The sequence below is a fragment of the Oncorhynchus kisutch genome, linkage group LG12, assembly GCF_002021735.2.
Source record: "Oncorhynchus kisutch isolate 150728-3 linkage group LG12, Okis_V2, whole genome shotgun sequence".
Lineage (NCBI taxonomy): Eukaryota > Metazoa > Chordata > Actinopteri > Salmoniformes > Salmonidae > Oncorhynchus > Oncorhynchus kisutch.
In genome coordinates, this window is record NC_034185.2 from 22,206,105 (window position 1) to 22,332,222 (window position 126,118).

At 40.3% G+C, this 126,118-nt stretch overlaps 2 protein-coding genes across 27 annotated transcripts; one reads left to right on the top strand and one right to left on the bottom strand.

Moving 5' to 3' along the window:
- Positions 1 to 14,979: 14,979 nt before the first annotated feature.
- On the top strand, positions 14,980 to 85,450 carry LOC109900709 (triadin). 26 transcript variants are annotated; one of them, XM_031837122.1, is made up of 61 exons: positions 14,984 to 15,403; positions 18,581 to 18,790; positions 25,540 to 25,596; positions 27,556 to 27,690; positions 30,756 to 30,782; positions 31,817 to 31,906; positions 32,239 to 32,265; positions 35,964 to 37,118; positions 38,950 to 39,036; positions 39,256 to 39,546; positions 47,589 to 47,627; positions 47,979 to 48,044; positions 48,671 to 48,703; positions 49,672 to 49,698; positions 50,496 to 50,534; positions 50,703 to 50,744; positions 51,066 to 51,110; positions 51,516 to 51,560; positions 51,683 to 51,724; positions 51,946 to 52,002; positions 55,440 to 55,487; positions 56,519 to 56,833; positions 57,135 to 57,182; positions 57,269 to 57,307; positions 57,635 to 57,682; positions 57,773 to 57,820; positions 58,054 to 58,089; positions 58,176 to 58,223; positions 58,314 to 58,361; positions 63,913 to 63,960; positions 64,064 to 64,102; positions 64,180 to 64,248; positions 64,482 to 64,625; positions 64,741 to 64,776; positions 64,924 to 64,950; positions 65,065 to 65,112; positions 65,212 to 65,250; positions 65,328 to 65,396; positions 65,545 to 65,592; positions 68,039 to 68,086; positions 68,186 to 68,224; positions 68,302 to 68,370; positions 68,620 to 68,763; positions 68,879 to 68,914; positions 69,063 to 69,089; positions 69,208 to 69,255; positions 69,342 to 69,380; positions 69,458 to 69,526; positions 69,678 to 69,719; positions 70,843 to 70,890; positions 70,990 to 71,028; positions 71,107 to 71,175; positions 71,425 to 71,568; positions 71,684 to 71,719; positions 71,860 to 71,892; positions 77,965 to 77,997; positions 78,824 to 78,874; positions 79,666 to 79,710; positions 79,836 to 79,865; positions 81,763 to 81,807; positions 81,916 to 85,450. In XM_031837122.1, the coding sequence occupies exons 1-61, from the start codon at positions 15,385 to 15,387 to the stop codon at positions 82,074 to 82,076; spliced, it is 5,073 nt and encodes a 1,690-aa protein (XP_031692982.1). In that variant the 5' UTR covers positions 14,984 to 15,384; the 3' UTR covers positions 82,077 to 85,450. The 26 variants fall into 26 exon arrangements, with proteins under 26 accessions (XP_031693005.1, XP_031693004.1, XP_031693003.1 ...); XM_031837130.1 differs by having other exon boundaries at positions 14,985 to 15,426; positions 69,675 to 69,719; XM_031837121.1 differs by having other exon boundaries at positions 14,985 to 15,403; positions 69,675 to 69,719.
- A 339-nt stretch (positions 85,451 to 85,789) lies between these two features.
- LOC109900711 (clavesin-2) lies at positions 85,790 to 113,841 on the bottom strand. The gene is made up of 5 exons (XM_020496478.2): positions 112,491 to 113,841; positions 111,647 to 111,821; positions 98,315 to 98,425; positions 97,647 to 97,867; positions 85,790 to 91,030 (listed from the first exon to the last, which is right to left on the bottom strand). The coding sequence occupies exons 1-5, from the start codon at positions 112,877 to 112,879 to the stop codon at positions 90,937 to 90,939; spliced, it is 990 nt and encodes a 329-aa protein (XP_020352067.1). The 5' UTR covers positions 112,880 to 113,841; the 3' UTR covers positions 85,790 to 90,936.
- Between the last annotated feature and the right edge of the window lie 12,277 nt (positions 113,842 to 126,118).

Consider the following 126,118-nt stretch of genomic DNA (forward strand, 5'->3'; position numbering starts at 1 on the left):
AAGTATTCACACCCCATGTTAGAATCACCTTCGGCAGCGATTACAGCTGTGAGTTTTTCTGGGTAAGTCTAAGACCTTTGCACACCTGGATTGCACAATATTGCACATTATTCTTAAAAAAAAATCTTCAATGTCTGTGAAGTTGGTTGTTGATCATTGCTCGATAGCCATTTTCAAGTCTTGCAATACATTTTCAAGCCGATTTAATGTCAAGACTGTAGCTAGGTCACTCAGGAACATTCAATGTTGTCTTGGTAAGCAACTCCAATGTATATTTGGCCTTGTGTTTTAGGTTAATGTCCTGCTGGAAGGTGAATGTGTCTCCCAGTATCTGTTGGAAAGCAGACTGAACCAGGTTTTCTTCTAGGAAAAAGTGGTGGGAAAAGTACTTAATTGTCATATTTTGTCATACAAGTAAACATAGAAAATGACTAAAGTAAATGTGAAAATACTACTTGAGTTAAAGTCTAAAAGTATTTGGTTGAAAATATACTTAAGTATCAAAACTAAATGGAATTGCTCAAATGTACTGAATAATCAAAAGTAACAGTACAACTATAAACCATTTAAAATTACTTGTATGAAGCAAACCGTAAAAAATGGGGCACACTCCAACACCCAGACATAATTGACAAATTAAGCATTTGTGTTTAGTGATCCGCCAGAGGCAGTAGATAACAAGGGATGCTCTCTTGATAAGTGTGCGAATTGGACCATTTTCCGGTCAAAATGTAACGAGTACTTTTGGGTGTCACAGAAAATGTATGGAGTAAAAAGTACATTCTTTTCTGAAGTAAAAGTAAAAGTTGGCAAAAAATATAAATAGTTAAGTAAAGTACAGATACCCCCAAAAATGTTACGTTCGCTAGAATAATTGTCGGACCAAGGGGCAGCGGATGTTGAGTTCCACATTATTTAATAGAAAGTGAAACTAAGCAAAGACGAAAACAAAATAAACAATAAACTAACAACGAACCGTGACAACAGAGATGCTAAGTGCACTAACTCAAAACAATATCCCATAAACACAGGTGGGAAAAACAGCTACTTAAATAGGATCCCTAATTAGAGACAACGATTACCAGCTGCCTCTAATTGGGAATCATACACAATCACCAACAGAAAAACAAACCTAGAATCCCACATAGAAATAATAAACTAGACTAACCCCCCAGTCACACCCTGACCTACTCTACCATAGAAAATAAGGACTCTCTATGGTCAGGACGTGACAAAAAAACTTCTTAAGTAGAACTTTAAAGTATTTTTACTTTAGTACTTTACACCACTGGGATTTTGCCTATGCTTAGCTGTATTTTGTTTCTTTATATCCCAAAAAAACTCCCTAGTCCTTGCCAATGACAAGCATAACGCAGTCACCACCATGCTTAAAAATATGAAGAGTGGTACTCAGTGATCAGTTGTGTTGGATTTGCCCTAAACATAACGCTTTGTATTCAGGACATAAAGTTCATTTCTTTGCTACATTTGGAATACCTCCCTGGTCTTTATGGTTGAATCTGTGTTTGAAATTCACTGCTTGACTGAGAGACCAGACAATTGTATGTGTGGGGTACAGAGATGAGGTAGTCATTCAAAAATCATGTTAAACACTATTGTTGCACACGGAGTGAGTCTATGCAACTTATTATGTGACTTGTTAAATATATTATTACTTATTTAGGCTTGCCATAACAAAGGGGTTGAATACTTGCTTTCTCAAGACATTTCAGATTTCCATTTTTAATTAATTTGTACACATTTTGAAAACCATAACTCCACTTTGACGTTACAGGGTATTGTGGGTATTTTTTTACCCCTTTTTCATATCCAATTGGTTGTTACAGTCTTGTCCCATCGCTGCAACTCCCGTAGAGGCGAAGGTCGAGAGCCACGCGTCCTCCCAAAACACGACCCTGCCAAGCCACATTGCTTCTTGACACAGTGCTCGCTTAGCCCGGAAGCCAGCCGCACCAATGTGTCAGAGGAAACACCACCCAACTGGTGACCGTGTCAGCGTGCATGCATCCGGCCCGCCACAGGAGTCGCTAAATCGCAACGGGACAAGGACGTCCCGGCCTGCCAGACCCTCCCCTAACCCGGACGACGCGGGCCAATTGTGCGCTGCCTAATGGGTCTCCCAGTCGCAGCCAGCTGCGACACAGTCAGGGATCATACCCTGATCTGTAGTGACACCTGTAGCACTGCGATGCAGTGCCTTAGACTGCTGCGCCAATCGGGAGGCTCACAAAATCTTAATTGAATCCATTTTAAATTCAGGCTGTAACACAACAAAATGTGGAAAAAGTCTTGACAAAAGTGCTCCACTCGAACGCGTCCACTCTGAGGTAATCAGTCTCATGGTCCATAACACAGTAATGATAGGTGATAAGCCTACAAAGAGATTGGCAAAAATATTTAGGACAATTTGGAAAAAGACAAAACATACAAATAAAAAACACTAAAAGGATCCAAAATTAGAAGGATTAGGCTTTAATAGGCATTCCTACTGAAATAGGCCAGTAGTTTTCAAACCTCTCCTCGGGAACACCCAGACGTTGTAGCCCTGAACTTGCTCACCTGATTTACCTAGGTCACGTTTCTCTGCTGAGACGTTGTTTGCATCAGCCAATAGTTGTGTGCTAAGTCATCGACTGTGACTTCGGGCACTAGATTGCTATATGATGTGGTTAGCTGATAAGTAAAATACCTATCCAGGCACTGTAAGATCTGGTATGCATCAGCAATGCGCCCATGCTGTGTTCATAACCGAGTGGGAGGTGGGAATTCACCCTTTGGGAAGTTGTAAATGATGAATTCCCGTGCTTTGAACACATTGAGAAACACTGATTGGCTAAAGATCAACAAGCTGCTTAATCCATAAACTTAAGTACAGCTCTCATGTTTGCAACACATTATAGTGTTCAAAAACCATATTAATAGATTGCTTTTTATAAATAATGCTTCGTTGTTGCATTTAACTGCCGAAAATTCTTTCATCAAGATCATTTCTTTAGTAGGTGGTCACCATCACCATTTAGTAGGTGGTCAGAGGTCACCATGTGGTTGAAGTGGGAGCTCATGATGATAGATGAGTTTCCGACTAGTAATTACCAGTTGGAGGGCTGTTCAAGTGGATTTTTCCCAGCGATGGGTGTAACATTAGTGGATGGATCAACAGCGATGGGTGTAACATTAGTGGATGGATCAACAGCGATGGGTGTAACATTAGTGGATGGATCAACAGCGATGGGTGTAACATTAGTGGATGGATCAACAGCGATGGGTGTAACATTAGTGGATGGATCAACAGCGATGGGTGTAACATTAGTGGATGGATCAACAGCGATGGGTGTAACATTAGTGGATGGATCAACAGCGATGGGTGTAACATTAGTGGATGGATCAACAGCGATGGGTGTAACATTAGTGGATGGATCAACAGCGATGGGTGTAACATCAGCGCTCCATTATTGGATAGCTTAATGTTTACAAAGCAGGTTAGGAGAACTGACATAGCAGGTTAGGAGGATTAACATAGCAGGTTAGGATAATGAACGTGGCAGGTTAGGAGAATGAGGTTAAGGTTAGGAAAAGGGTTAGGGTTAGGCTTAGCTACAGTTGTCGACAATCGACTTGTCGTGCAGCCCAACCAGCCACACAAGTGGCAACAAATCTGCCCAATTAGCTGATTCACTTTCCGTACATCCAATTCTGTTGATCCTCCCACTTCTGTTGACACGTCCACCTTCAGACACACTCCATGTATGCAGTTACCCACGACCCTATGAACAATTACAACACTGGCTAACGGTGATCGCTGCTTCTTCTTTTTCTCCTTCTTCTTCTTCTTCTCCTTCTTCTTCTTCTTCTTCGGTATCATAGTGTTCACACATTTTGTTTGTACATGCCGCCACCTACTGTGCTGTAGTGTGTGGTCAATCACTTTACATTTTTTGATACAAAAAGTAATAATTGCACCACCCACTAACCCTACACCCATATACCACTATTTCATAAAAATAAAAAACACCACCCCATTACACTACTTTGACCCTGAACGATGCTACACTAGGCTGACGGCCTGGGAGGAGGGGACTCTTTCATTCAACACCTTGTACCTCTTCACCTTGTTATACTGCACATACTACAACATATCTTCTGTGATTTATGTTTCATTTCTGCGGTACAGTTAATAACCATGGCAATGAATGCTAAGAAGCCAAACTTACTGAAGCACAACTTCGTATCACTCTGTATTGGCCTAGGCCAGTGGTCACCATCCAATGGTAGACTCTATAGGTGCACTTGATTTGCTCTCTTGGCCTGCTGGGTAGGAGGAATTCTAATTCAGATACATGAAATGGTTAAAAATGTGAATACTTTGCCTTCCCGGCCCTAGGGCTGCTGAATCAAGTGCACCTACCGCCAACACAGTGAAAAAAACAACAACATCTGGAACACAAGGCTTTGTCTATGTTTTTCTTTTACAGAAATGCTTGGTGATCGACTAGGAATGCCTTGGAGATAGACCAGTCGCGATCGACCGGTCCCATCATCCTCTACTCTCTTCACTGCCTCAGCTTACTACACCTTCAGTTCTACTATGACCCTGGCAACCTCAACCTTTCTCTCTCGCACTGGACACTTCGGATCCCTAGCAACATGGGCACCCCAACAATTGGCACACAGTTTTTTCCACCGATACTACACATTCCTTTGTCCCATGCCCTCCTGCACACATCTCACATCTTGTAATCGCCCTCCTATTGTACACACTGCTGCAGCATGACCTTGGCATCTGCAACTCCTTAGTGGGTTTGGCACAGACGTTCTCAGTGGATAACTGACCGATCCTAACATGGCTTTGTCAGGTAAAGACTCTGCTTCAAAACTCAAAAGGACAGACAATATCTTCTCAGTTTCACCACACTCGCATTTCAGCTTACATATCAGTTGTTCCACCTCAACACGTAATGACATCCAAGTAAAAGGCACCCTGCTCCAGAGAGCAAAGCAAGTCACAGGCCTTGTCCCTAGTCACATGACGCAAAGCACCTGCTCCCTCTGGATGGAAGAAACCCTTCAAGCTATCTTTACCGATTTAACAGTAACCAACTTCTTTTCTACCCAGCCTGAGACTACATATGGATCAGCTAAAAAGCTGGGATCCACTTTCTCCAGAAATGTTTCTCCCAATGGGCCCGAATCATCCTTTGCTTGACCATCGGGGCGAGACTCGGACTTGGAGGTCTTCACCAGATCTATCACCACATTTATGAGCCATCAGAGACAGCAGAATATGTTTTGAAGTACTTGGCGCCATTCTTCCTCAACACACATCTTCCCACTGCACTCGGTTCTTCTCCTTCTTCCTTGCTGCCCATAACCATGTCTATCCGTTCATCATGCACTTGCCACACCTTCATCCACTGAATTGCTTGCAGAGCACGCACTGATGGCGTTTCTCCAAAACCCAACTTCTGTTGGTTTACTCAATTTACAAGTCTAGCTATCTCTGGCCTCTCCATGCTTCTATTCTCCCCTGTATCAGCTGAGAATTAGAGGCGTCCTAATGGTGATCACTTCCTCAACACAGGTATTTATAGGACCTCGCCCATGGCCACACTTTCTTGAGCCTACCAACTGGCCCACAATCTATGGGACAAATACAATTACTTAAAATATGTAAACTGGGGCATGTACCATAATACAATCACTAATCTAAAGGTAACAGCGCTCACTAAAGGTAACAGCGCTCACTAAAGGTAACAGCGCTCACTGTTGCGCCAAGTGGCTGGTTTACATGTCACCTCTCAACGTCCTCAAACATGGATGGACGTTGAATACTGAATCGTATCACGGGTGACTTGGCTGCAAAAAGAAGTTGAAGCATATGCTGCACTCATGAATAGAATAGAAGTGCCATTTACAGTAAATGGTGTCCTACCTGGATCAAGTCATTGACCTAAATAGCCAATTAGGCCTACATAGAATGACTGCATTTAAAAATGGCATCCATGTGTTTGTCTATGAGCGCGCGCACGTGCGTGCGTGTCTACATGTGTGAATGTGTGTTACTGTTTACTTTACCACTCTAGACAGTCACAGACTGTCACCCACACTCAGTGAGAATCTGGATGGTAGCAGTCTAGCGGGTGTTCGGCTACAGGAATGCTGGGTTTGGTTCACTTTCAGAAGCCATAAACCCTTGGGACATGCAGGCTGATGGCCAATGGAAGCAGCCCACAGACAGAAAGTGGCGGCTGAGGAATCCAGCACAACAACATGGCCAACCTATGTGCTGTTGCAGCAGCAACATTGAGGGCAGTGTGAGATGAGATCAGAGTTATGAGGTCCGAGCTGGTGATGATGAGAGGAGATAGAGAAACAGCACCACAGAGTAAAAACCAAGCTGACAGGCCAGGTATAGGACAAGGCTGTTCTCATATATCCCACTAGAAGATAAATGTCATTTGGGGTTAAAACAAACCTTTTATGTGCATCGTGTGTCTCATCCATATTCATCAGCCTCATCCACTTCAGACAGAACATCAGGGAGATGTTGGTAAGGCGTTGGAGTTTTCACTTCTGCACATCTCAAGAAGCTCAACCTTGTATACATTACATTTACACTGTATTTCATGGAACTGGATGTTTTGAGCAGCAGTAGCATCTCTCTCCCCTGAGTGAGGCCTTCCTTCCCCATTGAAAGCTGCCAAAGAAATGGAAGGCGGGTGGAAACCGGCAGCATTTACATTCTGGCACGCTTTGAATGGCTCCTTTGAACTGCTGGCTTTGATAATAAATAAAAGGGGGCAGGCGCCAGAACACAATGTAATCTAATGTAGAAGTCCTTCATTGATAGTGTACCTTCTCAACACAGGTACTACTCCTAAGGTACTATTATGTGGAGATGGTTGGAGTCTTACTGTAAAGTAACGTTGTTGGAATCAGGTGTCCTCTGAGATGCCCCTGTAATTTAGCCTCGCCCTGGGTCACCTGTCTCAGGAGGAGAAGGAGAGGGTGTGCTAAATCAAATCAAATCAAACTTTATTTGTCACATGCACCGAACACAAGTGTAGACCTTATCGTGAAATGTTTACTTACAAACCCTTAACCAACAGTGCAGTTCAAGAAGAGTTAAGAAAAGAAGAAAACTAAAGTGAAAAATAATAAAAAGTAACACAATAAAATAACAATAACTAGATGATATACAGGGAGTACCGGTACCGAGTCAATGTCCCGAGGTACAGGTTAGTCAAGGTAATTTGTACATGTAGGTAGGGGTGAAGTGACTATGCATAGATAATAAACAGTGAGTAGCGGCAGTGGGGGGGGTGGGGGGGGGTTAATGTAAATAGTCAATAGCCATTTGATTAATTGTTCAGCAGTCTTATGATTTGGGGATAGAAGCTGTTAAAGAGCCTTTTGGACCTAGACTTGGCGCTCCAGTACCGCTTGCCAGGCGGTGATGCAACCGGATGCTCTCGATGGTGCAGCTGTAGAACTTTTTGAGGATCTGGGAACCCATGCCAAATCTTTTCAGTCTCCTGAGGGGGAAAAGGTGTTTTCATGCCCTCTTCACGACTGTCTTGGTGTGTTTGGACCATGATAGTTCATTGGTGATGTGGACACCAAGAAACTTGAATCTCTCGACCCGCTCTACTACAGCCCTAGCGGTCAGCTAGTGGTGATTACGCATTAATACATCTAGCTACAGACTTTATGGCTTGGATTCAAAAGGGATCTTAAATGTACTGTATTATGAGTTTCTGCTATATCCCTTCTCAGGGACTGTTTTATTGTAGCCTTTAATGTGATGGAGTGGCTGTGATGTAGCAGGCAGCAGCACCAGAGGGGGCTATCATTGAAATCCCAGTTGAGTCACTATTGATATTCCCTTGGCTCGGAGGACAGGCTTTTATGGATTACTCCTGTGAACGAGACCTGCATAACGAGGTAACAACATTAGTTAGACAAGCAGAGTGAGATACAATTATTCCGGGTAAGTGTCACCTGTAGAACAAGAAAGCTTCGAGCCAGAGAATAGATAATCACACATCTATTTGAATGTGATTGTAGCTTAGTCTATCTATGGCTTTCTACTTGAAACCTTCAGAAACAGTATTCTGTCTGTCAGGCACACATCAAGTGAATGATTCTCAGTATGACTTGATAAAGCCCCCTGCAGCATAATATCTTTAACATGTGTTTAGCTCAAGCCTGAGGAATCGTCTTCACAAAAGCCTTTATGGTGGAAGAGATTCGGAAAATGGTCATAAAGCATAAAATGCATCAACCCATATTCTATAACCCTCTCATTCTGATTGTTGAAAGTGCTTACATTCTGACAAACTCCATCAAATCAACTTGCTCTTCAAACCAAATCAACTTGCTCTTCAAACCTACTCCCCCTTGGTCTTCTTTGCAGAGTGTTGTGTGATGCACATCCATTTGTGATGTATAATTAGATCCTGGCTCTGTCACGATACCAGAATTTGGACTTCGATACCGATACCAGGTTTAGTATCACGATGCATGGTACAATCACAATACTCAATTCATCAACGATACCAAAATGATACCGCTGCAAAAAAACAAGGCTTATTAGCCAAAGTCACAGAATTGCACTTGATCCAGACAGATAAACTCAGCTACTGCTCTGTTCAACCGTTGGGCATCTTTTGAGTTCAATATCAGGTATGCATTAATGAATCAATTATACAATCATATAATCAATTAATAAAATATATCAACATAATGATAATCATTCATGTGAATGGTACATTTCTATTGATAAACTGGGTAAATTAAGATGTAGCCTAAGCCTATTCACAATAAAGGTGAATGTATATTCAATAAAAATATGAGCATGCATTAAGTTATAGAGCTTGTTTTGGTTGATTTCATGGGGCTACAGATGACAAACAATCTGTTTCCCTTCCATTTGGGATTTATATTATTCTACTGAACAGTTGCATAGAAGTAGCTTAGGAAACTAAGAAACACAAAAATTGCTGTTTCGTTGAATGCTGCACGTGTATGACTACAAACAGTTAGTAAGTTGGAAATTTCAGTTTCCTAGTTCGGACTAGCACTTGAACCGGCCAATATGTACTTGAATTAGACCATTTTCCTGTCCAGCTAAGCATTCAAAATGTACTTTTGGGTGTCAGGTAAAATGTATGAAGTAAAAAGTACATTATTTTCTTTAGGAATGTAGTGATGAAAAAGTAAAAGTTGTCAAAAATATATATAGTAAAGTAAAGTAAAGTACAGATACCCCAAAAAACGACATAAGTAGTACTTTAAAGTATTTTTACTTAAGTACTTTACACTGTTGCCCACTACTGAACGTGTAGCACAGACAGAAGGGGTAACACAGACATGTCACAGGGGCTATAAAACTGAAACATCCATTTAGAACATTTTCTGACCACCAAATATGACAATAAGAGGAAGTCCAGTCATGGGTAGAGGGAGAGGATGGAACTACGTGAAACTACATTCTGCAAATGTTCTTATCGATGAAATCTCAGTGTCTTTTTCTGTTCCCACTAAGTTTTATAGACTTGACGCTTTGCCAAAGTTGCAAAAAATGGTGTTGTTTAGAAGGAATGCAAGGTCGAATTGAGTTTGTGCACACTCACACTTCAAATAGGTGGTGTTCCCTAACGTAAATCTGCAATTTGCAATCTGCTTGTTCTGCTTCATTTGCCCCTCTGTAAATGACACAGATGAACACTCTTGGGTTAGCTAGCTATCCCATAAAGCCATCACCAAAAACCATAAAGTTTCATCTTCTTCTGTGGTTTGGTAACTTCCTGTTCTTCGACGGACACTGGCTGTACTGAAGACGACACAAAGTTTGGAAAATGTCAAAGTATGCAGAGTCCTTCTCGCAACGGAGCCTTCAACCACAAGGGGGCGGTGCGATTCCACTCTGCTATGGATGTTCTCGTTGAAATGCATGACATCCGGTGCCATGTGACTGAGTGCTTATGAGTAATGTGAACAAGGCTTATGCCGCGTTCAAATGCTAGTCGGAACTAGGAAAGTCAGACATTTCTGACTTGATGTTTCGTTGAACGTGTATAACTACAACCAGTTAGTATGTCGGAAATGTCAGTTTCCTAATTCCGACTTGCACGTGAACTTGGCATTAAGGGGGACATCGGCTACGCTGATACATACTTGATCCGTGAGACGTATTTCATGTTCTAGTATTGAGAAAGTACAGAAGTTTCAGTATACCGTGCAACACTATTAGATCCATATAGCCTTAGTGTTGTCTGAGAGCTCAGTTAGCTAGTTTGTGTTTTCAGATGTTTCCCCGTAGCGCTGAGCTCGGTCGTTACTTGATGCAGCATGAATCCAGATGGCCACTTAAAGCTGGCAGGACAAACTTATGATTTGGCTTGACACAGCAAAACTGTGGCCCACCCCATTTGGAATATTGTTACTGTGTCTGCTAGGCTAATCCACAACAAAATCATGACATGTTATTGTGGAGTCAATTGTACATCAACAGTTACTTTTGATCGTCAAGTCTTGACCCCTTTCTCTATAATGGTCATTTAGCATGAGTAGTTAATGCACTTGAGGCCTGCTGCCAGTAAGTCTTAATGACTACATCAGCAGCAGAACTGCAGACGCTGTATTCCTTGATCAGTTAGGGGTGTCCAACATTATGCTTCGTCCACACAAACTCAGAGAAACCAATGAGTGTGGAAGTAAACAGTGCTTAGAGTTCAAACAGCCGTAGAAGAGAGTGTGTCTCTCTATCTGTCATAGCATGTTTTCTTTCAATTGAGGACTCATGAATATCTTATTGCTGGGGCTTCGTACAATGCCAGGTTAGTAATAACACATTTATCAACAGAAGAACTTTTACATACTTATGTGAAGATGGCAAGCTCTTTGCTTTGCCCTTTAGTGATAGCATCTCAGAGTCAATTCTGTGTGTCTTGAAAGAAGACTTGGAAATGATTAGGTGTCTTTATTGCACCATCCAGATCGGAACACATTTCAATGCCTTTCGCTACTTGTATTTGGTTGATCTCAAATGTCCAGGTAGCATATTTTCTCTATGTAACTCATTAGTTATTGATGGGTTTGCTAATATAATTCTCAGTTCTTATCTCAAATCAAATGTTATTTGTCAAATGCGCCCGAATTCAACAGCTGTATTCTTACAGTGAAGTGCTTACTTACAAGCCCTTAACCATCAATGCAGTTAAAATAAAATACCAAAAAAAGTAACAAATAATTCAAGAGCAGCAGTAAATAACAATAGTGAGGCTATATACAGGGGGTACTGGTACAGATTCAGTGGGCGGGGGCACCGGTTAGTCGAGGTTATTGAGGTAATATGTACATGTAGGTAGAGTTATTAAAGTGACTGCATAAATAATAACAGAGAGTAGCAGCAGTGTAATGGGGGGGGGGGGGGGGCAATGCAAATAGTCTGGGTAGCCATTTGATTAGATGTTCAGGAGTCTTATGGATTGGGCGTGGAAGCTGCTTAGAAGCCTCTTGGACCTAGACTTGGAGCTCCGGTACAGCTTGCCATATGGTAGCAGAGAGAACAGTCTAAGACTATGGTGGCTGGAGTCTTTGACAATTTTTAGGGCCTTCATCTGACACCACCTGGTATAGAGGTCCTGAATGGCAGGTAGCTTGGCGCCAGTGATGTACTGGGCCGTACACACTACATCTCTGTAGTGCCTTGCAGTCGGAGGCCGAGTAGTACCAGGCAGTGATGCAACCGGTCAGGATGCTCTCGGTGGTGCAGCTGTAGAACCTTTTGAGGATCTGAGGACCCATGCCAATCCTGAGGGGGAATAGGTTTTGTTGTGCCCTCTTCACGATTGTCTTGGTGGGCTTGGACCATTTTAGTTTGGTGATGTGGACACCAAGGAACTTGAAGTTCTCAACCTGCTTCACTACATCCCCGTTGGTCCTCCTTTTCCTGTAGTCCACAGTCATTTCCTTTGTCTTGATCACGTTGAGGGAGAGGTTGTTGTCCTGGCAATACAAGGCCAGGTCTCTGACCTCCTCCCTATAAGATGTCTCATCGTTATCGGTGATCAGGCCTATCACTGTTGTGTCATAGACATACTTAATGATGGTGTTGGAGTCGTGCCTGTCCCTAGAGTCATGAGTGAACAGGGAGTACAGGAGGTGGACTGAGCACGCACTCCTGAGGGGCCCCCGTGTTGAGGAGCAGCATGTCGCATGTGTTGTTACCGACCCTTACCACCTGGTGGAGGCCCGTCAGGAAGTCCAGGATCCAATTGCAGAGGGAGGTGTTAGTCCCAGGGTCCATAGCTTAGTGATGATCTTTGAGGGCACTATGGTGATGAACGCTGAGCTGTAGTCAATGAATAGCATTCTCGCGTAGGTATTCCTTTTGTCCTTTTGGGAAAGGGCAGTGTGGAGTGCAATAGAGATTGCATCACCTGTGGATCTGTTTCTGGGATGATGGTGTTGATGTGAGCCATGACCAGCCTTTCAAAGCACTTCATGGCTACAGACGTGAGTGCTACGGGTCGGTAGTAATTTTGGCAGGTTACCTTAGCGTTCTTGGGCACAGGGACTATGGTGGTCTGCTTGAAACATGTTGGTATTACAGACTCAGGGAGAGGTTGAAAATGTCAGTGAAGACACTTGCCACTTGGTCAGCGCATGCTGAGAGTACACGTCCTGGTAATCCATCTGGCCCTGTGGTCTTGTGAATGTTGACCTGTTTAAAGGTCTTACTCACATCGGCTGCGGAGAGTGTGATCACACAGTTGTCCAGAACAGCTGATGCTCTCATGCATGTTTCAGTGTTACTTGCCTCGAAGTGAGCATAGAAGTACATTAGCTCGTCTGGTAGGCTCGTGTCACTGGACAGCTGTAGTAGTAGTCAGTAATAGTTTGCAAGCCCTGCCACATCCGACGAGAGTCTGAGCCGGTGTAGTACGATTCAATCTTATTCCTGTATTGACGCTTTGCCTGTTTGATGGTTCGTCGGAGGACATAGCGGGATTTCTTATAAGCTTAAGTAACTCATGAACCTTTCAAGCTAGAGACACCAGACCAACTTTATCATGTTCAGGCTATCCTAACTTGATTTATTTTTTTACTTTATAAAGTATAAACTATAACTGTAGAAATGTGCATACATTAGCATAAAATAACACACTAGTAGTAACTAATGAACTGTTCAAGCTAGAGACACCAAACCAAATGTCATATGTTCAGGCTATCCTTCCGTATTCTATCCAATTAAACAACTGATAAATCAATCTTTTTCAAGTCACTACCATTACTACTGCAGTCAATACCACTACTATAACTTGTTTCAAAACCACAAATCCACACCCTATTTTCTTCAGGAAATATACTTTTCTAGGTTTAGCCTAACTTCTGTCATTACATGTTTGCAATGTTTGCATTTCTTTCATCAATTTCGTGGAAGTACCAGCTTTTTTTAAACTAATGTATGACATAGGCAGCAATGGAGATAGAGTTGCATTGAGAGTATTATGCTGTAAGACTGATTGAGCGGTGGTTATAGTGGTCCCACATTTGGGTCTATCACTAGGACATAATTTATAGTTCTCGAAAGTTCTCAAAACACTTTTGAGGTTTTGAAGTGTGCCTGAAGGTGTCATAGTAGATCTGTAAGAAAGGCAGTGGTTGTAACCATCAGTGTGTGCCCAGCACAACAGTGCGTCACTCTGCATGGTGAGATGTTTTTCCCCCTGATTGCACACGATTTCATCAGCAGGCCTCTCTGTTTTATCTCAACAGTGGTAGCTGACTGTGCAATGCTGTCAATATAATGACTGTTACTAGTTATGGAGGAATAACGACATGTTAAGACAACATTCTATTTTTTATTTATCTCTAGTCTGAATGTCTGCACATTTGAATCAAAAGACAGATCGCTGTGTAGATCACACACACATACAGCCGTATGTCCATCTCTTTATAAAAGAAATCTCATAGGATACTATACTCAACATCCTCATATGTAATGTGTCTTTTCAGCCCTTTATGTGGGCTCAGGGATCAGGCAGCAGTTAAACTGCTTTAGCTTGTCAAAAAGGCTTCTCAGCAGAGGTGTGTGGTTGCCAAGAGAGGAGGGAGGTTAAAATGCATGACATTTCTTCCCGAAAGATCAAGTGCATTACATTTTACATTTGCAACATTTTTCCTCCAGATTTGTGGGGCATTTGACGGACAAAATCAAACAGCAGCATCCGTTGTCGTGGATTTCTGTTGTGACTTTGATTCATGTTTTGAGATGTACATGAATCTGAGAATCATACAATGTCAGTGGTTATATTCCAACCATCATATCAGATATGCTTTGGTCTTACAGTTGTAAAGATAATCTATGAATAATTGGACTAACCATGCCTAAATCAGGCTGCCAGGTGCCAGTCTGTTGAGTGGGCAGTGACTGACCCAGCTGGCACACAGATAATGATGTGGACACAGCGCTTCACAGGTAATGCAGTCCCAAAGGGCAGTAAATCCAGTCTGTATCTTTTATTTCATGTTCACAAAGGTAAACAAAGCACTTTGGCTGCAATCACCCTGGCATCCTGTGACAGATGAACAGCTCCGGACTGTGACTTTTACTATTATTTAATTTGTATTATTATTTTTAAATCAAGATCAGCTTTAAAAACATCTTCCTCAGTTTCCTGCCTGTGGACACTCCACTGTGAGTGACGTGACTTGCGTGTCTGCCAGTCCCATTCCCAGGCCAGCAGAGGGAGGGGGCTGTTCAGGAGAGGAATACTTATGCCCCTTCTGCTCCCCACTCCATGACAGTGCAGGTCTGTTGGAGGGGGTCACGCCCCTAGCCTAAAAAGGTAAAGCAGAATACAGCTGGTGTGGCTAGCTCTAAAAATAACCCAGGCAGGGCAGAATAGCCTGGGCTACGGTTACATTGAAGCCCCCCTCCTGTCCTATATGCTTCCTGATCTACACCCATCATGGGCAGGGAAAACTTTTAGGCTGCATCTGCACCTCTCCTCTGGTCAGCCCTGGAACTTTTTTCCTCCTCAACTTTTGCTCTCCCCCTCCTGGACTTTAATTGACCCTCTTCAGAGAACCTTAGGTCACCGTCACGGTGACCCTTTGGTATATTTATCCTTTTTCATCTTCAGGGGAATTGAACATCCAGTCCAGACACCAGTTGTAATATCTTTTGGTTGTGGCTGTTCTTCCTTGTAGGGGCTCTGTGCAGGGACTCATCCTTGACGATCAGGACTCAAACAGGATTAGGGAGGTGGCAGTCCATGTTCTTTTTTTCTCTACAACTTTTTTGTTGTTGTTGCCCTAAGGGATTAATTGCTGAAATTACATATTCAAACCAGCATGACTGAGGGAGTCGAAGGTACAGTATCTACACAAGTCTAAGTATGTCTTTACATTTTACTTCCTTATTATGGGTAACTTAATTTGTTATTTTAAATGTTAAAAGCAGATGTGTAACATAGCTCAGTAGACATTTTGGAACCTGCTCTGTAAGGGAATCTCATGATTGGCGGCTTCTAAAAATACTGGATATCATGTAGCGTATCATACTGGCTATTTGCTCTGCAGCCTTGAAACAGTTGTGATGATAGCACGGCTTTAAGTGTCTTGCACTTAAGGTGCATAATCCATCTCTATTTTTACTGTTACAGACGTCATCTGACTTTTGGGAAACAAACTAATAATTATTTCTGGTGAACCTTGTTTTCCCTCAGTCAGTTCGAGTACCTGGCTCAGATTTGATTTAACCTGAGCCAGGGTGACAAAACTTAAAATTGACCTAGAAGGGACTATTTTGAGAGCACCCAGGAGAGGATAAATCAGATCAGTTTTGTTGGCTGACTCTATCTGAGATTAGTTGTCATGGATATCTACTAAGGGTTCCCAAGACGTCAACGTCAACTTCAGGCAGCGATGGGTCATGAGAGAGGGAAGGTAGATGTGTTGGAGCTTCATACATGTTTAACAGCACAGCATATTTGTGTGATGTATTCCATCACTATCCCCTCCACACTAATCCTGGAGTCCAGGATAACACCATACTGTGAATACCATTACTGTAAACCTGACAAACACACTCAAGTGCACATACTAGACACACACACACACACACACACACACACACACACACACACACACACACACACACACACACACACACACACACACACACACACACACACACACACACACACACACACACACACACACACACTGTTCAAGTCACAGTATTGTGTATTGTGTTTTGTTGAATCAAAGTGAGAGGAAGCCGGACATATGGTGTCTGTCTGCAGAGCCTCTTGAGTCAGCAGTTTGAGGGGACATGGGTACCCAATAATCCCCCTTGGCTGACAACGGGGTGCAGGCAATGGTGAAGAGACCCAACAGGTGGCCTGATCCCACACTGGGCCAGGCTGGACAAATACACAAGCACAAGCACATGCACAAGCACAAGCACAAGCACACGTACTCTCTCTCTCTCTCTCTTTCTCTTTCGTTCTTTCATACTCACTGACCTACAGTACCAGTCAAACTTTTGGACACACCTACTCATCACCTACTTTTCTTTGTTTTTACTATTTTCTACATTGTAGAATAATATTGAATGCATCAAAACTATGAAATAACACATACGGAATCATGTAGTAACCAAAAAAGTCATATTTGAGATTCTTCAAAGTAGCCACCCTTTGCCTTGATGACAGCTTTGCACGCTCTTGGCATTCTCTCAACCAGATTCATGAGGTAGTCACCTGGAATGCATTTCAATTAACAGGTGTGCCTTGTTAAAAATTAATTTGTGGAATTTCTTTCCTCCTTAAAGCGTTTGAGCCAATCTGTTGTGTTGTGACAAGGTAGGGGTGGTAACTCTATTTGGTAAAAGACAAAGTCCATATTATGGCAAGAACAGCTCAAATAAGCAAAGAGAAATGACAGTCCTTTAAGACATGAAGGTCAGCCAATACAGACATTTTCAAGAACTTTGAAAGTTTCTTCCAGTGCAGACGCAAAAAAACATCAAGTGCTGTGATGAAACTGGCTCTCATAAGGACCGCCACAGGAAACAAAGACCCAGAGCATCAACTGTTCAGAGTACACTGTGTGAATTTGGCCTTCATGGTCGATTTGCTGCAAAGAAACCACTACTAAAGGACACCAATAAGAAGAAGAGACTTGCTTGGGCCAAGAAACATGAGCATTGGACATTGACCGGTGGAAATCTGTCCTTTGGTCTGATGAGTCCAAATTTGCAATTTTGACTCATCAGACACAGAGTATGTGATTATCTCCATGGAGGAGGTGTGATGGTGTGGGGGTGCTTTGCTGGTGACACTGTCTGTCATTTATTTTGAATTCAAGGCACACTTAACAAGCATGGCTGCCACATCATTCTGTAGTGATACATCATCCCATCTAGTTTGCGCTTAGTAGGACTATCATTTGTCTTTCAACAGGACAATGACCCAACACATCTCCAGACTGTGTAAGGGCTATTTGATGAAGAAGGAGAGTGATGGAGTGCTGCATCAGATCACCTGGCCTCTACAATCACCTGACCTCAACCCAATTGAGAGTGTTTGGGATGAGTTGGACCGCAGAGTGAAGGAAAAGCAGCCAACATGTGCTCAGCATGTGGGAACACCTTCAAGACTGTTAGAAAAGCATTCCTCATGAAGCTGGTTGAGAGAATGCCAAGAGTGTGCAAAGCTGTCATCAAGGCAAAGGGTGGCTACTTTGAAGAACTTCAAATATAAAATATATTTTTATGTGTTTAACACTTGATTACTACATGATTCCATGTGTATTATTTCATTGTTTTGATGTCTTCACTACTATTCTACGATGTAGAAAATAGTAAAAATACAGAAAAACCCTTGAATTAGTAGGTGTGTCCTAACTTTGACTGGTACTGTACATGCATTCATACACATGAATGCACACAAATCATGATGGCTGGAGCAGCATTTCAGTCGGATACTATCGTTGTCATGGGCCGATTCAGAGAAAACACCAGAGACCATGTCGCAAGCCAGGGCTTCTCTCTGATTTGCACCGACCTGATTTTACAGCAGCATATCAAATTTGAGAAAATGAACACTGCATTCTAACTACTGCAGCTGCACAACAATCAATGGCTTGTTCTGACCTAGTCTGCCACATTCGGGTAAATCGATGAGTAGCCTTGTCAAATGAATGGCGTACATAAAGGTCATATATTTTATATTTTGTTTTTAAGGAAGCTCTCTCCATTTAACACCAAATCCACCACTTTACAGAGATTTATAGTCATTTGTAGAGATGTTTTTTTATGGCTAAGTCAAAGATCACAGAGACAACACATTCCATACAAGACATTAGATTACTTTGACACTGTGCACCATGTATACTACAATACAGTACCTTCACAGTCTAGCTATTCACCTGACAGAAACTTGTCTCGGTGCAGTTTAATCACAAACAAACTCAACCAATCACTTGGTCTTCGTGGTTGGTTCAGCATCAGGCCACCAACCTATCTTTGGTTATTTTCTTCCAGCGCGATCCTCCACCACAACCATGGTCATAGAGAGCAAAAACGGGGAGGCAGGACAGCCCCTAGTCAGGGTGTCTAAGAGGACCGTGACTGACGACCTGTACACCACCTTCAGTTCCCCCATGGCCTGGATCCTGGTCCTAGCCCTGGTCATCACCTGGTCCTGCGTGGCCATCATCATGTTTGACCTGATGGACTACAAGGGCATCACAGGTAGGTCCTGAACCTGTCCCCCTACTGCTCCCACCCATCATGCATTGGGATGCTACTTCTAGGTCTGTGTTAGGTTCAAGTTTAGACTTACTCTTTGCATTAGGATTCTACCTTATTCCTCAAAGGCCTCTGTAGGTTAGAGCTAGACTTCCTCTTTCCTTTGTACTAATTAGGATGAAAAGGGGCTAGTGCTGCTCAGTAGTTTATGTGATGCATCATGCATTGAGTTATCATCCATCTTGGTCATTTAGGCTTTGGTTTTTAATGATGTGGATATAGATTTGGTCCAATTATAAACAGCCCCTCTACCCAGGTTTGTTCATTAATTTAGCCTTAACATTTAGCCTGGGTGAAACAAGGTCATGGATAATGGCTAAAACAGCAGCCGTTGTGGGATGCAGTGAGCTCAGGGAGCATGATAAGGCCCAGTAGCTTGTTGTTTCCAGGCTGGCACTACTTTATCTGAAGTGCCACTGCCCTACCAACGGTGTGCGGGCTCTCAGGGTAGCCGGGAGCTCATTGGCTGGTTACTGATAGGACCGACAATGACAAAGACAGATAGGGTGTAGCATTGCAGTTTACTGGGCCTGGGAACTATCAGCAGCAGCTGTGTTCGGTTACAGTCAACAGTTATCTGAGAGAGGGTGAGCAGAAATAGCCATGCCTCTGTCCCAGTCAAACAGCTTTGAGTGAAATAGCTTACTTTTGGATGAGTCAAAATATGCACTGGTAGATACGATTTGAGATGCTTTGCTTCAGTCAGTAGGGATGTTATTGTATCACAGACTTGTGATTAATATAGTTCATTACAGTTGCAAACGCTTGTCGGTGCTATTGAATAGAAAGCTGTAAATATTTCTTAATCTTTCCATAAATAGTTTAAATGTCTTACATTGCTCAATCTCAACAATAAAATAATTTGAGTTTTGCTTGTTTTTTTTGTGCAGCTTAAGTAATAGAGCAAAATAGACCACAATTAAAGGACAAAAAAACAATATTTTCACCTGAATTCACTATTAGTCTTGACATGAGCTTTTAAGTCTTAAGTGATTTATTTGACAGTGTTTTTAAGGGCTTATTTCCAGGCAAAATCATCCCATTAAATTGTGTGACAATTGCTCTCATGCATCCGGCCTATGATAACTTACAACTGTCAATTCAGTTGACTTTTCTGTCTCAATTTATACACAATTGCCTTCATGTTAACACCTTCTCCACTATGTAATCTGGTTTCTGAGCTGGTCACGGGTGCACCTCAGCCACGCTCAAGGTCCTAAATGATAGCATAACCGCCATCGATAAAAGACAGTACTGTGCAGCCGTCTTCATCGACCTGGCCAAGGCTTTTGACTATGTCAATCACCGTATTCTTATCGGCAGACTCAATAGCCTTGGTTTCTCTAATGACTGCTTCACCTGGTTCACTAACTACAACACTCTACTCAGCAAATTGTATTCAGTCTATCACAGTGCCATCCATTTTGTCCCAAAAGCCCCATATACTACGCACCACTGCAATCTGTATGCTCTTGTTGGCTGGTCCTCGCCACATTTTTGTTGCCAAACCTACTGGCTCCAGGCCATCTATAGGTCTTTGCTAGGTAAAGCTCCGCCTTACCTCAGCTCACTGGTCACCATAGCAACACCCACCCGTAGCGCGCGCTCCAGCAGGTATATTTCACTGGTCATCCCCAAAGCCAACACCTCATTTGGCTGCCTTTCCTTCCAGTTCTCTGCTGCCAATGACTGGAACGAATTGCAAAAATCACTGAAGTTAGAGACTTATATCTCCCTCACTAACTTTAAGCGTCAGCTGTCAGAGCAGATTACCAATCGCTGCAGCTGTACAGAGCCCATCTGTAAATAGCCCATCCAAACAACTACCTACCTCATCCCCACATTTGTTTTTCTGCTCTTCTGCACACCCGTATTTCTACTTACACATCCTCATCTGCACATATATCAATCCAGTGTAAATTGCTAAATTGCAATTACTTTGCCACTATTGGCCTATTTATTGCCTTACCTCCTTATTTCATTTGCACACACTGTATACAGATTTTTCTATTGTGTTATTGACTGCATGTTTGTTTATCCCATGTGTAACTCTGTGTTGTTGTTTTTGTCGCACTGCTTTGCTTATCTTGACCAGGTCGCAGTTGTAAACTTCTTCTCAACGGGGCTACCTGGTTAAATAAATGTGAAATAAAATAAATGAATAAAAAATAGTCATACATTGAAACCACATCAGTGCTGCTGTTGAGAAGGAGACACCAATCTGATGTGGTTTAATATTTCTGATTCAATATTGTATGTTGCAGATAAGCCTGCAAGGAGAGATATAGATTTCATCTACAATGCATAATAACGAGCATTGAATGTGGCCAATACCGATGGTCATCTATGGAGGAATGACCTCCTAAACCATTCCATGTGAAATAATGGGAAGAAATTGAGGCTGTGGCTATTTCTACCGAAGTCTCTCAGCCTTGGCATAAGTATACATTTTTTATTTATTAGGTGTCAGTAGTCTAACTACAGCTAAACTATACCCTAAACCAATTTCTTAAACAGTAGCCTTATTAATGAAAACAAAGGGGCTACATTGGGGTCACACATCCCTAAATTCGATTAGGGAAGGGGGGTTAAGGTTGGTAAAAATGATCCCAGGGGATACTGTATGGACCCAGGACAACACATGGAATGGGAGGGTGATAATCACCACACAAAACCATGGCACCATCGATTAACCCATGAAAGAACAAAAATAGACAATTACTAGAGGACCAAAAATAACAAATATCAATTCTTAACACTTTTTGGCGTGAGTAGAATTTGTACACATACAGTATAATGTAAATGTAAATATACCCATATCATATAAATCTTTTAAAAAAGTGCCTTTGAAGCCACAATCTTTGACGACATGCTGAATCACAGTATTACTGAAAGCAAGTCTCATGTCCTTGCTTTTAAGAACCGTCTGTCAGGACAGGTAGCTACTGTAGCACTTGGTCACCTGTAGGATATTGAGTGGTATCATGTCTCTCTGTGAAGGATGACTGTGTCACTAGACTCCCTCATAGACTGGTCCTCTTTGTTCATTTGAACCCCTCACTGTCAGAAAAGAGACTGCCAGAGACATTGGAATTTAGGGGAATAGCTATGAGTACATGCCACTCGTAATTTCATACCAAATATGTATGCTAGTGGACCCAACTGGATATCCAATAGAGTTTTGGAATGATTCTTTTATTTTGAAGACAGTGATAAGTGTCATACTAATTTCATCGCCCATATACACATTCAGTACTTTCCATTTTTGACACCGAGACATACAGTAACAGGGAAACATGCTAAATTAATTTCAACAAGGTCACAAACTAATCGAATTGTAAAACAAAAGGCTGTGTGCCCTGAGACAGAATACAGTGTGATGAGAAAGTATTCATACCCCTTGACTTATTCCACGTTTTGTTGTGTTACAGCCTGAATTCAAAATTGATTAAATTGTTTTACGTGACTAGGGTGGGCATTCTCGTTTCTTTATTTCTATGTTTTCTGTTTCTATGTTGTAGCCGGGTATGGTTCTCAATCAGGGACAACTGTCTATCGTTGTCTCTGATTGGGAAACATACTTAGGCAGCCTGTTTTTCCACCTTAGTTGTGGGTAGTTGACTTTGTTAGTGGCCTGTATAGCCCTAGTAAGCTTCACATTCGTTTTTGGTTGTTTCTTGTTTTGTTGGCGACATTTAAAATAAAGTATAATGTACGCTCACCACGCTGCACCTTGGTCCGGTCATTTCCCTGACGACGTTCGTGACAAATTGTTTCTCTCACCCATTTACACACAATACCCCATCATGACAAAGTGAAAACATGTTTTTAGAAATGTTTGCAAATGTATTGAATATAAAACACAGAAATATCTCATGTACATAAGTATTCACACCCCTGGGTCAATACTTTGTAGAAGCACTCTTGGCAGCAATTACAGCTGTGAGTCATTCTGGGTATGCCTCTAAGCTTTCCCCACCTGGATGTGCAACATTTTCAGATTATTATTTTTGAAATTCTTCATGCTCTGTCAAATTGGTTGTTGATCATTCCTAGACAACCATTTTCAGGTCTTGCCATAGTTTTAAGTGAAAATAGTAACTTGGCCATTAAGTGAAAACTGTAACTCGGCCATTCAGGAACATTTACTGTCTTCTTGGTAAGCAACTCCAGTGTAGATTTGGCCTTGTCCTGCTGAAAGGTGAATTCATCTCCCAGTGTTTGGTGGAAAGAAAATTGAAACAGGTTTTCCTCTAGGATTTTGCCTGTGTTTATTTTTTATTCTGAAAAACTCCCCAGTCCGTAACGATTACAAGCATGCCCATAACATGATGCAGCCACCACTATGCTTGAAAATATATATTAGAATTTGTATTCAGGACAAAAAGTTAGTTGCTTTGCCAAATTCTTTGCAGTATTACTTTAGCGCCTTGTTGCAAACAGGATGCATGATTTGGAATATTTTTATTCTGTACAAGCTTCTTTCTTTTCACTCTGTCAATTGGGTTATTATTGTGGAGTAAGTACAATGTTGCTGATCCATCCTCAGTTTTCTCCTATTACAGCCATTGAACTCCCTAACTGTTTTAAAGTCACTATTGGCCTCATGGTGAAATCCCTGAGGGGTTTCCTTTCTCTCCGGCAACTGAGGTAGGAAGGACGCCTGTGTCTTTGTAGTGACTGGGTGTATTGATACACCATCCAAAGTGCAATTTATAACTTTTATTTTTACCCGTCAACCAATAGGTGCCCTTTTTTGCAAGGTATTGGAAAACCTCCTGGGTCTTTGTGGTTGAATCCATTCACAGCCCGAATGAGGGGCTTTCAGATAATTGTATGTGTGGGTTACAGAGATGAGATAGTACAAAAAAATAATGTTCAACTCTATTATTGCACACAGAGTGAGTCCCTGCAACTTATTACGTGACTTGTTAAGCCTTAACAAAGGAGTTAAATACTTATTGACTCAAGACATTTCAGCTTTTCATTTATTTATTTTTTGTTGCAAAAAACAAAAATGTTGACATTATGGGGTATTGTGTGTAGGCCAGTGACAAAACATCTGCATTTGATCATGTGAAATTCAGGCTGTAACACAACAAAATGAGGAAAGACCACTTTCTGAAGGCACTGGATTTGTTTTGCTGGCCTTGGAAATGATGAACCTAGCCATAACACAGCCATTTAGTGGACAGCAATTGGGTATGACTGCATTTTAATAGGAATTTGTCCCACCATGACATTTCAATAAAGGGCAACACTCAGTAAATTAAATACTTAGCCGACATTTTGTAACAATGAGCAGAGTGTGTTGACTGTGAGGACATTTTATTCCCCTTGATGTGCACCACATAGCCCGGGAGGCGACCAATTGGAGTTGAACCAAGTCTATTGTCATGCCACCACTGCTTCCTTTACAGAGAGATAGTGTGTGTGAGAGAGAGAGAGAGAGAGAGAGAGAGAGAGAGAGAGAGAGAGAGAGAGAGAGAGAGAGAGAGAGAGAGTGAGAGAGAGAGAGAGAGAGAGAGAGAGAGAGAGAGAGAGAGAGAGAGAGAGAGAGAGAGAGAGATAGTGTGTGTGAGAGAGAGCGAGAGAGAGAGAGAGAGAGAGAGAGAGAGAGAGAGAGAGAGAGAGAGAGAGAGAGAGAGATAGTGTGTGTGAGAGAAAGAGAGAGCGAGAGAGAGAGAGAGAGAGAGAGAGAGAGAGAGAGAGAGATAGTGTGTGTGAGAGAGAGAGAGCGAGAGAGAGAGAGAGAGAGAGAGAGAGAGAGATAGTGTGTGTGAGAGAAAGAGAGAGCGAGAGAGAGAGAGAGAGAGAGAGAGAGAGAGAGAGAGAGAGGGAGAGAGATAGTGTGTGTGAGAGAGAGAGAGAGAGAGCGAGAGAGAGATGTGTTTTAGAACAAACCACAGAGTCTTCCCATAATGAGAGACTTAGTTTGTATGGTTGATTCCACTCCACTCCCAAGTCCCTTGCCTTCTTACCACTTCTTTTAGGGTAATATGTTATTTCTTTCTATGTATTTAGTTGAAGTCATCCTTCCAGGAATCAGTGTCGACAGAGAATAGAGATAGAGGGGTTGAAATGCAACAGTGTTGAGGGATATTTGTTCATTTACATGACGTAGGTTGAAGTGCCAATCAAGCAAATGTCACTGAATAATCAGTATTTCATTGGTATGCTTCAAATCATACAAACCACAGCAGTATGTCATAACTGCACATTAGCTTTTGGAACAAATCAATCAAGTCAATGGGATTAAATGAAAATGTAAAAAACAAGTGTTGCTACAGTATGTCAGATTCAATAAAGAGTGAACGACATACTGTGCTCGTTATAGTTACGGCACAGCATTTTGTTGTTCTCTCCCATTTTTCACACCTATTGCATTGTGGGTGTTTACTTTTTGTATGTTGATGTGTTCTCTACACTATGGTCATGTCGATCTTTGTTTCCATTGTGATGAATGTCTTTGTGATGACCTTTATTTCTTCTGTCACCATACTTTGATTGTGAATTGTGAGTAATTGTGTCTCTGTGCCATTGGTTGTTGTGGTAAGACAGTCCGTTTCCTCCTCCCAGGACGCATCACTCTGGAGTTTGTTCTTCTCCCCACATTGATCATGTGCATGTGATGGAGACTGTTCACTGTCCCTGTCCCTGTGTCACTGCTTATATATCTCTGCTTCTAACAGGGGTCCCCCCACCTCCCGCTGTCAGGAAAGCAATTAAGGAGGCAGGGAGGTCTAGAGGCAAGCCATTATAATATGCTTTTAACTTTGTTGTGATGATTAGAGGCCTTTGAGGCCCTTAGTGAGTTTGAGTTGACTTAACGTTGCAACTAACTTTAGAGGAGTAGATCAAACGAATTCATATATTTGTTTAATTATTATTATTTTTAAATATAATACAATTTACTATTAACAACTAATATGGCAACTAATTAGTCCATTAACTCATGTCATGATAAATACACAACATGGACAAAGGTATATGGACACCTGCTGGTCAAACATCTTATTCCAAAATCATGGGCATTAATATGGAGTTGGTCCCCCTTTGTTGCTATAACAGCCTCCATTCTTCTTGGAAGGCTTTACACCACTCCAGCCATTGCTTGGCATTGCACATGGTGATCTTAGGCTTGTGTGCTTGGCCATGGAAACCTATTTCATGAAGCTCCAGACGAACAGTTATTGTGCTGACGTTGCTTCCAGAGGCAGTTTGGAACTCGGTAGTGAGTGTTGCAACCGAGGACAGACATTTGTATGCGCTACTTGCTTCAGCACTTGCCAGTTCCATTCTGTGAGCTTGTGTGGACTACCACAGCTAAGCCGTTGTTGCTCCTAGACATTTCCACATCACAATAACAGCACATACAGTTGACCGTGGCAGCTCTAGCAGGGCAGAAATTTGACGAACTTACCTGTTGGAAAGGTGGCATCCTGTGACTGTGCCACGTTGAAAGTCACTGTGCTCTTCAGTATGGGCCATTTTACTGTCAATGTTTGTCTATGGAGATTACAGGGCAGTGTGCTCGATTTTATACACCTGTCAGCAACGGGTGTGGCTGAAATAGCCAAATCCACTAATTTGAAGGGGTGTCCACATACCTTCAGCAATATTGTGTACCTTTCAATACCTTTGATATAAGCATTTTGATATTGTCGATAGCTGTAACGTCCATTTGTTCAGAATTGCATAGAAAATAAATTCCCACTTAAATATTTTCAAGTCCAGGAAACAAAAAGTCCTTTCTTGAATATGGCCATGTTTCCTTAACCTACTCATGCTAATTCAGCAATAATATAGATTGTATAACTAATAACCACTCTCTTCTGAATATCCATTATACTGCTTTGGTAATTGCTCGCTAATGAGCACTAAACAGTCTATAGAGCAATCTCTAAAGACCAGTCAGTCAGATTCTCCTGAGAGTTGTCACTAACACAATATGCTGGCAGGGGTGTCTGACATGTCCTGTAGTCTGTACTGTAGCATGTTTGCATGTCATTCCTACTCCGTGTCTCTACCTACGACTAAATGGAAATGTACAGATAGACGACAGACAGACAGACAGACAGACAGACAGACAGACAGACAGACAAGACAGACAGACAGACAGACAGACAGACAGACAGACAGACAGACAGACAGACAGACAGACAGACAGACAGACAGACAGACAGACAGACAGACAGACAGACAGACAGACAGACAGACAGACAGACAGACAGACAGACAGACAGACAGACAGACAGGTCATCTCCACAGTGTATAACCCCAGCAGAAGTTAGAAGTAACCCATTGGACCATGGATGGAATGTTATACTACATCACATTTGTATAGTCATTTAGTTACAAGCTATTGTTTATAGTCATGTACACATTCATCTTCATATAATTTCTCTGTTTGTTTCTGGGTATGAATTCCGTTCGTTGCTGGGATTTGCTTGTTCTCATGCATTTACCTACATATAGAACATTTGAACGGTGTAGGATTCCATTTGACAGATTAAGCACAGCATATTGTTAAATTAATATTTTATTGTCTATAACAGAATGCAGTTCTATACATTGGTAACTAAGTATTCTTTAAATATTCCTTAGTCTAGTTTTGAGTGGAGTGTTTCTAGAAGTGAGTGTGTAAATGTAAGGTAGCTATGTTGTGCGGGGTCTTAACTCACACAGCCTGTTCACCACACTCTCAGGAAGCATTCAGCATATCAGCTCAGATCCCATGAAAGTGGTGAACGAGGCAGTGGAGGAGTCCACTGGCTGGGGCAACCTGCTTCTGACCTTTGCCTCCAACCTGGTAGCACCTGAGGAGGAGGAGGAAATCGAAGGTATACTTCACACATGCTACCCTACTAATAGACCAAATAACAGCAACAACAGTAACATAACAAACAGAACACCATGGTATTTCTAAAAGAAAAAGGGCCAGCCCACTTTGATTTGATGAGTCACCTGGCTGCAGGATAAATCTGTCAGACTGAGAACCTGTGAACCATAGCGCAGCCACGGGCTTATCTCCAAGGCTAGCCTGTGGTCCTCTAAACACTATACAATACTATATATACTGTAAATCACAGTATGTTGAAAGAAGGTCCATACATATCAACCTGAGCTTGTTTATCAAATCTCATATTACATGATGTATTGTCATATTAAATACAGAGCTCCATCGACATAGAGCTAATAACAACATTCCAAACTTCAAACTAAAGAATGGGACACTTTTTTCCAGCCTTTCACACAGAAGAATTTTGAAACGGAAGAACAATGCTCTCGACCTGCAGCGTGATACCTTTGTGATACCTCTTGTACCACATCTGTGTGAAAAAAGAAATTGAATTCAACCACACATCTTCTCTGCCTCTCTCTCTCTCTCTCTCTCTCTCTCTCTAAGATCTCATCTCCAGGCTTGCTCCACACTCACCACTACAACACACTCAGCAGTGTATGTTCCCTCACAACAACATCAGCACATACAGTTTACAGTTAGCTAAAGGACATCTAAAACAGCCAAGGAGCTAGTCTCCATTCCGTAGCTTAGCCTGTGATTCAGCTGGGTATTAAGATATATTTCTACCAGCCTTATTAAACCAGGAAGGAACTTGATATAATAGTCCTTTCCAATGGCAACCTAGCGATTTACCAGCTCTTATAACAGGAGCTCTAAGTATACCCCTGTGTGGAGGATAACTACAGTACCACAGTTCAGGGACAAACTTCCTGCGGAACAGTAATGATTTGTGGCAGAGAAGTGAACACACATCAGTGTGATTTGGGAAAGCAAATGTGTATAGTTAATTTAACAGCAGCACCACACGTACAGTTCAGCAGCTGTTATTGAATTACAGTACAACAAAATAATGTAAGCAAACCTCACTTAGATTTGACTAATAGTTTTGCTGTGCAATAAAGTGAATGCAGGAGAGTAGCACGAATGTCAGTCCCAATAGTAACTCACTGAAGAAAGCAATGTAGTTGTATTATGTACACACACACACACACACACACACACACACACACACACACACACACACACACACACACACACACACACACACACAAACACACGTACACACACTCACAATTAGAGCTGGAGTGAATCAATGAAAACATACAGATGGATTAACTTTATAGTTGTCATCCAGGCAGCTTCTGATGTAATATTGTTGTATTTATAAAACATGTAATGTGCTATGCATCATCAGGATGCATCAGATGATAGTATGGCTTAGTTGGGAGAGCATCGCCAGGGTTATGGGTTCGATTGCCACAGAGGACAAAAATAATAATAATAATAATAATAATAAATAATCTGAAAATGTAGGCACTCACTCTGGATAAGAGAGTCTGCTAAAATGTAAATGTGTTTGCTATCTGGTGATCAGTAATACTTTCTGCCTAGGCTGAAAGAGTGAATTACAAGGTACAGTAGTGGTTAAAAACATTTATTATGAGACAGGCACATTATGCACACATTTGAGTTATCAATACAAAATGCATATAGACATTCATTATGGCAGCATGGGAATACCTCCAAACACATCTACAATATCATCCAAAGGTACAGAAGTTTTTGTCATACAGACTAAAGTTTCACTGAACCCACTGCATCCCTTCTTGACACGCATACACGCGCGTGCACACACACACACACACACACACACACACACACACACACACACACACACACACACACACACACACACACACACACACACGCGCGTGCACACACACACACACACACACACACACACACACACACACACACACACATATATGGTAATAGTGACAGTGACAGTAACAGTGACCTCTGCTCCCTGTTAAATGATGGAGAGAGTGAGTCTATGGAGGGATGGAGGGCAAGACAAATGGAGATTATAGGGACAGAGAAAGTAAGAAGAAAGGGTTGTCCCACGGTGGCTATGCATAGCTCACTGGACGAAATGCAGATAGATGCTGACCTGCCTGGCTGTCTGACAGCTGTCTGTGAGTTACGACTCAAAGGGCAGAGACTATTTCTGTCTTACTGTAGGGTAGACACTTTAACCACTCATACAGGCACAACATAGTGTCCAGGTTTTGTGACTCCATGGCATTGGCACCTTCTTAATACTTCAGATTCATAGCATTAAATAACAAATTATTAAATAAATAAGCTTTAAACGTTATTTGTTGCTTTAATGCATTTATACAACCTGGTAACGTTATCTCTTAGGCTAATGTGGTTTGAAAGGACCTCCTTCTCTCTGCAGTTAGAGATACAGTATATTTCAAAACGCACCCCACAACATCAAACACACCCTTCAGAATTAGCATTTTCCTCTCATTTAACTTCTGAGAGAAAAAATAAATCCCAAATGTGAATATCTGCTATTCATAGCTAGAGCCAGTTTAGCACAAACGAGGTGGGTGTATTTTCACATCTCCCTTGAAGAACGGCTGACTCGTCAAATCAAACTGCTCTGCAGAAACTAAACCTGTCTACTGACTTCTGTGGAGTTCACACTTGTTTTCCTCACAAACTTAGCATAACACAAACTTAGCATAACACAGCTGACATGTTAGACATAATTCTGCTACCACTCCCAGGCTCTTTCACAGGAATACATTTCACTAAAATCGTCCACCTTTGCTCTGAGATTCATAGTAAACAAATGTACGAGCTGTTGTTGCTGTTGTTGTGTAGCCTACTGCCTCTCATTGAGTTGACTTATACTCTTTAGCGCCTTTAGTGATTTTTAAGAGGTAAAAGTAAGGTGCCTGCAGCTGGAGAAGAGCATTACTCCCACTCTGATCCACATTCATAATTTATTCTGCCTTCATCAATGTTTCACTAGATCTACTTCGTTGGTTCCTTTCTTACAATAACATATCCCCCCCAATCTGTTTTTAGGTGAGCTACATCCGGTGAAGAAAAAAGGTTTGTTTTCATGTATCTATTAATTTACTTATTTACTTTTTTAATTATTTGTCAATGTTTTATAATAGCTGTTTCCTTCATACTCTTTATAACATAGATATTTGTGAAAGGGGAAAAAAACATATTTGTTGAGAAATGCTTCCTGGCAATAGCTATTGCCAGTCAATGTGAATGCTAGCTCTTCTGCCTGCTACTTCCTGTGCCCTTAAAGGACTCAGCTACAGGTTACTGTGAGGGACGCGAGCTTGGCTTTACAGCTTAGCAGGCCTGAGATAACAATCTTACTCATCCGGCCACTAATGAAGCTTTCGAAGTCAAAGCCTTGTTTCCTTCAGCAAGAGCTTAGACGTGCTGCTTAGTCACTCCAAACCTGCTGCTGAAATGCAGGTCACTGCATGGAGTTACCTACAAGACCTACACAGCATTTGTAATCGACTGTAGTGTAAGATGTACTATACGATGGTTTAGCTCTATCTAGTAGGCTATACATGCTTGGCTGTGCCAGAGATCCTAACAGAATGACCTCATAACATAGGCCTAAATCTCTCTTATACTGAGAAATACTATTGTTTCATTCACTTCCCTTTGACTTGCACTGTTGTAGCTCGGAGCTTAAGATATTCATTGTACCCTGCATTTACATCTGCAACCACGTGCATGTGACTAATAAACTCTCCAAATCTCTAAATCTCTAAATCGAACACACAGCTGTCTAATACCTAAGGATTCTGCCCCGCTATCTCTCTAGATGGCATTTTGAAACCATTCCACTGCATAGTTTTCCACCACCTATCTCCACTATGCAATTCCCCTCACTCTTTAGGAGCCTCACATCAGTGACAAAACAGATGAGCAAAATTAAACCTTGACACAAGATGAAATTATGCTTGCTTTAGTTTTTTTTAGGACCAAACATTTAATTAAGGTAGGTAGGCTGTCCCAATGATCTGAAAAGATTACATAGGCTGAGGTTAATGGGGGTTGATTTTGTGGATGTTCACCTTGGCACGTAACAGTAAAACCGCCCCCAAAAGATATAGGATGGTACGTTGAAGAGGATCATCATGCTGAAAGTGAGAAGGGTGGAACAGAAGGCACCATGGCCATGCTTTCCAGGTTTATAGGTAAACATACAATGTTTACTATATTTAAACTACATTAGATCTAATGTAGTTAAACTAGAATGGCACATAACAAATGCACATGCTAGTAAGCAAAATCAATGTATATCACTCTAACCAAGCTATTCAGCAGCGCTATTAAATGGTTTGTTGTTTTGTGGCTTTGCTAAAATGCTTACACTTTATTAACATAACCATCGTATTAACTTGGTTACTTGCAGTACTCTTACTAACTTCTTATCCATAGTCACACATTGTGTACTTGTCAAGGGACATGGATCACTCTTTGTGTTTAACCTCTTGCTACTGAAATCACCTTTCTTCCCACCTGATAGCTGCATTCCTACCATCCAGAAAACAAGGTCTGTGCCTTCCTGTTCTTAATACACTCATATAGAAAATGAATCAGATATGAAATAACATTAGACATGTATTGATGATTGATACATGGGAGTGAGGCATTTTGCTGCATGATGTCTATAAGTGGTCATTTGCACTGTTGCCAGAGTAATTTATGGCAAATGTGTGTTCTGCTGTCATGAATTGCTATATAATGTGATATTACTAGCCTGTACCTGTTTGTGATTACTTGCTCAATTTGTTCCCAGACACCGTAATTATACTCCCAGAAGCTACTACAGACAACTGGTCCATTTACCTTAATTATGGATCGCTGTAATACATGGTCATTACACATCTTCTGGTTGTTGATATTGTAGTAGGATAAAATATAATAGTACCATTAATTTCAGTGAATTCGAATTTCAAATGTCATAGTTGTTTGCAGTTATAAATAGACCATTACAGTTTATCTCAGTCTGACTTATTATTTGGTAGTACTATGGTACAAATACTCTTAAAGGGGCAGTTCAGACAAAAATTAGATTTTTCTGTGTTTCATATATATTTCCACACCATGAGGTTGAAATGATACTGTAAAATTGTGAAAATTATGATAATGCACTTCTAGTGCTCTATTTTAACTAACCTAACACAATGGTAAATCTAGGGGCTCTATTTTAACAAACCTAACACAATGGTAAATCTAGGGGCTCTATTTTAACAAACCTAACACAATGGTAAATCTAGGGGCTCTATTTTAACTAACCTAACACAATGGTAAATCTAGGGGCTCTATTTTAACAAACCTAACACAATGGTAAATCTAGGGGCTCTATTTTAACAAACCTAACACAATGGTAAATCTAGGGGCTCTATTTTAACAAACCTAACACAATGGTAAATCTAAGGGCTCTATTTTAACTAACCTAACACAATGGTAAATCTAGGGGCTCTATTTTAACAAACCTAACACAATGGTAAATCTAGGGGCTCTATTTTAACTAACCTAACACAATGGTAAATCTAGGGGCTCTATTTTAACAAACCTAACACAATGGTAAATCTAGGGGCTCTATTTTAACAAACCTAACACAATGGTAAATCTAAGGGCTCTATTTTAACTAACCTAACACAATGGTAAATCTAGGGGCTCTATTTTAACAAACCTAACACAATGGTAAATCTAGGGGCTCTATTTTAACTAACCTAACACAATGGTAAATCTAGGGGCTCTATTTTAACAAACCTAACACAATGGTAAATCTAAGCGCAGGCAGTAGCGCTATAGGTTCATATTTTTGCTATTTTCACTATTACAACTATTGGTGCACTTGCTCGCCTTGACGTGAAAGGGCTGGGTTTTGATGAATAAACAAGTTGTCGGTATATCGAGGCTTGGCCCCTCACTGGCCAATCAGAACGTGCGCCATGGTCAAATATGTAGTTGCTTCAAGTTGTGTATTTAGGGTCATTTATGTATTGCCTTGGAATCAACCGTTATAATTTGGCAAATATAGACTTATTTATACTGCGACCAAATATGTTTTTAATGAACATAATCAGAACCATCTTACAGATCAGATCATATTCACACATCTACAGGAGTTGCATTGCAGGTGTGCCACGGAGTTGTCTCCATAAAACCAGGAAGGTGAATAATTCCAATAAGTTTAGTTGTAATAAGATTAAACATTTTAACATCGTTTTAACAACAACAACAATAAATAAATGTAATAGGTAATTATATCATAAAGACGTCTGGATGAAAAAGACAGGCATTGCTGTTGAACCAGCCTTCGTTGGGCCTAGGGTAAGGGAGGGCTTGGGTTTTGAACATACGAAACAGAAAACAATCAATTGTCACAGGAAAATGACTTCTAAATACGAGATTCACCGGTACAGAGGTTCTCATCTCTCATTTCATGATGGACATGGACTTTGTAGCCTAAACAAGGGACCTGCATGGCTAAAATAATGTGGGCCTGCTTACAATGCATAGATAAAAAGGGAATGTCTCCTCACTGTTTTGCTCCTCTCAAACTGAATATTTTCAAAAAGCTTTGGTGATTAAGATTTATTTCCAAGTGGCCTCAGGAGTCAAACCCTTTATTTCCAAGTGGTCTCAGGAGTCAAACCCTTTATCAACAGTCTTGACTACTTTGCAACTGCATTGAACAGTCAAAAAAAGGCTTCATACAGAGGAGGGGAGGCTATGCTTTTAATCAAATAAAACAAAATGGGAAAAAACATGAGTTTTTTATTTAGCTAAATACATAGTAAGAAAGCAGATAGTCGAGTCTTGTTCCATGCCCATTCCGGCAGTGTGTGTTACGGCTGGATAGGCTGTGTTTCCATTGTCAAAATTCATGCCATAACTAACTGCGTTACCAAAACCAGCTTTTGGTTGGTCTTAAATATCCCTCTCAGCGCTGCCTGAAATTAGCACTTCGGATCATGTTTTTAAGGACACACCTCAAATATTTCCATCCCTCCCATCTGAGCGCAAGCGAGCTGATATAAGACAGGTCAATTGCTGAACCTGGCTTTAGGGCTGGAAAATGCCAGTGCGACAGTTTTTACATGACAAAATAGCAAACTAACGTACATTTGACACTAGCACCACCTTAAAGCCAGCCGAAAATAGAGCCCCTAGTGTAAGAGCTGTTTGAGTAGACTACCTGAAATGTCAGCTTGTTTGGCTGGGTGGGATTTTTTTACTCATACCAGGCGGTATAAATTAATAGACCAATAACAAGGAGAGTTTGCCCTCTCTGCCAATAACAGATCGTTTTCAGGTGACACATCCCTCCCATTAGGCTCCTACAATTAGGCCATTCTCTCTGAACACTCCCAGACAGTCCTAGCTAAATTCTTGCTTGAGAAATTGCATTTTGCTCAGAAGAAAATTTTGTTGTTTTTTAACCATTTTACTTGAAAACAATCACAGTAAGGTACTAAATTGTTATTCAGAAATTATTTGATATTCAGATGAAAACGGCTGCATTGGACCTTTAATTAAGAACAGACGTCATTTTTATGGACATGAATTCACCAGTACTGCATCTTCTAGCATGTGTTTCCATGTGCATACTGTTTATACAGTAAGTGTGAGTTGTTGTCTTGAGGGTTTTGTTTTGGTCGGTTCCGTCTTCTTTTCGGTCTGGGGTTTTAACGGTTTTGAATTGCTGTTCATACCCAGCATCATCATAACCATGATAGAATGAGAGGATTCTTATAGGGGAGACTGTTGGTACTACGAGTCTCCATTTCACTACCACAGAAAATAACAACTCTTCACTGACAGACTGTTTGTGGATTGACCATTTCTAACCTATACTTCTCCTCAAACAAGTCAACCTGTGTGAGTCAGTCTTTGTGGTGTCTTGCAGCATGGAGCACTGTCATTATGTTTATACCACATGCTGCAATGTAATATAGAGAAAGCATTATGTTGGACATATTGACATATCAATGGTATGGAATAAGGATCATGGTAGTATACATACACACCACTAGATGTATGTGGTTTAGGTGAGCAGAGAGCAGCTTGTCAGGTGTAAGCATTATGAGTACACAATAAAGATATTATGCAGTGTGTTGTGTTGTCTTGAAAACTCTCAATGCATTATGGGTCTCTTTGGTTATGGCTCAGTGCACTGAATGTCACTTTTCATTCAAGTTTTTCTCACCATGTTAAGATACACAGTTAATTCTGTAGTTGCAGGGATGTTTGCAGAGGAAAAAGAACCAGTTGCTAAAGTACGGGACGAAGAAGAAGATGAAGACGAGGATGAGGAGGATGAGGAAGAAGTGGAAGATTATGATGAGGATGAGGATGAAGAAGAAGAGGAGAATGAGGATGAGGTTGAAGGGGGAGAAGATGAGGATGAAGAAGAAGCTGATGATGAGGATGAGAAAGAAGATGAAGAAGAGGACAAAGAAGCAGCAGCTGAGGTTGAGATAGATGAGGATGATGATGATGATGATGATGATGATGATGATGATGATGATGATGCTGATGAAGAGTATGAGGCTCCCATTCTGATGGATGTTGATGACACAGAGACAGAAGCTTCTGCTGGAGATGATGACAGAGAGGAGGATGACACCACAGCTGAAGCTGAAACTGAAGCAATTACAGATGAGGATGCCAGTGATACTGCTGTTGCTTCCAGTGATGATGACCATAATGAAGAGGATGAAACCAATGATGCCAGTGCTGAAGTCACAGAGGATGCTCCTGCTTCTACTGCAAATGAAAACGACGATGATGATTATGGTAAAGAGGAGGAAATTGATGTCACAGAAGATGTTGTTTATGACATCCAGGACGATGACATTGACATTGTTGCAGAACAAGTAGATGCTGTTGCCTCTTCTGCAGATGATGATGATGAGGATAAAGATGATGAGGAAGATGATAGCATAGATGATGACAAAACAGATGATGATGCTAAACCCATTGACCTAGAAGATGACGATGATGACGATGATGATATCAAGGTCAATCTTGCTGATAGTGAGGGTATTGATATCTCAGACACATTAGCTGAGGATACAACTGATGACTCTACAGATAGTTTAGAGGACACTGATGATGACGACGACGACATTGTCAATGAGGACAGTGGTGCCATCGTTGATTCAGTTGACAAAACACTGGAGGATTCAGGTGAGACTGGTTGCGACGTCGCAGACATTTCTGGTGACACAGCATATGATGACGATGAGGGGAAGGATGCAGCTGAAGTGATCGGCAAAGATGATGACATCACACCAGAAGCCTTTGATAGTTCTGCTCCTGAGGAAGATGATCTATCCAAGGATGAAGAAGAGGAGGATGATGATGGCATTGATGACCTTCTTTTGACAGGTATTGAGCAGTAACATTCATTCCGCTGATGTTTCATCATCATGTGTAGTACTGTCCATGAGAAGGTAATAACATTCATACATTATCAACTAACTGGTCAGAATTCAAACTAGCTGTATGTTTCAGATGGTACGTTATTGATTTTGCCATTCATTATTTATACTGCACTCAAATCTGATATACAGTATAGATAAGAGATCAAATGAGTCTGAATAGTCTACACTTTTTGCAGATCCATAATAGAACAATCTGCCTTGAAACTAAAGCTTTCTCTGAGTCACATTATACAGAATCACAAAGATACCTTTTTTTACCCATGAGTGATGGTTGGTGATGTACTTAACACAGTACAGTATGTATTGTTCCTTGTAACAAGGCCTTAAATCATATTGATACATTCAGTAGGAATTATTACCTTACGACTGCCCATGATATTCTTAATGGCATAAATTATGATATTTGGCAAAGATAATATACAGTACAGCATGTAAGGAAGCCCAATAATGGAAGGATGGAAGACGCATGAATAGAGTGATGTAATAGTACACTTGATTTGTATATTGGTTTTGTAATTGTCAACCAGAGTGGCCCAGGTAGACAGTAAATACTTCTGTTCCTCAATTACACAATGAAATTACATTTTTCAATGACACTCCAGTACAAAGAAGATGGTGGTTACGGGGTGACAGGATTTGTTGTCCCTCTGTCCCTCTGAATTTGATCCAGTATGGTGCCTCCACAACAAACTAGGAAAAATGACAAGACATGAATGTTTTCATGACACACATTCTTTAATGTTCTAGTTTAGAAAAAAATGACTTTTAGAATAATGTTGGTCTTATTTCCAGATGATACACTGGTTAGGTTTGGCAACGGACCAACCTAGACATGAATATTGATGAAATCAGGCGAGGTGTGTGTGGCCGTGCATGTTCTGGGGGTTGTGATGGAGATCCCCGTCTTCATACTGGGTAGATCAGAAGGTAGCATCTGCTGTTGCTCTGTAGGGTTGCCAGCCCAGTACCTCTGTAAGGCAGGGGGTACCAGAGGCAGTTTTCATGTGTGAACTTGACACTCATCAAGCTCCTGTAGCTAGTTACATCCTCCGGGAGATCGGTCAAGGGCTTGTGATTTCTCACAGTTCAGTTTTGGCTACAGTCCATTTTTTTTCCATCAGCAGTTGAAATAGTGGTGGTTTATGTAGGAAGTGATGTAGAAACAATAGTATTGACACTATTTTTTTATGATATTGAAATGCATTTATCATTTGTCATCTTATATCATGTTTGTATACCACCACATTACTCACCACATGCACAGCTTTCACTAATATGTCACCATAGCCTTGCTTTGATAGTTAGTAATAGTTTAATAGTTAGTAGTACTATCGCATCAGTAGATTACTAATGGTGCCGGCTTGATTAAAGATACTTAGTTTCTGCCTTCTTTGTAAATCTGTTGAATCTTGAATTTGTTATGTAAATACTTTACAGAGAATTTACAGATTTTTTGTTGCTTAGTTAATAGAGCATGGTGGTTGCAACACCAGGATTGTGGGTTCAATTCCCATGGGGGACCAGTGTGGAGAAACATTTCATGAAATGTATGCACTCACTAAGTCGCTCTGAATAAGAGTGTCTACTAAAACGTAAAATATAATTGGCTAAACTTAAACGTTATTATTCAATGTACCAGCGCTCAAAGGTAAGTCTGTTCATATTGAAGCTCTCATTATTTGAATGGCAAAAGATGCCATTCATCCGATCAATATGCCTTCATAATATGCTGCCAACATTTGATTTTCTGATATAACTAATTGCATGCATTACAGTAACGCCACCTGTTGAAGAAACAATAACCCCACTTTCTGAAGAGGCTAAAGAGACTGAAGTAGAGGAAAAGACAGAAGAGATCCAAGGTGAAAACTTCCCATCATGCCATGCTTCTCTCACTCTTAGAGTTCAAATGGGTACCAAATGTTGTGTAACATACTGATGTTAGTACCAAATTAATCCATTGAAAGTCAGCATGACCCTTACAATGATTGGGTAATATCCCCTAATGCAAAGTTAGGTTCCTCATTGATGTATTGAAACCTGGCAAAGCTATTCAGTTGCAGCTGTGAGTATATTCACAGAGATCATCCCTCCAGAAGCACCAGAAGAGGAGGAGGAGGAGACTGAGGAACCATCTGCTGAACCAGAGCTGACAATAGAGGAAGCTTTGGAAGAAGAGGTAGTGGGGGAAGAGACAGCAGAGCCCGAATCCAAGGAGGAGGTAGAACCCATCACTGATACCAAGGAAGAGGAGGAGGAGGTAGCACCAGAGCATGAACTTGAGGAGGTGGTGGTAGCAGCATTGCCTGAAGCCGAGGAGGAAGATGAGGTAGCTCCTGAGCCCAAGGAGGAGGTAGAACCTGCAGTCAAAGGTAAATAAAAAGAGTGGGACGATGCTAGACACAGTCTGAGTGTTTGAATAGATGTGGGTGAGGTAAGGTAAGGATAAGGAGAGAGAGAGTAGAGTATGAGGAGCAGGGAGGTGGGAGAGGAGAGGAGAGGAAAGCCTTAGGCTAATTCTTTGATCTCTCTCCGTCTTCTCCATTACTCATTTTCCCATCTGTTCCTTTTTATCAATATTAAGTATATGTCTCGGTGGCTGGCATGCCTGCATGAGACTATCTCAGACTGTGCCACTCACTATACTCTAGAGTTCCTTGGCTGTCCCCATAGGAGAACCCTTTGAAGAACCATTTTTGGCTCCAGGTAGAACCTTTCCACGGAGGGTTTTACATGGAACCCAAAAGGGTTATCCTATGGAGACAGCCAAAGAACCCTTCTGGAACCTTTTTTTCTAAGAGTGTACCATAGAGAATGTTCAATAACAATGGCCTGGTTTTGGAGTTTATTTCTTTACCCTTTCAGCTTTAGTTCACCGCGAAAGCTAAAGGTCAACATCATTCTAATAGGCTAATGAAAATATGACAAAAAAATTATCCCCTCACAAATACGTGAATCAAACATTTGTCAGAATTATATAAAAGCTATGTACAGTATGTATGCATTCCGTTGAGGTACCTCAGCTTGAAATTCCTTATTATCTGCTCTGGTAGATAAAAATATAATCATTTTTATATGGCTGAGTTGTGATCAAAGGAATGTTATTGCTGCTTGATGTGCCATGTTTACTCTAAGAGGCTTGGCACATGTTTTTCCCTCCAGTGATATTGTGCATTATACAGAATGGTCATGGTCACATTTAAACAGAACAGCTGAAGCATCCAACTACTAGAGCATATTTGTTGTATTCTGTTTTAACATTCAGGACACTCGTTTTTATTGGATTTCTTTCTTTTTATTTAACCTTTATTTAACTCATCACATGGTCAAGATATCTATCCATCCTCAATGTTTTGGAATTGCCAATTGTGTTTACGTTTGGAGACATGCTATGAATGATCTTTTTTTTTTTTTTTCACCTTTATTTAACCAGGTAGGCTAGTTGAGAACAAGTTCTCATTTACAACTGCGACCTGGCCAAGATAAAGCATAGCAGTGTGAACAGACAACAACACAAAGTTACACATGGAGTAAACAATAAACAAGTCAATAACACAGTCTATATACTGTACATTGTGTGCAAAAGGCATGAGGAGGTAGGCGAATAATTACAATTTAGCAGATTAATACTGGAGTGATAAATGTTCAAATGGTCATGTGCAGGTAGAGATACTGGTGTGCAAAAGAGCAGAAAAAGGAAATAAATAAAAACAGTATGGGGATGAGGTAGGTAAATTGGGTGGGCTATTTACCGATGGACTATGTACAGCTGCAGGGATCGGTTAGCTGCTCAGATAGCAGATGTTTAAAGTTGGTGAGGGAGGTAAAAGTATCCAACTTCAGCGATTTTTGCAATTCGTTCCAGTCACAGGCAGCAGAGAACTGGAAGGAAAGGCGGCCAAATGAGGTGTTGGCTTTAGGGATGGTCAGTGAGATACACCTGCTGGAGCGTGTGCTACAGGTGGGTGTTGCCATCGTGACCAGTGAACTGAGATAAGGCGGAGCTTTACCTAGCATGGACTTGTAGATGACCTGGAGCTAGTGGGTCTGGCGATGAATATGTAGTGAGGACCAGCCGACTAGAGCATACAGGTCGCAGTGGTGGGTGGTATAAGGTGCTTTAGTAACAAAACGGATGGCACTGTGATAAATTGCATCCAGTTTGCTGAGTAGAGTATTGGAAGCTATTTTGTAGATGACCGAGGCTACTGAGTCTGCCGATAAGAATATGGTGATTGAAAGAGTCGAAAGCCTTGGCCAGGTCGATGAAGACGGCTGCACAGTACTGTCTTTTATCGATGGCGGTTATGATATCGTTTAGTACCTTAAGCGTGGCTGAGGTGCACCCGTGACCGGCTCGGAAACCAAATTGCACAGCGGAGAAGGTACGGTGGGATTCGAGATGGTCAGTGATCTGTTTGTTGACTAGGCTTTTGAAGACCTTAGATAGGCAGGGCAGGATGGATATAGGTCTGTAGCAGTTTGGGTCCAGGGTGTCTCCCCCTTTGAAGAGGGGGATGACTGCGGCAGCTTTCCAATCCTTGGGGATCTCAGACGATATGAAAGAGAGGTTGAACAGGCTGGTAATAGGGGTTGCGACAATGGCGGCGGATAGATTCAGAAATAGAGGGTCCAGATTGTCAAGACCAGCTGATTTGTACGGGTCCAGGTTTTGCAGCTCTTTCAGGACATCTGCTATCTGGATTTGGGTAAAGGAGAAGCTGGGGAGGCTTGGGCGAGTAGCTGCGGGGGGGGGGGGGGGGGGAGCTGTTGGCCGAGGTAGGAGTAGCCAGGAGGAAGGCATGACCAGTCGATGAGAATTGCTTGTTGAAGTTATCGATTATCATTATCTAATCTGCAATGGTAGGGATATGTGACATGACAGAAGTTGAAATAACTGCCATTGTGGCAAAGTATGTAGATTCCTGTGAGTTTTAGGAGCAAAACAATATACCCAGATTACCCCAGAGTCATTGTTTTACGTCACTGCAGGCGGAATTGACGCGCTATCTTACGTAAGATAATGCCCCAGAGTAGCATACAGAAGTGCAATTGGAAATTGTGACCTTGGGACGATAAGGATCTATCTGAGCAAAGCATAGTTCTGAGATATTGAGCATTAACTTTTCCACATCCCAGATCTTTAAACTGTATTGTAGTGAATTCTTCTTTCATAAAACATTAAGGTCCTCAACTTAAAGGTACCTCAAGTGCAGAGTATCAAAATTCGTAGACATTTGTAAATCCGTTTTTTTAGGGGGGTGCAAACACAGATAGAACCTTATGGTTCTGAAATGTGGGTTCAGCCATAAGATTCCATCTGGCACAGAATGTTCCAATTATTTATATTTCAATCGAAAAGTACAGACATTTAATGATGTAATAAAGATAATATCTTTCCTTCTTTCTAATCACATCATCAAATATATTAATTCATTTTTATCACACATTTGTTAAAGCGATAGTTCACTAAAATGACAAATACACAATATCCTATGGAGAACTAGCAATGTTGCTAAAGCTTAGCTCTGGATGAGTAAACTGATCTCTGACACCCGAAGTCAGTAAACTACTTGATAGTTATCAGTCAATTGCGGTATGTTTCCAATGCACCTTAAACATGCTCTAAGGCTCCTGTATGTATTTGTTTTTACCATAAAGAGCTTAAGTGCTGGCTATTCTTTTGAAAAAGTGGTGAAAAAAATCTAAGCAATTGCAAAAGAAACGATAGCCTATGTTGTGAATAATCAAGGACTTGGGACTATAAGGTTCTATCTGCAAAATGTATGGTTTTGAAATCATTTGTATTTTTCACGTCCCAGATCTTAGAGCTGTTTTGTGACGTCTTGTCAAATAGAACCTTATTGTCCCAAGGTCTCTAAATGACAGTGTAGCTCCCACAAGGCTTAGAGCTGTAGTGAGCTCTGAGGTCTAGATGTACACACCATAGAGGCTGGAGACAAATCCACAGGAGCCAATCCTCCTGTGGGAGAGGAAGAGGACGCAGTCTGCACAGTCACAGTCCCTACAGTATGCAAAGACAAAACAGGATCAATAGTATGAGAGAGATTCCGAGTAATGATGGCCTTTGATGCAAACACTTGTTGCATGCTACTGGATGATGATCTGTTGGCATGACTTTCATTATATTTAAGGTCAATGGTATTGCCTCTCAAGCTATTTTGAATGATCAAGTCAAGTAGGATGTGTAAGTGCCAAATTCTAGCAATTGTTAAAGATATTTTTAGTTTAGAAACATTTGCATAATTTATAAGCCATAGAAAATCATCCATACCACCACAGTATTTGTTATTGTCAGTGAGGCACAAATACAGAAATACACTATGTCAGCATTTCCCAAACGTGGCTGCTATTGAAATGTGGTCCCTTGAGAAAATCTATCATTTTAAAATGTTTTACTTGGTGCATTGGTACAATATATGCAATCAATTCAACAAAGGGTATTTTACACTGTTAGAATACACATGGATTTCATTATTATGTGTTGAGGCAACTTGGGGTAGGGTGGAATTTTGTAAATATAATCACATAGCGATTCTTTCATGTTAATTTGGAGAGTAGAAAAAGGCTGGGAACTCCTGCCCTATTGCCCCCATGATGCACTAGATGGGAGCCTAGGTTCTGAATCTACACAGTGAACATCCTAACAGGAACTTCCTGTAGGCTAGCCTGAGAGGAACCACTCCCCTTTGCTCCTACTGCTGTCTTAGAAACATGACATCATAACACTGATGTAGATTTACTGTCCATTCTCATATAGCTCATGCCAACATGGACTTTGTAGAGATGGACTTAGCTTCCATACATGTATACATTTAGATCGTGTAGGGCTGAAATGATTGACACCCTTGATCAAGATGAACAAGAATGACTGTAATGTATAAAATCATTTATTCAAATGTTGAGCTATGTTGTGTGCAAACAAAATGGGAAATTAAATTATGTTAAACTAATACAATTGCTCAGAGAAAGAGATGATGTTTAACAAGTAATAATTTTTTCTCAAAAGTAGGGGTCAAAAGGATTGACAACCCTGTTTTCAATAGCTTTAAATACCTGACCTTGCAAGGATAACAGCACTGAGCCTTTTTCTCAAATGTTTTATGAGTTTAGAGATCCCATTGGGAGGGATCTTAGACCATTCCTCCATACAGAATCTTTCTAGATCCTTGATATCCTTTCGTCTGCACTTATGGACTGACCTCCTCAATTCAAACCACAGGCTTCCAATAGGTTTCAAGTCCGGAGACTGAGATGGCCATTTTGTGGCCAATGAACCATTTCTTTGTGGATTTGAATGTGGTTATTGTCTTGCTGGAAGATCCACCTGCAGCAAAGTTTCAGCCTCTTGGCAGAGGCACCCAGGTTTTTGGTTAAAATATCCTGGTACTGGCTAAAGTTCATGATGCTTTTGATCTTAATAAATTCTCTGTTGTTTGTGTATGAAATCTTGCCAATATTGTACGTCACTAAGAATGATCATATTTATTTTCCATTTATAAGAAAGGTGAAATCTTAATGTTATTTATAATTTAAATGTTACTATATTTAAAAAGCATTTCAGATATGTCAGGCCCTTTTGCCCCACTTTTCTTGAATAGGAAAAAAATTATATTATATTTTAGATTAGAAATCTATTTTTAACCAGAAAGGTGTGTTCCAGACCTTTCTAAAACTATGCAACATTACCAGTCATTGTTTATGGCCATCTCATGGCCATCTCATTGCCCTATCATTTAACGAGGGACCAGTGGAAGCAAAATAGCCCGATAACACCAAAGATCCACCACCATATTTTACAGTAGGTGTGGGGTTATTTTCTGCTCATGCCATTCTCATTTAGACACCAAACCCACCACTGGTGTGTGTGACCAAAGATATCTATTTTCCTGTCATCCAACAAATGTAAAAGCATTGGGGTTTGCTAAACTGCACTGGCACTAGGATTGGAACCAGTGTTTTGGCCAAATGACATGACAATAGATCTCTTTGGTCACACACACCAGTGATGGGTTTGGTGTCTAAATGAGAATGGCATGAGCAGAAAATAACCCCACACCTACTGTAATATACGGTGGAGGATCTTTGGTGTTATCGGGCTATTTTGCTTCCACCGGTCCTGGGGCCCTTGTTAAGGTCAACGGCATCATGAATTTTACCCAGTTCCAGGATATTGTATCCAAAAACCTTGTTTCCAGGTTGCCAAAATCCATAAAGAAATGGTTAATTGGCCACAAAATCAACATTTTGCAATGGCCATCTCAGTCTCTGGACTGAAAACATGTGGTTTGAATTGAAGAGGGCAGTCCATAAGCGCAGATGAAGGATATCAAGGATCTGGAATGATTCTGCATGGAGGAATGGTCTAAAATCCCTCCCAATGTGTTCTCCAACTCATAAAACATTTTAGAAAAGGCTCAGTGCCGTTATCCTCATAAGGTGAGGTATTGAACACAGAGAATCCTACAGAATATTTCTGACCCCTAACTTTTTGAGGCAAAAAAGCATTACTTATTAAACAAAATATTTTTCTCTGAGCAATTGCATTAGTATAAAGTAACATAATTTCTCATTGTTTTTGCATTAAATATGTAAATAATTTCGAACCCCTCTGTATATCAATCACTCCTGTTGGCAATACTCTTATACACTAAGTGCAGCTGGCCACTTACAGTGTACTGTAAGAGTTATTAATTCTCTTCAGAATCCGAGGACACCTTGCCACAGCAAAAAGTATTATGTTAAAGTATGTGGAACGTCTGTCTCGTGAAGCGGTTTGGCCTTAAGCCTCGGAGCAGGATTGGTTGACAACTGTTTCTTTTTGTCATGTCTTGCACAATCTTTGTCTCTCCTCAAGCTGAATGGTGTCCAACTGAGCATCTATTGTATATGTTATTTTGTGTTTGTATCTGGCTGAGAAAGAAGAACACTGTTCAGACTACAGTATGAGTAATAACATATATTTTCATTTGATAGAATGGGAAACTACACTATATATTGATATATATATATATTTACTCTATACTTTTATATTTACTAATGGATCAGTGATATATTTACTAATGGATCAGTGATATATTTACTAATGGATCAGTGATATATTTACTAATGGATCAGTGATATATATACTAATGGATCAGTGATATATTTACTAATGGATCGATCAGTGATATATTTACTAATGGATCAGTGATATATTTACTAATGGATCAGTGATATATTTACTAATGGATCGGTCAGTGATATATTTACTAATGGATCGATCAGTGATATATTCCAGAAAGGATCCAGAAAGAGAGCTGATCATGACATCATGATCTTCTAGTTTTATTGTCCTGTTTTGTCCTACAGCCCTAAAGCATGCTTTACATATTGACATTTATTCTCCAGCATTCGTGTTCAAACTGCAAAAGGAGGATAAGACTGAAACAATTAAACCTCCATCTTTTGAAATATATTTCTCTTGGAATCCCTGATGATTTCAATCAGGATAAAGATAAATGCTTTGTTTTATCAGCTTATACATTACAAACAGAAAGAAATAAGATAAAGGAATAATTGTTTAATAACACAGATCATGTACTTGACCGCAGGGCTGAATAGAATCAAGGAAGGAATTAGCATTTTTGGCTAAAAGCTTTCAAATGAGATCAGTCTCAATGTCCCCGAAAGCATCAGAGAAGCAGCTCCAAATGTGATTTCTGCAGCAGGATCTTTTGATTTACACAAATTGGAAGTATTGTGGTATCCTTATATTATATTTCCCCACTGATTATGGCCTCAAGCACTATGGCAACCACCATTATTTTTCTGTTATTTGCAACTTTGTCAATGGATGCTAGATTCAGCTGCATAGGTTTGCTGTAAAGATCCTATCTCTCAAGTGAAAGGTTACTGTTTAATCAAAATGTGTCACATGAATTCTGACAAATTCAAGCAATTCAGATTTCTAATAAAGCTGTCATATTTGCATCCTGTAACTTACACTTGCCACTTTTCAAATGAATTCCAGTCGTAACCTTTTGATTTATGAATGCATAATGTAAACACTACAGTACAAGAGATCTGACTTTTAATGAAGGAAACATGCGTATTGTTAGTTCAGAAAATCCCCTTTTTGCTTGAATATTGATTTTCCGAGGAGAAAAATCACCCTCTTGGTTGAAGAATTCATTATATTCTTTGTTTGTGATTCACCTAACTTCTCTCCCCCCTGCTATTGAAGCATGTCACTACAGGTCTTTTATGAGGATATATTTGTATGACATCAAAGGAAAAGAGCTCCATCTTACATTTATGTTGATTGATTATTTAGAAGAGGGTTTAGTATACCAGACCATTTGGCTGTTTACATATTTATTTGTATTGATCAGTGAATCAATTTCTTTTTCAGAGGTAAAGGTCCAGCAAGCTGCTACTCCTGCACATCAAGGTATATCAACAGTCTTGTCGGTTATTGATCTGAACAGGGGCGCAACTTTCACTGGGGACAGGGGGGACATGTCCCCCCCCCCCCTCCCCCCACATTCTGAAATGTCATTTTTGTCCCCCCCAGTTTTATCACTGGAATGTGATACAAAACGAGGCAAAAGTGTGCTTTAGGACCATGCGGATGCCTCCAAGCGGTCGGGTAGGCTGTTTGGAGTGTTTATTTAAAAAATTCACTTCTAAAACCAAAGTTGCACCCCTGCATCTGAATATTGAATAAATATAACGAATAAATAGTGACATGTAAATACAAAGATCTATCGTAAAGCTTAAAGCTGTGCATTCCATTTTACAGTAGTGTGCCCTTGTCTGCATTCATCAAAACCAAAAGAACCTGAAAGTGAGCCAGCGGAGGAAAAAGGTATTGATATACCGCTAATAGATCAATATCATGCATGGTTGTGGAGAAGTGAGAGCTGTTCATAACTAAACCCTTCATATCTTTACCATACTTTTGGCTGACCTTATTTCTGTGAGTAGGGCTGTGTTCCCCTATGGGTCAAATGTATTTGTATAGGACAACTATTGGAGTGATTCTTTCTGCTTAATATAGCCTTGAATGTAGAACTGGCTGACATAAAAGTGTCTTGTGACTTTGAGAGGATGCCTATGTGTAGTAGACTTAACAGCTTTTTCTGCTTCTGACTTATTGGGCTATTAGCAACACTTAAAACGTTGGTTTAATGATATCAGTGTTATAAGTTCCATTTATGGCTTAAATGTTATTGTAGACATACTAACTATCAAGTAATCCAAAGTCCATTGCTACAACTTGACCCATATGTGCTGCAGGGTTGCAGTGTTTCCACCAAACATAGGTTAATAAAAGTTCAGTAGTGAGTAACTCCCCAGTAACTCAATTTTGACTTATGGTTTGCGTTTCTTTGGTTTTGCTTCTCAAAGTCGCCATCTAGTGGAGAAGTTTAGATAAGCCATGCATTAGGGTGCGATTCTCTAATGGCTGGTATATATCTGTGTCATATGTAGCTAAACATGTCAAGAGGAAAGTAGCCAAGCAAGGTATGTTAGAGTCACTTTATCCTTCATGTGGTTAGGAATAGCAGCACAGTAGTGCATCGCTTCATGCTCCCCAAGGAGGGTGTTGGTTGCTGTTGAAGTAAGAGCTTATATAGAAGTAGAGAAATGAAAAGCCCTTAACAGGCCCTAAACAGCACTCTTAATGTGTAACTGCACCATATAGAAAGTACTGTAAACTGTGGTAATCCATGTATACTGCTGCGCCAGTGATGATGATCTCACTTTTGTTGCCTGCTGTATATTTATAGAAGCAGCTCTTCTATTAACATAACCATCTTAATTGCAATTTTGGAGAAAATGCTCAGTGGAAGTTTTCAGATAAAGTGTGGTTTGGTGTATTACCATGTTTGTAACTGGGAGCATGTGGAGACCTTAGAGAGCATGGCTGTATTGAACCTTGCCTCAATAGGCATAATACTGGCCCCTGCTGTTTGAAAAGGGGCAAATCTACATTGGTAACAGATATAGAGCCCTCAAATGCAACTCTGGACCTTGAAGCCAGTTCCACTGCATTCATTGTTCCTCTCTAATCAGAGACTGATTTAGACCTGGGACACCAGGTGGGTGCAATTCATTTAATTATCAGGTAGAACAGAAAACAAGCAGGCTTCAGACCTCGTAGGGTAAGAATTGAATGTACCTGATATAGAGTATGTATCTTACATCTATACATCTCTATACAATGTGTCAATGTGTTTTCTATTTGATAGCTCTATGCTAGATATGCACATGACATGAGCATTGCATGATACAGTATGCACTCTGAGTTGTTGACTTTGTAGTGTCTCAAGCATGGTGTAAGAGAAAAGGTTTAGGCAATCAAAATGAACACTGGTCTGTAACAATTTCATATTAGTTGAGTCTGAGAGTATTTTAAAATGAACAAATAATATACATTTACATATACAACTTTCTGACTTGTTTGACCATAACCATTTCCTCATCCACAGCTAAAAAGGCCACTCCTGACCGGAAGAGTATGTGTTGTGAAGCTGATATTTCATGTTGCTTTGAATGTAGCTTTGAAAGTAGCTTAGAGACTAGAGAGGTTTGATGAACCACTTCAATCTTAGTGCAAAGCTGTTCATCTTTAAAGGGGTACAGTCTTTAATTCACTTCCAGTTTGATCAGAAATCTTTTTAAAGTTAAAGATGAAACAGAGATTGAATTGTAGATTCTTGATGGTTTATCCGCTTCACCGTTTAGCCACATTTGTCAGAAGTAGTTAGCTGTACAGTATGATTATGCCATTTATAATCTTAGCTATTGACATTTTCAGTCATTTTTCTGTAATATGGTTTTATTTTAAAACAGCTGTACATTCAAATCAAATCAAAATCAAATCAAATGTTATTGGTCACATACACATGGTTAGCAGATGTTAATGCGAGTGTAGCGAACAGTGTAGTTCCGACAGTGTAGTAATATCTAACAAGTAATCTAACAATTCCACAACAACTACCTAATCACACACATCTAAAGGGGTGGAATAATATTATGTACATATAAATATATGGATGAGCGATGACCGAGAGACATAGGCAAGATGCAATAGATGGTATAAAATACAGTATATACATATGAGATGAGTATGTAAGATATGTATTAAAGTGGCATTATTAAAGTGACTAGTGATCCATTTATTAAAGTGGCCAATGATTCCTGAACGTGTTCTCTAAAAGTTTGGCATTCAGCTTTGACATATAACTACAGCACTAAGCAAGAATGTGTATTCAATGTTCTCTTGTGTCATGTATTCTGTGTTCATTTTCAGAGGCCCCTAAAAAGGAACCAGCGGTGAGAACTAAGAGAGGTACTGTTGGAAAACAATGTATTTTCTGTACATTTACTGTGTATTTCAATGTTGATAATACCTCATATTAGGTAATGCAGAAACATGCTGAAGGTAGTAGTTGCTCTATTTATCAATCTTATTGATATACAATCATATTGTTCTGTGATTTTTTTTTCTATTATAAAGAACGAGACATGTGCAAGCCAGTTGAGAACACAAAAAGGAGAGGTAGGACTAATCTTCCTCTTCAGCTTATTATCACATCTCTGAAAGACAAATGTTTCATCTTGAGGAGATGGTTGCAATTTTTTAATATTTCTTTAAGTTGAATGGCAAGTACAGTACAAGTTGAATGGCAATAGCCTACTATATTGTTTGTATTTGAAATGAAGAACAGATTTACACACAAGTGAAATGCTGTTTGCAAGTTATTTGAATAAAACGAAACGCAACAATGAATAAATAAAAAATATTCTAAGATTGCTTTGCCCCTTTGAATGTGTGGTTGAACATCTCTCTGTAACTCCTATAACAATGTCATTGGACCAGAGGTTGCAAGGCAATTGGAGTTGGAAGAGGCGATCAGAAAGAGAGGTACAGTATTTTTAAATACAGTACAGGCCCAAGTTGAATGACTTAGCTGTATATATGTATAAAGGATGTATAAACTATATATTCAATGATTTGTCAATGCCCCTGAGCAGTACAGTGCAGAACAGTACAGACTTCGATATAGTTTGATGGATACAGAACAAAATACTCAGTGATAAAAGGTATTATTTTCCCAGTGTCTTACAATTCATGAAGAAAGTAAATCGTCCGGTTTTAAACTGCCCAGTTTTATTGAATTCAAATCAGTCAAATATGTGTGGAGATCACCCTCTTCTCCTCGGTTCTCCTAGTATGGAGAGTAGGTCTTTAGAGTGGCTGAGGTGGAAAAATACTTCAAAGTCACCTATCAGATGTAACCCCGCTGTGCCATTCACTTTCCCTCCTTAGAACTCAGACTTAAAAAGGAAGAGAAGGAGAAGTCCACAAAGAAAGGTAACTCAGTCATGCATTAATTAAAGCTTTTTTTTAAGAGTCAGAGTCTGTACCAGGACTTGTGTCATGTTTGTCCAACACCTCATGTCTTTATTTCTGTCCTCTTTTCATCATATTATCAGATTCTCAACATGTAGATGCAGGGGTACCTGCACCTGCACCAGGTAAATGTCTTCTTCATGGTACCGTTCAGATAGCACTGTCTCATCTTAGGACACATTGCAATACGAGGGAACATCCAGTAGACAAGAATCAGACCACATTTTGAGTATGTTGTCTTTCTATCATGTACATTGAAACACTATTTCAAGCAACAGATTATTCAATACATTGACATTTCATAGCATGCATGTTCTGTATGAATGTGTGATGTTGTATGTTGTAGTTCCCACCTGTCAACCCACACCAGTCTACTGGCCATCATCACCTCCGGGCTGGTATCGTAAGTATGCACTAACACTCTGAAGCACCTCCTAAATATACTGTATAACAATAGTAATAATAATAACTTTATTATTTGCTTCATACATATTCATATCAGTGGTAATTGTTGTTCTGTATACTGCATGTCACTCTTCTATTACAGTAATAATACCATCCTTCATACATTCCTTAATATGTCCTGTATATGTCTACTATAATACGTTGTGTGTATGTTCCGTATATGTCCTGTATATATCCAGTATAATATGTCCTGTATATATCCAGTATAATATGTCCTGTATATATCCAGTATAATATGTCCTGTATATATCCAGTATAATATGTCCTGTAAATATCCTGTATATGTCCAGTATAATATGTCCTGTATATATCCAGTATAATATGTCCTGTAAATATCCTGTATAATATGTCCTGTATATATCCAGTATAATATGTCCTGTATATATCCAGTATAATATGTCCTGTATATATCCAGTATAATATGTCCTGTATATATCCAGTATAATATGTCCTGTATATATCCAGTATAATATGTCCTGTATATGTCCTGTATATATCCAGTATAATATGTCCTGTATATATCCAGTAGAATATGTCCTGTAAATATCCTGTATATGTCCAGTATAATATGTCCTGTATATATCCAGTATAATATGTCCTGTAAATATCCTGTATATGTCCAGTATAATATGTCCTGTATATGTCCAGTATAATATGTCCTGTATATATCCAGTATAATATGTCCTGTATATATCCAGTATAATATGTCCTGTATATGTCCAGTATAATATGTCCTGTATATGTCCAGTATATATCCAGTATAATATGTCCAGTATAATATATCCTGTATATGTCCAGTATAATATGTCCTGTATATGTCCAGTATAGTATGTCCTGTATATGTCCAGTATATATCCAGTATAATATATCCAGTATAATATGTCCTGTATATGTCCAGTATAGTATGTCCTGTATATGTCCAGTATATATCCAGTATAATATATCCAGTATAATATGTCCAGTATAATATGTCCAGTATAATATATCCAGTATAATATGTCCAGTATAATATATCCTGTATATTTCCAGTATAATATGTCCTGTATATGTCCAGTATAATATGTCCTGTATATGTCCAGTATAATATATCCTGTATATGTCCAGTATAATATGTCCAGGTTAATATATCCTGTATATGTCCAGTATAATATATCCTGTATATGTCCAGTATAATATGTCCAGTATAATATGTCCAGTATAATATATCCTGTATATGTCCAGTATAATATGTCCTGTATATGTCCAGTATAATATGTCCTGTATATGTCCAGTATAATATGTCCAGTATAATATGTCCAGGTTAATATATCCTGTATATGTCCAGTATAATATGTCCTGTATATGTCCAGTATAATATGTCCTGTACATGTCCAGTATAATATGTCCTGTACATGTCCAGTATAATATGTCCTGTACATGTCCAGTATAATATGTCCTGTATATATCCAGTATAATATGTCCTGTATATGTCCAGTATAATATGTCCTGTATATGTCCAGTATAATATGTCCTGTACATGTCCAGTATAATATGTCCTGTACATGTCCAGTATAATATGTCCTGTATATGTCCAGTATAATATGTCCTGTATATGTCCAGTATAATATGTCCTGTATATGTCCAGTATAATATGTCCAGTATAATATTTTCAGGTTAATATATCCTGTATATGTCCAGTATAATATGTCCTGTATATGTCCAGTATAATATGTCCTGTATATGTCCAGTATAATATGTCCTGTATATGTCCAGTATAATATGTCCTGTATATGTCCTGTATAATATGTCCAGTATAATATGTCCAGTATAATATGTCCTGTATATGTCCAGTATATATCCAGTATAATATATCCTGTATATGTCCAGTATAATATGTCCAGGTTAATATATCCTGTATATGTCCAGTATAATATGTCCAGTATAATATATCCTGTATATTTCCAGTATAATATGTCCTGTATATGTCCAGTATAATATGTCCAGTATAATATATCCTGTATATGTCCAGTATAATATGTCCAGGTTAATATATCCTGTATATGTCCAGTATAATATATCCTGTATATTTCCAGTATAATATGTCCTGTACATGTCCAGTATAATATGTCCTGTATATGTCCAGTATAATATGTCCTGTATATGTCCAGTATAATATGTCCTGTATATGTCCAGTATAATATGTCCTGTATAATATATCCTGTATATTTCCAGTATAATATGTCCTGTACATGTCCAGTATAATATGTCCTGTATATGTCCAGTATAATATGTCCTGTATATGTCCAGTATAATATGTCCTGTACATGTCCAGTATAATATGTCCTGTATATGTCCAGTATAATATGTCCTGTATATGTCCAGTATAATATGTCCTGTATATGTCCAGTATAATATGTCCTGTATATGTCCAGTATAATATGTCCTGTACATGTCCAGTATAATATGTCCTGTATATGTCCAGTATAATATGTCCTGTATATGTCCAGTATAATATGTCCTGTATATTTCCAGTATAATATGTCCTGTATATGTCCAGTATAATATGTCCAGTATAATATGTCCAGTATAATATGTCCAGTATAATATGTCCAGTATAATATGTCCTGTATATGTCCAGTATAATATGTCCTGTATATGTCCAGTATAATATGTCCTGTATATGTCCAGTATAATATGTCCTGTATATGTCCAGTATAATATGTCCTGTATATGTCCAGTATAATATGTCCTGTATATGTCCAGTATAATATGTCCAGTATAATATGTCCTGTATATGTCCAGTATAATATATCCTGTTTATGTCCAGTATAATATGTCCTGTATATGTCCAGTATAGTATGTCTACTACAATATGTCCTCTATATGTCCAGTATAATATGTCCTGTATATGTCCAGTATAGTATGTCTACTACAATATGTCCTCTATATGTCCAGTATAATATGTCCTGTATATGTCCAGTATAATATATCCTGTATATGTCCAGTATAATATGTCCAGTATAATATGTCTACTATAATATGTCCTGTACATGTCCAGTATAATATGTCCAGTATAATATGTCCAGTATAATATGTCTACTATAATATGTCCAGTATAATATGTCCAGTATAATATGTCTACTATAATATGTCCAGTATAATATGTCCTGTATATATCCAGTATAATATGTCCTGTACATGTCCAGTATAATATGTCCTGTATATGTCCAGTATAATATGTCCAGTATAATATGTCCTGTATATGTCCAGTATAATATGTCCTGTATATGTCCAGTATAATATGTCCTGTATATGTCCAGTATAATATGTCCTGTATATGTCCAGTATAGTATGTCCTTCTCAAACCTGACTGAAAATAATCTATTTATCTTCCAGTGCATCACATATTCACAGACAATCCATTCCCACCTACAACTATGACAGGTATTTGCTATTATTTTAATTATTTCCAATTAGGTAATTAATTGCTAACATTAACACTATTTAAATGTGTCTGACATGTCTGCAGAGCTCTGTGTTGTAATTATGGCCAGGAGTTCATCCTGAGCATATAACTAGACCAATAAAACCTCCGACCCCTAGTTACTAGGTTATCTACTTCACAGCCTTTTCCACACCCACCATTTACTGTACAGATTTAGGATCTTAATTTGAGCCAATGTTCTATAGCAGGAAAATAATATTGCAGTAACAGGAAATTAGAATTATTATATAGATTACAATTCATGTACATTTTTGTAAGGGTTGGTGCCTTTACATAAGGGAAAATCCACTCTGAAATTTCAAAGTGGAAATTGCAAACTTCAGAAGCCTTTTTTTAAACCAAAAAACAATAAACTACAAGTTTGAAATGTCCTTCATTGCAACAATGTTCTCCTGCAACAGGGTGATCAAATTAAGATTCGACATCTGTATGTCTTTATGTCCTTGTATAGGTTTCTAATTATTATCTCTTGGTAAACATGGATGTATTGTTAACAATAACCATTTTGAAAATACTAAAGATCTCCATCTTTAAGTTTCTCTGCCCAATGTTCCTTTATTGTCCTATTGTGTCAGTAGCTCCTCTAGTTACATTTCCCAGCAGTTTCCTGGTGTGTCTCACCGAAAAGGCCTTGTGATTTACAACTTAAAACAAACAGTAGACATATGCTGTACATTTTCTAAATAAATATCAACAATATGCCCTATATTATTTTAAAATACATTCTGTCTTATTAATGACTTTTATAACTTTACCAAGCGTGCAATGAAAAGACACTGTAATGGGAAGTTAATTGATCTGTCTTCCTGCTGTTTAACCTTATTTAACACACCTTGTTTTTTTCCTTGTGGCTCAACACCTCAGCTACTTTTTTCTCCTTGTCATCAGATGCCATTTTAATTGGCTAATATGTTTGATTCACATGTTTTATCCAAATTTGCATTATACACGAATGTACAACTTTTTTCAGCATCTCCACTGCATATTCCAACAGCTCATCCAACTCAGTCATTTTATCAAGCTCCTCCAGCGTATCAAGTTTATCAAGCTCCTCCAGCTCAACCAGCAGCTCTAGTTCAACCAGCTGAACCAGCACCTGCACCAGCTACTCAACCAGCTGAACCAGCACCTGCACCAGCTACTCAACCAGCTGAACCTACACATGCACCAGCTACTCAACCAGCTGAACCAGCACCTGCACCAGCTGAACCAGCAACTCAACCAACTGAACCAGCACCAGCACCTGAACTTGCACCGACAACTCAACCAGCTTCATGGACTCAAGGTAGTTATTCTCTCAGAACTTAAGCTCTAACTTATTTGGTAATATTTGAACTACAAGGTAATTTTCACTAAAGGGACAGAGTGCTTGCAAATCAAATGTATATTATAAAAGAAAATATAATAAAATGTGTGTATATTGCTTTTCCACACAGATAGACATAATACTTTGTGAGGAAAACAGTCATCTTCTGTTCTCTCCATGTAAATGAAAATGCTCATATCTGATGTCCTATTTCGATTTATTGACCCTTGATACTGTACTTGAAAGGATACTCTTAACATATGTTGTTTTGTCATTGAAGAACCACAGGCTCCCAAAGAAAAGCAGAAGGCTGGCATCATAAAGAAGGGTATGGACATATTGTATTGATTCAAAGGGATACACTTACATAACTTGTTCTTGTTTGATCTGAACACATTATTTTTTAACCCTCAGTTCCAAAGGAAAAGACCAAGGCAGCTGCCCCAAAGAAGGGTAAGAGACTCTCTACATACCAAATCATCCTTCACACTTACTGAAAACATGTACTGAATATATACTGTTATGCAAATGCACTCAACGGTAAGGGTTTCAGTGTTAGAAGTTACCTAAGGTAAAGGTAATATAGCTGCTTAGAAGTGTTACACCAAAGCACACACATCAATAAGATTTTCTACTGATATTATGTCAGTAATGTATTTCTTCCAGAGCCAGTGCCCCCTAAAGAAAAAGTTAAGAAGCAAGGTAACACTTTGTACAGTTGAACTGTATCATTACTTTCTGAATTTGAATACAGTTATTATCTCTTGCCTTGTATTCTAGACGCTGTGGTGTCCAAAGAGAAGGTCAAACCAGCTGTTGTAAAGAAAGGTACAGATTTTGTAGTGCATTATTAATATCATACTGCATGCTTGACTTTTATTGGAAGATATTGAGCATTTGATGATGTTGTCATTCCAGAAGCTGTTGTCTCCAAAGAAAAGACAAAACCTACCACAATGAAGAAAGGTACTTTATTGCATGTTGTAATAATATTACACCTAACATTAGCTAGCGAGCTAATGTTAGCTAGCTAATAGTATACTTTAACTTCAAATGTAAATGCACTCAACCTTAAGGGTTTCAGTGTTAGAAGTTACCTAAGGTAAAGGTAATATAGCTGCTTAGAAGTGTTACACCAAAGCATACACACATCAATAAGATTTTCTACTGATATTTTGTCAATAATGTATTTTTTCCAGAGCCAGTGCCGCCTAAAGAAAAAGTTAAGAAGCAAGGTAACAATTTGTACAGTTGAACTGCATCATTACTTTCTGTATTTGAATACAGTTACATAGTTTACATCTCTTGCCTTGTATTCTAGACGCTGTGGTGTCCAAAGAGAAGGTCAAACCAGCTGTTGTAAAGAAAGGTACAGATTTTGTAGTGCATTATTAATATCATATTGCATGCTTGACTTTTATTGAAAAATATTGAGCATTTGATGATGTTGTCATTCCAGAAGCTGTTGTCTCCAAAGAAAAGACAAAACCTACCACAATGAAGAAAGGTACTTTATTGCATGTTGTAATAATATTACACCTAACGTTAGCTAGCGAGCTAATGTTAGCTAGCTAATAGTATACTAACTTGAAATGAAAATTATTTTCTGACAAAATTAGAAACGTGTAATATCTGAAAATGTAGCTAGCTAGACTATCTTGCCCATATACATGGATGGACATTTCTCCCTCTCTGTCACAGATGCCATGGTTGCCCTTAGTTTGAAGATGTAAGCCATGGTTGCCCTTAGTTTGAAGATGTAATTTGGAGACAGGTGTTTTATACAGGTCTTTTTGACTCACTTTGCATATTTGCAATCAAACAGCAGAATTTTATCCATATCCTTAGCTATCATTAACCAATTCCACCAGGCATTCTACTGATTTCAAAACAAGTCAGAGCAAAAATTAAGCCATGAGGTCAAAGAGCTCCGAGATAGGATTGTGTCGAGGCACAGATCTGGGGAAGGGTACAAAAACATTTCTGCAGCATTGAACATCCCAAAGAACCCAGTGGCCTCCATCATTCTTAAATGGAAGAAGTTTGGAACCACCAAGACTCTTCCTAGAGCTGGCCGCCCAGCAAAACTGGTCAGGGAGGTAAGCAAGAACCTGATGATCACTCTGACAGAGCTCTAGAGTACCTCTTTGGCGATGGGAGAACCTTCCAGAAGGACAACCATCTCAGCAGCACTCCACCAATCAGAGCTTTATGGTAGAGTGGCCAGACTGAAGCCACTCTTCAGTAAAAGGCACATGACAGCCGGCTTGGAGTATGCCAAAAGGCACCTAAAGACTCTCAGACCATGAGAAACAAGATTCTCTGGTCTGATGAAACCAAGATTGAACTCTTCGACGATGAATGCCAAGCGTCACGTCTGGAGGAAACCTGGCACCATCCCAACGGTGAAGCCTTTACAACTGGACTACCGACGTTATCTGCCCGAGGGAGTTATCCGACTGGCTCCTCTGTCGCGACGTTACTGAACGCCCATCTTCGGTCCGCTAATCGTTAGCTGTCTTATCGGCTGCTATCTGAATAGACCTATCGGAATATTTATTATTTTATTTTATTTTATTTTTTCTTGGGCCTCTATAACTATATCTATTGTTTGTTTTTTTGCGAATTGGATTGATCCCCTCTACCACACGGAACCCCACTAATCCTACCGACGGAAACGCACAAGGTGGCTAAAAACAGACCTCCATCCTATGCTAGCTTGCTACCGATGGCACGGCTAGCTGTCTGAATCGCCGTGACCCCAACCAACCTCACTACTCACTGGACCCTTTTGATCACTCAACTAAGCATGCCTCTCCTTAATGTCAATATGCCTTATCCATTGCTGTTCTGGTTAGTGTTTATTGGCTTATTTCACTGTAGAGCCTCTAGTCCTGCTCACTATACCTTATCCAACCTATTAGTTCCACCACCCACACATGCAATGACATCTCCTGGTTTCAATGATGTTTCTAGAGACAATATCTCTCTCATCATCACTCAATACCTATGTTTACCTCCACTGTATTCACATCCTACCATACCTTTGTCTGTACATTATACCTTGAAACTATTTTATCGCCCCCCAGAAACCTCCTTTTACTCTCTTTTCCAGACGTTCTAGATGACCAATTCTTATTGCTTTTAGCTGTACCCTTATCCTACTCCTTCTCTGGCGATGTAGAGGTGAATCCAGGCCCTGCAGTGCCTAGCTCCACTCCTATTCCCCAGGCGCTCTCTTTTGATGACTTCTGTAACCATAATAGCCTTGGTTTCATGCATGTTAACATTAGAAGCCTCCTCCCTAAGTTTGTTTTATTCACTGCTTTAGCACACTCTGCCAACCCGGATGTTCTAGCTGTGTCTGAATCCTGGCTTAGGAAGACGGAATTCTGACATTTTCATTCCAAACTACAACATTTTCAGACAAGATAGAACTGCCAAAGGGGGCGGTGTTGCAATCTACTGCAAAGATAGCCTGCAGAGTTCTGTCCTACTATCCAGGTCTGTACCCAAACAATTTGAACTTCTACTTTTAAAAATCCACCTCTCTAAAAACAAGTCTCTCACCGTTGCCACCTGCTATAGACCACCCTCTGCCCCCAGCTGTGCTCTGGACACCATATGTGAACTGATTGCCCCCCCATCTATCTTCAGAGCTTGCGCTGCTAGGCGACCTAAACTGGAACATGCTTAACACCCCAGCCATCCTACAATCTAAGCTTGATGCCCTAAATCTCACACAAATTATCAATGAACCTACCAGGTACCTCCCCAAAGCCTTAAACACGGGCACCCTCATAGATATCATCCTAACCAACTTGCCCTCTAAATACACCTCTGCTGTCTTCAACCAAGATCTCAGCGATCACTACCTCATTGCCTGCATCCGTAATGGGTCAGCGGTCAAACGACCTCCACTCATCACTGTCAAATGCCTTCCTAACCATGTTAAATAAGCATGCCCCATTCAAGAAATTTAGAACCAGGAACAGAACCCTTGGTTCTCCCCAGACCTGACTGCCCTTAACCAACACAAAAACATCCTATGGCAATCTGCATTAGCATCGAACAGCCCCCGTGATATGCAGCTGTTCAGGGAAGCTAGAAACCAATATACACAGGCAGTTAGAAAAGCCGAGGCTAGCTTTTTCAAGCAGAAATTTGCTTCCTGCAACACTAACTCAAAAAAGTTCTGGGACACTGTAAAGTCCATGGAGAATAAGAACACCTCCTCCTAGCTGCCCACTGCACTGAAGATAGGAAACACTGTCACCACTGATAAATCCACTATAATTGAGAATTTCAATAAGCATTTTTCTACGGCTGGCCATGCTTTCCACCTGGCTACCCCTACCCCGGTCAACAGCACTGCACCTCCCACAGCAACTCGCCCAAGCCTTCCCCATTTCTCCTTCTCCCAAATCCAGTCAGCTGATGTTCTGAAAGAGCTGCAAAATCTGGACCCCTACAAATCATCCGGGCTAGACAATCTGGACCCTTTCTTTCTAAAATGATCTGCCAAAATTGTTGCCACCCCTATTACTAGCCTGTTCAACCTCTCTTTCGTGTCATCTGAGATTCCCAAAGATTGGAACGGTCTTCCCCCTTCAAAGGGGGGGACACTCTTGACCCAAACTGCTACAGACCTATATCTATCCTACCCTGCCTTTCTAAGGTCTTCGAAAGCCAAGTCAACAAACAGATTACCGACCATTTAGAATCTCAGAGTTTCAGAGCTGGTCATGGGTGCACCTCAGCCATGCTCAAGGTCCTAAACGATATCTTAACCGCCATCGATAAGAAACATTACTGTGCAGCCGTATTCATTGATCTGGCCAAGGCTTTTGACTCTGTCAATCACCACATCCTCATCGGCAGACTCGACAGCCTTGATTTCTCAAATGATTGCCTCGCCTGGTTCACCAACTACTTCTCTGATAGAGTTCAGTGTGTCAAATCGGAGGGTCTGCTGTCTCTATGGGGGTGCCACAGGGTTCAATTCTTGGACCGACTCTCTTCTCTGTATACATCAATGATGTCGCTCTTGCTGCTGGTGAGTCTTTGATCCACCTCTACGCAGACGACACCATTCTGTATACTTCTGGCCCTTCTTTGGACACTGTGTTAACAACCCTCCAGGCAAGCTTCAATGACATACAACTCTCCTTCCGTGGCCTCCAATTGCTCTTAAATACAAGTCAAACTAAATGCATGCTCTTCAACCGATCGCTGCCTGCACCTGCTCGCCTGTCCAACATCACTACTCTGGATGGCTCTGAATTACGTGGACAATACGTGGACAACTACAAATACCTAGGTGTCTGGTTAGACTGTAAACTCTCCTTCCAGACCCACATCAGACATCTCCAATCCAAAGTTAAATCTAAAATTGGCTTCCTATTTCGCAACAAAGCATCCTTCACTCATGCTGCCAAACATACCCTTGTAAAGCTGACCATCCTACTAATCCTTGACTTCGGCGATGTCATTTACAAAATAGTCTCCAATACCCTACTCAACAAATTGGATGCAGTCTATCACAGTGCAATCCGTTTTGTCACCAGAGCCCCATATACTACCCACCATTGTGACCTGTACGCTCTCGTTGGCTGGCCCTCGCTTCATACTCATCGCCAAACCCACTGGCTCCATGTCATCTACAAGACCCTGCTAGGTAAAGTCCCCCCTTATCTCAGCTCGCTGGTCACCATAGCATCACCCACCTGTAGCACGCGCTCCAGCAGGTACATCTCTCTGGTCACCCCCAAAACCAATTATTTCTTTGGCCGCCTCTCCTTCCAGTTCTCTGCTGCCAATGACTGGAACGAACTACAATCATCTCTGAAACTGGAAACACTTATCTCCCTCACTAGCTTTAAGCACCAACTGTCAGAGCAGCTCACAGATTCCTGCACCTGTACATAGCCCACCTATAATTTAGCCCAAACAACTACCTCTTTCCCTACTGTATTTATTTATTTATTTTGCTCCTTTGCACCCCATTATTTTTATTTCTACTTTGCACATTCTTCCACTGCAAATCTACCATTCCAGTGTTTTACTTGCTATATTGTATTTACTTTGCCACCATGGCCTTTTTTTTGCCTTAACCTCCCTTATTTCACCTCATTTGCTCACTTCGTATATAGACTTGTTTATACTGTATTATTGACTGTATGTTTGTTTTACTCCATGTGTAACTCTGTGTCGTTGTATGTGTCAAACTGCTTTGCTTTATCTTGGCCAGGTCGCAATTGTAAATGAGAACTTGTTCTCAACTTGCCTACCTGGTTAAATAAAGGTAAAATAAAAAATAAAAAATAAATAAAGCGCGGTGGTGGCAGCATCATGCTGTGGGGACATTGTTTATTGGTAGGGACTGGGAGACTAATCAGGATCAAGGGAAAGATGAACGGAGCAAAGAACAGAGAGATCCTTGATGAAACCCTGCTCCAGAGAGCTCAGGACCTCTACCTGTGGTAAAGGTTCACCTTCCAACAGGACAACTACCCAAAGCAAACAGCCAAGACAACACAAGAGTGGCTTCGGGACAAGTCTCTGAGTGTCCTTGAGTGGCCCCGCCAGAGCCTGGACATGAACCCGATCAAACATCTCTGGAGAGAACTGAAAATAGCTGTTCAGCGACACTCCCCATCCAACCTGGCAGAGAAGAATTCGAGTAACTCTCCAACTACAGGTGTGCCAAGATTGTACCGTCATACCCAAGAAGACTTGAGGCTGTAATCATGGCCAAAGGTGCTTCAACAAAGTACTGAGTAAAGGGTCTGAATACTTATATAAATGTGATAATTCTTCTTTTTTTCATAAAATGGCAACAATTCTTTTTAAACTGTTTTTGACTTGTAATTATGTGGTATTGTGTGTAGATTGATGAGGAAAAAAACAATTTCATCAATTTTAGAATAAGGCTGTAACGTAAAACATTTGTAAATAGTGAAGGGGTCTAAATACTTTCCTAAGGCACTGTATACATTTTCCTTTAAAGGTTGTTCAGTTGGTGAAATTATGTGTTTGGTCTGTGTTCTTTGTTTCAGAGGTTGTTGTTTCCAAAGATAAAGCTAAAACAACAGCTGCCAAGAAAGGTAACAAATATATTTAGTTGCTATGGGATTCACAATGCAACATTGAGTTGTATAAATATTGTATTTTGAATGATGAGCATATTATATATTTTCATTGTTTCAGAGCCTGTGGAAAAGGACAAAATAACTCCTACGAAGAAAGGTAACAAGAACTTACATCAAGTTATTCCAGTTGATGAATTAACATATATTCTATCTGTGGATATATTATGGTTTTAGAGCCTGCAATCTCCAAAGAAAAAGTGAAGACAAACACTACCAAGACAACCACAAGCACTTCCAAGAAAGGTAATATTGTATTTCACAAATGTTAACTTGAGTAGATGCTTACTATTAGTTGTAGTGAAACGCTTCTCACATGTCTTGTTTATCTCAGAACATCGTGCTGCAAAAGCCAAAGCTGAATGGTCGCTTGTAAAGAATGGTATAGCGCTTCTTAATCCCAACTTGTCTTAATTAACTTTTTCAATCAAGGTGATTATTATTGGTATGCTTTATGAGTACATTTGTCTCTGCACCAGTTGTTTCAGAACCTGAGCCCCTAAAAGACAAAGCCACTCCGAGAGTCCCCACTATGAGGAAAGGGAACCACACTAATGTAGTGGTGCCAATGGTAAAAGCCATGGCTAGAGTTGTCGCTATGAGACCCATCCCTACAACAAAAGGTAACCAAACAGCAATGCAAAAGTTCATCAAAATAAATATAGATTATTTTCAGTTAGATACAATGACAATTGGAAACATGATGTTTAACTGTTCTAACACTTTTTTCTCCTGCAGTGACAGAGGAGAAGCTATCCAAAGAACCTGAGACAGGTAAAATGTATCCGTCGTAACGGTGTGTAGGGCAGAAACTGGCCATTAGATATATTATACAAACAAGTATATCGTCTTTCATTTTTAAAATCTTGTATGTAATTTACTGGATAATAAATTAATCAAAACGTTTTCCATCACCAAAAGAGAAAACAAAAGCGGCAGAGAAAAAAGGAATAATTTGATTGTGTTTTGAGTGGATTTATTTCCAGACATGTTATACAGGTTTTCCTTTTAGAGTTGTTCAGTGGGTGAAATTACGTGTTTGGTCTGTGTTCTTTGTTTCAGAGGTTGTTGTTTCCAAAGATAAAGCTAAAACAACAGCTGCCAAGAAAGGTAACAAATATAGTTGCTATGAGATTCACAATGCAACATTGAGTTGTATGAATACTGTATTTTGAATGATGAGCATATTTAGCATTTTCATTGTTTCAGAGCCTGTGGAAAAGGGCAAAATAACTCCTACAAAGAAAGGTAACAACAACTTAGATCAAGTTATTTCATTTGATGAATTAACATATATTCTAACTGTGGATATATTATGGTTTTAGAGCCTGCAATCTCCAAAGAAAAAGACAAGACAAGCACTACCAAGACAACCACAAGCACTTCCAAGAAAGGTAATACTGTTTTTCACAAATGTTAACTTGAGTAGATGCTGACTATTAGTTGTAGTTAAAAGCTTGTGGTTTTGTAGTACATTATTAATAACTTAACTGCATGCTTGACTTTTATTGGAAAATATTGAGCATGATGTTTTCATTCCAGAAGCTGTTGTCTCCAAAGAAAAGACAAAACCTATCACAATGAAGAAAGGTACTTTATTGCATGTTGTAATAATATTACACCTAACATTAGCTAGCGAGCTAATGTTAGCTAGCTAATAGTATACTAACTTGAAATGAAAACAACTTTCTGACAAAATTAGAGACATGCAATATCTGAAAATGTAGCTAGCTAGACTATCTTACCCGTCGTATACATGGATGGACGTTTCTCCCTCTCTGTCACGGATGCCATGGTTGCCCTTAGTTTGAAGATGTAATCCGGAGACAGGTGTTTATGCAGCAGTCTTCTGTGTTCTCTTTTCAACTCCCTTTCCATATTTGCAATCAAACGGCAGAAATTTCTTCATATCCTTAGACATCATACTCCAATTCCACCCGGCATTCCACTGATTTCAAAACTCGGTCCTCCAGAAAGTGGAGAGCAACACCTTTTCAATTCCACTTTGTGATATCTTGTGAAAAAAGCAGCGTTAGAAAGGATTACCTACACATACTGACCAGCTTCTGTTATAGACAGGAGCGTGCTACATGGCAGACCGATCCGAACTCATCTCTCGGCATGTCCAGCCCACCCATTATCTCAGCCAAACATGCCTAACGGGAAGGTTCCTATCTTTACTTCATGGCTAAACCAACTAGGCTCTTAATTAACAATTGTATTTGTATTTACAGATGGCATACAAGTTTGTTATAAAGGCACATGAAAGTCCACACGTTCCAGAAGGCATTTCTGCCAAAAAACACATTTAGATGATTTTTTTAAAGTGTACATTCAAATGGCTCTCCTGTGAAGTAATAATGCGCGACTTACACCTAGGCACCGTTTATTTTATACACTGCCTTAGGAAAGTATTCAGACCCCTTGACCTTTTTCCACATTTTCTTACGTTACAGATTTATTAAAAAATGTATTAAATAAATAAAAATTCTCAGCAATCTACACACAAAACCCCATAATGGCAGAGCTAAAACAGGTTGTCAGAAATGTTAGCACATTTTTTAAATCTAAATAACAGAAATACCTTATTTACATAAGTATTCAGACCCTTTGCTATGAGACTCGAAGTTGAGCTCAGGTGCATCATGTTTCCATTGATCAGCCTTCAGATGTTTCTACAACTTCATTGGAGTCCACCTTTGGTAAATTCAATTGATTGGACATGATTTGAAAAGGCACACACCTGTCTACATAAAGTCCCACAGTTGACAGTGCACGTCAGAGCAAAAAACAAGCCATGAGGTCGAAGAGCTCCAAGATAGGATTGTGTTGAGGCTCCGATCTGGGGAAGGGTACGAAAACATTTTTGCAGGATTGAACGTCCCCAAGAACACAGCGGCCTCCATTATTCTTAAATGGAAGAAGTATGGAACAACCAAGACTCTTCCTAGAGCTGGTCACCTGGCCAAACTGAGAAATCGGGGGAGATGGGCCTTGGTCAGGGAGGTGAACAAGAACCCGATGGTCACTCTGATTGAGCTCTAGAGTTACCGTGGCGAAGGGAGAACCTTCTAGAAGGACAACCATCTCGGCAGCACTCCACCAATCATACCTTTATGGTAGAGTGGCCAGACTGAAGTCACTCATCAGTAAAAGGCATATGACAGCTGCTTGTAGTTTGCCAAAATGCACCTAAAGACTCCCAGACCATGAGAAACAAGATTCTCTGGTCTGATGAAACCAAAATTGAACTCTTTGACCTGAATGCCAAGCGTCACATCTGGAGGAAACCTGGCACCATCCCTACGGTGAAGCACGGTGGTGGCAGCATCATGCTGTGGGGACTTTGATCAGCGGCAGGGACTGGGAAACTAGTCCTGATCGAGGGAAAGATGAACAGAGAAAAGTACAGAGAGATCCATGATGAAACCCTACTCCAGAGCACTCAGGACCTCCAACTGGTGTAAAGGTTCAACTTCCGACATTACAACGTCCCTAAACAAACAGCCAAGACAACATGAAGTGGCTTCATGACAAGTCTCTGAATGTCCATTAGTGGCCCCGCCAGAGCCCGGACATGAACCTGAATCAAACATCTCTGGAGAGACTTGAAAATAGCTGTGCACCGACACTCCCCATCCAACCTGGCAGAGAAGAATGGGAGAAACTCCCCAACTACAGGTGTACTAAGCTTGTAGAGTCATACCCAACAATCAAGGCTGTAAACACTGCCAAATGTGCTTCAACAAAGTACTGAGTAAAGGGTCTGAATACTTATGTAAATGTGATATTACATTGACTTTTTATATAAATTGGCAACAAATTCTAATAACCTATTTTTGATTTGTCATTGTGTGTAGACTGATGAGGGGGAAAAAACAATTTAATCAATTTTAGAATAAGCCTATAACTTAATTAGTAAAATGTGGAAATAGTGTTAGAGGTCAGAATTATTTCCTTAGTCACTGTATACATTTTCCTTTTAGAGTTGTTCAGTTGGTGAAATTACGTGTTTGGTCTGTGTTCTTTGTTTCAGAGGTTGTTGTTTCCAAAGATAAAGCTAAAACAACAGCTGCCAGGAAAGGTAACGAATATAGTTGCTATGGGATTCACAATGCAACATTGAGCTGTATGAATAATGTATTTTGAATGATGAGCATATTATATATTTTCATTGTTTCAGAGCCTGTGGAAAAGGACAAAATAACTCCTACAAAGAAAGGTAACAACAACTTAGATCAAGTAATTTCATTTGATGAATGAACATATATTCTAACTGTGGATATATTATGATTTTAGAGCCTGCAATCTCCAAAGAAAAAGTAAAGACAAGCACTACCAAGACAACCACAAGCACTTCCAAGAAAGGTAATATTGTATTTCACAGATGTTAACTTGAGTAGATGCTTACTATTAGTTGTAGTGAAACACTTCTCACATGTCTTGTTTATCTCAGAACTTCGTGCTGCAAAAGCCAAAGCTGAATGGTCGCTTGTAAAGAATGGTATAGCGCTTCTTAATCCCAACTTGTCTTAATTAACTTTTTCAATCAAGGTGATTATTATTGGTAGGCTTTATGAGTACATAATGTAATAAAAAAATGTTTTTTTGCACCAGTTGTTTCAGATCCTGAGCCCCTAAAAGAGAAAGCCACTCCGAGAGTCCCCACTATGAGGAAAGGGAACCACACTAATGTAGTGGTGCCAATGGTAAAAGCCATGGCTAGAGTTTTCGCTATAAGACCCATCCCTACAACAAAAGGTAACCAAACAGCAATGCAAAAGTTCATCAAACTAAATATAGATTATTTTCAGTTAGATACAATGACAATTGGAAACATGCTGTTTAACTGTTCTAACACTTTTTTCTCCTGCAGTGACAGAGGAGAAGCTATCCAAAGAACCTGAGACAGGTAAAATGTATCCGTCGTAACGGTGTGTAGGACAGAAACTGGCCATTAGAAATATTATACAAACAAGTATATCGTCTTTCATTTTTAAAAATCTTGTATGTAATTTACTGAATAATAAATTAATCAAAACGTTTTCCATCACCAAAAGAGAAAACAAAAGCGGCAGAGAAAAAAGGTGTGAATAATTTGATTGTGTTTTGAGTGGATTTATTTCCAGACATGTTATACAGGTTTTCCTTTTAGAGTTGTTCAGTTGGTGAAATTACATGTTTGGTCTGTGTTCTTTGTTTCAGAGGTTGTTGTTTCCAAAGATAAAGCTAAAACAACAGCTGCCAAGAAAGGTAACGAATATATTTAGTTGCAACACTGAGTTGTATGAATACTGTATTTTTAATGATCAGCATATTTCGTTTTTTCATTGTTTCAGGACCTGTGGAAAAGGACCAAATAACTCCTACGAAGAAAGGTAACAAGAACTTAGATCAAGTTATTTAATTTGATGAATTAACATATATTCTAACTGTGGATATATTATGGTTTTAGAGCCTTCAATCTCCAAAGAAAAAGACAAGACAAGCACTACCAAGACAACCACAAGCACTTCCAAAAAAGGTAATACTGTTTTTCACAAATGTTAACTTGAGTAGATGCTTACTATTAGTTGTAGTTAAAAGCTTGTGGTTTTGTAGTGCATTATTAATAACTTAACTGCATGCTTGACTTTTATTGGAAAATATTGAGCATGATGTTGTCATTCCAGAAGCTGTCTCCAAAGAAAATACAAAACCTACCACAATGAAGAAAGGTACTTTCTTAATAGTATACTTTAACTTGAAATGAAAACAACTTTCTGACAAAATTAGAAACATGCAATATCTGAAAATGTAGCTAGCTAGACTATCTTACCCATCGTATACATGGATGGACGTTTCTCCCTCTCTGTCACGGATGCCATGGTTGCCCTTAGTTTGAAGATGTAATCCGGAGAAAGGTGTTTTATGCAACAGTCTTCTGTAGTCTCTTTTCAACTCCCTTTCCATTTTTCAACTCCATTTCAAACGGCAGAAATTTCTCCTATCCTTAGACATCATACTCCAATTCCACCGGGCATTCCACTGATTTCAAAACTCGGTCCTCCAGAAAGTGGAGAGCAACACCTTTTCAATTCCACTTTGTGATATATTTTGAAAAAAGACGCGTTAGAAAGGATTACCTACACATACTGACCAGCTTCTGTTATAGACGGGAGCGTGCTACATGGCAGACCGATCCGAACTCATCTCTCGGCATGTCCAGCCCACCCATTATCTCAGCCATACATGCCTAACAGGAAGGTTCCTATCTTTTTTCATAGCTAAACCAACTAGGCTCTTAATTAACAATTGTATTTGTATATACAGATGGCATACAAGTTTGTTATAAAGGCACATGAAAGTCCACACGTTCCAGAAGGCATTTCTGCCAAAAAACATATTTAGATTTTTTATTTTAAGTTTACATTCAAATGGTTCTCCTGTGAAGTAATGACGCGCAACTTACGCCTAGGCACCGTTTATTTTATACACTGCCGTTGGAAAGTATTCAGACCCCTTTACTTTTTTCCACATTTTCTTATGTTACAGCCTTGTTCAAAAATGTATTAAATAAATACAAATCCTCAGCAATCTACACACAAAACCCCATAATGGCAGAGCTAAAACAGGTTGTTAGAAATTTAATCAAATTTATAAAAATAAAAAAACAGAAATACCTTATTTACATAAGTATTCAGACCCTTTGCTATGAGACTTGAAGTTGAGCTCAGGTGCTACATGTTTCCATTGATTAGCCTTCAGATGTTTCTACAACTTCATTGGAGTCCACCTTTGGTAAATTCAGAGTTGTTCAGTTGGTGAAATTACGTGTTTGGTCTGTGTTCGTTGTTTCAGAGGTTGTTGTTTCCAAAGATAAAGCTAAAACAACAGCTGTCAAGAAAGGTAACGAATATAGTTGCTATGGGATTCACGATGCATCATTGAGTTGTATGAATACTGTATTTTGAATGATGAGCATATTTTGTATTTTCATTGTTTCAGAGCCTGTGGGAAAGGACAAAATAACTCCCACGAAGAAAGGTAACAACAACTTAGATCAAGTTATTTCATTTGATGAATTAACATATATTCTAACTGTGGATATATTTATGGTTTTAGAGCCTGCAATCTCCAAAGAAAAAGTGAAGACAAACACTACCAAGACAACCACAAGCACTTCCAAGAAAGGTAACATTGTATTTCACAAATGTTAACTTGAGTAGATGCTTACTATTAGTTGTAGTGAAACACTTCTCACATGTCTTGTTTATCTCAGAACTTCGTGCTGCAAAAGCCAAAGCTGAATTGTCGCTTGTAAAGAATGGTATAGCGCTTCTTAATCCCAACTTGGCAGAATTAACTTTTTCAATCAAGGAGATTATTATTGGTATGCTTTATGAGTACATAATGTAATAAATTAATTTGTCTCTGCACCAGTTGTTTCAGAACCTGAGCCCCTAAAAGAGAAAGCCACTCCGAGAGACCCCACTATGAGGAAAGGGAACCACACTAATGTAGTGGTGCCAATGGTAAAAGCCATGGCTAGAGTTGTCGCTATGAGACCCATCCCTACAACAAAAGGTAACCAAACAGCAATGCAAAAGTTCATCAAACTAAATATAGATTATTTTCAGTTAGATACAATGACAATTGGAAACATGATGTTTAACTGTTCTAACACTTTTTTCTCCTGCAGTGACAGAGGAGAAGCTATCCAAAGAACCTGAGACAGGTAAAATGTATCCGTCGTAACGGTGTGTTGGGCAGAAACTCAGCATTAACAGTATTGTACACACAGTGTATCGTCTTTCATTATTTTTCTTTTGAATGCAATTTACTGAACACTAACTTAATCAAAACGTTTTCCATCAGCAAAAGAGAAACCAAAAGCGGCAGAGAAAAAAGGTAAGAATGATTTGCCTGTGTTTTGAGTGGATCAACTCATGTCCTGCCAGCTGAGTCAAACAGGTTAACACTTCAAACAGTAGAGTGTTAAACATGTGACCTACAGCAGTTAATCAGTTCTCTCCCGTGATGTACGTAATGGCGATTCAACCCTGAAGGATGACTCCTATTAGTGGAGTGGGAGCTCTGCTTTGTACACAATATATAATATCTCACTATTATACTGATGGTAGCTATTTATTTTGATTACTGTATAGTATGCATGTTTCATTGACACAGTCCTTCAGAACGATGCTGCAACATCTGTAATACATCCAGTATTTCTTCCTTCTATTGTTGGATGTTAATAAGATTGTGCTGTTCAAATTCCCATGTTGGTGATAACCGTTATCACATACACAAGCCTCCTTCATGTTACTATAGCAACCCCCAGAGAAGCAACCCCATAACATAGATAGGTTTAATTATTTTATATTTTAGCTTTATTTAACTAGGCAAGTCAGTTAAGAACAAAATCTTATTTACAATGACAGCCTACGAACAGTGGGTTAACTGCCATGTTCAGGGGCAGGACATTTTAAACTTGTAACAACTTGTAGACATGTATTTGATGTTTATAAAAGCGTCTGATGTTTGTAATTGCCACTTTGCATTTTCAAACAGGATTTTCCCTTATAAAAATGTATCAACCCCTACCAAAATGTCCATTAATAATAATAATTCACATTTCCTGTTGCTGCAGAATTATTTTCCTGCTCTAGCAAACTGGCTCAAATTAACATGCTACATTTGTACTGTTCCCGAGTGGCGCAGCGGTCTAAGGCACTGTGTCTCAGTGCAAGAAGTGCCACTGCTGTCCTTGGTTTGAATCCAGGCTGCATCACATCTGGCTGGGATTGGGAGTCCCATAGTGCGGTCCGGGTTTGGCCGGTGTAGGCCATCATTGTAAATAAGAATTGATTTGCCGAGATAAATAAAGGATACACACACATATTAAAACACATGATACATTGTCTTCATATTCTGCGGAGCATGGGGCAATCAGGTTAGTGCAGGCTGGAATCTGTCATATGGGCTTCCTGACTGTCAACACTCTCCTGACTAGTTATATGTAGAGTTCAAGTTTTAACCTGGCAGTTCTTCTCAGTCTCCATTCAACATATGTTCTGCTCCACCCACCCCAACACCTCGTTTCCTTTCTGTATCTAGACCATTACAGTGGGTTCCTTCTCTATATCGCCTGCGGTGTCTGCATGGTAGAGCAAAGTGGTGTTTTATTTAACTGGGTAATGTGTTTGGAAAAACAACATTCAGATGTAATTCCCTTCAAGGACTTGAACCCTAAAATAAAACACAAACACTGGCACATCTGTGTTAACAAAACAAATATGGTTAACAATATATGGGTCGTTTCACGAAATGAGTGCCCTTTGATTTTGATATTAAGAGAAATTGTACGCACACATTGAATTTTAAAAGCCTGGTATATTAAATGAAGTTCCCTTTCATATAGACCACATGGAAAATTCAATAAATCTGTTTTTGTTATATGAATAAAGACATGTTAAAGTGCCAAAATTCAGCATTTTGACCTGTCCCTCCATGCATCCTCTGTGATTTCAAATCAAATCAAATCAAATCTAATTTTATTTGTCACATACACATGGTTAGCAGATGTTAATGCGAGTGTAGCGAAATGCTTGTGCTTCTAGTTCCAACAATGCAGTAATAACCAACAAGTAATCTAACTAACAATTCCAAAACTACTGTCTTATACACAGTGTAAGGGGATAAAGAATATGTACATAAGGATATATGAATGAGTGATGGTACAGAGCAGCATAGGCAAGATACAGTAGATGGTATCGAGTACAGTATATACATATGAGATGAGTATGTAAACAAAGTGGCATAGTTAAAGTGGCTAGTGATACATGTATTACATAAGGATGCAGTCGATGATATAGAGTACAGTATATACGTATGCATATGAGATGAATAATGTAGGGTAAGTAACATTATATAAGGTAGCATTGTTTAAAGTGGCTAGTGATATATTTACATCATTTCCCATCAATTCCCATTATTAAAGTGGCTGGAGTTGAGTCAGTGTCAGTGTCAGTGTGTTGGCAGCAGCCACTCAATGTTAGTGGTGGCTGTTTAACAGTCTGATGGCCTTGAGATAGAAGCTGTTTTTCAGTCTCTCGGTTCCAGCTTTGATGCACCTGTACTGACCTCGCCTTCTGGATGATAGCGGGGTGAACAGGCAGTGGCTCGGGTGGTTGATGTCCTTGATGATCTTTATGGCCTTCCTGTAACATCGGGTGGTGTAGGTGTCCTGGAGGGCAGGTAGTTTGCCCCCGGTGATGCGTTGTGCAGACCTCACTACCCTCTGGAGAGCCTTACGGTTGTGGGCGGAGAAGTTGCCGTACCAGGCGGTGATACAGCCTGCCAGGATGCTCTCGATTGTGCATCTGTAGAAGTTTGTGAGTGCTTTTGGTGACAAGCCGAATTTCTTCAGACTCCTGAGGTTGAAGAGGCGCTGCTGCTCCTTCTTCACGATGCTGTCTGTGTGAGTGGACCAATTCAGTTTGTCTGTGATGTGTATGCCGAGGAACTTAAAACTTGCTACCCTCTCCACTACTGTTCCATCGATGTGGATAGGGGGGTGTTCCCTCTGCTGTTTCCTGAAGTCCACAATCATCTCCTTAGTTTTGTTGACGTTGAGTGTGAGGTTATTTTCCTGACACCACACTCCGAGGGCCCTCACCTCCTCCCTGTAGGCCGTCTCGTCGTTGTTGGTAATCAAGCCTACCACTGTTGTGTCGTCCGCAAACTTGATGATTGAGTTGGAGGCGTGCGTGGCCACGCAGTCGTGGGTGAACAGGGAGTACAGGAGAGGGCTCAGAACGCACCCTTGTGGGGCCCCAGTGTTGAGGATCAGCGGGGTGGAGATGTTGTTGCCTACCCTCACCACCTGGGGGCGGCCCGTCAGGAAGTCCAGTACCCAGTTGCACAGGGCGGGGTCGAGACCCAGGGTCTCGAGCTTGATGACGAGCTTGGAGGGTACTATGGTGTTGAATGCCGAGCTGTAGTCGATGAACAGCATTCTCACATAGGTATTCCTCTTGTCCAGATGGGTTAGGGCAGTGTGCAGTGTGGTTGAGATTGCATCGTCTGTGGACCTTTTTGGGCGGTAAGCAAATTGGAGTGGGTCTAGGGTGTCAGGTAGGGTGGAGGTGATATGGTCCTTGACTAGTCTCTCAAAGCACTTCATGATGACGGAAGTGAGTGCTACGGGGCGGTAGTCGTTTAGCTCAGTTACCTTAGCTTTCTTGGGAACAGGAACAATGGTGGCCGTCTTGAAGCATGTGGGAACAGCAGACTGGTATAGGGATTGATTGAATATGTCCGTAAACACACCGGCCAGCTGGTCTGCGCATGCTCTGAGGGCGCGGCTGGGGATGCCATCTGGGCCTGCAGCCTTGCGAGGGTTAACGCGTTTAAATGTCTTACTCACCTCGGCTGCAGTGAAGGAGAGTCCGCATGTTTTCGTTGCAGGCCGTGTCAGTGGCACTGTATTGTCCTCAAAGCGGGCAAAAAAGTTATTTAGTCTGCCTGGGAGCAAAGGAGTCCCTAACTCTGCCTGGGAGTTAGGGAATGTTTTAATCGTTGCTATGGGAACGACATCTTCAACGCACGTTCTAATGAACTCGCACACCGAATCAGCGTATTCGTCAATATTGTTATCTGACGCAATACGAAACATATCCCAGTCCCAGTCCACGTGATGGAAGCAGTCTCTAGGAAGATTTAAAGTTATATATAGTTTTATTTCATGTTATTAGTGATTCATTTAGAATAACTATCCCTCATTTTAAGGTCAACCCTGTTACGTGAACTGAACTCCTTTTTGAAATATTTTTTTCAAAGAGACATTTAACATCTAGTCAAATCAAAGTGTGAAATCAGGTGAGCAGGTTCTACTCTTTTTGGTTGACATTGAATATCCCTTTGAGCATCGTGAAGTTATTAATTACACTATAGATGGTGTATCAATACACCCAGCCACTACAAAGATACAGGCGTCCTTCCTAACTCAGTTACCGGAGAGTAAGGAAAGGGATTTCACCATGAGGCCAATGGTGACTTTAACTAGTTACAGAGTTTAATGGCTGTGATAGGAGTAAATGGAGGATGAATCAACAATCTTGTAGTTACTACACAATACTAACCTAAATGACAGAGTGAAAAGAAGTAAGCCTGTACATAATACATATATTCCATAACATGCATTATATTTGCAATAAGGTACTAAAGTAAAACTGCAAAAAATGTGGCAAAGAAACTTTATTTCCTGAATACAAAGCGTTATGTTTGGGGCATGTCCAACACAGCACATCACTCTTCATATTTTCAAGCATAGTGGTGGCTGCATCATGTTATGGGTATTCTTGTCATCGGCAAGGACTAGGGAGTTTTTTTGGGGGGATAAAAACAAACGGAATAGAGCTAAGCACAGGCAAAATCGTAGAGGAAAAGATTTTACCAAGGCACTCTTCATATAATTAATTTAAATGCCTTTATTAGTATTGCATGTTCAATAGAAACAATGTTTTTTTTTTTACCGACGCGTTTCGGCTACATGGCCTTCGTCAGGGAGTACTCAAAATTGATTAAAAAAATAATTTAAAAAATACATGTCATTGACATGACGAAGGCCATGTAGCCCGAAACGCAGCCGAAAAGCGTCGGTTTAAAAAAACTTTGTTTCTATTGAACATGCCATACTAATAAAGGCATTTAAATTAATTATATGGAGAGTGCCTTGGTCCTCCTTTCTTTTTGATGACCAATTTACCCCTTTTACCAAAGAGCACCTTCTATCTACCAAAATGTACTATTGTGTACCTTAGTAGCGCTTCCCTTCCTCCTATTTCTACTAGAAAAGCTTTTACAGTTTTGACTCAAATCGTCTTGAAAATCTATGGCTGAATAGCAATTTGACAGAGCTTCAAGAATAATGTGCAAATATTTGCACAATCCAGGTGTGCAACAATCTCCGAGACTTACCCAGAAAGATTAAGTCAATGACATGTATTGATTTTTTTTATTTATTTTTATCAATTTTGAATTCAGGCTGTAACACAACAAAATATGGAATAAGTCAAGAGGTATGAATACTTTCCGAAGGCACTGTACTATAGTATTTTTTTTAGATCTGGTGATGGGAAAAATGTTTTTATTACGTTGAACATGTGCTCTTTATTACAGAACATTAAAACTGGGTGAAATTTTGAAAAATTAAGTTACATTACTCAAGACACTTAATTTGCTCTACTTTGTCTATATTGATGATAGGCCTACAGTAGGGTGAAATAGGGTATTTTCTGGATATTACTTATCCTTTTGCATAACCAATGCATCTATTTTCATTCGTATGAATAACAGATTTTAACGGTTTATCTCCCTTGTCTAGTTCCAAAGAAAGAATCTGGTAGCTTTGTGAGATTCTCAAGAGTTTGCCTTTAACCATAAAAAAACACACTTCACATTTTATCCTAGCATTACTCTGGAGTAATTTAGACCAACCAAAGATACACTTTAAAGGCCCTTTACAAATTCAACTTGAATTATTGTTTTGTAGAGCTTCATGCTGAAACGTATTTTGTGAATGATCACATGCTGGTGATATTGTAGAATGTTGTGTAGGCAAGACCGGTAGCTATGAAGGAGATTTGCATTTGTGGCCTTTCTTAGATTTGATTCTTATTGGAGTCAAAACCCAGATTCCTACTGTATGTCATACAGGACTGCAGGCAACCCAGTGTACAACACTGAACTTGATGTATACGTTTCCACACAAGGGTATGAAAATATGAGTAGAGTATGTGTAATATAATCTTCATCCAGTTTTAAAAGAGACAAGAATCTATTTGGGTTTGTAACATAGATTGACCTGAATGACTGCTAAGATGTTCATGCTTCTACTGTTTGATGTGTAAACTTTCCAGCTAGATAAGAGGAATACATACCACTCATATACATTTTTCCTCCTTCTTGCACGAGAAGAAGACAAGGTAAAGGATGTGAAGACATCAGATGGTGAGTTCGGTTCATATAACAATATGCAAATACATTGCTCTAGTATGAATTGAATAGATGCTGCTATTGAATAAAAAAAGGATTAGGTTTGATCAAACTTAGCTACCATAGCAGTGTCTTTGCAGTATGTCTGTTTACACAACTACAAACAGCTTCTCCTTTTTTTTCTCCAATTGAGTGATAAGATATTGCAGTCCTTGCTTGACTATGCCTCATCCTCTGACTAATGGGTATTTGAGATGGGCTCCAGCCTTTTACTGCACGGGCCAACAGCACTAGATTCCAGTAATGAACTAGGCTGAATAAAAGTAAAATCTGGTATTGACCATTTGAAATGTAGCCTATCGCAAAGTGTGGCTGGAGAACACTTTTAATCAATAAACCTGAGGCAAATGGCTCAATTGAACTATTAATCAGCCCCGGCCAACTAGAGTGATCAATCAACAGATTGTGGTGCAGCATTGAGTTTTTTCCTGTGTTATTTCAGTCCTTCCTTGACATACTGTATGTGTGGAAGCACTAGCAATGTTTAGTGTATGCATAGTTCATTTCTCAAGTTTTGTAGACAGGAAGTGTTTTATAAACCCGATTTTATACACAGATTGACTTATCGTTGATCATTAAATTGGTTAAATGCTTTTTGCGTACGATTTGTTCCCATTAAAACTAATTCAAAGCTGTTTAGATAATTAAAGTTGAATAATGCATTCTTACTGAATAATGTAGTTGGTGCAAAAGCTTTATCCCAGCGTATATAGTACTAAATGCTCCCTCAACCTGGTACTAAGGTTATTGTAAAAGTACTTTGGTTTATTTTGTCTTGTAGCCAAAGCTAAAACCACACTCTCTGTGAAGACAGCCCAGCCCACTCAACCACGTAAGTAAACAGAAAACGAAATCAAAACCATAGGGACCATATCCAATCAATCGCTGAGCAAGAAATCTTGTTTGTATTGATATGTAGGTCAGTTTCTTTTTTTAACAGAAATGTGTATATATAGGACTTAATTAATTATTTATTTGCCTAAAACTTGAGTAGATAAGAGTGAGTGGTTTCAAGGTTTTGAATACATTTGTCATGCTAAATAGCCATCAAATGTCTTTTTATTTATTCATTGTTTTGTTAAGATGCTCCTTGTCCATGGAACAGCCTTGTGAATGTCATGTTCTTAATGACTGGACACTCTCTTTTCCTCTGTTAGTGTCCTGTAAAGCTGCACGTTTTTTTTGTGAATAGTATATCGTGCATAATAATATATTATGATAGTGATTGGTTGATTACATGCCAGCATCAGTTATCTTTCTCATGCTTCATCAACACAAAACACTAGTTGACAACTGGAAATTGGATCTGTCAAATGGCATAGCTTTAGACAAAGGCCAGGCAGAATGACTTTGTTTACTAGGCAGATCAGTTCTGAATAAGCGTTCCTATGATTCCCTTTCACATCAGTTATTATATACATTGGTTGGGAAAAATTCACAACCCATGAAAAATGAAACCAGTCACTCGTAACATGATTAGAGCTGAAATGTATGCATGGTAAAACTGCAATCACAGCCATGTCACTTTGTGTTAGTTTGAAGAGAATACGATTGAGATTATAAACAGAGTTTGAAGAACGGGTGAAATGGCATGTAGACAAATGTATTTTTCTCCTCTCACAGATAAAGCTGAGAAGACTGAGAAGAAAGCTGTGAAGAAGGCTAAAGGTACGTCGGCTCAAAGTATCAAATAACTCTTATTACTGGTACCTTTCCTCATAAATGGTTGATACATTACTATTGATCTCCATTGATTATTTATGCTTGATGATTTTCCCCGCCTCTGATTTCAGAGAAAGAAGTGAAGCCTCCTGGTATAGCAAGTGAGTAAACACCAATGCCTTGTGTCTGTGCTTCAAATAAGAGATAGGGATGTAGCAGTGGGTGCTGTTAGATTTAGTGCAGCCATGTTCACTAGGCCCCACATGGTGGTGCTCTGTCTAACCCAATGATTTTTTGGGTTGTCTGCTGCACTTTGAGGATTATCTCAATGTGAGATCCTGCACTAGTCAAATCTAAATGTAATGTGTAAAAACGTTTACTGCTACAGTGTTCTGGAAGGTGGAATCATATGATTTGTATCATTTGTTTAAATAACTGCATATTTATACCTCATTTATACAAGTGATATCGCCTTGATAATAACCAATATGATCGGAATGAATTACTGTAGCAAATGTTTCCCTTGCAATTTTCCATTAAAATTATTATATGTTTCCAGAGATTGGGGCAGAATCTTCTTTAGCTCCTATTCATGACTAAGGTAGTAGCTATACCTTCCCCTCCACTGGCCAACACAATAAAACTAGGATTCAATGACTCTTTGCTGATATTGCTCTCTGGGGGGTTTTGGGGAGTAAATGAACCATGTTAATTGTTCAAGGAGAAACATTTAGTTATTAAAATAGATTATTCCTAGTGATAAATAGTAACAACACTTATTGGATTGATTTAAGTTAAAGCCAGAAGCTTCAAAGACATTAGGGTGATGTTCTATTGACTGAACTTGTGGAGTCTTGATATTCTAGTCCCATCTCTTCCTTACCCATATTCCCAGTCACTCTCTCCTCACGTCCTGTGTGATTTGTCTCACAGTGAAGGGACATCAAGCAATACTCAATCACTATCCTCAATATGATGACTATCTACTGTATGTATTACATTAAGGCAAAAGTGATTTACATGTCTTTTGAGACCTGAGCTGCAATTACTTCATTTGAAATAAGGGTTGTAGTCATGCTTGTGTTCACCGCCATGGCCTTCCCACTCTCTGTACTTAAAGTTAGTTAAACATAGTAAGTATACTCGAACTCTTCTCTCTAAAGTAACTGTTGATGCATAAAAAAAAACTATCTTAATATACTTTAAAATGACTAAAAACAAATCAAAGCTGTGTAGAAATGATAATGGAAGTATATTCACACAGTTTCTTGACTGTCCAGCTCGCTAATAATCACTGTGCACAGAAAATGGACCTATATTCACAGTTTCTTTTTTTCTTCAGGGATCCTCGAAAATGGCAAAAACTATGGATAGAGGACTATTTTTGGCGACCAAACAAATAGATTAGAAAGAAACACCTCTTTCTAATGGGGAAATAATACTCTTTCATTCCTTTATCCATCACAGTATTTTTTTAAGGTCACCTGTATCATTGAAATACAGAGCCCATTTTCCACAGTGGATTATAATAGACTTCCTGATCAGAATTCCCTGTCAGCACAGCAGTACATATTCCCCAAATCCCGGTAGTTCTCACAGGGCTGGAGAAGTCCCATTGGGATTGAAAGGGTCTACTCTGAAAGACCCTTCATATCCTTTGGTAATTTATTTATACATTTAATTTTTATTTAACCTTTTATTTAACTAGGCAAATCAGTTAAGAACAAATTCTTATTTACAATAACGGCCTACCCCAGCCAAACGCTAACCCGGATGACGCTGGGACAATTGTGCACTGCCCTATGAGACTCCCAATCACAGCCCGTTGTGACACAGCCTAGAATCATACCAGGGTCTGTAGTGATGCCTCTAGCACTTAGATGCAGTGCCTTAGACCGCTGCACCACTCGGGAGCCCTGGACAGAGGAAATCTAGAGAGAGCCATCACATTGTGTATTTATATAAGGATAATATATACATTGGGTACCAGGAGTCTTTCTCCTCTCTCCCTCTCACACATGTCTATCTCTCATTCCCTGTTTTTCCTGCCCTCATCAGAAGAATCTCAGACTGACGATAATGCCATGGACAAGAAGAAGCCAGGTTAGATGAATTTCTGTCTTAACTTTTTCTTACTGTGATAAACATGCAAAAATGCTCCTTTATAAAAAATCCTTAATTGATTCCTTATTTCCACACTGTATCTTACAGGTCAGAAAGTATTGCAGTGTGTTTTAATGGTTGGAAAGAATGCCCACTACCCTTTGCGACCTTCCACCCCTGGTATGACCCCTGTGTCGATGAGCCCAGCCATGCGGTCCATGATGTTGCAGCAGGCGCAGCAGCAGAAAGCCAGAGCGGCGGGGCAGTAGACTAGCTCCTCACCTCCATGCTGCTCCCTCTAGTCAGTCTGCACGACAGCCTTAACCAGGATAATCAGGGACTAAAGGGGAAGGATGGATGGACAGTACAGTATTATTTATTTTTCTATGACCGGTCGAGCTCCCGTGAGTTAAGTCAATGAACTATTTTCTTTTACCTGTGGCTTTGCCGCTTTTGATAGCGCTCAGTGCTGAGTCCTTTGTGATCTATGTTTTTCAACAGATTTATTTATAAGAAAAGGAGTGTAAGTTATGCCTATGTATTACCTTAGGAAGCAAATGGAATTGATCATTTCTGTAAATTTCAACCAAATTCAATGTACATATGCATATAAATTGTAATTAGGCTCAAGTTCAATGTATATAATGTACATGTGATATCAACATCTTGCCATTTTCATTTGTTGAATAATTACTTCACGTTATAATTTTTTCATTTGTTACTTTCATCACAACATTCATAATGACATTCATAATGAGTTCAGAATGGCAAAACATCTATAAATTGATTTTAGGGTCATACATTATCAATGGCACTGTGATTAAAATAGAGTTTAGTTTTTATTTCATGTTTTGATTCTATTTTATTAAGGAAACAAGTTGAACATGCTATACAATAACAAATGAACAATATAGCTCACTTTCTCCGAACATGTCCATGTCTGTATGCTTCTGTTGATGTGTGACATACCCTGTCCATTTTTTAAGACTATGGTAATAGTTGAGCATCAAATAAACAGTGACAATCTTCGTAATCATTTTAGAAATTGTGTGCATCACAGTTTGATCATGAAAGAGGATCGATATTTGTATTTGTATAAAAATTGCTGAAATTGATATTTTAGATTTGAGTATATCTGTATTTAGAAAGAATATTTATTTTTTATTTTTTTAATATTCATCAAATTAGTTTGCCTGCCAAAGATGACAAGAAGTTGTCACCTACAGTAAACGTTTCTACTCCTTGTCAGATGTTATTAGATAAGGTATGTTAACACTAACTGTAGTTATCTGACCAGATCTGCATAAAACACATAGCTTAAGAACACTGCCTTATCACTCATTACAGTAAAGCAAGGTGATGTTATGTTGTCATTTTTGTTTGATATGCTACTTCCATGTAAATAACTGCATCAGCTTGTATCTTGCTGCTTGGCATGTTGGTAAAGAATTGTGGGAAGATGACTATGGTACCATTTCTCATGGAAGCTCCCGTTGTTAACCAGAATAACCTCTTCTCTCTCTCTCTCTCCTGAGGAGTGTGTGTGTGTACTGAGAATGCAACACTAGAGGTCAAGTCAATGACTGTCCACACTTGATTTATTAATTTTTTTACAACTGACAATGATTCTTGTGAGATGGTGTTATGACGTCATCCTGTGATATATAGGTGTGGATGACTTTATCATCGCTGTCATGTTACTATCATGGCGCTTGCTGCCATGCGCAGCAGCCTACTGCTGAATCATGTTCAAGTAGGAGTGCCTTTATTCTGATAATGGTGCTGCTGTGCTGAGTCCAGCGTATCCATTGTTGTCTTACTCAACTAAAGACTGGTGTCAGGAGTCCATGTTTCAAGACCATGTGAAAGAAACTATTGGGCCTGAGATCAGATGTCCTTTATACAGTAGAAGGGAAAATAAGAATGCTCAGTAAGTGGTGGCTTGAGAGCCCATACTGTGAAAGCCTGGTTACCTTCTCTATTCAGCTATTACATTCCAAACTCTGCCACTCCTGTCATTTGCCAGCTTTGGTAAATGACAGGAGTGGCAAGGAGTGGAATGTTAGCTAAAAAGACTGGTAGCCAGACTATTGAAAATGAGAGGGAAGGCCGAGAAACTCTACTTTGTTTTGACTGTAGCTGTCTCAGCCTGTAGCTTGTATGGTATCTACTATCTATCCATACATTTTGCAGTGTCACATGCATCCACAGTCCGCAACAACAGCTCAACAAAGTATTGTGAAGTAGGCCAAAGGAAAAAATCTTGACTTTGAAGTTCCAGTGCACCATTTCCTGTACCACCAGGGGAAATGCTGCTGTCTGTCTGCTGTGTGTTGTTTTCTGTGGATCTGACTGATGGAGGCAGAGTCCTCCACACTTATCTACAATGCAACAACAGAGATTACACTAATTATATATTTTTATAATTATAACTATGTCTTACCTTTCTATTCTTTTGTCAGAGAAATGTATTTACTCTTGGCAGAATGGACTTGTTGGTTGACTGCTCTTTCATTATGAGCTCGGTCATACCATCATACCTTCCCAGTCATTAAGTATAACAAAGCATTGACTAGACAACCGTACAGTATGATGTTTAAATACCTGATGTTTACTTGATTTACAACATTGCCCCTGGCACATTGTGGAATGTCTTGACAGAATACAGACCTCAGATATACATGATTAATAAGCACGGATTCTGTGCTGATTATGTTAGCTGTAACAATGTCATTTTAAAGACAATTATTCACAAACTAAATATATTTTGGGTTGTTTTGTTCTTTTGGACGATTCATTTTTGGTCATTTCCTGTGTATTATGCATGACTATTATTTAAAAAAAGACAAAACATTTGTCAGTTATTGTCTCTGGTTCTATGTCTCAGTTACACTCTGGTGAGCACTGTAGGACTTCAAATATTAGCTTTAATCATATCTCAGTCAGACATCAGTTGAGCTGTAAAGGATGGAATAGATAGCTTTACTATGAGATGTGTACGCTCTGTTGATTTGAGACTTCCCATTAATACAGAAGAGTTTCCTAACATGCACGGAGGAAAAGAAACTCTCAGCCTTAAATATCAGATATGTTCCCAAAGACATCCCAGATTAATTGTCTTGCCAAAAATACATACTTTATTTTGAGCTATTCCTTTTTACAGATATTTATCTTGTCAATGCTCCATTACTAGATTCTGAGACTATTTCTAAACTATGTTTGCCTTCTGTAGTTACTGTATGTTCTGTAATTGATCACAACATGATGCCACTGATGCTGTTCTTAATTAAGTTGTAGTTTGTTGTTGTTGTTGTTGCAGTTTTAACAAAGTTCAAACCATTATTTAAACAGCAACGCAACAACACATCAATCAATGCCCAGAAATATACATTTAAAGTATGTTGTACATGGTGCATAAAACAACTGATAACTGATTTTTTTTAAAGCATTTATCAATTGTTGCAGTATTTATAAGAATGTATTGGTTTTTTTTGTTTTCAGAACAATGTGCTCTTGACTTATTTTGTTGTTAACCTCATTTTTGTGTATACATTTAGCAAAACGTGGACTGCACATGGCAATGCAATGTTAGCGTTACAAATCGAGTAAACATGTCAAAAAAATAAACAATAAGTCTGTTTGATTTTGTTATGGGCTTTCCTCCAATCCTCCAATCCATGTCTTCTAGTCATGGAAGATTTCTTTTTGTGTTAACCACTTAAAACCTCTTAAGGATTAGCCTAACTTTTTACTTAAAATGACATACCTAAATCTAAATCCCTATAGCTCAGGCCCTGAAGCAAGGATATGCATATTCTTGGTACCATTTGAAAGGAAACACTTTGACGTTTGTAGAAATGTGAAAGGAATGTAGTAGAATATAACACAATAGATCTGGTAAAAGATAATACAAAGAAAAGAAAAACCATGTTTTTTTGTACCATCTTTGAAGGAAAAAGGAAACCGCACACTGCTCTTGATGGTATCACCGATCTTTAATAAGCTTACATGTCGGCCACACGGCCTTCGTCAGAGCTTTTGGGATTTTTTGAAAGTTGCACCATTATGTGGACCTGGCCCCATCCACATCCGTTCTACACATCGAAGGGTGCTTGAGGCAAAGGAAAAATAAATAAGTGCTACCAAATATAACAATATGCATTTCATAAATATTACAAAAGTGTATAGACAAGGTGTATTAAACACGTCTGTAAAATCTGAATAAGGACATAGCAAGTTTTCATTAGTCACTGGGTACATCATACGACCCAATGTTATCAAATTCTGAGGCCCAACAGTGGGTATAAAGACTGTTCATCACGTCAAATCCTCTTATGTCCATTTTCCCCTGTGTAATAGCAGTCCTTATAGACAGGGACTAATATTGGAGGGGCTAAAACAGCAGCGGTAATACTGTTTCTGCAACAGAGGGATAATCATACTTGACGTTTTCATTGCTTTTGTTACCACAGATACGAGCAAGGCAACCTTATGTTCTGCTATCGAGTGCTTCCCTCAATTGCAGATGTGTTGTTTATCTGAAACTTTACCACACAAGCAGCCTTTACGACTCCCAGGATACATAGTCCATTCCCAGGCCTGAGAGGAAATAAAAACAAGGCAATAATAGAGTCCAAATGCCGTATCTTAATTTGACCCAGTTTCTCACAGCAGGAAAATACTCCTGCAGCAACAGGAAATGTGAATTGTTATGTGGATTATAATTAATAGCCATTTTTTGTAGTGGTTTCTACATTTTTCATTAGGGAAAATCAAGTCTGAAATGTACTAACTTTAGAAAAAATGTTAAACCTTGAATACAGTACAAGTTGGCATCCCTGCCGTGCAGGAAAATTCCTGCAACAACAGGATGATCTAATTAAGATATGCCATCTGTACTTGAGGTGTAATTGCCTAAATAGCATGCAGTGCAGATCAAATTGAATCAGTTCCACAGATACAGTATGAGTATCTGCTACTGTATGCCAAAGTACTTTAGTGGTACTGTATAATTTGATTTGTGGGTTTGTGCTTACCATTTTCTCTCAAGACTCCTCACAATCTGGCCCAACAAGAGTCAGACAGCCCAGCCCACGCCTGAGCCATTCATAAAAGGAATTGAATCAAATCTGCTCCGAACAGGGCAGGGAACAAAAATAGAATCCAGTGAATTCCACATTGGGAATTACATTGGGTTAATTCACAATAAAATGGTGCTACTTGAACCCATATTTTCTAATCTGTCATCTTAAAGTAGTACACTATTTAAAGGCTTAATTCTCCATGGCTCTACAGCCGCAATAATCTGAGCAGAGGTGTGGGGCCCCATGCAGCCTGAGCTACAGTAGCAGTGAGAGATAGATAGAGAGAAGCACAAGCTAGCTAGCTAGGCCACATCATCAACTGATGAGCCAGGAGATCTAGGTCAGCCAGAGCACTAAATTAGTACAATGTGCCACATGCTCAGTAATGCTGCCACTTGTCTTTGGTTTGAAGCTACCGTGGAGTTTATGTTGAAAACAGATTGAAATGAATGACGCTGTGGGGGTTGTTTGAATTTCTGATATAACCACTGTGCAGACAGAGACATTAGAGAGAATGTTGCTCCTTCCCACGTACCCAGAGCAGCATGTGTGTGATGGTAAGAGTCATGAGGTAAAGAGGTGTGATTCATCTCTGCCTTTCTGGCCACAGCACCCTCCACAACACAACTCCCTCCAGCATCAACATCCTAAACACGCAGGCAGCTCCCAGAATCCACCTCAGGCCAGGATCAGAGCTCCATCTCCATAAGAGGCTGTATGGGAGTGGACCAGGGCAAAGCAAGGCAATATGGAAGCTGCTGGTTCCACTGTGCAGTGTGATGACGACTCCTGTAATAGCCCTGGCCCCTCACTCTCTCAACAGACAGTGAAACGCCTCCCCCACAGGAAAAACATAGCTTTAGCTACGCTATCACATTGAACTCAATTAGGGATGAGCAGAAGACTCATACACAGTCAAGTCCATCCATCATTCTGACCAATCTCTGAAAGTGGAGGATCCCATGCTAAATTATAAATCAAACCACATCTGTTGTCTCAGTCAGTATGGGCTCTGACTGGGTGAGCCAACTAGCCAAACAGACAGCACTGTGATGGTCATGTGGGAGGGAACAACGCTGGCTTTTTCAATGAATAATTCAGAAAGCTGGTGGGTTTGCTGCTGTGTGTATTCAGTGGGGGGTAAACCCAGTGTGGCTGGTAGACACTCAGTATAGGCAGGGACGGAAAAATCATCCTGCTGCGACAATTCCTCATATTAGCTCTCTACACGCACACCAGATGCTTGCATTTTTCTGAAACGCGACCTAGAGGTATTCATTCCGAAGTAATTTTCCACCCAACCAATTACCCTGAGCAGACAGCTTTTGATATCTTTCAGAGGTTTTAATGTATTCATTGGTCCCTTTGCCAATACACGTGTTTAGGCGCTCTCGTTTGAATGCGACCTGCTTACTGAAAGCTTTGAGGGTCTCTCAATTACCCGCTGTAATCTTATTGTATTCTATTCAGTGGTCTGCAAATCATACTTCAACAGCAGAGGTCCCCTTATTAACAAAAGTGCCTGTAAATACCTTCATTATTACCTTGGTCGTAACACTGTTTAGTTCACTCGCATGCCTTACTGCCTATAGGTGAAATTGGTGTGCACTCAGGAGTGTGGCTTCCATTTTAGGATATTCATTCGATGTAAACATACTCTGCAGCATACAGGAGTGCAGAACATTAAATAAGAGAGCAGAGCGATACCAATCCAAGTGTGTCCATATTTATTGGTTGTTTTTTGCTCAGGACATGTTTGATTCAGTTACATAATTTAAATCAGCAAGTTCTCTTTAAGGACATTTAAACATTAAAACACTCTGCCCAACACGTCCTCTTTGAATAATCTGAGATTTGACTAGACCTCTAAATTGAGTTTCTCTGCCATCTGTTCCTACATGTATATACAATCAAAGTGACATGAAAACATGACACCAAAGACTTAACTCAAAGCAATAATATGCATTCATTTCATGAAAAATAATACATTGTCGTAATAAGTCGTTGCTTTACCTTCAAGCCATGGATTATTGTTAAGTAAAGCATAATACAATAAAATCTTTGTTTTGTCAATGGGTGGCTTTGGTTGAAATGGCAAGGCTGGATACATGAAAACAGTTGGAAGAACATTCCAAATGCTAAACAAGCATATTCAATTCTCAAAAACGTTGCTGCTCTTGTTGCATGATCTGAATAGTGCACAGGACAAACAAGCACCATGAATGCCTTAAAATACTGATGAACATCACACAAAAATATACCAGGGTGATGCACACAGACAGCACCATCTGATAATGAGGCTTTAGATTAAAAAAATTACATTGTTCAGCTATCAAGTTATTGTAACATCTCACACATACGGTTACTACAGACAGAGTGGGTAACACTGACAAGCTCTTATGGCACCCTTTCTTCACCAAAGCAACCAAAAAGGTCCCTGGGTCTGCAGCAGTTGAAAGCCCGAGTCACTCAGTCATTGAGCTGGAGCTGACATTTCCTGTACGGTTTACGGTACTGTGTTCACTGGGTATTAAGAATGTCTGTCTGCCTGGCCTAGTTCTGGGCAGCAGGCAGCCACTCCAGAGTGAATTTACAAACTCACCCCATGTTAGTGTCATAACAGGAAGGCAGCACTGTGTCAGGGCTCAGGGGCTCCAGAGCTGAACATGGCCTCAAGCTTCACCACCATGCAGGGAGAAACAAAGGAGCTCGCAACGGATGATCACACAGTGGCATACACTGACTGTACCCTTGCAGCCATTACAAAAGCTTGTTATCACACGGTATATAAGTCTACATTATATCTTAACTTCCACCATCATAAAATAAGATATAAGAAAATAATGTCTATATATTTTAAATACTGTATCTAAATTGGTTTTCAAGTAGGTGTAGCCATGCTGTTGTGGACAGCTTTACTCCTATTGAAACAAATAGTTTCAAGATAATCCTCAAAGCAAGTGTAGTTAATACATCTTAAACAAGAACTCATTTCTGGAATCACATGACACAGAGAAAACATTGTTAACACTTCTGAGCTGAACCAATAGCTAATACTAAATCATCTCAAAATATAAAACAATTGTCATGTGACCTTGCTGTTGCAGAATTGTTTCATGGTACTGTACGCACTTCTTACTGTGTATCTTGTCTCAAATGCAATATGAAATACCTAACCTTGACACATGTTTCATAAATGTTGAAAAATGTAATGGTTTGAAGACACTGTTTAGCCAAATTTAACCATAGATAACCATAGATAAGAAGCCATTCTGGATGAAATTATTCCAATAGCAAGATTCAGACCAAACAAAAAATGTGGTCTAATTCATTGAGCCTTGAACAGTAAAGGGGAGTTTGCTTTTAGATAGAGAAACCTGAACGTCTGTTTGAATTCCTCAAATGAAAGAGCCACATGCCTTACTGTGCAAGCAGTCAGACACTTTCTGCTTCACATTTAAAGAGAACCTCATCATTATTAGAACTAATCCTGAGCTGCACTTGCCGGTTTGGACATTTTAGAAACTGTACCGAAAGTCCCCAGCTCCCAATCCTCTTTAAGCATGATTTTCCATCAACCTCCTAAGGTACCATTTTTTCACAAAATATTTCACAAGCACATACAGAATATTAACAGCAGTCTCTAGATGTGTTTCTGTCACAATGAGTTCCCCATCCTCCTGGGGTTTAGATCAGAAGTGTATGTACAGTTTTGAATTGGCACTTAACAATAACATATGGAACTCTGCTAGTAACTCTTCTTCCTTTTTTTAAATGTATTTTTTTAGAAATATCCCTCAAAATGGTGGGTCGGGCCATCTTTATGATGCCAGAACAGGCTCTTCTCGTTCTCCAATCTCTTCCCTGCTCCTCACCTCCTTTTAATACCGGTGTTATTTCTTTTGTTTCGGGGGAACAAGGGCATTCTTTCCCGTCATTCTGTCTGTGTCTGTCTGTGTCTGTCTGTGTCTGTCTGTGTCTGTCTCTGTCTGTCTGTCTGAGGGTCAATGTTTTCTAGGCTGTTTGTGTTGTGTCAGACTCTACATTAGTCCAGCGAGAGCAGTGGCTGCATGTTCTCCTCCTCACTCTTCACCTTTTCTGTCCGTTTAAGAACTCCGGGCTCCACCACCGACTGAGACCTGTGGATATAAATAAAAGATGACTGGCATCCGAGAGGCCTGTGCTCAGTGAAGCCTTATCACTGATGACTTCTCACCTACTCAAGTACAAAGGAGTGGGATGAAAAGGTGTGAGCCCCAGAGCCCCCTTGCCTTCTGCAGAGCAGGTAGCACACATGGGGGTCATATAAGATGGGTTTCATAAATGCATCCCAAAATCCCTCTGCATGAATTGTTTTAGAAGAGTCCTTGGGTTACATGCAAACACACAAATGCACACACATGCCCACGCACAAGCACACAAAACCATCAATAAAATGATCTTCTCCTAGAAAAATAAATGGTGTTATCTTGTCTAGTACATGAGCCCGAAAAGTTGATCACAAAATGTCACCCTCAGACACTGATCTGACCTATTTTTGATGTATTTCTCTAATAAAAGCCTAAGCTGCTTTGGGGAACGGGAGCTATCATTCATCATGCAGAAATCTGGGACAGGTTGGTCTCCTGTGTCTACCGTGACAGAGAAATGTACCCAGAATGTACCCAGTGACTAAGAGATTCATATGACCGATGATGATAACTAAGTCAACAACCAGAGCTTCATTCACCTGTGGCAACAAAAACACCCCAAAACAAGGGGCTAAATTACCATAGGAATGAATAGTAGAACTCAATCACGTCAGCCTCAGTGAGGTTAACATTTAGAAGTTCATACAGCTACTGCTGCTAGCGGGGAGCTATGTCATTACTGCAGCAGTAAAGTAAAACAGATCTGCCTCCACTCACAGACATCATAGTCACACAGTACAGTATGGCTTAGTCATTATGGGGTCCCCATGACAGAGTGGCTCATCATACAAAACATATACTTCTCTAACAGTAACTTTAATCAAGTAATTGATGAGGTAATGTTTCCTTGAACTTTGTGGAGTGTATGAATGGCAGTGTACAGTGGGGAGATAATAGCGCTGACTAAAGAAGTCACTTCAGATCATATGGCTGCTGGTGATTACAGCCTTTAGTTCACCATACATCAGGACCCTGGCCAGGATGCTCTTCTGTCACAGATACGGGGCAGTGCAGGGCAACAGAGTGCTTAACAATAGGAATAAAGACATTATTAAATGCTTTTATGTTCTTTATGAACATCCCATACTGTGCTGTATCTCTCATTGCTTTGCCTGCTGTGTCGGCCTACTGTCTTGGTAAGCAGAAATGTCAATGAGAATTAATTTTACTGATTCAAATCTGCTGAATCCAGACACGTTTTCACTAAAGATTCTGTGCTATGAACGGTGGAAGTGCATGTATTTCCTTTCAGGTAGACACACATACACACGTAGATGCATGCACAGACACAAACACACTTGACAAATTGAGATGGCTCTCAAAAAAAGGACATTAGAGAGGCCAATTTCCCCAAGGCAAGAAGGCCTTCATGACAATGTCATATGTCTGTAAAGGTTTAGTCAGAGGGTTTTGTGAGGCAGCAGGAGTGGAACTGAGCTTATTGCCGAAGGTAAAACTCCATCACTTCTGTTCATGCTCCAGAAGGTAGCTACAGTAGCTAGCACACTCAGAAGAAGTCAGAGCTCCGTCAATTGAGTGCAGATCAGTGCATCATTTCATTTTTTTGCCTAATGCTCATTTCATGACCCAGTAAGTCGTAAGAGACACAGCCCTGAAAAAACTCAGAGACAATAGACTGTCAAAAAAAGATACACTTCCAGTCAAAAGTTTTACAACACCTCCTCATTCCAGGGTTTTTCTATATTTGGACTATTTTCTACTTTGTAGAATAATAGTGAAGACATCAAAACTATGAAATAACGCATATGGAATCATGTAGTAACCAAAGTATTAAACAAATAAAAATATACACTGCTCAAAAAAATAAAGGGAACACTTAAACAACACAATGTAACTCCAAGTCAATCACACTTCTGTGAAATCAAACTGTCCACTTAGGAAGCAACACTGATTGACAATAAATTTCACATGCTGTTGTGCAAATGGAATAGACAACAGGTGGAAATTATAGGCAATTAGCAAGACACCCCCAATAAAGGAGTGGTTCTGTAGGTGGAGATCCCAAACCACTTCTCAGTTCCTATGCTTCCTGGCTGATGTTTTGGTCACTTTTGAATGCTGGTGGTGCTTTCACTCTAGTGGTAGCATGAGACGGAGTCTACAACCCACACAAGTGGCTCAGGTAGTGCAGCTCATCCAGGATGGCACATCAATGCGAGCTGTGGCAAGAAGGTTTGCTGTGTCTGTCAGCGTAGTGTCCAGAGCATGGAGGCGCTACCAGGAGACAGGCCAGTACATCAGGAGATGTGGAGGAGGCCGTAGGAGGGCAACAACCCAGCAGCAGGACTGCTACCTCCGCCTTTGTGCAAGGAGGAGCAGGAGGAGCACTGCCAGAGCCCTGCAAAATGACCTCCAGCAGGCCACAAATGTGCATGTGTCTGCTCAAACGGTCAGAAACAGACTCCATGAGGGTGGTATGAGGGCCTGATGTCCACAGGTGTGGGTTGTGCTTACAGCCCAACACTGTGCTTACAGCCCAACACCGTGCAGTGTTCTCTGGCATTTGCCAGAGAACACCAAGATTGGCAAATTCGCCACTGGCGCCCTGTGTCTTCACAGATGAAAGCAGGTTCACACTGAGCACATGTGACAGGCGTGACAGAGTCTGTAGACGCCGTGGAGAACGTTCTGCTGCCTGCAACATCCTCCAGCATGACCGGTTTGGTGGTGGGTCAGTCATGGTGTGGGGTGGCATTTCTTTGGGGGGCCGCACAGCCCTCCATGTGCTCGCCAGAGGTAGCCTGACTGCCATTGGGTACCGAGATGAGATCCTCAGACCCCTTGTGAGACCATATGCTGGTGCGGTTGGCCCTGGGTTCCTCCTAATGCAAGACAATGCAAGACCTCATGTGGATGGAGTGTGTCAGCAGTTCCTGCAAGAGGAAGGCATTGATGCTATGGACTGACCCACCCATTCCCCAGACCTGAATCCAATTGAGCACATCTGGGACATCATGTCTCGCTCCATCCACAGACTGTCCAGGAGTTGGCGATGCTTTAGAGGAGATCCCTCAGGAGACCATCCACCACCTCATTAGGAGCATGCCCAGGCGTTGTAGGGAGGTCATACAGGCACGTGGAGGCCACACACACACTACTGAGCCTCATTTTGACTTGTTTTAAGGACATTATATCAAAGTTTGATCAGCCTGTAGTGTGGTTTTCCCACTTTAATTTTGAGTGTGACTCCAAATCCAGACCTCCATGGGTTGATAAATTTGATTTCCAGTGATCATTTTTGTGTGATTTTGTTGTCAGCACATTCAACTATGTAAAGAAAAAAGTATTTAATAAGAATATTCCATTCATTCAGATCTAGATGGGATGGCGTATCACTGCAGAATGCTGTCATAGCCATGCTGGTTAAGTGTGCCTTGAATTCTAAATGAATCACAGACATTTTCACCAGCAGACACCCCCACACCATAACACCTCCTTCTCTATGCTTTACGGTGGAAACCACACATTCCTGAGATCATCTGTTCATCCACACCACGTCTCACAAAGACACAGCGGTTGGAACCAAAAATCTCCAATTTGGACCAGACCAAAGGACACATTTACAACGGTCTAATGACCATTGCTCAAGTTTCTTGGCCCAAGCAAGTCTCTTCTTATTTTTGGTGTCCTTTAGTAGTGGTTTCTTTGCAGCAATTTGACCATGAAAGCCTGATTCCCAGTCTCCTCTGAACAGCTGATGTTACGATGTGTCTGTTACTTGAACTCCGTGAAGCATTTATTTGGGCTGAAATTTCTGAGGCTGGTAACTAATGAACTTATCCTCTGCAGAAAAGGTACCTCTGGGTCTTCCATTCCTGAGGCAGTCCTCATGAGAGCCAGTTCTTGAAATGTTCCATGTTGACTGAACTTCATGTCTTAAAGTAATGATGGACTGTCGATTCTCTTTGCTTATTTGAGCTGTTCTTGCCATAATATGGACTTAGTCTTTACCAAATAGGTCTATCTTCTGCATACCACCCCTACCTTGTCACAACACAACTGATTGTTGTCTTCACTATTATTCTACAAAGTAGAAAATAGTCAAAATAAAGAAAAACCCTGAGTAGGTGTTCTAAAACTTTTGACCGGTAGTGTATATGTCAAGGAGGATTTCCTAAACTACTCACCTGAATGAAACACACAGAACAATATTTAGCATATTGAATAGTGAATAAATAAGATAATCTCCAAGTATACAATTTTCAATGCTTATCTCTCTCGCAATTCAACTAAATTATGCCAGTGAGAGGGAATTAATACACCCCACACACAAACAAGCATATGGATCTTTGTGCTCTGCACTACCATGTGTAGTGGAAGAATGAGAGAAGGTGATACTCGGGACTGGCGACTTGAAGGCGCCGAGGCCCAGCGTGATGACTCAATCACGATTTATGACATTGTTTGGATGAATGACCATCTGTGGGCTATTACAGGGCTCAAAAACACATTATCTGTGGTTTTCTGTGGGGAGGGACGTTCCCACAGAACCCTGAGAGCACAGACACCTTTGGAGATGTGAAGTGAGATGAAAATGTGAAATCGACTAAATTTATGTTCCTGTGTGAATTAAATTGTCATGTTTGGATTGTTCAAGAGATCGTAAAGAGCTATGCATTTTGATACCATATATATGTTTTATAGTACTGTAAGTGCTATGGATTTATTGTTACTGGGAAACTGTTATTTTGTTCATCGGACAACGGGTAGTTCAAAGAGGGAGTGACACAGGGGTGGGCTCCAATCATTTAAATTGAGTTGATTTGTTTAGAGATTATTCTGAATTGAAGACGTATAACCACGTTAAGTCTTATCCTATTGGTTGTAGTAATTTACTGTGCTAGTCTGCAATGGATCATGTATTTCATGTAATTGTTTGAGCATTAGTTGTTTTGTGACTAATATATTATATTAGCTGAATTGAGTAAATACATTCCTCGTTTTACAGAGTAATTCTTTGATTGACTACATGTTCATCATTTAGTAGGTCTATTTGTAGTTGTTATTTACACTACACGTTTGGGTAACACGTTGACATCTCTGATCTGCTTGTCTGAATAAATTAATGCTATAACATTGGTTGCCAGGATTAGCTATTCGTATCTAGTCTCTTAATAATTGCATAATGTTGCAAGTTAGACACATGATCATTATAGTCATACTGAGAGGAGATGTAAGGCTCGCTACCTTGACTAGATTCCTCCAGAGACGTACAGGGCCTGTTGCATTTTCTCACAGAATAATGGAGTCAGATTGATAAATGTAATTTATTATTATATTCAACATAATTTCTACATAATGGTTGGATAATTTCCACCGAACTACACGTGTAGTGCAATTTAATGAAGGATTGTTCTTACTGCAGGATGTGTTTTCCATAGATTGTATAGCTCTAGGAAGCCCTACTTACTCTTCTAGCTCTAGGAAGCCCTACTTACTCTTCTAGCTCTAGGAAGCTCTACTTACTCTTCTAGCTCTAGGAAGCCCTACTTACTCTTCTAGCTCTAGGAAGCCCTACTTACTCTTCTAGCTCTAGGAAGCCCTACTTACTCTTCTAGCTCTAGGAAGCCCTACTTACTCTTCTAGCTCTAGGAAGCCCTACCTACTCTTCTAGCTCTAGGAAGCTCTACTTACTCTTCTAGCTCTAGGAAGCCCTACTTACTCTTCTAGCTCTAGGAAGCTCTACCTACTCTTCTAGCTCTAGGAAGCCCTACTTACTCTTCTAGCTCTAGGAAGCCCTACTTACTCTTCTATCTCTAGGAAGCTCTACTTACTCTTCTAGCTCTAAGAAGCTCTACTTACTCTTCTAGCTCTAGGAAGCCCTACTTACTCTTCTAGCTCTAGGAAGCCCTACTTACTCTTCTATCTCTAGGAAGCTCTACTTACTCTTCTAGCTCTAGGAAGCCCTACTTACTCTTCTAGCTCCAGGAAGCCCTACTTACTCTTCTAGCTTTAGGAAGCCCTAGGAAGCTCTACTTACTCTTCTAGCTTTAGGAAGCCCTACGTACAGTATATTCCATATCTGTCCTATTACATGAACCATATACTTTATGATATATTTAAGCAATAAGACCCGAGGGGGTGTGGTAAATGACCAATATTATACGGCTAAGGGCTGTTCTTATGCACGACACAACGCATAAACTGGTTACCAATGAAATTAGACCAGTAAATAGTATTTTTTTGTCATAGCAGTGGAATATGGTCTATTATAAACTGGGTGGTTCGAGCCCTGAATGCTGATTGGCTGACAGCCGTGGTATATCAGACCGTATACCACGTGTATGACAAAACACTTATTTTTAATCTCTAATTACGCTCGAATTATTTCTTAAATATACCACAGCTTTTAGCCAATCAGCATTCAGGGCTGGAACCATCCGGTTTATAAATGGAAACAATGCATCAGTTATGACATATCTGACAGACTAACACATCGCTTTCTCAGAAGACACCTCCACCTTATCTTGTATGAAGACACACAATACACAATCTATCACATTGACACACGTGAATAACATGACTGTCCAGAGTCTAGACTGACCTCTTCATGGTTTTGGGAGACAGGTCTTTCTCCAGGTCTTTGACAGACAGGGAGTAGGACTCGGGGCAGTACTCAGTCTCCTCATCATAGGCGTGGTCCAGGAGGGTGCGTGCCCAGGTGCCCATGTCGTAGGGGGGCATCATCCCACCCAGCTCAGAGGGCAGGATCTCAGGGTGCATGAGCTGGTGAAGGCTGTTCAGGTTGTTCCCATGCATGAAGATCTAGAGCGGGATGGGCAAAACCAGTGGTTGACTTGGGCAGGAGCTCACCGGAACTGAGTACCGGCACCTCAAACATTCTACTACTTTAGATTATGTTCATCTTACAGAATAATAGCTCAAAAGTATAGTGGAGCTTCTGTTTTATTCCAAGTCAAGCACTGGACAAAACAACAACATTGACACAGATAGATAATGAGTATATACTGTCTTAGAGCACGTTATAAAAGTCTACAGTTTGTTGGAGTGGATAGATTTGCCCTTTTGAAAAGCAAAAGTCCTGACCTGAACAATGTTTATGACAGCAGCTATTCAGAAAGTATGATAACCGATGCTATATGTTGAATAGAATGACCTGACATTCATTGGTTACAGCAACACAGTTGACTTGTTGGTCTCTGTCAAAGTGATTTTTCAGAATGTTCAGTCAACAACTTCCTCACATCTTACCCTTTTTCTTGTCTTGTCCTTCAGAAAGGGTCGTATGACAGTGTACAGGGCGTGGATGTACCACGGCTGGTTCACAAAATGGATTCCTCCAAACCTGGCAGGAAAGCTGTCCTGTGGGCAATACAAAACACAAACACACTCACTATTCTACCTGCTGGTATGGTAATCCACTTTTGATGTGTTTTTGCTAAGAGTATATATTGTTTTATTCTATCAAACTACATTATGAGGAGGGTATGTTGGCTAATGAGAGTGGATTTGAACATTGTTTTGTAGAATGCAAATAGAAGTTAATTCTGTTCTTTTTCATTTCCTTGTCCAACGTCACAGATTTATCTTGATGGGTTTGCATATGGGCATTATTGGCTTTATGTTAATGTTGCGCATTGAAAATCACCCAGTCCATTTATGTTACAATATTGCACTTACATTGGCTTTTTCCGTGCTGTTACATTACCATGCAGGTTTGAGACATACAGTGCATTTGGAAAGTATTCAGACCCCTTGACTTTTTCCACATTTTGTTACATTACAGGCTTACTCTAAAATTGATTAAATTGTTTTTTCCTCTCAACAGTCTACACACAATACCCCATAATGACAAAGCAAAAACAGGTTTTTAGACATTTTTTAAAATGTATATGAAAAAAATAGAAACACATAAGTATTCAGACATTTTACTCAGTACTTTGTTGAAGCAAATTGGGCAGCGATTACAGCCTCAAGTCTTCTTGGGTATGACGCTACAAGCTTGTATTTGGGGAGTTTCTCCCATTCTGCTCTGTCAGAGTGACCATCAGGTTCATGGTCACCTCCCTGATCAAGGCCCTTCTCCCCCGTTTGCTCAGTTTGGCCGGGCGGTCAGCTCTAGGAAGAGTCTTGGTGGTTCCAAACTTCTTCCATTTAAGAATGATGGAGGCCACTGTGTTCTTGGGGACCTTCATATCTGCAGAAATGTTTTGGTACCCTTCCCCAGATCTGTGCCTCGACACAATCCTGTCTCAGAGCTATACGGACAATTCCTTCAACATCATGGCTTAGTTTTTTGCTCTGACATGCACTGTCAACTGTGGGGCCTTATCTAGACAGGTATGTGCCTTTCCAAATCATGTCCAATCAATTTAATTTATCACAGGTAGACTCCAATCAAGTTGTAGAAACATTGAAAGGATGATCAAAGGAAACAGGATGCACCTGAGCTCAATTTCGAGTCTCATAGCAAATGGTCTGAATACTTATGTAAATAGGGTATTTCTGTTTTTATTTTGAATACATTTGCAAAGAATTCTAAAAACCTGTTTTCACTTTGTCATTATGGGATATTGTGTCTAGATTGCTGAAAAAAAAATTCATCCATTTTAGAATAAGGCTGTAACTAAACAAAATGTGGAAAAAGTCAAGGGGTCTGAATACTTTCCAAAGGCACTGTAGATTGAACATTATTATCATAATGGTTTGTTATAATTTGGACACAGGGAGTATTCTGAGATTATACACTGATATAACAGGGTTGGCTGACGAGCAGCAGAACTGTGTCCCTGGGGAGAAGTTAATGTAAAGGAGCAATCTGATGATTTAGGGAATAGTTTGTGAGGAGGACGCAGGAGGAACACCCAGAGTGCACACTGTAATCTAGTGACACGATCTAGGGTAAAGTCATCTCACACAGGCACCGCAGCAGAGCAACATCACAGCTACAGTCAAACCTGCGGGAGGACAATCACCAGGAAAGCTCAAAATACACAATAGTCTCACAACATTTAACAAGTTGGTAATGCCTCAGTTTCATGTGTAAGTGTGGTTCCCATCTGTTCTGCAGACTTTACTGAAGTTTAAGACTGGTGTAATGGCTACCTGTATTAATTGAATTAGCTAATGGAGGTAGTTGACAATGGTGTTGCTAGCTCACTGTAGCTTCCCTGCTGAAAAAAACTGCATAGAAAAGCTGGTCATGCTGGTCACCAGCCTTCCAGCCTTCGCTGTGTTTTTGCTGGTGATCAACCTTTGCTGTGTTTTTTTCTGGTCATCAGCCATGCGCTGTGTTTCTGCTGGTGCCTTTGTTGTTCTTTTGCTGGTGCATTCGCTTGGTTTTTGCTGGTCTCTTCCCCGTGTTTTTGCTGGTGTTTTGCTTAATTTTCGCTGGTGATCAGCCTTTTGCTGTGTTTTGCTGCTGACCAGCCTTCACTGTGTTTTGGACACTAGTGACCAACATAACCAGCATCAAGTCGCATGATGCTGGCTTGCAAAGTAATGTTTAATTCCTATTGGAATCCTGACAGATTGGGGATATCCAACAATTGGAACTTTCATTCACCTAAAATCTGCCTGGGTTAGAAATATTAATAAATGACACTACCTACAGTGTATTCAGACATCTTGAATTTTTCCAAATGTTGTTATTTATTAGATTGTACCTTTATTTAACTAGGCAAGTCAGTTATTAAGAACAAATTCTTATTTTCAATGACGGACTAGAAACAGTGGGTTAACCGCGTTGTTCAGGGGCAGAATGACAGATTTTTACCTTGTCAGCTCAGGGATTCGATCTTGCAACCTTTCAGTTACAAGTACAACGCTCTAACCACTAGGCTACCTGCCACCCCAAGGGATGTTACATTACAGCCTTATTCTAAAATGTATTCAACAGTTTTTTCCCCTCATCAATATACACACAACACCCCATAATGACAAAGCAAAAACAGGTCATTAGACATTTTAGCATGTCCAATCAATTTAATTTACCACAGGTGGACTCCAATAAAGTTGTAGAAACATCTCAAGGATGATCAATGAAAACAGGATGCACCTGAGCTCAATTTTGAGTCCCATAGTAAAAGGTCTGAGTACTTACATAAATAGGGTATTTAAATAAATACAAATTTTGCTAAATTGTCTAAGAACCTGTTTTCGCTTTGTCATTGCGTGTTGATTGATGGAAAAAAAGTAATTTAATCCATTTTAGAACAAGGCTGTATTGCAAGAAAACGTGGAAAAGGTCAAGAGGTCTGAATAATTTCCAAATGCACTGTAACCACCTAAACTGGAACAACCATTTCGGTAACAGGTGCAATAACTCCAACTAACAGATTGGATTAATTTAGAACATGTTATTTATCTTTGTGTAGCATAAGATAATTTAATCAAGTACATGCAGAAATACTGATATTGAAAAAAACAATTCCAAAAATCTAACTGCAATGAGCATGCTGGGAAATATGATAATGATGGGCGTGGTTTTGCAGACTAGCTTCACCAGCTAGACCATGCTGGACTAGCATAGACCAGCATGGACCAGCTTGGTCACCAGCATACCACCATCACCAGCACATCAGCATGAGCTGGTCACCTGCATACCATAATCACTGGCATACCAGCATGAGGTGTTCACCAGCATCGCCAGCTTGACCAGCTAGTTGGCCAGCCTAACCAGCTAGACCATGCTGGTCAGACCATCTTGACCAGCAATCCGATCTGCATGGACAACATAGCCCAGTGTGGACCAGCTTGAAAATTAGGCTATTATGTTTTTTTTCCAGTAGGGTTTCCCTCTTAAATCTGTCTCAGACTGTTATTATTGAGTTTTTTCCTCCCAGCTCAGAGAACCAACATTGAATTCTTCAATAACACACGCTGTGCTATACCTATCTACCCAGCTGGATGTATACTTCTACTAAGCATGGTAATCGACTCACAACACTAATTCTCTCTATCACACTTTCAGACAGAAAATTTAAATGTCAGAGGGTATCCTTGCAGTGTGAGATAGATCTTGCCTCTTGGCTATGCATAGTTTGCAGATAACCAGATAGCTGTTAATTTTTAAAACAGGGCACTAATGGCTTCTTGTGCACGTCTAGGCCTAGACGCCAAACAGAAGGATCCATACACCTTAATCCCTTTACATCACAGGGATCAGTCCATCATTTGTTTAGGATACTCCTCATCACCCTCAGTGGGGCTAGCATGTGTTTGCTCTTGCCCTGCCTGGACTGAGAGAGAAAAGAGCCATGTGCTTTGATGGTGAAGACGACAGAACTGAGCTTTAAGGGCTCTGTCTATCTCAGGAAGGACAGCCCTTGTTGCCACGGTGATGCTGGACAGCTGGGTTAGCATCCCTTGGCCTGGCTGCAAGGACACTGGGCGGTCCAGCGACTGGCACCAGTAGAGCTGCTCACAGGCTGTTTTCAGGCACAACATCATAAGGAACAGCTGATAGTGGACAGGGAGAGTGATACATCTGACAGCTTTGACTAGGATGAAGGTGCAATCTGCATTATTCACTGAGTATACCAAACATTAGGAACACCTTCCTTTTGCCTTCAGAAAAGCCTAAATTCTTTGGAGGAATGGACTCTACAATGTGCATCCACAGGGATGCTGGCCCATGTTGACTCCAATGCTTCCCATAGTCGGCTGGATGTCCTTTTTAAAATTTTATTTTACCTTTATTTAACTAGGCAAGTCAGTTAAGAACAAATTCTTATTTTCAATGACGGCCTAGGAACAGTGGATTAACTGCCTGTTCAGGGGCAGAACGACAGATTTGTACCTTGTCAGCTTGGGGGTTTGAACCTGCAACCTTCCGGTTACTAGTCCAACACTCTAACCACTAGGGTGGACCATTCTTGATACACACGAGAAACTGTTGAGTGTGAAAAACCCAGCAGCATTGCAGTTCATGAAACAAACCGGTGCGCCCGACACCTACTATCGTACCCCGTTCAAAGGCACTTACATTTTTTTGTCTTGCCCATTCACCCTCTGAATGGCACACATACACAATCCATGTCTCAATTGTCTCAAAGTTTAAAAATCCTTCTTTATCCTGTCTCCTCCCCTTGATCTACACTGATTGAAGTGGATTTAACAAGTAACACCAATAAGAGATCATAGCTTTCACCTGGAAAAAAACAGTACAACACCGGTGCCCCTGCACATTGACTCTGTACTGGTACCTCCTGTATTTAGCCCCGCTATTGTTATTTACTGCTGCTCTTTAATTATTTGTTATTCTTATCTCATACTTTTTTTTTTGTATTTTCTTAAAACTGCATTGTTGGTTAAGGACTTGCAAGTAAGTATTTCACTGTAACTGTCTACACCTGTATTCAGCACAGGTGACAAATAACATTTGATTTGATTTGATTCGCCTGGTCAGTCTATGTCATGGAAATAACAGCTGTTCTTAATGTTTTGTACACTGAATATATAAGAAACGAAATAGAATGCAGGATGGAGACTGGTTGTTGTTGTTGGTCTGTACCTCTAGTACGATGTTGGAGGAAGGAGGGGAAGGGGAAGAATAGAAAACCACTGCTGCCCTCTTTGATGTATTCTAGCTACAAGCTACTTCTGCTACAGTTTCATTTGGAGAGGAAAACTTCCATAATTGAGAGCATGAAGCTTAAAGCTGCAATATGTAACTTTTTGGGTGACCAGACCAAATTCACATAGAAATGTGTGTTAAACATCTGTCATTCTCAATGAAAGCAAGTCTAAGAAGGGATAGATATGTTATATGTGTGCTATTTCTATGCTACCTGTTTTTAAGATTCATTTTTGTGTATTTTACTTTCTGTTTTGTACACCAGCTTCAAACAGCTGAAAATACAACATTTTTGATTATGGACAATACCTTTCACAGCGGTTTAGATGGTACAATGATTCTCTATACTATATTTTGATTGTTTTGTCACAAACTGAAATTAGGCGAACTATAAGAATTTTAGCAACCAGGAAATGCCGGAGCGATTTATGCATATGCATCTTTAACTGTGAGCAACTAAAAAGGCAAATGACATCCAAGCATCATCAGAAGCCAGCAACATGGAACATGAACAGATGGACGTGGGCATACGTAGGCCATTTTACAGGGCTCCAAAGATCTTTTATCACAAGATCAGTTCAATTGATTTATTAGCTTCTGTTTAGATGTATTAGTTAATAACCAAACATATATATATTTTTTAATCTCTTGGTGACTGTTATGTCACAGTTTAGCCTCCTGATATGCTTGTCCTTTTGTTGAAAACATATAGGTTGCCTGATGTTACCTCATAGATTTTCCCAAGCAACAAAAGCAAGAAACTAGGGCAGAGATTCAAGGGCAGCCCACCTAACAAGGCAGAGATTGCTGATGAGACTTTCCTTGCATTGCAGAAAGGCACTGATGGCAATAGAAGCCTATAAAGCCAAGCTGTCAAACCCCTCAGTGAACACTGATGAACACATACTGGCAAAATCCCAGAATGTGTTGTTCCACAAGGACTCAATGGTATACACTGATGACATGTGATTTGTCAACCAGAAAATGCTGATTAGCCCGATTGCAACAGTGAATGCACTATCCCCATTTTGAATGAATCTCATTTGAAGTTGAGCTTCATGGTCTGGAATGAATTTGGCAACTGATTCGTAAACATGACAAAAGGGTATATGCATGCAAACCCAAGAGATGAGATGGTGTACTAAAAGTTATAGCCTATAATATGTAAATCTGATTACATGAATTGTCAATCTGTGCTTTTTTCACTACTGTTGATGTTGAAAATTCTGGAAAGGACTCCCATGTTTTCACATAATTTTTTTGTGAAGCTGATGAGCCCATCTTTTCCTGGATTCATTTTTCTTTTCATAGGATAGGCTTGGCGAGCTCTCTAAATTCAGCTCTGCTCTTTTCAGGAGTCATTGATAAAGGATGGAGTAAATTAATCCTGCTGTGAAAATGAAAAAAGAAAACATCAATTTAGTGGAGTCCTTTTCAAAAAGAAAATGTAGCCTAAAAGTGAAGATGCTACTTTGTTATATACCTTTACTTACAGCCACTGGAAGTTTTTTGGGGGTGGGGATGTTGCGTTTTATCATTATTTATTTTCAAGGGAGAGGGCGCTTAAAAAATATTTTGGCCCATTGGTCCGCTAATACAGCACTATTTAAAGGCCCACTTTTGTGGATTTTAATATTTTTTTCGCCATTTATATATATATATATTTTATTTTTATGATTTTTCAGGGGGTTCTGCAGCCCCCTCAGCACCCTTTCTTCCCACGGCTCTGCCTGTGCTGGAATCGGGCCTCTTCATATGCACTAGTTTAACAGCAGACTACAATATAAACAGGCCCACAGCACTTTGTAGTAGGCTATCTGGGGAAGGCTTTTGATTGAGAGCTACATTAAGTGAAAACTGAAAATGACATAAAGCCATTCTCTGCTTTCTTTGAAGAGACAGACCCTGGATTAATACGTAGCCATGGAAATAGAGAGAGGAGAAAGGAGAGAGAAGAGAGACAGTTACAAACGATAGGTCACGTCAATAACGTAGGCACCACAGGAGACACTTTATCTACACCTGCCAGATCCGGCCTGTTAATTTGGGAAAAAGTAAAGTGAAAAAGTTGGGGGAAAGTTAATTGTGAGGGATGAAGCTCCACTTAGTGGCAAAACCAAATGAAAGCAGTTACAGACCAGACCAGCACAGTTCTTCTGCAGGAGAAACAACATTACAACTCCAGAGTGCCAGGCGGAATCGGAATCTGAGGCAAGCAAACTAACAATTGGTTTTCCTCTGCCCCTCGGTCCAAAATACTGTATGTCTGCTGCTGATTCCTCAGCCAGCTGAGAGTCCCCTGGACGGGGCTGTGGGATACGAGGCAGTGGAGCTGAACATTCAGATGGGAGACTCCCAGTCAGACAGAGAGATGGAGGGAGCACTTTGGTTGAACTTGTTACATGTGCATACTGCACTATTGAGCACAGCACAGCATAATTCCTGACCTCTCACTGAGGAAAGGCTCTGTTCTTCTGAATCACTCAAAATGTGTTAACAGGTCGAATCTATAAATATTATACAGACTCGCCCTTGATAAAAGTCCAGACTCGACTGAGGGAAGGTCAAATCCATATTTCACAGCTTTTGGGTATACTTTGGCGATAAACACATTGAAAAGGTTCTAGTTTAGGACTAAATTCATAAATACAATTTGAATAGACTGGAGCAAGTCCACTGCGTTATCGGCAAGCTTAGAGAACCATGTCGAGCGGTTTGCTGCTTTCAATTCATCCATCCTGTGGGTGGGCTTAATAAAACATGCGATCGATGGGAATTTATCATAGCTGAATAAGTTATTAATGGAATGGCATTAGGATCTGATCTGTGTTCTTCTCCTGGAGTTTTCACCAAGTAGAAAAGGAAAAACACTTTGTATAATCCCCTCAAAGCTCAATGGCTATTTTATCCACCTGTAATTTTTTTTTATTTTATTTTTATTGTACCTTTATTTAACCAGGCAAGTCAGTTAAGAACAAATTCTTATTTTCAATGACGACCTAGGAACAGCGGGTTAACTGCCTGTTCAGGGGCAGAACGACAGATTTGTACCTTGTCAGCTCGGGGGTTTGAACTTGTAAGAGGTATCTGTCTGGGAATAGGGTTTTCTCCCTTCATTACTACATAACGGGTTGGGGTCAATTCCATTTCCATTCCTGTCAATTCAGAAAGTAAATTAAAATTCACATTTTCCCTCACTGAAAATCATTGAGGATAATTGGAATTGGAATTTCAGTGTACATCCTGAATTGACCCTAACCCTGACACATATACAATATATACAAAGTATGTGGACACCCCTTCAAATTAGTAGATCCGGCTATTTCAGCCACACCCGTAGCTGACAGGTGTATAAAATCGAGTACACAGCCATGCAATCTCCATAGACAAGCATTGGCAGTAGGCCTTACTGAAGAGCCTTCATCAAATCAAATCAAATCAAATTTATTTATATAGCCCTTCGTACATCAGCTGATATCTCAAAGTGCTGTACAGAAACCCAGCCTAAAACCCCAAACAGCAAGCAATGCAGGTGTAGAAGCACGGGATGCCACCTTTCCTATAAGTCAGTTCGTCAAATTTTTGCCCTGATAGAGCTGCCCCAGTCAACTGTAAGTGCTGTTATTGTGAAGTGGAAATGTGTAGAAGAAACAACAGCTCAGCCGCAAAGTGCTAGGCCCCACAAGCTCACAGAACGGGACCGCCGAGTGCTGAAGCGTGTATCCCGTAAAAATCGTCTGTTCTCAGTTGCAACACTCACTACCGAGTTCCAAGGACTAGGCCCTTTAGTTCCAGAGAAGGGAAATCTTAACGTGATGCATATAATGACATTCTAGATTATTCTGTGCTTCTAACTTTGTAGCAACAGTTTCTGGAAGGCCCTTTCCTGTTTCAGCATGAAAATGCCCCCGTGCATAAAGCGAGGTCCATACAAAAATGGTTTGTCGAGATCGGTGAGGAATATATTGACTGGCCTGCACAGTCCTGACCTCAACCCCATCGAACACCTTTGGGATGAATTGGAATGGCGACTGTGAGCCAGGTCCAATCGCCCAACATCAGTGCCCGACATCACTAATGCTCTTGTGGCTGAATGGAAGCAAGTCCCAGCAGAAATGTTCCAATTTCTAGCGGAAAGAATTCACAGAAGAGTGGTGACTATTGTAGCAGCAAAGGGGGGACCAACTCCACATTAATGCAGATGATTTTGGCGTGAGATGTTCGACGAGCAGGTGTTCACATACTTTTGGTCATGTAGTGTATATACAATATGTAGCTACAGTATGTAGAAGAGTATTGATGGGTGAGAGACTGACTGGGCATCTAATAGATATACAATCTCAGGGATTAGATGTTAGATAACAAAGGGAAAAGACACAGACAGAGATAACAGCTTTCAATCAATTGAACCACTCTCAAGGGCACACCAAGCTCAGGCAAAGCCCAAGTTAACGCACAGCAAAAAAATAACTATTCCATCAAATTATCTAGCACTTTAATTGTAAAGGATAAAGCCATAAATCATATTTATACTACACCTCTTCACAAAAGTAGACTTTCCTTCTCCCAAGCCTCAGACAGAACATCATATACTGTATAACTACAGCCACTGTCCTCAAAGCACAACACGGCATTATCTGCTGCTACTGAAATAAGTCTATTAGCCATATGCAGGGGGAAAAAACACATTTGTTTGTGAATGAACAAAATGTCGTTTTTCACCACTATACACTTAGAAAAAAGAATGGCAATGCAATATGAATACTTTATAGAGTGCTCAAAAAATGAGCTCTAAAAATAGCTCCAAGCATGAACCTCTCGCAGTTCCAATTATTTCACTGACGATCTCCCACAATCATTAATAATAGTGATGAAGATTTGGCGGCAGGTAGCCTAACGGTTAAAGAGCATTGTGCCAGTAACCGAAAGGTCGCTGGTGCAAATCCAAGCCGACAAGGTGAAAATCTGTCGATGTGCCCTTGAGCAAGGAGCTTAACCCTAATTGCTCTTGTAAATTGCTCTGTATAAGAGCGTCTGCTAAATGGCTCAAATTTAAAAATGTAAGAGCATTTAAAAAATGTGTTGCACTCATATATAATTTATTGATCATATATAACTAATTGATTGAGCCTGGCTAAATGGGTTTTAAACTGTCACCTTTTAAGATGTGAATTAACACCATTGCACCAAATTACATAATTATGGAGAAGCAGACCATATGAAGAGAGGGACTGACTACAGCCCTACATCTGCAGAATTATGTTAATGTAAAACATTTGTCCCCCAATCTGTCTTAAAACCACAGAAATAATGCACACATCATCACCCACTCTGAGAGAGAATGGCATAAGTGTGTTTCTCTCATCTAGCAGCACAGTCCATCTGGATAGTACGTAGCATGGCGGTTGGACAGGTTGCCACGGAAACTTGTGGGATGGGATGGGGAAGACTGGTCTTTTGTGATTGGCTGCCGAACACAGGTTTTTCTCTAGACTAAGAGGGACAAAAGGCATGGCTAAGACAGAGAGAGAGAGAGAGAGAGAGAGAGAGAGAGAGAGAGAGAGAGAGAGAGAGAGAGAGAGAGAGAGAGCGGGCGGGCGGGCGGGTGAGCATGAGGAAACAACAGAGGCTCTAAGATAACAAAGCATAGCTTGGGGAAACCAAGGCCAGCATGGAGTGTTCTACTCATTTCAACCATTTGTTTCTCTTGATATTGATTTGCCAAGAATACCCACACTCTAAACAAGTGTTAATTTCTTTCTCTTTGTTTTGCAATATGCAATGAAATCTGTACTAGAGCTGTTCTCTGTGTATTAGCTATTCCAACAACAATAGATGTGACTGTCAGTTTGGTAATAGGAAACTGAATTATCACACATTGACAATTACAATTTAGTTATTTAGCAGACACAGTTGGAGATGCATTTTGAAATATCCTTATGGGGTATGTTCAGATTTTCGGTTCATTTTCATTTTTCTGTTAAGCTTCATAATCTTCCATAATCTTTTTCAAATTCTGTAAGCAGAGTGCTTTCATTGTTGCCAGTGGAAGTGTTAAAAAAATGTAATTGTTGTTAGTGATGTTGAATTTCATCATGTTATTCTGAACACCACCCACGTGCATTAACAAATGTACTGACAGAAAATGATAAAGAAGCTGAACCAAGATCCGGAATACAAACACACAAACACACTGGTGGGCAGCAAACAGTGAGCTGCACCTGATGCAAGTACAAATGATATGTAATATGGATAAATCATTAGCTATAACATGTCCTTCACAACAAAAAACAACAACGTCTTGACGTCTTGGCAATTTCAAAAATCAATACCCGTAGAGGCAACGAGTGTTAACCTCAGCTGAGGATGAAAACCTAATGGTGATGTCTTGAATGTGCTTTTCTTTGTGTGTGATTTCTTTAGCAGATCAGGCCCTTCATGACAGTCATAGTGAATCATGAGGCGGGCTGGCACACATGAGCCCTTCAATGTCATTACACAACCCACCAGAGGGCCACAACACCCTGAGATGCTCTCAGTGTTCAGTGTCAAGCGGGCTCACAGATAGGATGTCACCACTATCCATTACACTGGAGAGAAGCATTATGAGGAGAAGGGTCAGGCACTGGACAACACATTTTGTGTCTGAGGTGGAAAATCAATAGTTGAAGATACCATACCATATAATAAATAGCATATATACCTTATGAAGTATCTACTATTGTAGAACCGATGATCATATATTATGTACTGTCGATATAAACTTGCTCAGATTGAGAAATGTTTAGCCAGTAACTGTTGATTATGTGGCTGATTCCATTAGTAAGTACAATGTTTCTGTTGGGTTGTATTTTATTTTCCATTCAAAGGATGACAACAGTGTTCCCGCATGATTTGATAGCAGCACATTGGGAGGCAGAGATACTAATAGTAGTGATCAATTATTCACAGTCTAATCTGTGTCTGGAGAGGCAGTGGAATGTGCAATGGCCTCATCATGGTCCTCCATCGATATTCAGTCAAGGAACCTTTCTGGTGATAACATGGCTACATATTACATGGCTACATAGCTACGGAACTAGCCTATCTTAACTTTCCATACATTAACATTTGAATGATGGACTACAGAGGAATTGGTTGGCAGATAGCCTAGCGGTTAAGAGCATTGAGCCAATAAACAAAAGGTTGCTGATTCGAATCCCAGATCCGACTATGTGAAAAATCATTCTATGCCTTTGAGCTTGGCACTTAACCCTAATTGCTCCTATAAGTCGTTTGCTGTATGCATTTTGTTATTAGGCTACACATCATATTTATAATTTGGTTGGCCACCTCCCAAAGGATGCACTTGGACAGAGACCTTGTCTTTTGTATTCCATTAGAAAATATTGAACAGGGTCAAAGGAATGTTGTTCAAATTTGAGTCTCTGCATCACCTGCTGAAGATTGCAATCATAGGCTCAGAAATCAAAATGGAAATGTCGTAATTAATTTCTTATGCAAGTCTTTGATTGTAAAGTAATTTCTGAGAGTACAGAGGAGTGATTATTGAGTGGATGTGCATTTACATTATAACAGCTTGTCACATCACCAAGAGAATGATAAGAAAGTTGGTCAGAAACTGTTTTTCATTAAGATCCGGTGACTTGTCCCACTACTCCAGCAAGCATCCCAGGTGTGCAGAACCATGTGTAGTTATATATAGCTTGTCGCTAATGTTCCCCCCATATAAACTAGTAGCAGTAGTGGTATATTTCTATAACCGACCATGACAACAACGAAGATCTGCACTTCCACACTGCAAGAGTGACAAGTGTCTGGTGTATTCAAAATCCCCCAAAAACGTTATTGTTTTAGGCTTGACTAAAATCAGTAAATGTAGCAAACCCCTCTAATCTGGGTAATCTCAGTAAATGGGAGTTTATTGTCAAAAGTAGCTAGGAACTTAATCTAAGTGATGTGGAGCCCAGCAAAGAGAAGGTTTATAAGAATGTTGAGACTGTTACCTGTAGACCTTCTATGGCCAGTCTCAGCATACTCGGTGTTAGTTTGGAGGCTTGTTTGAATGTGAAGTTGCTCCAGTCGATGATCAGGACAAATCCATTCACCTGTAACTCTGGATCTTCTATCATGGACTCCAGCGACAACAGAATAGATCGCAGTATATCCACAAATGTATACCTATAGAGGTGAGCAAAAGCATTAGGAGACTATTCTAGTACTGTAATCCCAGTTAAATAGTTAACTGTAAAACTGAAATGTAACCAGCATACCCTTGTTTGGCAGTAAATAGAGAATGTGACTCTTTAACCTTTTAATTCAGGAGAGTAATACACAGAGATCCAGATTGCAGAGACAACTTGACTTGTATGAGTGCTGTCATTAAGTTAATGGACACTCCTGATGACCTTTTGTGTGTTTATCACATCCTGCTATTGTGTGAAATTACTAATGTGTTTTCATTGTGACTATGGAGATCACATGAGTGGGCCCTTAAAGTAAAGTAAATCACAAACTCAAATCTCTAAAGTAATGTGGTGAAACGTAATTTGATTGTATCTGGTTCAACACTTACAGTCTTCATTCACTAGTGGGGTGCTAGCATTTTTACTGACCTGTGCAGCCTAGTCTATGCCCATTCAATGGCCTACATCAATGAGACACTGACAGGGCTCGCCTTTTGGTTAATAGTTCAATTTATGTTTCGGTTAAATTCATGAGACTAGGCTATAACAAAGCCAATGCCACAGATTTGTGGGAAAATATATAGATGGTCGACTAAAAGCAAACTGTCAAGTGGCGTTACAGTAGTTCTGAAAGGACAGCTCCCAAATATCAAACGGACATTACCTGCTCTGGTCCCAGTTAGCAGCAAAGAGAATCAGTATTTTTCTGCCATATCTGTCCAAGTTGGTCAGCACCCCCGGAAATCCGTCTTTGAGAGCTTGCTTGATTCCCGGGTCGGTTGCTTTGAGATTTTTAAACATATCCAGATTTTGCTGACGATATTCGAAATACTGGGCCAAGAGACGAAACGACTCGAAATGATTAAATTTCCGCGCTCGGAGAAAGCGCAGGATGAAAGCATCTTCTGTCCTAAGAAAGCCAATGTCTGGGCGGGTGATGATCATGTCCCTCACCTCCTGAATGTCCTGATGTAGAGTGTCGGGGTTCTCCTTTAACTCCACCTTGGCTTTCTCCAGGGTTTCTGGAGACAAGCCCGCTTGCAAGTGAGCCATCGTCCTTGCTTCCACGGCCAATATTGAATGGTTGGTAAAATATTACCGTCGATGGAGCCAAATCCTCCAACAATGAATGCGTCACGTATATGCCTATTGGACCCTCTCAATCAGTTCCCTAAAATCAAAGCCTGACTTCAGATATCGTCCTGGGTCCTCCTGAGTAGGCCTGTGATAGAAGGTGCAACATTGGCTGCATTCACTTTTTGGACAGCGCCATTATGTTTCCACCTGTACCTATCTAACATTTGACTTCTGTTTCCAACTTTCTTCTCATATGTTGACATTTATAGCTCTGAAATCAGTCGCAATACTGGCTGTTGCTGACTTCCCAATTAGGTCTATGAATAGCCTATGTTCAGTCACCGATTGCATCTCTAACCTGGCTATGTTGGAAGCCTAAACACACAATTGTGAGACAACCGTTATCATCCATCCCCACCCAAAATAATCTAACATTACAATTACCATAAAATCATTACACTATGCTACCTTCAAGCGGTCAGGCAATGCGGCACCCTGCAGCAACTCCTGTCATAACTCTCCTTACCGAATGCATTGCAATTCAGAATCAGAAAGATGCTGTCGCCGACTGCTAGAAATTACAGTCAAAGACTCAAGGCGACATATTCCGTCGACATCCTCACTCCATCCAGTATGCTGTCTATTTCCATTCTGTGTGTTTGGTCCCAATATTGGGTGACCAAGTCCAATTCCCGTTGTTCTGAGCGCGGTGCTGCTCCGGTTCTTTTTGTGGTTGCTTTACGTCAGTGAGGCTGTTGCCGTTTTGTTGCTGTTGAAAGTGACTAAAAACCATCGCTCCAGTGTTATAGTCACTCTGGCCGTCATCACATGGTGTAGGAGGGAGAATAACCCTCTCTTCACTCTCTATTCATCGCACCCAAACACCACCTGCTCATTGGCTGCGACCAGACCAGACATAGGCTGCCCACTCTGATTTTACATTCGAATTTATGCTGATTCCTCTTCTATCGTCGTCTCAATCTCAGTCTGTCATCAATTTGTGGGTCATGAATTATTTATTTTATTTTAGCGTATAGGCTATTCTAGTGCTGTATAAATAATATTTTTGAAACGACCTCCAACCATTCAACCATGTTTATGTCATTTAGCATTGCATTGTGGAACCCATTTTGCGTTAGGCTATAAATGCATTAGGTCATATGGCTATAGCCTACGAGTACAACCGAAAACAATGCACGTGTTTTGACTTCATGGGTAATTTTCATTCTCTTTAGTTTATTAAATAGTTTATTCCTATGGCCCTCCCTTTCATTATTGTGACACTTTACATCAAAATGTTTACAATGTTGCATCAAACAGGCAACACAATTGGTTTGATGTATCTATTTAATTGATTGCAGCAGTATCCCGACATGGGCTTTGTTTCAGTAAGGCAATTAATTATGTCTTGTGGTGGTCTACGGCTGCACACTGTCCTCCTGGTCCTCCGAATCTGGGCGGGGCCAGTGGCCGCTCAATTGAATAATAAATACCAACCTGTCTGTTCCAGCATTTGTTGCGTTTGTTGCTCTCTCCCCATGTACAAACACATGTGATTACAAGTTGTGCTACAAAGGTTGCCCAAATTGCTTCCAAGCTCTGAGAGCGAGGATCAACGGCGCAGACTGTTGAGGAGGACTTGGCATGCGCACCGGTGCACACGCGCGCGCACACAGCCGGGGACCCCTTGACTTGACAGGGGTCCAATCAATGTGATTTTTTGAGGTACCATCCGCATCATGGCTGCTGATTTGAGCCCTTATAATGGTGCGCAAACCTGTGTAGGCTTATATTCTAATTGTCAACCTGGATAATAATCTAACGGGTGCTGTTGTCTGAGTCAGACTGAGATGCACATACACTTCCTTGTGCAATGTGCGATGATGAGACATTCAGTTCAAAGTCTTATAGATATAAAAGGCTCCATTTTCAGAGCTTATCAACCTAGTGCAACAAAGGAAATGTCCTCCCACTCACTCAAAGTCGAACCAATTATGCATTGTTCCTTGTGAATCTCCTCTGGAGTCACTTATTCTGCAGAGCTTGTGTGGGGTTTATTAATTGGTTATTTCGTTAGCTGATTCATAGTGTTAGTTAGACATCAGATATTCTGGACATCACTCAACCGCTCCCCCAGCTCGAGCGCGACACTGGTGAGGATGTAGCGGGAGATAAGCCGCAGCGCGTGGTTAATTTTATGTAGCGTGAGGGGCCAGAGGGAGCACAGGACTGACATCTGAGCAGTGACAGGGTGGAAAAATAGACTCCCGAGGGAGAGGGAAATGGGCAGACGATAATTACACTCTGTTCTGACGGGTGTGTGGAGGAAATGAATTGAATGGACGGACCTGCATAGCAAATTACCTTTGTTGTGAAGGCGCAGCTGTCATTTTGAAGTGTTCTCTCACGTTGCTCTGTGAATAGGCCATTTGGTCTTTCGATGGTTGATTCCTTGATTATTCAAAAAAATTATCGTAGCTTAAGATGTTAGAACTCAGATTTCAGTATTTGTATTGGTGCATGATGGCATTCAGAATGGCATTTGGCTATCTATGCTCGATGACAATTACCCCTATCTACAAAAAAACTGGAGATGTAGGCTTCAGCAGCTACCTGGTAAGACAGGTTGGATGTTTACAAAATGGTTAATATTACAGAGCCAGATCACAAAGGTGTCATAAAATTAGTGACCTTGACCAAACTCACGCGTCCAGTCACTCCAGTGCTACCCGGTGGCCGTTTCAGCACCAGGTGAGTGGACAGCGCCTTGTTGAATATGCTCTAGCTCTGCGAGGTATTTGGAAACTGGTGTCGCTGGTTTAAATGACGGCGATGTAACATTATTTTAAATGTTTAGATTGGGGTATAGATGTCAAGTTTAAAACATCCCAAATATACAGTAGTGAGACAAAACAGGCTACTTACTAAACAACACGGGACAATATAGTCCAGAACACTCAGTACTTCAGTGCATGGAAAGATGCCATGAGTTGCTATTTTGTAAAGTGCATGAGCTAAAAAAAAAAGATGATTAAATTGCACATCTTAATGGAAAGACAGTGCTTTTAGCTTGAGTTTTGATTTTCTACAGTCATGTTAATAATTATAGGCCCGGGGCCTCTGCCTCTGACCTTGGCTGGTCCATAAGCGTGGTTGTGTGAAAACCTGGTCTGGTACTGCTTCAATATTAGATGGGGCAGGCGCCCATCAAGCCAATGCCCAGGAGCTTATCTCAATAGCCAGATGGTGGAGGGAATGGTGGATCTCTGAACAATCTATGGGGGAATGGAAGCACGAGGCCTATTAGGCCTACAACAGAAATGTTAACAAATTACCCGAATTTACCCAAATTACCCGAATTGTTTAATTAAACATTCTCGAGAACTGCCATGAAGAATTTTCATTAAAACGTTTTTCTTAGCCTTCCAGTTCCCCTTCCCAGCAAGTTCAGAGAAATGGGTGAGTGGGTTCAACATGGCGCCCAGTGCTAAGTAGCATCAGTGCTGCCAGGCCGGGTGTGCTCGCTCGTACAGACAGACAGAGATTCAGATGCCACCTAATGGACTAGTGGTTTATCGGAGGCTTGCCCAGGGCCTTTGCCAATATGGTCGCCGCGTGTCCGCTAATGTTCAGATGGAGCAATATGATTGAGCTGCTGTAGGGTATAACTCATGATAAATTACACGCCATATGGCGCACCGGCCCGTGTTTAAGGCCTGAACCAATCTCACTATCTGGCATCTTGTCAGACGCAGCCTACATGGTGTTATTAGTGGCGACAGGTTCAATTAATAGTCTGGGGGTTGAGGGATGTTGTCATAGCATACCACTTACGAACGGAATTTAGAATTGTCTTATTTATAGAAAAAGTGTGATTTGTCAAACAAACCTATGAGCGTCATATGCACACGGTTAGGAGATAACCATTGATAAACAAATACCAACTGTTCCCAGCATCAGTGCTCATGCACGACTGTAGCCGTTTGCTTTTCGAAACGGCCCTAATTAACCACGTGGTCCATTTAAACCGTGGGGATTGCAAGACGCCATACCATGAAATACAACCGCGCACCAGAAAAAATAATAATACATTAAATAGACGTGCTAGTCTCAGAGAGTGAGTACAACCAAAATGTTTTATTTGTCTTGCTCAGTTGTGGCTTGCCCAGTTAAAATAAAAACATAGCTACAAAGAGAGGACCATTGGGACAAGTCAAGTTGCTTTAGCAATGACAAAATATAGGTACTGAGTAAGCAACACTCACCAATAAGCCATCCATCCTCAACAGCTGCCTTCTGTCGGCATATATGCCAATAATGCTGTTCTGCAGGCATACAGGCCAACAATGTTGTTTTGCATAAAGAAATGGTCGTGCATTCCACCTGGCCATCTTGCCACAACATTCAGCAGCGTCTTTTGCGCATCACATAAAGAGTGGAAGCCTTTTCTTTTCACATAGTTGAATTCGTTTTGTGATGGTGATTTTATGGCGATGTGGTGGGTGCCATCTATTGATCCGTTCGTATTTGGGAACCCATTGATGGCGTCATGGCAAAGAAACCCCTGTTGACGTCAACCTGTTGTGCGATGGTTTATGGAAATGGTATGTGTTACTGTTCATTTTGCTGATGATTGCATCCAAAACATTGGCTCATCGAGGGCTGTGAGATGCGAATTGGCAAGCTCCCGCTATAAAGTACCGGTTGCCAAAATCCGGAGGGTGGATAGCACTTGGATGTGCACCGGAATGGCATGCCTTTTTAAGGTTAGTCTTAAATCCTCGCAAAAATCATATAAAAATGGGTTTTGGAAATGGAAATACGATTACGTTTAAAAACGATTTCATGATTACTCTCACAGGTTCACACATTTTCAACATACAGTATATTTTCCCCATACTACGCTTGACAAACAGTTCCCTTATTCTACCACTTGGCACTGTGTGTACGCATGGTCATGGCACACTCTCAAGCCAACGTTCATATTGATACATCTCGCATTTTGCGTGGAAATGATCCCACGCATGGTTTAAACACAGATTTGTGCCTACGCATGAATGATAAATGAGGTCCCAGGAGACCAATAATGTCATGTTCACTGATTATGTTACAAAATATTACAATCTGTTCGTACACCTTGTTTTTTTCTGTGGAACATTAGGGGGGAAAATGAGGTTATATGTCACTTTGTCTACATTTATCCCAGAATCACTTGTATAATCTTATGTGGGAGGGAAGTGCTTTTCAATGAGTTCTTAAAATATATTTAATTGAAAAAGCCCTTGCCTTTGTTATTACCTCCTTTGTCACATTAACTATAAGAGAATAAAACATACCACTTCATTCATATGATATCAGGAATGTAATTTAATTATATTAAGGTTCTGACATGTTTATTGTTATTCTTATGATTCCATTCATTTAAATATTCAGTCAGGTCACATCACAAGTTTCCAATTGTAAATGATCTGATTAAGTAAAAAGCACACCCCCATATTTACAGATGACCAATGCACTCCACCAACAAAAGTACAAAACTGTTGGCAGGATTTTATTCAGAAGGATGCAATGAACATATAATGTCACATGATGGCACTGTTGTAGAAGTTAATCTGCAGTCTACCACCTTTTCAGACCCCTTTGTCACAGAGTAGTGTATTCCATTTTGGTCAGCAACTACAGATAGCTTGCACAGTTTTAATGCTAATATGATAACACAGAAGATGATCAATAATGAGTACTTTTAAACAATTGAATAGCCAGTTTAAAACTAAACCTAAACATCAATTTTCCACATGAGCAGAATGCATAAGTCAGGTCTGATTGTGTTAAAGTATGTCCTGGCAACCTTCCCACACCACATCATCTCCATCCATTGTGTTGTAGAACATCAGGCCATTGCAATGAAGATGGCAATATACTGTATCATGCATACAACAGTGGACTGTGTAAACTAAGGGCGGAGAAACAATATCTTGGGAATTCAAAGTCAAATTGACAATATTGAGGTTGTCAGAATAGTGTTTCTACTGTGAATCATTTAAAGTACTATTTGTACAGTGTTTCTCAGAACAATTGTTCATATCCATATCAAACTAGCCTGGTTAATGCATGTAACAATGGTGAACATCAAGAGTTCAAAAGGCAGTTAGCAGGGGCTAAATGTAATGAGGAAACCTGCCTTTAGAAATGAACCAGCTCTGTGCCCCTAAACTGCAGGCGGGGTCATCTGTTGGGCTTTGTGCGTTCCTAATGGCACCCTATTCCCTACATAGTGCAGGCCCTGGTCAAACATAATGCCCTACATAGGGAATACGGTGCCATTAGGGACACAGACATAGTATCATGGGTCAGTAAAGTTGTTATCATGTGGAATAAAAGGGGTCACGACCCCCAGGCTCCACCATGATCAAAGACCTTGGCCAACATGTTCCATCCTGGGCAAAACCATTGACCCTGAACTACTCAATGCTGCCTACTGAGGCTCTGCCCCACTACAAACCAAGGACAAAGCCAAGGAAGGAAACCTGCAGCAAAGGCACACAATCGGTTTAAGCCTGTCTTTAGAAAATCATTACTGACTTGGAAATATGTCCTTCTGTCCACATACAGTGACTTCAGAATGTATTTATACCCCTTGACGTTTTCCACATTTTGTTGTGTTACAGCCTGAATTCAAAATGGATGAACTATCTGTTTTTTCTCACATATCTACACGAAATACCCCATAACGACAAAGTGAAATAATGTTTTCAGACATTTTTGCAAATGTTTGCAAAATTAAATACAGAAACAACTCATTTACATAACTATTCACACCCGAGTCAATACTTTGTAAAAACACATTTGGCAGCGATTACAGCTGTGAGTATTTCTGGATTAGTTTCTAAGATCTTTCCACACCTGGAAAATTTGACCTTTATTCTTTTAAAAATGCTTCAAGTTCAATCAAATTCGTTGTTGATCATTGCTAGACAAACATTTTCAGGTCCTGCCATAGATTTTCAAGTAGATTTAAGTCAAAACTGTAACTCAGGAACATTCACTGTCTTCTTGGTAAGCAACCCCAGTGTAGATTTCAACTTTTGTTTTAGGTTATTGTCCTGCTGAAAGGTGAATTAATCTCCCAGTGGGTGGTGAACCAGGTTTTCCTCGAGGATTTTGCCTGTTTTGCCTGTTCTGTTTTTTTTCATCCTGAAAAACTCCCCAGTCCTTAACTATTACAAGCATAACCATAACATGATGCAGGCACCACTATGCTTGAAGATATGGAGAGTGGTACTCAGTATTGTATTCTATTAGATTTGCCCTAAACATAACACTTTTTATTCAGGACAAAAAAAATCATTGCTATGCCACATTGTTTTGGAGTATTACTTTAGTGCCTTTTTGCAAACAAGATGCATGTTTTGGAATATTTGTATTCTGTACAGGCTTCCTTCTTTTCACTCTGTCAATTAGGTTAGTATTGTGGAGTAACTACAATTGTTGATCCATCCTCAGTTTACTCCTACCACAGCCATTAAACTCTGTAACTGTTTTAAAGTCACCATTGACCTCATGGTGAAATCCCTGAGCGGTTTCCTTCCTCTCCAGCAACTGAGTTAGGAAGGATGCCTGTATCTTTGTAGTGACTGGTGGTATTGATACACCATCCAAATTGTAATTAATAACTTTGCCATGATGAAAGGGACATTCAAATCTCTGCTTTTTTACCAATAGATGCCCTTTGCGAGTCATTAGAAAACCTCCCTGGTCTTTGTGGTTGAATCTGTGTTTGAAATTCGCCGGTCAACTGAGGGACCTTACAGATAATTGTATGTGTGGGGTACAGAGATGAGGTAGTCATTCAAAAATCATGTTAAACTAGTGTTTCCCAAACTCTGTCCTCGGGATCCCAAGGGGTGCATGTTTTGGTTTTGCCCTAACACTACACAACTGATTAACATTTTCAAAGCTGGATGATTAGTTGATTATTTGTCCCAAGGACCAAGTTTGGGAAACCCTGTGTTAAACACTATTAATTAACACAGAGTGAGTCCATGCAACTTATTATGTGACTTGTTAAGCAAATGTTTACTCCTGAACTTTTTTTGGGCTTGCCATAACAAAGGGGTTGAATACTTGAGTCAAGACATTTCAGCTTTTAATTTTTTATTAATTTGTAAAAAATAAAAATAAATCTAATTATGGGCTATTGTGTGTAGGCCAGTGACAGAAAATCCATTTTAAATTCAGGCTGTAACACACACAAAAAAAAGGTAAAGGGCTGTGAAAACTTTCTGAAGAAACTGTTTTTAGATTAAGCTACAGGGCGGGGGTAGGTAGAACATGATCCTTTAGGATGTTAGTCTGTTAGGTAAGTCACCATGCCAAACAGATGTAACTCACAAGGAATAGATTTATCAATAATTTGGTCATTACTACTATGGGTTGTAGGTCATTTATTAATTAACATCTACCATGTTGTTCTCAGATGATGTTAGGCTGATAACTATTCGAGCTACTGTCCATAGTCTCACTAAATATTTTGGGTAAATACTGTAGTAAGTGTCATGTCAGTTATTCACTTTTGTGTAAACCCTACTGTTAATGAAGCAAGAAACAATCCACAAATTGGTTCGAGAACTAGTCATAGCTCGAAGTTTTATTCACTCTGTCATGCAAAAAAGAATGTCAGTTTTATTCTTTCCAAATGAAACAACTTAAATTCACATCAGTGTACTTCTGTACATTCTTGCAAACCACTGTCTCTTGCACGCATACCTACAGCTCCCACTTCCATAATCAGAGCTTTGTGTCTGAAGACAATAGCTTAACCCTAGTGTATCATGGGAATCTCCAGCCCGAGCCCAGTGGGGAACATGTTAATTGGCAGTAGTCTCCATAATGGTGATCTTCCCTGTATGTTTGGCCTACTTCCAAACACTCCCTCAATCATGACTGCCTACACGCCACTTTGTAAAATATTTCCCTGCAGAAATCTGTCTTTTGTTCTCTCTACACTCCGTTGTCAATGTATTCCTGGAGAGAGTGGTTCTCATGGAAGGCCTGATGGAGTTTCATTATTTTCCCAGAGTGCCTTTCTTCCTCTCAAAGGGGAAAAGAGGGAGTGTTTTTCTGGGTGATTGGCATAGACATCATATGATCATGAGGTAATGCCCTAGCTGGATGCCGATTGGCTGAGGGGGAACGGGCTATGCTCGGCCCACAAAGGAACGGGGTACAATCGGCTTAGAGCTCAATCAGATCTGAACCCCGACTGCTGTCTTGTGGGTTCATAAAGACGGCCATTCATGCTGGCTGACAAATTGCCACTGAAGCATGAGACGAAAGGAACCCCCCTGGTCGGGTTTCTGCCTGCTCCCCTTCTCTCTCTCACCCCTGGCCCTTTCCCCCTTCAAGACCCCCCCTCTTACCCCCATCGTTGGGGAAATAGGCTGGATTGCACAATCACCATGCCTCCCTCTCAATGGCTGGTCTGTGCCAAGTTTGGCTTTGAAAATCTGTTTCACTAAGTCTCTTTATATTTTGTAGGAGAAGGAGTAGGGTGTGAGAGCTAGCATCACATGAGGTTAACTCTATGAATAGAACATTGTGTTGGTCCACAGGGGAATTTGGCTATACAAAGAGTTATATTAGACTTTAGATTTACTTTTGATTTACTAAATGCTTATAGAAGTGGAAATGGCTATCTTGCATTTCAGCACATAAAAACAATAAAACACTTGCCATTCCTGTGAATTTACAAACATTTTCAACCTCCTGTATTGTAAAAAATCATTAGACGACCATGCTTCACCTTTCTGTGAGTTAAGGTAAAAAGTGATTAATCAATGTCCATACTTGATGAATAAAATAAAACCTGAATGGAACAAAGCAACACTTACATCGGGTTGAGCCTTGTTGTAGGCCAACAATACTAGTCTCAATTACTTTCCGGTGAATAAAACACAAAGCTGGGAACGAGACAGTGAACTGGCCAATAAGCAGAACAGTAAGCAGTATTTACAAACCACAGGAATTTCCCACAGGAGGATTGCCAGGCTGGGGAGAGAGAGGTTACTTAGCAGTCACAGACCAGACCCCTCTTGTCCTTGCTGACACAGATTCAACACCAAGGCTATGCATTGTTGACAGAGCTCCTGAAGATGAGCCCCAATAGAGGTGTGACTATGAAAAGGTCTGACCGTCTATCCAGACCATCTCTCACTCTCAGTAGGTAATACAACACTTGGGCTCCCGAGTGGCGCAGCGGGTCTAAGGCACTGCGTCTCAGTGCTAGACACATCACTACAGACACCCTGGTTCGAATCCAGGCCGTATCACAACCGGCCGTGATTGGGAGTCCTATAGGGCGGCACACAATTGGCCCGGCGTCGTCCCGGTTTGGCCGGTGTAGGCTGTCGTTGTAAATAAGAATTTGTTCTTAACTGACTTGCCTCGTTAAATTACGATGAAATAAAAATACTTCTCATGATTCAAGGGGTTTGTATTGGTCTTCAACTGGCTCTGCATCTATACTATCTGTAATGGGACCCTACTGGTTGTGGCTGGTATTTTGTGGTAAAGTCATATCTGAGTCATCCAACAATGTTACAACTTGCAACATTGATTTGAAACATAATTTATTGTCTACAAGCACAAAGTACTTGTTGCTGGAATAGACCCACGGGTTTTTAGTCTATTTTGTACTTTAAATGGCACCCTTTTAGGTTTTAGTCGCTGAATGCAAAATAAGTCCTTTTAAAATGGGATCAGAATCTCTTACATTGAAATCAAGTGATAGAGAGGAGGGTAAGTGAGGACAGGTCACTGATAAGCACTAGTCTTCACCAAGATGGCTTATGGCTTGTCTCTTCATTAGACTGAGGGTGTGAAATATTGACCTGGGGTATGAGACCCGTTCACACGCCACCTCCACATAATAACCATGCACACTACAACCACGAGCTGCAATTGTTACTAGACACCCAGTGGCAGTTTTAATGCCTGAACAAGTTCATTACTGGCTACTACGCCTCCTCCTCCGCAACCCCGGAGCGTCTTGGAGACACAGCCAAGATAAATGGGACAACAAAACAATGCACAGCTGGCTCTAACACATAACACTTCAGTCACCATGGCCATAGATGGAAAGACTGTGGAGAGGGTGAGGTAATCTAACGTAAACAATCTCAAAACCCACCGTTTCAGTCTGTCTTTCCCCTAATTTTAGCTCCCCCCTTACTCAGCCCTAGCTAAGCAGCTTTTGTATAATTGTCTTATTCTATACTCTTTGCTGTTGATCTTCCTTGTTGTTGTTTTTTGAAAGGCACTTAAAATCTCATGTATTATTATTATAAGAGACATGAGGATGTTTGGATGTTAAATAGTTTTTAATAATCCATAGGGACTCCTCAATAACTGAACAGATGCTCTAAGTGATATTAAGACTGGGTACGACACCATTACCTAACATTGTGTTATTGCTCTCCGTGTTGAATAAAAGCCTCTAAAGTAACAACAGTCTCCCTGATCAAAGTGGCACAGTGTATTCTGTGTTGAGTGGGTTCTGTGCTCTGCCTCCATTCCCTGAAATTAACAGTCATATTCCAAAGATTCCAGTTCCCCAAGGGCCTGCCCAGGTACACAATCTTGACAGTAATCCCACAGATTAAATGTTTTGCAGCATAAACCCAGCCAGCAGAAATAAAAGTGCTGTGAGGTGTGGCGACTGATGACAGTCTCCTTGACCATAATGAGGCCTGGTAATTAGCGTAGACTTGACCTGCTGGGGTCCCTCACAACTACAGCTCTTAAGGTTTTCAGGAAGCAAAGAGCACTCTACAAGTCTAAGCATACGTGACAGCATTAACCATGCCTTATTACTTTCTTAATTGGCTACAGGTACAAAATAGAATCCAATTCAGATAGAGAAACATGGACGTATAGAACTTGTGTTCTATTCTGGATTTGTACATTTTATAGCATAGACTATTTACATTACTGAAAAGATGTAAAGCAATACTCTCCATTATATAAGCAAGGCAGGCTGTTGAGTTCCTTGTATCTCTAAGGCGATATGAAGGTCAGAGGCATATAACGGCATTAAGTCCACCGAGGCTTAAGAACTCAGCCTTCTGTCACTATTGTCTGAGTGGATTCTTGGTTTGAAATGTAGAGGCTTGGAGGCTTCCTGAGAAAGCGTGCCTCCCTTCTCATAAGATGCCTAGAATGCTGCTGACAGTTGAAGTGTCTTTCCTGGGCTCAGCCATATCCCGCTCTCTCCTCAGTTCCACCCTACCCAAATCCCTGTTCAGAGGGTGTATAAGAACTGGTATTATTGCCTCTCTTTCAGTGTAGAGGAGGCCAATCCAGGCATTCACTACTACTGCCCACCGTTGGAGGGGCCCTCAGTCACTGTCTCCTACTAGATTTATACTGTTGTTTAAAACCTGGCCTGAACTCAGGACAACCCTGGGTGGCTAGCGGGGTAGTGAAGACTGAAGAGCAGGAGACCCATTCTATTCTCAAATGGAGTCACAGCGACAGGGAAAATATTGACCCATCTCTCTCTTTTTCACTCCATCAGTGGCTGGTTCTTTGAGATGAAACAGCTTATCTGATTGGCAGGCCAGGGATTCACGCTCATTAGTGGCTCTCAGTCATTAATGAGGCCTGCCAGAGTTATGCTGCAGTTACCCCAGAGTAGTCTTTATCACCATGTCAACCGCTAACTTCATTTCCACTGTCCCTTCCACCGGGTATTGTGGCTCCTCAATACTCTCTGCCCCTGAATGCTAATGACTAAACTCAGTTGAGGGCATATGAGTGGAAAGATTTTGTCCCCAATTCCAAAAGGCAAGGGCAGATAGTCATCCTGGAGTAGATCGTGTGTGGAGAGGGAGAGGGGAGAATAGGAGAGAGGGGGGAAGAGAGGGAGAGAAGGGAAGAGGGGGGGGGGGGGGTAGAAGAAAGAGAGTGGGGGGAAGAGAGGGAGAGAAGGGAAGAGGGGGGGTAGAAGAAAGAGAGTGGGGGGAAGAGAGGGAGAGGGGAAGAGGTGGAGAGAGGGGGGAAGAGAAGGAGAGGAGAGAGGGAGAGGAGAAGAGGGGATAGAGGGAAGAGGAGAGAAGAAGGGGGGGAAGAGGGAGAGGAGAAGAGGGGGAAGAGATAGAGAGGAGAGAGGGGGGAAGAGATAGAGAGGAGAGAGGGGGGAAGAGATGGAGAGGAGAA

What these genes read in the sequence shown, in the direction of transcription:
- LOC109900709 (XM_031837121.1), top strand. An exon ending in ACCAGCTGTTGTAAAGAAAG is followed by an intron (nt 57,683 to 57,772) that starts GTACAGATTTTG and finishes TTGTCATTCCAG; the next exon opens with AAGCTGTTGTCTCCAAAGAA. An exon ending in AATAACTCCTACAAAGAAAG is followed by an intron (nt 68,225 to 68,301) that starts GTAACAACAACT and finishes TTATGATTTTAG; the next exon opens with AGCCTGCAATCTCCAAAGAA.
- LOC109900711 (XM_020496478.2), bottom strand. Translation starts at nt 112,879, where the DNA reads ATGGCTCACTTGCAAGCGGGCTTGTCTCCAGAAACCCTGGAGAAAGCC. An exon ending in AGGACAAGACAAGAAAAAGG is followed by an intron (nt 97,868 to 98,314) that starts GTAAGATGTGAG and finishes ATCCCGCTCTAG; the next exon opens with ATCTTCATGCATGGGAACAA. An exon ending in TCTCCCAAAACCATGAAGAG is followed by an intron (nt 91,031 to 97,646) that starts GTCAGTCTAGAC and finishes TTATATCCACAG; the next exon opens with GTCTCAGTCGGTGGTGGAGC.